Genomic DNA, 144,179 nt, shown 5'->3' on the forward strand with positions numbered 1-144,179 from the left:
AGCACGTCAAACTTTGCAAGCTCAACTGGCTACTCTTCAACGATCTATTGTCGAACAAGATGGACCGCAATCCAAATATGTTATACGACACACGATCGATGTGACACTGAAGCACAATCTATTAGGAAAGAAGCCGAGATAAGTAAAAAAAAATTCAAATTCCGTACTTTTAATGGGTTATATGACGAAAAGACAGTTCTCGCTTTTATCAGTCAGTTTGATGATTATTTCATGAAGAACATTATGCCGAAAAAGACAAACTCAAGTATGTCACTAACCACTTAGTGGACAGAGTATCGTTATGGTGGACTGTTGTCCACAAAAGTATTGATTGTCCTACTACTTGGAAGGCTTTCCAAAAGATTTTGTTGTAGAATTTTCTTCCACCTCAAATCCATGAAAAAGCAATCAAACAGTGGGATCTTCTGCAACAAAGAGATCGCGAGTCTATTTCACAATATACCGAGAGTTTTTGGAATGCCTTATTGCAACTTTGAATACTCGAAGATGTACCTAAGGCGATTCACAAGCGCAAGTTTATGTCCGGTTTGCTTGGTCACTTCTATATGGAGGCAAACATGTTTAAGCCAACGACTCTCGAGGATGCAATTTCTTTGGCCCATGATGCTAAAGATAAAATTCGAGGACGAGAGAAGCGACCACAACAATTCCCAACTAACGGTAACTTCGGTACAAAGAATTGATCTTTTGAAGATTTAACCAAAATCACTTTGTTCCATTTTCTTTCTGTAAATCTTGAACATGACCCCCTACTTTACCATCAAACACAAATCCAAATTATAAGTCGTCTTTCCAACCAAATCCCAACATATCTAAACTCTTAGCCATTACCAATAATGTTTTCAAAGCCAAACCCATAGTCTGCTACAAGTACCATCAACCTGAACATTTAGCAGTAAATTGTAAATCCAAAAAGTCAACTGTTCACATCAACTACTTGGGAGCGACTGAAAATGAAGACCATGAGGAAACACTAGATTTCACAGAAGACGATGACGATATCGATGCTACTTCAAATACTTTACTAGATATGCCAAATCCCCATTCTTTAGTAACAATAAAATGTCTTGTGCGTGGTAGAGAAAAGATTGTTTTACATGATAACGGAAGCACACACGATTTTATTTTTGCAAAATTGGTCAAAGAATTGAATTTACACATTATTACAACTCATTATTGCATCAAGGCTGCATTCTTAGGGACTAGATACAATGAAACACAAGAAGTTCATGACTTAGAAATTAAAATTGGCGATTATGTTGAGTGCAGAAATTTCTTAGTTGTGCCTTTGCAATCTAGTGACATTATCTTAGAAATGCATTGGCGTCATAAATATAATCCCGATATAGATTATTCCACACATTCAACGAAGATTCATTCTAATGGGAAACAAATCACATTACATGGTACACACACTTTAGATAACTTTTCATTACTTAGTCACACACAGACTAAACGTGCATTAAGAAAAGATAGCAAATCATACTTAATATGGGTAAACGAAATTGAAGCTAAGGAAAATCAGATGGATCCTAGGCACACAAAATTTCTTTCACAATTTAAAGATTGTTTTGTTGCTGACTTACCACCTACACGTCCTGAAGATCATAAAATAGATTTAATTCCTGGATCACAACCACCATGTAAAGCACCTTATTGACATAATCAAATTGAACAAAAAGAAATTCAAACCCAAGTTGAAGAATTGTTAATCTGAGGACTCATTAGGTCTAGTAGTTCTCCTTTTGGTACACCTATCCTATTAGTTAGTAGGAAAAATAACACCTATAGGATGCGCATTGATTATCGTGCCCTAAACAAGATTACTATCAAGAATAGATATCTAATCCCTAGGGTAGACAATCTCATGGATAAGCTATAAGGGGCCAAAATATTTAGTAAGATATATCTTAAATCTGGATACCATCAAGTACGATTGGACACATTTGATATTTTCAAAACTGGAACACAATTTGGACATTATGAATTCATTGTTATGCCTTTTGGTTTAACTAATGCACTAGCCACATTCAGTCGTATGATGAATCACATATTTTTGAAGCATCAGCATTGTATAATTCAGTAAGAATGAGAACAAGCATTATGAACATTTATTATTGGTTTTCAAATTATTGAAAGAGAATCAACTATATGCTAATCCTGAAAAGAATGAATTTTTCCAAACCCATATTGAATACTTAGGACATATTATTTCATATGATGATATTAAAGTTGATCCTAAAAATATAGAAGCAATTTTAAATCAGCCGATACCTAAAAATGTGTATGAATTACGTTCTTTCTTAAGTCTTGCTAGCTTTTACAGAAAATTCGTGAGAAACTTTTCATTGCTTGCATTGCCTTTGACAAAATTATTAAATAAAGGTATTGTGTATCATCGATCTGATAATCAACAAAAGTCTTTTGATTTATTGAAACATGCCTTAACACATGCCCCTGTATTACAACTACCTGACTTTAATAGACCACTATTCCTAGTAGTTACTAATGCTAGTGGATCTGGAATGGGAGCTGTCCTTATGCAAGATTCACATTCCATTGTCTACTCTAGCTGTAAACTTAAACCATGTGAACTCAAGTATTCTACATATGATAAGGAATTGCTAGCTGTAGTACAAGCTTTACGTCAATGGAAACAGTATTTAATGGAATTTGAATTCATGATCAAAATTGACCAACAAAGTATCAAACATCTGCTTAGTCAGCCACAAATCTTTGACTCTCATATTAAATGGGTTGCTTTTATTCAAAGTTTTCATCCACTTATTCAATATCAACCTGAAAAAGAGAATGTTGTTGTTTTGCCGATGCCTTGAGTAGAAGACTAACTATCCATAATATATTCGTTATATCTTTTGATTCCCTTATCCCTATTAAAGATACCTATGATCAAGACCCCAGTTTTCAAGCAGATTGGAATAAATTACTTGCAAATAACTGGATTCCAATAGATTCATTATCTTATTCTGACGGATTTATGCTTTATGAGAAAAGGTTATGTGTAACTGTTCCATTTCGATCATTTGTGTTGTACGAAATTCATTGTCCCCCATATCAAGGCCATAGAGGTATTATTTTTACTTTACATACATTGATTGAAGATTTTTACTGGTCACAGATGGAATCTGATATTTCTAACTTCGTATACGAGTGTTTAATTTGTTAAAGAGGTAAGTGACACCATGGTAAGCAATATGGTTTGTTAATGCCTTTACCAATTCCTGAATGACCATGGGAATATATTTCAATGGATTTTATTACTGGTTTGCCTAACACCCAAGCTAATCATGATATGATTTGGACTATTGTAGATTGATTTAGCAAACAAGCATTTTTCATTCTACGCAAGAAAACATTAAATGCATCTCAAGCTGCTCAATTGTTTTTGAAGACTATTTTCACTAACCATGGTTTGCCAAAAGTTATTATTTCTGACCGTGATTCTAGATTCTGCAATAATTTTTGGACTACTTTGTTCGTTAATTTAAGTACAAAGTTTGATTTCTTATTTGCATTTCATCCTGAAACAAATGGGCAAATAGAAGCTATTAATAGTACAATTTTAGATATTTTGCATGCATACACAATTTCAAATCCACAAATATGGGATACACATTTGCATTTACTTCAATTGGCATACAATAATACACCACATACAACTACACAGAAAGCACATTTTGAAATCATTTATGGACGTAGATTGCCTATACCTATTACATCATTATCAAACAAAGTAAAAGTTGTTGATGATATTGCCAATAGGCATGCTACTATTTTTGTTGAAGTCAAAGACATGATTGCAAAAGCCCAGCAATCATACACAAAACAAGCTAACAAGAAGGGGTATGATGCCATGAGGCATATTCCACGGTGGATTTCGTGAGACCACGGTGGATTCAGTGAGTTTTTGTTCCATGGTGGATTCCATAAAACTATATTTATTTTCCGGGGCTCGTACACAAGGTGGATTCCTTATGCGAGAAGTTGACGGGGACGTCTATCCTTTTTGGGTGTCATGTTAATTTAATGTGCACGTAGGTGACTCCACGGCGGGTGATTTCGCAAAATACATGTTTAAATTAATGGACGTTTATGAGTTTAGAGTGCACTCGTATTAAATTAAGGTTAGGACAGAGTTCTAACCTATTTATTTATTTTGTAGCTGAAGATTGCTAGGTATTCACTTTTGTCGGTTTAATTTTATTATTTTCTAACAATTGTGAATGCTTCAGTTGATGTGTAGAGCAGGCGATGGTGGCATTGGGAAGCACTGGGTGATAGCGTGTATTCAAATTACCTAGAAGAAATTATCATTTTTGATGGGTGTGCATCTTATTATTAAAGACATAGCACTAATATTTATTTAGGCATGCTTATTTATTGAAGCACTTGATAAATATTTATTATTTTGAATATGCATAGACGTACGGTTTAAATATTTTAAATATTTCATTATTTGGACATTGTATTTGGGCACAACCCGACTCTTGGGCCGCCCAACCGCTTTATTCTTTATTTGGACAAAAGCAAACATAAAAGCTAAAGCATGCTTATCATAAAATTGGGCTATTTTTGAGCTTTGAGATGAATAAATTTATAAATACATGCCTTGTGAAGTGCTCACACAAGGAATGGGGGGAGATTGTACCCAATTTGTCTCTTTTCTTCATATCGTGCAAGTCTATCTTCTTGTTTTTTGAGCTAAAGTAGAGTTCTTTTATTCTTGGGGACCTTCGGGCACTCGCCATATAGTTTTTATCCACTCCCTCTCATGTGTATTTTTTATTTGCTTTTTCATAAAAGCTTAAGGCGCTTAGCTTTAAAGCTTATGCTTTTTTCACTACTTTTGTTTTTTTTGCCCTGTAACTTGTTGGGATCATAACTTCGTCATATGAACTCCGGGTACTCAAAACGATTGCAACCATCTGGTTGACAAGACAACGTGGACATAATTATGAAAATCCATAAAAAATAGACGAAAATGATGATTCTCATAAATCACATTGTTTTTATCCATATTTTGTCTTGGACGACTTATTCCCTTTAAAATAAGTCACAATATATATTTGGATCCATCTAAAGTGGGAATTAAGTCATCTAAACATTATAGTAGAGATTTCAGACTATTCCAATAAGCCACTATTGCTTCATGTAAATCCTGTAGAGATTGTGTAGTTTTTCCATGTGTGGACATGCAACACCGCATATATGCACCTTGAAATAAACTAAGTAATAAGGACACACACACACACACACACACACACACACACACACACACACACACACAACGCTCGATCTTTTGTAAATAATTACCTTGATCCTAAATTCAAATTAGAAATAGCTAAAAACTGCTTGGAAGCTTTGGGGAAAAGCTAGGAGGTTCGCAAATAGTTGTGGTGGTTAAGACTTTACCAAAGCCATAACAAAAATAAGATGCAGTATAAATGTGTATGATTCATTACTAAATGTTAATTTGGAGTATATGGGAGGTCGAGTTTTAATTGTGAGTGTGGCATTCAATCTAAGCCATTCAATGTGATCAATGTATGAGCATTACCATCCTTTGATCCTAATAAATGTGTAATGATCAAGCTTAAGCTTCCAAGCTTGATAAACTTTTTGACTCTTCTTGCTTTAGCTTTCACTTTGCATGACTAATATGTTGAGCTTGGTATGCAATCTTGAACATTTGAACCTCAATTTTGTAAATCCAACACCTCAGTGATCAACTTAAGGTAAGCATTCAATCATTTTCCTAACATTTGAAGGCCCTAACAACAAGCATAGTGCTGTTAATAGTCACACATATGCCCATATTGTAGTCATTTGCTTATGCTTCAAGTGCCCAAAATGTTATAAGGCCCCCAAATGAGGAGAAGTCATGATGGGCATTGGGTGTTGGCATGGCTCTTAATTTAGACAAGGGGTCTAATCTTTGAGACCAGATAATTATGGGGGTTTAGGGAATATTCTTGGGTGATGTAGTTGATGATTGGATGGACCACATTGGTGGTGAGTGAAGGTGAACTATGTGAGTGGTCAGTCAAGGAGAGGGATTGTGTTTGAAAAGATTTTATATCTTACATGTTGATTGAGGATATATAATATCCTATACATGTAGTCATCACTCACTACTCCATCCACCTCCCTTTTCAACCTCTCACTTTATGGATCCACCTTTTCCTCACCTACCATCCACTTTATGGATCCACCTACCATCCACTTCATAGGTCCACCTTTTTCTCACCTACCATGTTGACCTTTTTATAAGGCTTTTATATATATAAATACAACATAACTATTGAACATAGTTACATATATTCTACACTCACTATCCTATATCCACCATCTCTCTGGGTCACCATAAAAGCTTGTAGGATTGGATGGGTGGACAAAGCCTTAAGCCATTAATTATATTAGTTTTTTTTAAAGGGGGGGGGGGGGGAGGGAGGTCTCTCCTATTCTCTATTCAATTTGGATTGTTTTCTATCTTTTACTATGTCAAAAGCTATATTTTACACTTTGTTATGCAAACATAACCACTTAGACTATCACAACAAAAAATGGAGCTGATTCACAAGAACTAGACAATTGTATATGGACTTAACATCAACTTGTAAAAGAGTTTCCTATGGAAAATTTGACCATTCCCTATGATCCTCCCTTTTGACCTAGAGTTTGTCATACCAATTAGAATAATTTCTATTTGAAAATACAAGATTGCAATTGGCTAAGGTGACCTAGCATAGGAAATTGGAACTAGAAATAAGTATCGGTTTATATCATGGTGTGAACAACTTCTTTGCCTTTAATAAAATCCTTCACCAAAGATTTTTGGAGAGTGTGCACATGAGAGAGAGAGAGAGAGAGAGAGAGAGAGAGAGAGAGAGAGAGAGAGAGAGAGAGAGAGAGAGAGAGAGAGAGAGAGAGAGAGAGAGAGAGAGAGAGAGAGAGAGAGAGAGAGAGAGAGAGAGAGAGAGAGAGATTTAAGGTTGTTCCACGATGTTTTTGAAAGAGTGTAAGCAAAAGGTATTGATTTTTGGGATTACAAGGTAAAATAACTATTTGTTCTCATTATCATCACTACTTTGAAATGCCAAGGAGTTGTGCTAAAAATTATAGAAAGTTGAAGAAGTTGCATTGTGAAACCCTTACCACTTTTTGAGTACCCCATTGAAAGAAAGCAAATTGAATGAGAGTGTGCATCATGGGCTAGCCTTGTGTTGGTTTTTTCTTTTTCTCTTCTACTAATTTTGATGGTTGAGAATTGAAATAATCAAGCACTTGTGAAGAAAAAGCAAGGAAAAAACATACAAAGTACTAATTAGCTAGCGCTAAAATTCCCCTCAGGAATAGCCTAGCTCTCCCAACCATTACTACATGTTCTCATGGGCCATACTGATAGATCACAAAAATATTGAAACTAAGAATTGGAAAAATAAGCATGGGTTTCAAAAGATGTATTTTGGGACTTCTAAGGGCTTTGTTACACGCAAGTCGAAAAGACTTGTTAGTTGTGTGGGTCAACTCTAACCTTGTTGTAGTTTGTTGTTAGTTGAGGAAGGGAGGCTTTGTTTACGATCCCAAGTACCCCAGAAGCTTCATAGGTCTTCCTCAAATGCCTTCTTTGTTCTCATTTAGGTGGTGCCGTTGGTTCGTGCGTGGCCATGCTAACCACAAGTGGACTTACTAGCACGCGCGTGGCTCAGCTCTAAGGGTACAAACTATTTTTTATAAGTATGTACCATTTTAGAATTTTCAGTTTTAGGTTATTACTAAAAATCAGAGAACACCAACAGCTATCTAAAAATTGTCAAGTTGGGAAAGATCTTTAATGCTGGAAGTGTGCACTTTTCTTTATGGAAAATTTTCCTGCATGGCTCTGTTTGGGCCAGAGACCACCAACTGCCGTTCCACAGGACGAGCTCGACTGCCAGTAATTAGGGTTTTGTGCGACAGGAAGGAATTCCGGGCTACCAGTTGGCACCTCTCGTTCCATCTCACTGGGGCTTCTCAATATATCAACATTTTCCTGCACAGACGCAGAGCTTGCAGTTTACAGACATGGTGTTCCCCGAAATAACAGGGAGAAACCCTGAACAGGAAGCAGTTGGAACAAAAAGAGGGGCCTTTGTTACGATTACTGGGCCGCAAAATTCGTAAAAGGAGACTTTTTCTGAAATTTCAGTTTAAGTTGAGCTACAGTAGCTCCTTCTACTGATCCAAGGGGAAGCCAGTGCAACAAAAGCGTTGTTAGTGTAACTAGGCCACAAGCTCCATGAAAGCAGACTTTTTCTTTGCAAAATTGAGCCCTTTCACAGTAGCTGGTCTCACTAATACAACACCAAGTCGCTTGGAGGTTCAGCCATGAGCTCCCTCGCAATATCTATGAGGAGCTTGATTGATCGCCTGTACAAGTGCATCAAGGGCAGCTCAAAGGCAGACTACCGTGAGTTCACAACAACATGCATACACCTGGCAAGGCATGTATATATGCTTCTCTCACTGCATGCACGTTTTCCACTCTCATGGTTTAGTCTCACTGCCTTCCTTTGAATATATATTCATTTTTGCAAGCCTGAGCGGTGCGCATAATTGTAAGGTGTGTAGATTGTGAGTGTAAATTTTGATTTTTCCCAAAGTCCCTTGGCTGAACAGCCTCAGTATATTGTCTTCATTTACATGAAAATCGATTTTTGGTTCTAGCGTCGGTCAGTATTTGGTAATTTAGTGATCGTGGCAAGTATATATCCTGATCTGCATTAGAAAGCACACGTTTGTATGGACTTTTTTTGTGTGGTTGTGTTAACTTTTGCATGAGAGTCAATCACATATTGGAAATTGTATTTGTATGTTATGGTCATATTTGCCATTTTGAGGGTTTGGCATCTCAGTCACTTCAAGGCCTAAATTTGCTTATAAGTGGAGGAATCTCTGCCTCTCTCTCTCATCAGCACCCACACTTGTCCGCATTTTGTACACAACCAAATGTTTTAACTAGTATTGCTTATTGCCTTCATGCCTTAAAATCTGGAGATTTCTTTGTGCATTGCTTTTGTTTTTGCTTGACATGGTGAGCACTAGGGTTTGGAAGAGGAGTGGTCTTTTGCTTGAAGGAAACATCTTGGTCATAGTCGTAGAAAACTTCTTTCAAAGAGAAATATCATGGTTTTCGAGGAAAAGGCACTAAGGGGGGCAATTAAGGTTTGCTAGTTTCAAGACTTGGTTGAGTTTTCTTTTCTTCTTTAGGCTGTTTCTTTGGAAAAAGAGCGAATACTTATGACTCTACACAAGCTATATCTTTTTAAAAAAGTAGTTAAATGGGGCTATGAATGATCCAATGAGAGGATCCAAGCCATTAACTAAGGAAGATGGCGAGGTGAAGAAAAACCCTATAGGGTAACTTACAGGGGATTGGCTCCTCATGGTTGGACTTTAGGCCTTGGAATAGCTTGGTGTGGATGCTAGTAGAGTGTGGTCTAATGGTATAAAACATCAACTATTGAGGCTTGGAATGTAAGATGCAAACTTGTTGCTACATGTAACCCTCTGCCACTTGGGATTATGAACTTTTTGAGAACTTGGAGTGGGGCATGATTGATGCACGTGTGCAAAAGAAAAGACTTAACAAAAGTGGAGGAAAGGTGCTTGGCACGCAAAATGGTTATACATTGAGACCATGATGGAGACGGTCCATTCTATGCTTCAACATCAAGGGTTGCCTTATACCCTTTAGGCTGAAGTGGTACCTATAGTGGTTCACATTTGCAACAAGTTTACGATTGTTGCATTATAGGACATGGCTCCCTACAAAGCTTTCTTTGGATGGAAGCCCTTTGCTCATTTTCACATATTTGAAAGTGATGCCTACGTTCATATTGACAAGAAAAAGAGGGGGAAACTCGATGCAAAGTCCAAGTGGCACATGTTTGTTAGTTATAGTCACGTGACCAAAGGATACATGTTCTATGAGCTCGATTCCAACAAGGTAGGGGTGATCAGGGATGTTTGTCCTTGGTGAGGCCCTTATCTCTTCTTTGGACACCCCCTCCGTTGGTGCATTAAAGGTGAATTCTCAATGATCTCCCTTCCTTGTATGCCTTCAATACCGCCCCTTCCTTCTAGAATACCTCTTTGCATCCCTTCCTCTTCTAACAATGCAACAATCCTCACGCCCGTCATTTTCCTCCCTCTCCTCCTTCGGTGGCTTCTATCCGTTAGTCTTCTTTGAGGGCCACTCAGCCTACAACTGGGGTGTTACCTTTACATGACGAGTAGGAGCTGCCTTTAGATGCAGGTGCATTGTAGGTATTGGAGGTGCCTAAGCATTCATCGTAGGTGAGTAGCCATATGTTGTCCTTTAGTGGTTTCAGGGTTTGATGTAGGAGTCTAGGGTTACTCGTTTCTGAGAGATACTAGAGGGACCTTGTAGATTTGCCAAAGTACATTATAGGACTAGGTGTTCTTTGTGTGTGTAATGATCCCCTTATGACCAGGATCATGGAGGACACTTAGCGTATCATGGAATAGATTTATGTGGATTAGTTGTCAGGCTTTAGTATGCTTGGCAAAGCGCATTTTATATATTGCTTGTGTGAGGCTCTCTATGGCTTGAAGCAAGCCGATAGAGCTTGGTATCATTGGATAGACCGCTTTTTTCTTGAGCATTCTGATGCTTGGATCATGATCCCAACTTCTACTTTTGGTTGGTGGATTAGGATTGTTATGTGGATAATCTCATCTTGACATGTAGCCATTCATAGGAGGTGGATTGTACGTGGGAGATATTGAGCTAGAACTTTGCCATGATAGACCTTGGTCTTCTTCACTTCTTTCTTAACCTTGAGGTTTATATTTCTTCAAGGCATTTTTATTTTTGATTATGGGTACATCTTAAGCTTTGGATGGATTTTGGTATGCCTTTCTTGTAAGATTGTTTCTTGCCCCATGGATCCCAAGTCCAAGTTTTCTACTACATGTGATTTTTTTATAGATGCTATCCATTACTAGTGTCTAGTTGGGTTGCTCGTGTCAAAAGTGGGTGGAGTGATGGAAGCGTCTGCTGTAATGATTGCACAACACGAGAAGAAGAGAGAGAGAGACATAAGAACGTTTTAAAAGGAAAACTTAGAGTGAAACCAGCCTTCCTTCTTGGAAAAGGTGGCAATTCCTTGATTTAAGCACTTAATTACAACAATCAGGAATTGAATATAACCTAAAATGCACAAATTACCTTAATAATCTCGGACATTGGATACTCTATTGGCCCCAAAATTGGCACCCCTTTGGGTATTTTTTTAACTTGATTGCTAATGGAACGAGTACAAGTTGACAATTTCCTTTGTTGTTCCAAAAGCCTCTTTGTTGTAGCAACAATCAACAATCAATTTGGGCCAATTTGATTTTTCACCCAAGACTTGCATAAACGGAACCTTCAACAACCAAATGTTACCCCAAAGTAGAATGAATGGGTTGGCATTTGAATTCCTTGACAACTACACAAATTTCAGGTGCTTAATTCAACATACAATGCCTTCAGCCTCTTTGCTGTAGCAACAATCAGCAATCAATTTGGGCCAATTTGATTTTTCACCCAAGACTTACATAAACGGAACCTTCAACTGGCCAAATGCTACCCCAAAAGTAGAATGAATGGGCTGGTATCGGATTTCCCTGACAACTACACAAATTTCAGCTGAATTCAGTGTACAATTCCTTCACCAATTGGCATGGGTCCCTAGGTGGCTATCAAATCCTAATTTCTTGAAAATTTAGGGTTTACAATAGAGATCTCTATGTTGTCCACCAAATTTGATTGAATTTTGATCCAAAAGGTTGAGAAATGCTGAGATTGATTGGGCACAAGTTGGAGAAGGTGGGGGAAATGCCAAAAGAGGGAAATTCAAGAAATTTTCGCGAGAAAGGCCTAAAATCTGATTGTTGCTGCCTGTACTAGACAACATTTAATGCTGTCAGCAGTTGCCAAGAAGGCCTTGATTGCTGTCGCCAGCTTTTGAGAAGGCTAGAATTGTTGTTGCTTGCTCCAATTGGGTCTTCTCTTGCCCTTGATTGCCTCAGGTCTTCCAATGACTGTAGATTAGACCAACAACCTCTACTCCCTCTCTCTTGTAGGTTGAAATGCATTGAATGGCACTCTTTAGCCTCCAAAGATGTTTTCTAGTCTTGCATGAGAGCAAGAGAGAGAGAGAGACACAGAATGTGGGAACTCCAATAGTCACAATGTGTGACCCCTTTTCCTTTATTCAAATGTCACTGAAAGAATAAAGAATGAAGTGACAGTGATGGGCGCCTGCCATCTGTAGTGTAGAGGTGTGTGGCTATGCGGGTACTCTTAGTGTAACCAATACATGGGCGGCTAGGCATAGGTGCCTTTATCCCCAACATTTGTTGTCAACAATGACCGGCAAGTCTTCAAATTGATTTGCCCCTTGTTTTGGTTGGTCAATTGGCCTTCACTAACTCCTTGGGAAATGAAAATTTTCCCAAATTTGAATGTTGGCTGGTCCCTCGCTTGAATCTTGCTAAGAATTAATTCTCATCCTTGAAAATTCAAGTTTGCTTCAATCTTTTGGCACACTTCCCCGAGGTTGTTGTCAAATCCTAATTTTTGCTGTAAATTAGGGTTTACAGCAGAGAAAAATACAATTTCTTTGCCTCTAGGGATTAGAATGCTGAGATCTTCAGAGCAAGGCTGGCAAATGTTTGGAGGATGAGAGAGAATGCCGATTAGAGAGAAAATTCAGACTTCGATTGTGAGAAAATGGAAGAAATCAATTGCTGCTCTTGTTTAGACAACCCTGAAATTATCTTAGAACACACCAAATATGATGTTGGTTGAAACAATCCTCGAGTTGCTGTCACCTATTGTTGTAGTCTCTTTAGGGCATGTCACTTGCTCTAAGAGGGTCTCTTGTTAGCTGGAAATGGCCTGTCAACTGTTGTAGCAACTATGCTAGCCTTCTCTCTCTATCTCTCTTAGCTTGCACAAGGCTGTAATGACCCTCTCTCTCTCTCTCTCTCTCTCTCTCTCTCTCTTTCTCTCTCTCTCAGCCTCAAAAATGTATTTCCAAGTTTTACCAAGTGGCAGCCTTCTAATCTCATTTTCCATCGTTATTTGCTTTATTAAATAAATTTTTAGCTTTAAAATTTTAAAAATTAATTTAATAATTATTTAAGTACTCAAAAAATTCGTTTGACCAACCAACAATTATATTGGCTAGGCCAATTCATCTCCCAAGTGTTCTTGAGTCTTCTTTAGCCACTGGGTCGGCATTAAGTACCATTAAATGCCAAATCCCTAGTGTTACCAATTGGCGCTTATTTCTGGCACCAGATACCACCTAGGATCTGTACAACATTACGACAACTTTTGCCTTTGACATCCATTGATTTCCTCAAGTCCTTGGCTTGTAAATATGAAATAATCTTAGTTGTACTTGACATGTGCAAAACATACTTAAATACCTGATTAAAAATTAATCCGAATGCTAAATAGAGTAAATAAAAATTCACCTGCTTGTGACAGTCCTCCCCCTTGAAATCCTTGCAATTGTCCCTCATTGCACTGTTAGATGCATCAAAAGCAAAGTATATAGTGGAATTTCCACAAGGCATCAGAGTAAAGACAACATTGGCCATTGTTGCCAAACCATGCTATTGCCAAACACATGCTGAAAATTGCAAGCGAGCATAACATAGCATAAGACTCCTTAAGAATCTCAGAAACATTGCCAGAATATCTTGGGATACCTCCAATATTCATGAGCTCAAGTTATTTGGCAAAACCAAACCATAGTATAGCATAAATCAGGGATGAAACATCAGCGACATAATACACATACTGCTGTCCATACAATCAGCTAAATACCACTAAAAACTAATGACCATTTACTGCAGATCAGTATAAGATAAATAGTCTGTAATGGTCAAAAGCTATTGATCCAATGTTGATCATAATAACTGATGCTACAGGGAGCATGAATTGATGCAAATGTACAGTTCCAGAGCTGTAGATAATAAACCATACCATATGCATACCAAACATAGTGACTAGTGCATTGAATAGTGATATTTCTTGGCAAACATATTGTTAGCTATAGTATCTTGAATGTATGCTAAATGTTAAGAAATCACTTTTTCAATTTACATACTTCATTTAGGGTTTCACACTAACAACCCCAAAAAGGGTTGGTGTCCACATTTTGGCCACTTTTTCAATAGGTGCGCACATAGTGGTGCGCTACCCTAGATAGCTTATGCCTATAAATGGGCAGTCCATTCATTCATTCTAACTACTCTCCCTTTAGTCATTCTTAACGACCTTCTTTGATCATCACCACTTCCCTTCTCTCCCTAGTCCCTTCCATTGCCCTCACACCCCTTCAAGAGGACATTGTGGTTTGTCGCTTGTGGCTGCCTTCACCCTTCCTCTTTTGCTTCAGGCGTTCTGTTCCAGCATCACGCCTTGCATTTGGAGCATCTTCCACCTGGTATCACCATCATCTGCTTGGCGTCGGCACCCTTCTCATTGCCTCCTTGGAGGATTGCGTTTCCCTCCTTTTATTGTGCAGATTTCCACAGGTGCTACCGCTTGATTTAGATAGGATAGTGTAGTTATCTTTTGAGCTTTGGCTCTGCTGTATCAAGTTTTCTTCTCACAATATGATTTAATGCATCATCATTACATTCTTCTTGTGTTTTTGAGTTTCTCTTCTCTCTTAGTGTTTGTTGTACACACTTTGTGTTACTCCCCGCAAACCCTATTGTCTCTGCACACTCTCTTATTTTGACATGGTATTAGATCATACATGTTATTTTTGACACGGTATTAGAGTGCAAGAGCTCAAAGAGCCAAAGATCCTGCTCATTAGAGAAGAAAGACAGGTTGCGAGTGGGCGCCCACACAGTGGTCTACGACCCTAGATAGCTTATGTCTATAAATAGGCAGTCACTTCATTTAGTCTAACCACTCTCTCTTCAGTCATTCTTCACGTTCTTCGGTCACCACCACTTCCCTTCTCTTCTTAGCTCCTTACATTGCCCTCACATCTCTTCAAGAGTACATTGTGGTTCGTGGCTTATGGCTGCCTTTATCCTTTCTCTTTTGCTTCAGGCGCTCTATTTTAGCATCAGGCCTTGTGTTTGGAGCATCTTCCACCTGTTACCATCATTTGCTTCGCATCGTCACCCTTCTCCATGAGGCTCCACCTTCACTTGCGTTCTTCAGTCTGGAGGACTTCTACTTGCCTAGCATCATCATCTCCAACATGGCGTCAGTATCCTAGCCTTTGGCGACAGTCTATATCATCGAGCATTAGTGATTTTGTGACTTGTCTATCACAAGGGTTGTTGGGACCTGCGTTTTTGCAGCTTGGCTCCTCCTCCATCACTTGTCGTCACTCGTCTATCACAAAGGCTACTGGGACCTACGTTTTTGCAGCCGGGCTCATCTTTCATCATCTAGTGTTATCATTATCCACCTGGCGTCATTTGGGTTGCTCTCCCTACGTTTGACAACTCCGCCACTTTGGGATTTGCGCTTTGTTACCCATGTCACTACACGACATTAAAGGACCATGGTTCACTCCCTCGACTGTGGTAATCATCTTTCACATCTCCGACGGCATCATCAGACTGTGGTTTGCTCCCTCGACAACTGTTTTTCACCTTCTAGTGATTACTTCAATAGCCCATTGCACAGAGGATTGCGTTTTGCTCCCTGCACTGTGCAAATTCCCATAGGTGCTGCGGCCTAATTTAGACGGGACAATGCACTTATCTTTTGAGCTTTGGCTTTGCTCTATCAACTTTTCTTCTCATAGCATGATTCAATGCATCATCATTGTGTTCTTTTTGTGTTTCTGAGTTTCTCTTCTCTCTCAGTGTTTGCTGTACACACACTGTGTTACTCCGTGGAAACCCTACTCTCTCTCTCTTTGCATTGTCGCTTATTTTGACATGGTATCAGATCATACCTGTTATTTTTGACACTGAATACATTCGAGGTCCACTACATCTAGAGCTGCCTATTAGTGAGGAGTGGAGGTGCTAGCTCCCTCAAGAGTATTAGATAATACTTTGGATCCGTGCTCTAATGAATCTGACCGAGCTCGATCCAAAGTCAACTCTAATTGGAAAGCATCAAGGTAAAGTTGAAAGAATTGAGGATGGTTTGCCAAGTCACCCTCCTCCATCCATTTGGCATCCATTGGTGAATTGTTCTGAAACTTCACTAAATACCGTTTGGAAATCTTACCCTTGATCTTTCACTGTGTCTCAATATTTGCTCATGTGCCAATATCTCATCTAGCTCGTCAACCTTGGGCTGAATTTCAAGAGATACATCCTTTGGCACATCACCATGAAAAGACCTCAGTAAGCTCACATAACCATGAAAAGATCTCGGGCTGAATTTCAAGAGATACATCCTTTGGCACATCACCATGAAAAGACCTTAGTAAGCTCACATGAAAGGCATTGTGTATTTGCTAGTGTGGAGGCAATTTCAGCCTATAATATGTTGCATCTCCATGATAACCAGCACTATGAGATGCATTTGCATGACCAGCACTAAATCCTTGTACCCCAACTACCCTAGGGGGTGTAGAAGACTCGTTTGGCTCATCCATACTCGATCAACATCTCTTTTGTGGTAGCTTTGTTTGTCTTCTTTCATGAGGACTCCCCTTTAGGCTCATTGGTGAGCCACTCTCCGCATCTTACGGTATCTTTAGGGAACTCGATCCTCCGGGATTTTAATTCGAGAGGGGCCCACTCTTATAGGATGGAGTGATGTAGATTTGGTTGGTGACATCGAGTCGTGTTGTTCACTTGGGCTCTATGGCTTTGTTGTAGAGATTGGATTTCCTTTGGTGGGACCTACTTAACTTCAAGTTGACAATTAGAGTGCCATTGCTCTTGCCAAAAATTTGGTGTTTCATGCTCACACAAAGAAAATAGAGGTTCAATACTTGTATGTTTGAGAGTAGATCTTGGATTTCGAGTTGTAGTTGGTCCATTGTCCTAGAGTGGACAATGCAATGGATATCTTTACGAAGCCTCTATCACAATCTTAAATGCTTCAACATACGCACCACCTTGGCCTTCAGCCACTCTTAGGGTCTAAGAGGGGTGGTTAGCATTTTCATGTATTCATTCTCAATATACTGCATAGTAAGCAAAGAACTTGTTTCGCCTTGGCGAAACACAAAACCTCAAAACACTCGTTTCATTTTGTTTTGTTTCATGAAATGGGATTGTGCAATGAAAACGTTTTTATGAAACAAAATTTTGTCATAGCGTTTCTTTTATTAACAAAAAACCATACAGTCTGTTTTTCTTTTACAACCTGTGTTTTTTCCACACCTTGCTCCTTGCTCGTCTCATCCCCTCATACTCCTCCATCTCTTCCTACTCCGTTTCACGATATCTTTTTGAAGGGTTTTGAAAGAAACATGTGGGCTGTTTTTCTTTTATAACTTGCAATTTTTTCACACCCTTCTTGTGCACCCCACCACCTCATCCTCCTCCACTTCCATCTCATCTCTTCTTCCTCCTCCTTGTCCTCATTCTCCTCCACATACTCCTCCATCACTTTCTCCCCCTTGGGCCTTCATCTCCTGCCTCCCAACAAGGATTCCACTTATGATATAGATCGGATATAGATTGTGTTCAATGTGTTGCTAGACACTTTGCATTTTCTCTCTGTTTGTTATGTTGGCTTTACATGATGATGCACCTCTTGTTGTACACAATGATATCATTGAAAAAACTATCAATATATTGTCAATGATCTCTAAAAGTGTGCTTTATCATGTCATTGAAGGTGGATGGTGCATTTGTTAATCCAAAAGAAATCATCAAGAATTCATAAAGACCAAACAAAGTGCAAATAGTAGTTTTGTGTACATCTTGTTGTAATAACGAACTCTTTAGATCAATATAACTGAGAATTTGAGCCTTCTAGACAATCCAAAAGAAACAATGTGTGTGATGCATCAAATGACACTCAAATTCATGGAAAGTTGGTAAGGAAGACAAGAATATGACTCTTACATAAAGTTGAAATATTTTGGAGGTAACTTATTAAGGAACAAGGTGACTTTTTCATCATTGGACTTTGTGGTTTCAATGATGGCAAACTCAGCGGTAAACACTAATACTCAGACATTTTAGATCATCTTGGCTTGATATATTGAACTCTTTGAGCTCATAATCACAATTTATGTTGCGAGTCCTATCTTGAGCCACATAGTGATTGGGCAAGTGTACCCATTGATTAGATGCTAGGTCAAAATATTGTAAATGTTGAGCTAGAACACGCTTTACAACTGATCAGCATTTTTTAACAGTCCCAAAACACGCTTAATTAATGAAAAACACAAATTTGGTACGCGGTTCAAGAGAGTTTCAATGGTCCCCCAAAACCCTAATTTTTTGGGGCACCCTTCAACATCAATAAATAGACAGGCTGCCCATCATTCAGCCTCATCCTTTTGTATATGTTTTTCACTAGACCATGCAGATTTTAGTCATTAGCCACCTACCATCTATTGTCCAACCATCACCGCTATTTGCAGCCGATCACTATCCAGCCCTAGGTGATCTCTTTTCAGCCATTGCCCTGTTGTGTGGAGATCATTATTTGTTGCGTCATCATAGCACCTAATTAGCTTGCGTTTTCAGCATTTGGTGCTAAGCGACAAGTTGTTGCCATCTCTCCCACCAGGCAATTGCTGTAGTACCTACGTTTTTGTTGTCCAGTAGGCTGTCTACAGAAATAAACATCTCTCTCGTTGTCGCTTCAGTTCCTTGACACTTTGGTGACTGGCATTTGGTGTTTCTTGCACTCTGACTGGTGGTCATTGCATTTGGGATTTGTCTCTGGTGGATCTTCCTCTCCGATATTACATTGCTTTGCTCTTGGGCATTCTGTACACTCTTACATTCATTTATAGTATTCATTCACTTTAGAGTTTCTTCTCTCTGTGCTTGTCTCTGTGTTTGAGTTTTGAGTTTTTGCGTTTGCGTTTTGTGTTTAGGGTTTAAGTTTTGCTCGTCTCTATCTGAGTCTTTGTGTTTTAGTCTTGGTCGTAAATGCTATGTTTCCTCAGTACAAACCCTAGCATATCTTCATATGGTATTAGAGCCGATGCTCTTCTAAAGAGTATCCTGCAGTGATTGTGGAGGCTAGTCTTTGTGCAAGACTCACATGTGACTCGATTTTGACTCATAATGTCTCAGGCATCTTCTTCTTTGGATACTATGATGCCCTTTCAAGCTTCTCCATCATCGGAGGCTCTGAGAAGGCATTATGGTCTCAAGGAAGAGGTAGACACACCTTTACTATTACCATCTTCTTCTTCTCATTTTGGTTATTTTACAGATGAAGAGTTTGGGGAGTACTTGCGTATCTTGTATAGTTTAGTTTACACTCTTCCAACAAGTGCTACTACTCCAAGTGGACTGATTGGTGAGACTGATCATCTCTTTGATCTTGGAGGGACCATGACATTCGGCGTGTTTGGCAATCCATCTCCTTTATCTTAGCTAGGCCATATGTCAGGTTCGTATAACCCTTTTGGCTTGTACGAGCCAAAACCCTCTCTTGTTTCTCCTTTTGGTGTGCTAGAGCAGGATGGTTTTCAGTATGTTAGCTTTAATAGAGGAGACTTTCAAAGTATTTCTTCAGTGCAAACCCTAGCATATCTTCACATGGTATTAGAGCCGGTGCTCTTCAAAAGAGTATCCTACGGTGATTGTAAAGACTGGCTAATCTTTGTGCGAGACTCACATGCAACTCAATTATGACTCATAATGTCTTAGGCATCTTCTTCTTCGGATCTTACGACGTGCTATCAAGCTTCTTCATCATTAGAGGCTCTAAGAAGGCATTATGGTCTGGAGGAGGAGGTAGACATGGCTTCACCATTACCATCTTCTTTTTCTTGTTTTGATCATCTTATAGATGGAAGAGTTTGAGGAGTACTTGCGCATCTCATATAGTTCACTTTACACTCCTCCAATGAGTGCTACTACTTTGTGTGGACCGAGTGGTGAGACTAGCCATCTCTATGATCTTGGACGAACCACGACATTCAGTGCATCTGGCGATCCATCTCCTTTATCTCAGCTAGGCCTTATGTCAGGTGAGTATAATCCTTTTGGGTTGTATGAGCCAAAATCCTCTCTTGTTTCTCCTTTTGGTGTGCAAGAGTTAGATGGTTTTCAATATTTTTGCTTTAACAGGGGAGGCTCTTGAAGCAGATACCCTTCATTAGGTATGTCTCTCCCATTAGTTTCAATTGAGCAAGTAAACCGCACTTCTCAACTCCCTCCCATTCCACCACTATCTTCTCCACATTTTGATCTACTCACATATTCATTCCAAAATCTTGGATTACATTCCACTTCTGCTCAAAGGACACTAGGGGTTGGATCTTCGATCTTTGCTCCTAACACTTTCTCTTTTTTCATCCCACCATCTACCTATCCTCCATTCACTCCACCTTTTGGTGCATCGATAGGGGAAATGTCACTCTTTAACATTGTATCTTCCACCTACCCCCACTTTACCCCATTCTTCCACTATGCGACGGTTGTGATGGGCATCCCTCTCACTACCCTCGGACACTCACAAGCCCCCCACACGACCTTTTAGACGTAAGGATATCCATCCTCTGCTTATGGACTATCGTCACACATCCCTTGGGTCACTCCTATGGAGGGATTTCCATCCATTGCTTGCCGTATCCCTATCTCTCCACCATGGGCTCCACAGGCAGTTACCATGCCCATACCCAATTTGCCCTTGACTACATTTGGATCCGCTATACACACTTCTCATATGCATGGTGGGCACTCTGGGATTACTTTCCAAGTGTACTCCACTCCATCTCCCTATCCACCCTACCCCCATTACACACCTTCTCCATCTCCTAGCGTTACCACTCCTGTTGGAATGGCCAAGAATGCCTTTATGGATAAGACTTGTTTTAATGGGTCGAATTTCACCACTTGGTCGAACTTCATGCAACAAGTGCTCAAATCTTAGGGACTTTGGGACCTCATTATTGGTACCGCGGACCCTCAATTAGCTCACCTTGATTACATTCGTCAATGGAGAGCCCGCAATGCCATAGCTGAGGAGTTACATGAGTTCCACTCTCAATTACTGCATTTTCCCCTCGCATCTTAGCATTGGAGTCATTTCATTGACCGCTATGTAGCTTGAGATTGCACTCAACGTATCAATCTCGATTTTGAGCTTCAAGAGTTTTCCACTAAGGAAGGGGATGATTTCAAAGTCAAGTTGGTTGAATATCGACGGTTACTCGACGAGTTTTCTACTACTGGCTTCCCAAAGTCAGCAGGTCACGTTCTTCTTGAGCAAGTTGCCCAACAAATACTTCCATTTTATTTAGCACATTATTTGACTACCTAGATTGCCGACCTTTATGAGTTCAAGTGTCGGTTCTTACGTTACACGAGGCTGCATGATTAAGTCCACAAGAAGTACTCTATACATATCCATTCAGAGGGGTGAGGTTGATCGCCTCTTCTTCGGGGGAGAAAGCCAATGATGGCAAAAACTTGCACAACGCAAAGGCTGTCTAAAATAAGGGTGACATCACCTCCTTCGATGGAAACAAAAAAGCATGACCCCTTTGGCAGCAAATTCGTAAGTGAAATAGATTTGGCACACATTGTTGGAGATCAGGAGTGTTATACCAAGGTTCAAGGTCTTCTGCTCTTCGAAAACCATAGCAGACTGCTGTGATTGTCTCACTCTGGATGGCCAATCTAGTGGGGCTATACTCCTGCTGTTGTGCCATCTACTCCATCTGTCCCAGCGGCTATTGGATATGTGGCATGCGGACAGTCTCAGTAGTCTATCTCCTTCACTACTCCTAAAGAATTGGTTGATTAGTATGCCAGTGACTCACCTATTGCACTTTACGCATTCATTCCTAGGGCATTCATTGCACCTTCTAGGACTACTTCCCTGCCTTATTGTACGCGATGGTGGCCACACACTTAGCCTTTTTCTTTTTAGACTTTCATTGCATACTTACATACTGTTTGCATTGCACTTAGCTTTGCTTTCTTTTATTTTGAATTTTGTTTTTTGGAGCATATTACTACTCACATTTGCACTTGTAGATTTTGATCTCTTTTGTAGGGTTTTGTATTTCATTGTAGGGCTAGCATGTAGGCTTACACTTTTCCTTTCTAAGCTAGAGATAGGAGATGCGCGAGTTTTGCTCTTCTACTAGCATTGAGGCTTTCCCTCTCACAGTGGATCATGCAACATCTCTCTTGATGCTATCATGGCAGTTACTTCTATCCTTGCTTTTCGAATAGGGATGCTTCATTATTTTCATCCACAAGGTTTTTGATATCACATAAAGACCGACATCCTTAGACTTCTCTTCCTTCTTCGGCATCGACATCTAGGTTGAGAGGGGTTTCTTACTCTTCTTGGTATTCTACAGGTTTCGACACTTATCTTTGACATGGGTCTTTCTCCCCTGTTGTACCTTTCCCTATGTATTGCATGATTTCATCATCTTTGTACTAGGGCGCTTGGGCAAGTGAACAATTTTCCCACAAGGGACATTGTCCAAGTGGCACGTGCTGCATGAGCATTCTTCAACATTTAGCATACTATGCATCCCATTGTGCAAAGCACCACTGGAGGAATCCTAAGTTGTTTCCACCGGCGGATTACACCACCATCTTCTTCACATGATACTTCATCACCTTTCTCTCGCCATTGACATCCTCGAGTGGTTGGGTAAGCTCATATTGTTTTGTGATGTGTTGGGTATACCATCCCTACTTCCATCTTATGGGCTGTTTAATCAGTTGCCACCCCTAAAATTCACTTTTTACCCAAGAGGGGAAAAAAAAAGTTCAATGTAGTTCCATTTGCTCCCAAAATCCTAATTTTTTGGGGCACCCTTGAACATCTATAAATAGATAGGTTGCCCACCATTCAGTCTCATTTGTTTGTGTAGGTTTGTCACTCTATTGTGTAGATTTCAGTCATCAGCCACCTACCATCTATTGTCCAGCCATCACCACCAATTGCAGCCCATTACTATCTAGGCCTAGGCGCATAGAAATAGGAAACGACTAGAACGGCCCCTTGGCACGCCGAAAAGCCATCCCTGACACGACACTGCCATGAATTGCGTCCTCTAGTTGTGAAACGTTCCTTGTCCGAAAGTGGACGGGGAATGCCACGTGGCATACCACTTGTCCTCTTGCCCCTACGGGCTTGTGCCTTATTTCACTTGTGTTCTCATTTCACTCTTGATCAGCTTGTGCCCTCCTGCAACGGCTCCTAGTCCGGTTTGCTACCCTCGTTGCTTCCGATCTGTTCTTGCCCGCCTACAGCTGCCAGCTCCATCACGATTCACCTCATCTCTCTTCCTTTTGTCAAAAGATGACGTACTAGCTAGACAATAGGGTTTGTAGGGAGGAACACGGAGTGAACTCGGCAAACATGGAGAAGAGAAGAGGAGAGAGACAAAACTCTGATGAATTGAATGATAAAGATTTGAATCATGGAGTGAATGTGATACAAGGGAACAAGGGTGCCGTAGCACAAGGAAGATGATGATGACAACCACGAACCACGAACCTCAATGCCCTCCTGAAGGGGTGTGAGGGCAGTGGAGAGGCTAGAGAAAAGAGATGACGGACTAAATGAATTAGCTGTGAGGAATGAATGAGAGAGTGGCCTATAAATAGGCACAACTAGTCTAGGATGATGCCCCTTTTTGGTGCTGCAAACCCTAAACGCAAAACGCAGAAATGCAAAAACGCAAAATGCAGGTGAAGGGTTTCTCAATACCCCCTCAGGCCCAAAAAGGGGAACAAGAGAAGAGAGAGGTGGAGATGCAATGCTTATGCAGGAGGTGCCACTTGGACAGTGTCCCTCGTGGGGAAATTGTTCACTTGCCCAAGCGCCCTAGTACAAAGATGATGAAAATATGCAATGCATAGGAGGAATGTCAAACTTTGCGTGGTGCCGAGAACCATAAGGATATGCCCGTACTCGATCTCGGGAGGTGGCTCCATGCTGACCAAGTGACCAAGGCAAGAAGAGAAGAGGAGGAAGAAGATGTAGAGGATCCCTAAGATCCAAGATTTCCACTGGAAAGGGAACCTGCAGTAAAGAACAATAGACAGAGTGAACTGGAAAACCCAAAACTCAACCTCGGGAGAGAAGCCATTAGCTCCGTGAAGCCATGCTGGAAGGAATACAAAGGCCTCGTCACCAAGTCGCGGCTGAACCTCCGAGGTCCTGATCTAGGTGGTGTCTGAAGATCTTGGGTATCAGTAGAAGAGATGACTAGTCGAAGAGAGCCACCCTAAGAAAGTAGAGGATGGGTGAAGAACTTCATGTGGAGTAGGTTCCCCCTCTAAGGTGAGAGATGGAGGGGCCCCCGCTGAAGTCGAAGAAGAAATAGATGCCCCCTCTGAGAGCAAAGAAATAATATCCCTCTCTGAATCCCCCTCTAAAGTAGATAGGGAATCTAAAACCTCATGGATTACGGACTCCGAAATTTTTGATGACGAAGGAAGTGCCGCTAGTCGTGCTGAAGAGCTCCTAGAGGCAGCCTCTCGAACCTGAGTAGTCGAGGGTGGGGAAGGGTGGGGCTCAGAATGAGCAAGAGGTGGGCAATAGTCGCTGTCTCTCAGTGGAGCGGACTGGGTAGCCGAAGAAGAGGAAGGAGTCGAGAAGCCACTGTCTCTCGAAGAAGCGGACTGACGAGGAGACGGTATCAAACAATCACAGTCTCTTGGTGGAGCAGATTGTAGATTTGTAGGTCGTGGAAGCCATTGTACCTGAAAATAAGTGGGAAAAGACTACCTCTGGCATTGCGACGATCTCTAGGAGGTCGTAGCGTCGATCGATCCTTCATGTGCTCGAAAGGACCTAGCGCTCATCGGATGCATCTTATTGCCTTGAGCATAGTACTCTGATGGCCGATGCAGAACGATCTCTGTGGCCCAGAAAGGAGAGGTGGCACAAGGAGTGCTTGGTGTAAGACACATATACTCCGGGGGGCGGGGAGCAAGGGTTGAAGTCGGCAAGCATTAGCGGTGTGTCTGGTGATGCCACAGTAGGAGCACCCAGTAGTCTGGACATTTGTTGGTAAAGAAGCCATGGATACTAGTGTGCCTTGCTGAAGAAGGAACAAGTCAGCCACCATGAACCACGAACCGCAATGTCCGCCTCAAGGGATGGTAGGGCAATGTGAAGCACGAATTGCAATGTCCGCCTTAAGGGGTGGGAGGGTAGTGGAAGGGTTAGAAGTGAGTTGCCAGTGGGAGGAGGATGCGACCAACAGTAAGAGGTTGCAACTAGTAGAAAAATGCTGGTGAGGAGAGAGAAAGACTAAAAACGCAGGCAGTAGGTGAGAGAAAGTCTAAAAACGCAGGCAGGATAGCCTGCAGGAGAGAAAAGACAAAAAACGCAGGCAGCGGGAGAGAGAGAAACTAAAAACGCAGGAAAAAACAGCAGCAACAGTCATATGCTGAAATCAGCTCCGAATAGTGTGTGATAGGCTGGAAACAGGTGCCAGATTGTTGTAGACAGCGATGGCCAGCTTGGACCACGATGTCCTCCTCGTTTGGAGTGTGGGCAACAATCTGAAATACCTCAAATCTGCAAAAACGAGATTGTTTTCTGAATGGAGAGTGATTAGCAACTGTCACTCTGCTGTAAACAATTGCAAACTGCGGGTGGAAGGCTGGAAACAGGCGCTAGGCTATAGATGATGCCAATGGACAGCTGAGACTGCGATGTCCTCTGCGAATGGGGTGTGGGCAGTAAGCTGAAACACGTGAAATCTGCAAAAACGAGATTTTGATGCAGCAGAAGAAGAAGAGAAGTGGATGCCGAACCCGCCACCGGTCTTTGCCTTCATTGGAGCGAAGGATCTTCGCTGCCAGGTGAGCAGATCCAGCTTTGATACCATGTCAAGAGATGACGTCCCAGCGAGACAGTAGGGTTTGTGGGGAGGAACACGGAGTGAACTTGGCAAACGTGAAGAGAAGAGAAGAGAGAGAAAACTCTGATGAATTGAATGATGAAGATCTGAATCATGGAGTGAATGTGATACAAGGGAACAAGGGTGTTGTAGCACAAGGAAGATGATGATGACAGCCACGAACCATGAACTGCAATGTCCTCTTGAAGGGGTGTGAGGGCAGTGGAGAGGCTAGAGAAAAGAGGTGACGGACTAAATGAATCAGCTGTGAGGAATGAATGAGAGAGCGGCCTATAAATAGACACAACTAGTCTAGGATGGCGCCCCCTTTTTGGGGCTGCAAACCCTAAACGCAAAACACAAAAGCACAAAAACGCAAATTGCAGGTGAAGGGTTTCTCAACATCTCCAACCTCCCTCTTCCTTCTTCCTCCCTTTCCTTTTCTCTGTCTTCTTAGTTCTTCATTCTTCTCCTCATCTCATCTTCCTTCACACTTCTCTTCTTTTCCCTTCTCTCTTCTAAATTTTTAGTTCTCAACTTTTTCGTTACTTGAGCCTTCTCCCTTCTCTCGAGTCTCTTTATAGCAACGAGTCCTTTAGGCCTTTCTTCAGCCATTTTTATTTCAGTTTTCAGGGTTTGTGGGGAGGAACACGGAGTGAACTTGGCAAACGTGAAGAGAAGAGAAGAGAGAGAAAACTCTGATGAATTGAATGATGAAGATCTGAATCATGGAGTGAATGTGATACAAGGGAACAAGGGTGCTGTAGCACAAGGAAGATGATGATGACAGCCACGAACCATGAACTGCAATGTCCTCTTGAAGGGGTGTGAGGGCAGTGGAGAGGCTAGAGAAAAGAGGTGACGGACTAAATGAATCAGCCGTGAGGAATGAATGAGAGAGCGGCCTATAAATAGACACAACTAGTCTAGGATGGCGCCCCTTTTTGGGGCTGCAAACCCTAAGCGCAAAACACAAAAACACAAAAACGCAAATTGGAGGTGAAGGGTTTCTCAACATCTCCAACCTCCCTCTTCCTTCTTCCTTCCTTTCCTTTTCTCTGTCTTCTTAGTTCTTCATTCTTCTCCTCATCTCATCTTCCTTCTCACTTCTCTTCTTTTCCCTTCTCTCTTCTAAGTTTTTAGTTCTCAACTTTTTCGTTACTTGAGCCTTCTCCCTTCTCTCGAGTCTCTTTATAGCAATGAGTCCTTTAGGCCTTTCTTCAGCCATTTTTATTTCAGTTTTCAGCTTGAAATGGCTTCATCTTCCCGCTCCGCTTGTTGTGTCGGTGGTTAAGGAAGAAGGTCCGACCATTGATCATGGTGGGAAGAAGTAAATGCTGACCGCCCATTGAATGGTGGAGGATCTTGACCATGGGCTTGCAAGCTTTGCTCGTACAAGTGAACTAGTGGAGCAAACAACGTAATCCGTTGAACCGAGCATCTCTATTTCGAAATTTTATTGATTTTAATTTTTCAAAGTTACTTAGATATTGGAATATAGAATACCAATTGCCACTTGTTTCGTTTTTATACATAATTAGGTCTGAGCTCATCTCCTATATGAGCCAAATTCAGAGGTACAATTTTGTCCTAATGTGACCTTGGAGAAGCAAAGGGAGCTTTGTGACTGTGTAGCGGGTCAACAATGTAATCTTGCATCTAGACTAGGACATGTTGCAGTTAACCTTGCAACTTTTGTGACACCATCCCCATCAATGTGTCTAGAGTAGGATCAATATTAGAAAGTGTTGCCTCCACACTTACTGCAGGCATTGTTTCTTTGACTGCTGATGGTTGGAGTGATACACGCAAGTGATCCATTTATGGCATGGTTGCTTATTCTCATGGGGAAATGCATTTTATATCTTCACATGATGTGTTAGGGATAGAAAAGTCGGCAAATATATTTGCAGTAGAGTGGGTTACAGGTATTGAGCTTATTGGCTCAAAGCATGTGGGATTTGTTGCAGATGGAGAGGCCGCAAATAGGGCAGCATGTGTTATTATCCAGGGATATTATCCTCATATCATAGTTTCATATTGTATGGCTCATTGCTTGAATAACCAACTAAAGGATATTGGTAATCTGTCATGGATTGCACCTATCATAGAGCAAGGAACTCAAATGATTAGCTTTGTTTTGAATTACTAGTTTCTTCACCATCGGTCGAAGAAGATGCTTTGAAGATACTTTGAGACAAGATTTTCCTTTAACTTCTTGATGCTTAGGTAGACTAAGAGAATGTAGTGATGCCTTGAGACAGTTATTTCTTAGTGCTGAGTTTACCTCATTAGCATTGGCAAATACTCCTATAGGTATCGTATGCTTGGAGAAAGCAAATAACTCCTCTTTTAGGGATGACGTAAAGTGGATAGATGCTATGGTATCACCTATTGTGTATTTATTAATGGTAATGGATGCTATGCAACCTTGCATTGGCAATGTATATGAGGCTATAGATAGGCTGAATGAAAAGTTGTAAGACTTGGCACCAAATGATGAGGCATACGAGGAGAGACACCATTTAGTTGTGACAAGGTGGAACTCTTATAGCTCACCCTTGCATGTAGTTGCATTTGTTGTGGATCTTGAGTTCTAGGGCAAGGGTTAGGAGAATGACACCGAGGTTATGGATGCATGGAGACTTATATTGCCTCGTCTAGTGCCTGATCATGGCGCTAGACAAAAGATCAGAGACCAACTTTCATGTTATAGGACCTTTCGGGGTTCTTCTTTTGGTTATGGGGATGCACAGGAGGATTTCTGTAATATTGGAGCAGCTTTGTGGTTAGACTATGGTTTGGATGGTCCTGAGTTGTAGCAACTACCCATCCATATTTTGTGTTAGTCAGTTAGCTCCTCTTGTTTGGAGAAATTGTGGAGTACATACGCTCACATTACTTCAAAGAAGGGAACCGTCTTGGGGTGGAGAGGGCAAATGATTTGGTATTTGTTAGTGCTAATATGAGGATGTTATGTAATAGTATGACAACAAAGCCCGATTCATTCATAGAGTGGGAGATGCAACAAGAAGAGGAGACGCATGCTGATATTGAGGGAGATGCAACAGTTCATGGTATATATGATGATGAGGCTGGCACTTCAGGAGTAGCTAGAGGAGCCTCAGATCATATGGCGATCTTTGATTTAGTTTGCTTATCATGAGTCTCATGATACACGTGCATTGTATATGATATTATGATTATTGATGACAGTGTGACACTTGGGCCGTTTGCCATTCCGACATTATATTTGTACTTACAGTCTTGCAATTGCCCTTCGGGCAATTTCGACATGCCACATTTTTCTTTAGTGTAGAGATTAGACTTCATATTTGTAGTCTTTTTTGGGGCAATGAGCATGTTCTTTCAAAGATTAGACTTCATACTTGTAGTCTTTTAAGTTTTTTAGCAATGGGGCCATGGGCATGTTCTTTCAACTTAGACTTTAAAGTTTAGTTCATTGTTCATTGTTTTATGGTATATGTATTATGCGTTTTATAATTAAATAGCTTAACTCTTGAGCCTTGTAAGTTGTAATTCAATTCGTAATGACTAGTTTTAGAATGATGTATGATATCTTTAAAGTTAAAACTTAAAATGATTTGTCCTTGTGGATTATATACCTTGGTTTTAACACTCCACATGGATTATGAGTGAAATATTAAATATTTTTCATGAATTTTAATTTTTTAAAATGCCGTTCCCGTTCCCACATCCTTGTTTCCTGGGTTTGGCATCCCCGCCGCCGCCCCTAGTCCTGTTTCCCGTTTCACTTTTCTATGCCTAGACGGCTTGTTTTCGGACATTGTCGTTCTGTTTGGAGTTCTCCATTTACTGCCTCATCATAGCACCTATTCAGCTTGTGTTTTCATTTGGTGCCAAGTGACAAATTGCTGCCATCTCTCCCACCAGGCAACTGCTGCAGTACTTGCGTTTTTGCTCTCCAATAGGCTGTCTACATCAACAAACATCTCTCTTGTTGTCGCTTCAGTTCTGTGACATTTTGGTGATCAGCCTTTTGGTGTTTCGTGCACTCCAACTGGTGGTCATTGCATTTGGGATCCGTCTTTGGTGGATGTCACTCTCTGACACTGCATTGCTCTGCCTTTGGGCATTTTATACGCTACATTCATTCACTTCAGAGTTTCTTCTCTATGTGTTTATCTCTGTGTTTGAGTTTTGAGTTTTGGTGTTTTGCGTTTTGCGTTTTGCGTTTTGGGTTTGAGTTTTGCTTGCTTTGTCCGAGTCTTTGTGTTTTAGTCTTGGTCATACATGGTGTGTTTCCTTAGTGCAAACCCTAGCATAGCTTCACAGTAGTTGCAATTGAGACTCACAAAGTAGACCTTGCATCAGGATTCTACTCGACTATGGCCATAGCATCCATCTTCTCCAGGAGTGGACAATCTCATATGAAGACTAATGGGGGCTTGGATGGGGTTTTAGTTCTTGAAAGAGATACCTTAAGTCTTCGAATTCTACACATGTTGCATAAAATTGGATGATATTGGCACTAGACAAAATGCCTCTATTAGAAGCACTGATGATTACCCTTTGTTTCAGCATGCCAATGTAAAGAAATCCCCTAAAGGCAAAAACACAAACACGATTGTACGACAAAGCACAGAGATTGTTAACAAAACATAGTCAGGGTTGAGGTAGCTCAAAGGCATTAAATACAGTGAATAATTTGGAATGAATGAATTTGAATAGTACAATGCTCATGCAACAAACACACTACGCAATGAATGAATACTATATCCCGAACTCTCGTGTCTCGAGGACCGAGGCAAAGGTAATGATCTGGAGAGTATATCATACTTTGAGTACGATGGATCCTGAAACGCAGTAAGGTAGTCTCTGAAGGTGTTTGGCAATAGTAAACGCAGGAGTATAGGTGCTAGAACAGTGTCAGACAAGCAAACGACAAAGAAAACTGCAAAGATAGCCTTTTGGTGGGTGTGCAATGGTAGTTGGCAGCAATAGAGATCAAACGCAGCAATAGAGTGTCTGTATGGGTGTTTTAGTTGTAAACATAGCCTGTAATTAGGACGGCAGATTGAAACACAGCCTCCAAAGATGATGGTGGTAGTTGGCGGCAGTTGTAGGGGGTATGGGTAGCATTGGATGGCCGGAAACAGGTTCGAGATGGGTGAAGTGTCGGGGAGCTTCTATTGAGATGTCCTCCACGATTGGGGTGTGGACAATGAAATTTTGGCACTCGAAACTTGCAAAAACGAAATTGGGCTAAATGGGAGGGCATGTTGTCTATTCATAGAAAATTTGGGGATTAGGGTTTACATGTGGAACATTCAAACTCTCTTGAATTGCTCCCGATTTAAAAGAAAGGTTAAAATTCATTAACTAACTTGAGTTTTGGGACTGTTTAATGAGAGCTAATGGTAATTTGGCTCAACATCCCCTCTTAGGCCCAAAACTAGAACTAGAAAGGGATTGTAAACAAGGCAAAGCCCTTTTTCTTTTCTGTGCCTAAAGGCATCCCACCTCAAAGCTAAGGCATTGGGCAAAGGGTGCAAGTTGGCTGCCGAGTGACCTACCAAGACTATAGAGGCGATAGTTATCTTACGAAGGGAGGCCGAGTGTTCACCCTAGAGAGGATAGAATATTGGACAAAGGATCAGCTATCCAATGGCCTACTAAGTCCTGCAAAGATGGATGGAAACACAATGGACTTTTTTTTGGGAGAGCATTTGTTGTGTTTTTCAAAAGATTTATCATTGAACAAGTGTTTTGAAAAGGTTTTCGGTCGATTGAGTAGCAGCCCCTAAAAGGAAGATAGGGATGGTTAGCCCTTAGACATTCAGAAAACAAACAAACCAATCCCAACTACTATTGGGTATCAATGATGAAGGAAATAGGCTAAGTGTGGGAAGCATCTATGGTGGGTATGTGGAGAGGCAAAAAAGAAGTGTGGAAAGCAAGCTAGACAAGCTCACAAAGATTGAAAGGGATAAATGCAGACATATGCATGTTTATAAGAATAGAATGCTAATGCAATGGAGTTATGCAAGAGGCAATGGAGGCGTGATCATGTTCATGCAAAATGCAATGCAACCGTGCCATTTGGATAGTGCCTTTGCAAGGGAATTGTTCACTTGTTACCAAAACGCCCTTTTAGAATCATGGTCATCTTGACGATGTAGACGAAGATACAAAGTGCAATATACATAATATTTGAAAAAAAAATTGTAGTCAGTACCCTGTCACTATCAAGAGAAGAATGCTGCCCCCTCTCAAAGGGGAAGGAAAAGCTAGAGGGAGGCACCCTCTTCCCTGCCAATTTGAAGATGTAGGGGAGGATGAGCCGTGATCCTGGGTAGTAAATACTGAAGCATTGGCCATTTGACCACCTTAATCAATATGTTTACAAAATTGTTTGATGAGGGCACAAACTCTAGGTAAATGGTATCTACCTCAATCTTAATCAATATGTTTACAAAATTGTTTGATGAGGACACAAACTCTAGGTAAATGGTATCTACCTCAACCTGCTTTTTGGTGAAATGAAAATGTACTCCAACATGTTGTGCGTGATGTGTAATGATCGAGTTATCAGCTAGTGCAATCACACTTTGGTTCTCGTAGGAGAGGACAGTCGGTGGAACACATGGGAACCAGAGCACTGCTAGTAAGCTTCTCAAGTAGATGGCCTTGGTGGTGCCATAAAAGAGAGCCCTATGCTCAATCTTGGCCATGGAAGGTGTCACCATCTCTTGCTTACGATTTGCCCAAGAAATGGGAGCCGTGCCCAAGGTAAAGATGTAGCCGCCATGGGAAACTTTGGTGTTAGGATCTCTTGCCCAATCAGTATCAGTGTATCACTGCAAATATAAATTGGAATCATAAGGTAGCCCATAAGAATAGGTGCACGGCAAATATCTCAAACATGAAGATATGCTATCCAATGTGACATCCTAGGTGCAGTAAAATATTGAGTGAGCAAATTAGGTGAGTAAGCTAAATTTGGCCTAGTATGTATCAACCAAAGCAGTTAAACTACTACAGATTTGTAGGTGTGCTCATTGAAGGGCCGACCAAGGGTATCCTTAGATAAGTGGGTAGTGGGATCAAGAGGTGAAAGAGACCTACTAAGATTAAGATTTTGAAATTCAAGAAAATCAATGATCAATCACTCCTTTCTATTGTACGCAGTGAGATAGTCACTAGCAATAAACTAAATGCACAACTAATCCTCATTAGAAGCTCACTAATAATTCAATTTCATTGAGTCCATATCGGGACAACAAATTGTCCCCTCCTCTTAATCACAGTATCATGTCTACTAGTGTTTATATGTATTGAGCAACTCAAATGTTGGCTAACACTTAGTTATTAGTTAGTCATATGTTACCTTCACATGGTTTATTGCACCATTGAAATAAAATTTTGAGGGAGTAAGGAGGATAAATTCTCAAATTGTCTAAGCAAAAGCAAGAAGCATTGTTGCACTAGATGGACATAAAATGAACAAAATAGAGCCATGTTTAGCATTATTAGGATTGAGTAACTAGCTTGATGCAAACTATTTGTATAATATGGGGCCCATTTTCAATGAGTTTCTAACATTTAATGCAAGGAAAAACAAGTTCACGGCTACATCTAAATATGACTATTTAACTAGGAGTGGAGAGGGCATGTGTGTGTGTGTGTGTGTACTTGGGGTAGATGGCTCTTAGACGTCTTCAGATGGTCAATTCCAACTTTAACAAATTTATAATTTTTTTAATAAGCTAGATCTACATAGACCAATGCTTGATTTCCTATATTCTCCTATATAGAGAGTTTTGAGAGAATGTTGGCAATTCTCCATATGTACATATAACTCCCTACTATTAGAAGTGGGGAATGACTTTCTTATATTTTGTTATGTAGGAAATTTTGAGAGAATATAAGAATTCACTACAATTATCTATAGTTCCTTACTGTTAGAAGTGGGGAATCACATTATCCTATTCTCTTATATACAGAATTTTAAAAGAATATAGGAAATTCTCTCTTTTGATATGTAATTCCCTATTAACACCATGTTGGGGAAATGATGATGATGTTGATGGTAGTAGAGGGACCAAAATGGAGTCCTCCACAATCAGTTGGGTGCCAAAGGTGTGGGCAGGCGGCTGAAAATGCAGGGCAGGCAGCTGAAAATGTAGCTGTAATGATGGTGCTAGTGACATCAGCAGGTCATACGACTGTGGCGGATGATGAGGTTGGCTGGGCAGCCAGTCTGGCTGGACAACACAGCACTACAGCAGTGAAAACACAGCCTATGCAGGTGGTGATGATGGCAACAACAGGCGGAAGCACTTGGAGGTCCACAATAGGTCAGGAACCAGCTGGAAGAAGGCTTTCCATTGAGGGCAATATCTTCCAAGTAGGCAACAACAGGTAGGGTGATGGTGACAGCTGAATGATGACCAGCAGCAGCTCTGGATGGAGTGTGGGCAGCAGTGTGATGGCTGAAGGCTGGATTGTGGAATGTATTAAGGACAAGTGGATGCCCACAGATGACTCTATTAATAGAGGATTTTGGTGCATTTATCCTACTATTAAAAAATACAGCCATTTGTTTTTGCTATTCAGCAATCAATGCTTTTTGGGGCTGTTTTAAGGAGAGTAAAATAGGGAGGAATGTGCTGCAATTATTAATTAGTGCAGACCCTAATTTTTGTGGCTCAACAAGGGCCAATGCTTGTCTTTATTAGTGCCAATTACTTGTGCTGTAATTAGCAAAGGCTTATCCTTTCATAGTGTGGGAGATGTAGTGAGAGGAGGAGAATTAAATTGATGTTTTAGATGGAGAATGCACCACTCTCTGGGATTCATGGTCATGATGCCAACAATTCCAGCAGTTGCAGTGTCTTCTGACTTTGAGTGATGATGACAGATGTGATCAGTTGTCATTTTGTGTTGTTAGTCTTGACATATTTGATATGCCCTTGAGTCTTGAGCCTTGTACTAGATATTCAGAAGTTTAGGATCACCCCTTTCATACACGAATGTACGAATGTGTCATATAGTTTGTTCTTTCCATTAATGAACTGGAAAACCTGTTCTGTTAGATGATACTAGCACATTTTGTCCCAGCACTCCTTACCATAGTGCCACCACCTTCCCTGCCAATCAAAGTGATTGGCCACCCTCCTTGAAGAAATGTGCTACCTAGTTATGTATAACCACACCTAATTATGTGTAGTAACCTTTTTTCAATATTTCCATAAATAACTATATGTTTACTTGTAGCCTATTTGTCCTAATGTTCAAATAAAATTTCTCTGACTACTTCAATGCAGAATTTCTTTTTCTCATATCAATGGCCAGGTTTTGTTGTGTGCATTTTCTGATTAAAATGCACATCCATTTCCTATTTAAATGTTCAAAAGCAGAATTCTGGAGTTGAAATGACAATTAGATGATGCACATTTAGGACTATCCAATGCGGTGCAAGTTTTGACCAGTTAAATCTGATGGCAATCGGCAGATTGATTGACTTGGCTGTGTCAAGGAGTCACAAAGCTGGTATTCAACAGGATGTTTGCATCCAACAGGAACTTACGACCCTTTTGAAGAAGGTATTTTGGCTGAATATGTCTTGTGATTCTGTTCTCAACTCCTTTTTGGCAAACATGTCATGATTGTTCCCTCAATTCTGCCAAATGGCTTAACAACTGTCTAGTCATTGGCCACTTTTTGAACAAATTAAGGTCGTGGTTCTTGTAAGTTTCAGGTTAGTGGTACTTAGTGTTTTCTAATGAGGTTATTTCTGTTTGCCTTATGATTTGGCATCAGTGTCTTGAAGAAAGTGGAATTGGGCAGTTGAATAAAGTGTGATGTAATTGTGAAATGTGTTTATGCAGCAGTGGACAAACTCCCTTCCAGCAGTACATTTGATGTGTTGACAGTGCCTGTTGTTCGAAACTGTCTGTCTAACGCACTTATCCTTTACTCTTTTGTTTTTATGTTTTGGGATCTGATTTTTTCTCATTCTTTCAAGATTAAAAAAATTGTGAATTGAGAAATCTTTGTGACAAACTAAAATCAGACATACATGTCCGACAAACAAAAAGAGAGGAATGTGGGCTGGTCCAGTTTGGTGTTGTACAATGTATTTTCAAGATACATTCAGAAGTCTTGATAGAGGGCCAATATAAGCCATGCCCCACACACCACCCCCACACTACCTCCACACCACCCATATGCCAGGGTTTGCAAAAGAAAACACAGAGTATATGACCAAAACTAAAACACAGAACTCTCACACAAACGCAAAATCACAAAATTCAAAATCCAAAAACACAAAACGCAAAATGCAAAGGGGCAAACACAAACACTAATTGAGAAGAAAGATAACTTTGAAGTGAATGAATGAGTGCTGTAAATGAAGGAAAGTGTGTACAAGATGCTCAAGGGTAGAGTTGTCCAACTGCTGATGGCTCTAGCGAGAGCGGGCTGAGGGAGCATATGTGATGTCCACGGGAGATGGAGTGTTATAACCACTATTTGGAGCTGAGATGGTGCAGAAAGTGGAAGGACAGCAAGTTGGAAACCAAAACATAGCAGTCTCTGGGGTGAAATTGGTAAACGCAACATTATAATTGCTTGAAGATGATGACAGCTAATCATTTGGCAGCAGTGGGAGGCTGGGCAACAGCTATAGGAGGTAGAGCTGATTAAGGCTGTGTGTGTATCACAACAAACACAAGTTTTGTGATGCTTAGGAAGAGATTGGATAGGAGGGTGGCAGTAGTGGACAGGGTGCCAAGGGCTGGTGATGACGTGGTAGTAGTTGCTATGGGCTGGACAGATATTGAGGGAGAGCTGATGGCTGAAACTTGAAAGACAAGGGATGGGCTGAATGATGGGCACAGCCTATCTATTTATAGATGCAGAAGGATCCTCCAAAATTAGGGTTTCCTAATGGGACACAAAAACTCCCTGGAAAAGAGAGTAAGATTGCAATGGAAGATCATAGAGGTCTTCCATTCTTGTTGAAGGATGATGGACATTCTAAAGGAGGAGAATTGGAGAAAAAGGACTTTCCAACATGGAAAGTTAGGTATGAAGAAGAAAAGGGGGAGAATCGCTTATAGATCGGAGAAGAAGAAGGGAGTAGATTGGAAGAACTTGAAGAACTAATGAAGCAAATATTAGTGTCATCCGAGAAGAGAGAACCCTTAAGTAACATGCTAAAGTGCAGACTTAAATGAGCATGAGAAAGAGGAGTATTTAAAAATGTTGGAAAAATATCCTAACCTCTTCATGACCTCTTATCAAGACATTAGGGGAATGGAAGGAGAAGGGCTAAAAATTGAGTTGAAATAGAATGTCAAACCCTTCTATTAGAGGTTTAAAACCCATAGCCCAACAAATGATTGCGCTTAAGGAGGAAGTGGAAAAAGGTCCTTCAAGTTGGATCTATATATCCTACAGAGCACTTTGAGTGGGTAAGTAGAATTCATATTGCTCCTAAGAAGACAAGATAATGGCACATTTGTATGAGTTACAAATCTCTATATGTGGCCACAAAAAGAGACCATTATCCCTTGTCTTTTATTGATGAAGCTGTAGATGGGTGGCTAGATACCAAAGATGCAGTATATATAATGGCTATTCAGGATATTTTCGATTGCCAATAGCCTTGGGGAATCAATAGAAAGTACTTTCATAATCACGTGGGGGTATTTTTGCTACTAAGTTCTATCTTTTAGGCTTACAAATGGTCCATCTTAATATCAAAGAAGAACTAGTCACCAACAACAAGAGATACAATGTGGCCTGATGTGACTTGCAAAACAAGGATTTAGGCTAAATGGTGGATAACCTACCTATTTATAGGTGAGTGGATACTTCTAAATTAGAGTTGCCTTATGGGACGCAGAGACTCTTTTAGAATGTGTTTCTTTTTTAATGGAAGTTTCGATAATTACATGTTTTGGGACCATTTAAAAGAGCTAATTAGTTTGTAATGCATTTTTAGTTTAAGATCTCCCTCTTAGGCCCAAAACTAGAACTGAGAAGGGACTATAAGAGCTCAAGCCCATTTGTACCCCAGGTGTCCCACCCCAAAGCAGTTAGGGCATCGGACAAAGGGTACTGGTCGAATGTCCAATGGCCTACCAAGACTAGAGAGACATCGGTTATCTTACCAAGGGAGTCTAAATGATCACCCCAGAGAGGCGAAGGCATTGGATAAAGGGTGCTCATTGGTTGCCCAATAGTCTACTAGAACCTATAAAGGCAAATGGAACTGCATTGAGTTTTTTTCTTTTTGATTTTTAATTTTGTTTTGTTTTTAAAAAAGGTTTGGAATAAGGCTATCGTTTATGAGTATATTCCAAATGCCTAGATGGTTGATTCTCAATTGAGGAGTATCATGTCTTCCTTCCTTATTCACTAGGTCCATTTGCATGGACTGCTATCTCGGTTCATCTTGGTTCTTGGCACCCCAAAAAGTCAGCGTTTAAATCCTCCCTCTTTTGTATTGACATCCATGGTTGTGAGGGGGTTTTTACCTTTCATTTGGTATCTTTACATTTCAACATTGTCTTCTTGTTTTCGATATTGCGGTCCCTTCCTTGTTGTACCTACCCTTTGCCTTGCATGATTATCATCTTGGACAAGTGAACAATTTCCCCCATGAGGGATATTGTCCAAGTGGCATCTTGTTACATGAGCATTCTTATTTACATTGTGTAGCATTATTCTATGTATCTCATTGAGTACCATCTCTTTTTCATAATGGGTATTGTTATATACACTTGAAAAAAAAGATGAAAGTTCAAAGTGGTTAATACATCACCTTTGTAGGTCTTGGTAGGCCATTGGGTAGTTGAGAAGCACTCTTTGTTTGATGCCTTGACCTCTTTGGGATGGTCCTTTGGACTTGCAAGGGAAGATAAGCATTGACTTTGAAGTCTCTGAAGGTTCTTAGGCAATCGACGTGCACCCATTGACCAATGCCCTAGTTGCTTTGAGGTGGGACCTCTTGAGATAAATTGGGGTAAGCTTTACTTAGCAGTCCCTCTTAGTTCTAGTTTTGGTCATGAGATAGGGTGTTAGGCTAAACATGGTGCATCACATAATTAAACCTTTGTTAGCTTATTAAGCAGCCCTAAAACTCAAATGCACTTGGTGTGTTTTTTTTTTTTTTTTTGCAAGTAAAATGTGGCTGATTATATTACTCAAAAAATTGATTATAACAGAATGCTCATGCTCAACAAACTAGCTGGAGCTGATGCAAAGTCACCAATACACCATGTATACAAGCCTCTCAAGGCGGTTTGGGGGGGATGGGGGCAAGAAGCCATGGGGGGGGGGTGGTATATCACCAATTGGGGCTGCTTGCCTGCATCAAGAAGAATAGACCCTGGCTGCCCCAAGTATACATGAAGTGACCATGGAGCTCCTGACTCGCCCTGGACTCGCCTTGCACCTAATCCCATGGGCCGTAGAGGGAGTGGATGATGGAGGTCCAGAGCTCTACTAAGGTCGCATGTGCTGAAAGTCTCTCCGCCGAAAGCCTCCTGACACCGTGCCTTCCATATATGCCATCCAATAAGACTCCCTATGATCTCCCATACCTCCGAGCGGTCTGTTGTGGACTCCAGTACCTGGCGGATGGGTAGAGCCTCTAGATCGACCACTGCGCATGACCCTGCCTTGATCATGAATGTCGTGTCCTGCATCCCGGCCTCATACAAAAGGTGACAGCCCTGGCTGACTGCCTGCTAGGAGAAAGCTCCCCATGAGATACACCCAAGGCTGGGTGCTATACGTCGAAGGATGTAGCATGCTCCTCTCCACACGAGGTGCACCTCCTCACATGACCAAAGGTAGTGCTTTGGAGTTTCCAAAGGCTGCTGTGTGCAGCGCTTACAACCTCTCTCCTTCTGTATTCGGGCAAGCCAACTTTCCACTGCCAAGCCTCCATGTGCCACCAGCCATAAAAAGTACGACACCCTCCTCGGTCTCCAACTATCCCATAGGCGGCGCCAGAAGGTCTGTCGGAAGGGCTCTGTGATGTGCTGCTCCGCCTAGTGCCTGTTGTGTGACGACGCCCAGTCCATATCCTCCTGCATCAATACATGTATGCCAATCCTAGCAATGTACTCTAGGAACCTGGATAGCTTCTTGGCGACCGCAGAGGCCGGCCATAGCCACTCTCTTGGATCCCACTCCAATTCATCAAGTGGTCTGCCCTCCCAGATCCAGAGGCACCACTCCCTGAGCTCCTTCCAGAAAACATAGGGGTCCAGTCACCATGTCTTCCCCTGAAGGCCCACCGCTCAAATCCTCCTCCATGAAAGGGTGCCAATCCCCTCATCTTGCTGCCCTTTGTCAAGGGCCAGACATCCCTCCTCTTGAACGGCGAAGAAAGTCCCCTGCGGGACGCCACCTACTCTACCTGCCACCTGAAGGGGGATGCCTGCTGGTGAAAACCTAGCTGCCCCTCTTCCCCGAGCTCTATCGGCTCTTGTATCGAGGGAGCAAGCCACTCCGGAGGTATTGCTGCATCTATCTCTCTTCTCCTCAACTCTACTCCTCTTTGGTAGCTTGATACTTGCTACAACACCTCCTTGTCTACCATCCTGTACACCTCTTGCCATGTCTTGATGGTACGAGCCGGGCCAGCCTCCCATCCAGCCCACTGGATGTGGGGGGGGGCTCACCTATTTGTGCTCCTTTCCGATCTTTGACCTCGGGGTTCCAGATCACCGGCTAACGGTCTATTTCCTCTTGGCAACCCAGGGGGCTCTGGATTAGGGCCTTAGGGAGGCCCTGCCACACGTGGAGTAAGCTGTGAAGGAAAGGTGATCTGGGCTGACGTGAAGATCCATCTCAGGGATGGCCTCCACTCACCGCCGAGTGTCAGTCTACAATCCTGAAGGCCCTCTTGCAATAAGACCTTCTAGGTCTGTCCGCCTGGTGTGAGACCGTGGACAACTAGCTTGCCCAAGAGAGCCATACTCTGATACTCTAAGTCTATGATCCCAAGCCCTCCCTTTGACCTATGTCGTATAATGGTCGCCCACACCACCTTGGCCCTGGAGTCCGTGGAGCCATTAGACACTGACCAAAGGAAATTTCACACTAGGCGGTGAAGCTGCACTACGCACAATGAGGAGAAGCACCAACATGAGGTGATGTGCCAGGCCGTCGTTAGGAGGACCTGGTTAACCACCAGGGCTCGTCGAGCTAGTGAGAGGCAAACCGTGCTCCAGTAGGTCAGTTTCCTCCGAATAGAATCAAGGACAGGAAGAAACTGTCGGGTAGGAGTGATGTCAAGTCCCACGTGGAAAACTAGGTATTGGATGGTCTGCCCTCAGCTCACCCATCTAAATCCCAGGTGGACGCCCCACTCCGTGCTGGAGTCCGGGTCTGCGAGGAAACCAACCGACTTTCGCCAATTGATTTTCGCTCCTGCTGCAAAGCAGAATACGTCAAGAGCCAGTCTCACTCTCTCCAGCATCAACTCATCGTCCTCTATGTAGAGGGCTGTATCACCTGCGTACTCTGAGTCTAACAACTCAGTCTTCTCTCTCACTGGAAGTCGGAGGCCGCGTAATCCGCTCACACGTGACCTGAGGAAGTGAGACATCGCCTCTGTGAAGAGTAGGAATAGGTATGGGGCCAGGGGGCAGCCTTGCCGAACCGATCTCTCTAGCCGAAACTCCTCCCCTTGCCTTCCGTCTATGAGAACCCTACTGGTGGCCAATGTGTACAGGCCAGAGACCGCACGAATCCAAGCTTGGGGGAATCCCAACCTCACCATGGTGCCCTCTAGGAAATCCCAGTCCACCCTGTCATAAGCTTTCTCAAAATCGAAGAGTAGTACTGCCAGTCTTTGCCCACTGTGCTGAGCCCACTCTGTCGCCTCAAAGAAGGTAAATACATTGTCTAGGATGCTCCTATCTTGGACAAAGCCTGTCTGTGTGTCATGGATGATATCTGGAAGCACGGGGCATAGTCGCATACCAATTATCTTTGCCAGTGCCTTATAGGCCATTGACAATAAAGTGATCCGTCTCCACTGGGAGAGCTCCAACCGGTCTCCCCCTTTGGGAAGAAGACTGATAAGGCCTGCCGAGAGACTCCCTGGCATTTGTCCTAAAGTGAAAATCTCCTGGAAAGCCATTAGTAGGGGATCCTTCACCACTTCCCAGTAGGTAGTGAAGAAGGCCTTAAAGAGGTCATCCTCCCCCGGGCATTTCTGCCCATCCTGTGTATGGAAAGCCTCCTCTAGTTCCTTCTCTGTGAAGGAGGCTAAGAGGGAGCGTCCCATCTCCTCTGTGACGAGGGACGAGATGTGATCCCATATCTGCTATCTACATCTCTGTCCTCTAGCTGAAGCTGTCTCCTGTTGGAAGAGGCGCGTGTAATAGTTAGTGGCAATCTCCATCACCTCATTTGGGCTAGAACGGGTCCTCCCATACTGATCTTGAAGGCTGCGTATTTGTTCTCCTACGGTGCGGGGTTGGTGCACCTGGAAGAACTCCTTGCACATCGTGTCCTCCTTCTGCGCCCAGAAGGCTGCTGAGGTGCGGAAAAAGAACTCGGAGCTCCTGTCCTCTAGGCCAGCAATGGCTGCACACGTGCGCACCTCCTGTGCGTGGAGGGTGGGATCCCTTGGTGCCTCTTGCAATAATCTCTGTGTGGCTGCAAGGTCTTGCTGGAGTGCTCTCTCCTCCTCCCAACACTGCTGCCTGGCTTATATGGCTGCCTCTTGGCAGATTCTGCTCGACTCGGCTAGGACCTCTGCAATATCTTTGCTATCCCGTTTCTCCTGTCCCACTCTCTGGTCCAAATCTGCTCTATGTGTCTCATCACCTCCTCTCTCCTATAGATCGAGTTGGGGGTCCGACAGGATCGTGTGTCTAGGGCGGATGCTGGGGGGTCAAGTGTTAGGAGAACCGGGCAACGATCGGACAACGTGGTGCCTGCCAACTTCTCAATCTGGCCTCCACAAGAGCCTTCCCACTCTCCCACATAAAACTTGTCCAACCACTCCGGTAGGACTCCACCTAGCCGCCTGTATTCCCAAGAGAAGTCCAACGATCTCTCCCTCCTGTGAAAGGCAGGATCTTTCCAGGCATCACGTAATCCGATTGCAAGCAAAAAGACCTCCCATGCCTCTTGCTCCTCCCCAGCCATGCCCTGGTAGTTTCTGCCTCTGCCCTATTGGTCCTCCAAGGCTTCGAGGTTGTTGAAATCTCCTCCAACAATCCAGGAGTCCACCTTTGGGAGTCCATCTGCGATCTCCACCCAGAACCTGTTGCGTGCCCTAACCTCTGTAGGGGCATAGACATTGAGGACTCCAATACACAAGTCCCCAATATCCAATCTGATCCATAGAACCCTTCCTGCCACTACCGTCCCGTGGTCTCGTACACAGGCGGTGAGACTCCGGCCAAGAGAGGTGCATATGCCTCCACTCTTGCCGTGGGCACCTATGGCATGCTTCCAGTAAGTGTGCGAGCTGCCTGGAAGTACCTTCCCAACCTGCTGGGCCTAGGTGGGGGTGAGCTTGTGCTCCTGCAGAAGCAAGATGTCGATCCATCCGGCAAGGGCAGGCTACGATTCCTGCCGAAGAATCTACTTCCTGGAACCATGTGCCCCACTATAGTGGAGACTATTCACATTCCAGGATGCTAGGTGTAAGCTCATGGGGAAACCTGTGACTAATCGAATAGGCGGTGTGGATGCTGCTGATGAAGAGGAGAAACTGTGAGGCATGCAAGTGCGCTTTGCTACCGGTCTGGATGGTGAACTCCAGTCCCTATGGTGGCCCTCGGTCGGACCATAGGGGTGATAGATGCTCGAGGTGGTACTATCAATGCATCTATCAATGGATGGTGAACTCCAGTCCCTATGGTGGCCCTCGGTCGGACCATAGGGGTGATAGATGCTCGAGGTGGTACTATCAATGCATCTATCAGCCATGCTGAGAATCGTGCCTCTGTACACTAGTAGAAATGGGCCACCTGTGCCGGGGGCCACTTGATCACGTCCCTCGGAGCTCTCCATTGTGGAGGGGCTCGAAAGATAATGCTCACATGTGGGACCTCGACACTAGCCCACCAGTTAATGTCCATCATGCAACCTGGCCATCGCTGTGCAAACAATGCTAATCCTCCATCTCCCATCCACTGGGAGATGTGATCCGCCACTTGACTCTTCAACTCCTCCTCAATTTGTATAGTCGTCCACTCCCCTGAGTAAGAGGACTGAAGAAAAAAGGCGTAGTCTGGTCTATGCGGTGGTGCTAGTAGATGGACCTTGCCCCTCCTTGACTTACGAACCACGAAGATCCCCACCTCTAGAGGTAGTGGGAACTCTCCGTGCTCCGCAACTCGCAGGTAGGACCATGGGCCACTGCAGAAGAACTCCTGTGTTAACAGTTGTGCCTATCTTGGGAAGGTGTGGTGGGTGGCAAGGGTGGATAAGTTGGTGGCTGTGTGGGAGGGGAAAGACTATTGGTGCGCGGAGGAGGTAGGTGTGTGTGGCTCATCTCCTCCTGTGGGAGGAGGGGGGTGGGTTTGGGGGGGCTCACTTGACCTGGGTGTGGATCGGGGGTGGTGCTCGGTAGGGGGGGTGGTGGGGGGGGAGAGGATCGAGGGATGGTGGGATGGATGGAGATGCATGGCGGGTGTTGGGCGGGGGGGTGGCCCTGGCAAGGGGGGGCTGTGGGCCAAGGTCAGTTGGGGTGGGGGGGGGGAGGGACTGTGGGAACATAGGTGAGGCAGTTTGTGGCGCGGGTGGAGAATGTGGGGGGCTGCAGTCCTGTCGGGTGGGATGGATGGGAGGAGGCTGTGGAGTGCTCTGCCGAGGGGGGGTCGCTCGCCCGCCTGCACCTTGTTGACGAGGCTGGGTCTGAGGAGTTGGCTGCGGCTCCCCTTGCCGTCTCTCTCTAATGTCTCTGGACCCATGTGAAGCCGTCAGCGTCCACATGCAAACTTGTGGGCGGAGTTGGCTTGGCTCCGAAAGGCGTACAACCTGCTACGTGATGCCCAAAGTCGTGGCAGCGCAGGCACTAACCTGGTTGCTCAGTCACAATGACCTGCTGCCTAAAGGAGTGCTCGCCTACCTCAATCTCTAGGAACTGTGGGGTATTCTTGACCTCTTTCACTGCCACCCGTACCTTTGGGACTCCTGCTGCTATCACTGCATCCGTGAAAGACGCGGGAAGGACAGTGCCAAAGAGTCGTCCAAAGTCTTCCACCAATTGGCGATACTCAATTGCCACGCCGGGGAAAAGAAGGGTGACCGGGTGTAGAAGAAACCTGTTGTGGAGTGCAAACGCCTCCACAGTAAAGCCACTATACCAAGGGACCATGTTTATGACCCCCTTCGTGGACGCATATGGTGAATTGGTGAGTAACTCGCGAGATGCGTCTGCCGAGCTGAGGCGGACCATGAAGATCCCTTGGCCCAATAGGACTGCCTCCACGATTTGCGTTGTGCCGATGCCCAATGTGGAGTGAAGCCAGTCCCGAATCTGGGCCTTGGCTTGGGAATGTCCCACTACCTCGAGTTGATGGCCGGGCCTCATGGCGGAATAGGCCCGGGGGGGGGCAGGTGGTTAGGGGTTAGGGCGGGAGGATAGTTCCTCAGGCGGGCAGCCCAGGGGGGGGGGTCCAAGTGAGGGCGAGCAGGTGGCGTGACCAAGCAGGCAGGGGCGGAGGCGTTGAGCAGGGGCAGGGCAGCGCTATGGGAGGTTGAGCGGGGGTGGGGCATCGAGCAGGGGGCAGGGCGGCGCTGTGCAGGGCGTCAAGCAGGGGCGGGGCGTCAAATAGGGGCTGGGTGGGGCGTCAAATAAGGGCAGAGCGGGGCGTTGAACAGGGGCGGGGTGTCAAAACGGGGGCGGGATGGCTTTGTGCAGGGCGGAGGCGGATGGGGGGAGAGGTGTCGAACAAGGGCGGGGTGTCGAAACGGGGGTGGGGCGGCGTTGTGCAGGGCGGATGCGGATAGGGGGAGAGGGGTCAATCAAAGGCGGAGGTGGACGGGGGAGTAGCGGGACAGAGGCGGGGGCATTGGTGCGATAGCGGGGGGTTGGAGTGCAGCGAACACGACGGGTAGCAAGCTGATGCTTGCTTTTCATTGCACTTAGTGTGTTTTAGTATCCAATAATCATAGTAGCCAAGAAACTAGTTTCATAAGGTTAGGAAACTTGTTTCATACTTGGGCGTTTTAAAAACCTATGAAACATCGATTTTGAATTTCCAAAAAAGCCCTATCCTAAAAGACACATTTGAACTTTTGTAATCAACACTCGTCATCGCAAATTCATTTGACACATTGACATGGACATTGACAATGATTGCAAGACTTTTTCTTGAGTTGTTGTCTATGATGCATGTATATATTGATGGCTGCTTCTATAATTAAAGCTAATATTGTCATGGATAATGGACCATAATGCATGCATATGTTGATGCTATGTTGAACCTCCATTTGCATTGTGTAGGATCATGAATTATGAGATTATATGAGTCATACCCTAGACGTATATAGTCTCATGATAGTTTTCTTCCATCTTGAACGAAAATAATTTTTAGGAAACTTGTATGAAACCTATGAAACCCGTTTCATACCTCCCATTTCAGAAATCCTTGGCAGCTGTGACCATAAGCAAGCTTCCTCACTTTTGGTTGGTTCCATCTCTATAAATAGCGTGTGCTAGGTCATTTGCATCCTTTGCATTCCTTGCATCCTCGATCTTCCCCCTTCAGTGGCTGCCATCTTCTTCAATGGTTGCTGCCTTCCATCTCCAACTATTGACATGGACATCCTACCACTGCCCTTCATCATTCGGTGGGCTGTGTTAGTCCTCAACCTGCTAACACCATCAGTTTACTGTTGTTGGAGCCACCCATCTGCTGTGGATCTGATTTGGTGGAGTTTTTGTGCTGATGTATCTGCACTTTCTGCACCATCTCCTCCAGCAGCTACTGCCCAGTCCACCTTTGGTGTCGCCAGCTCCTCCAGCCCCTGTCACCATCAATACCAGCTTGTGTTTTTGCTGTTCCAGCTGACATGTGACTGCTGATTATCGTTTGTAGCTGGTCCTTTTTGAGTTTCCAGCACTTTTCTAGGTCACCCTCTTCTCCATTTGGAGGTTATTGCACTCCGGATACATCTCCAGTGGACAACACACATCGACATCTCCCTCAATGCACTCCCATGAGACTTATTGGCTGTTGGACTACTTTGCCCTTGAGCATTGTTTACATTCACTTATTTAAGTTGAACTTTCATTCATTCATTAGATTCTACTCTTTTGTGTTTTTGGAATTTTGCATTGTTGTCTGAGTTACTATGTTTTAGTTGTGTTTATACATTCTATGTTTTCTTAGTGTGACCCTAGCATATTTCCACATCTTCCCCCTCCCACATTCTTAATGTTTTTTGGTGGTAGCTTTGGGGCCCAGCTTCTATCTTTTAGTTATTTCACCTTCACTGTGTGTCAAATCTGCTGTGCATTTGCGTGTTTGTGTGAAGGATGTTGAAATATCTTTCTAGCCTTGAATTTATAAATTTTTTGCTTGGGTTGAATTGAGCGTCTGGTGTTTCTGGTGATGTACAATCTGCCATTTTCCTCTTCAAATGAATAGAGGTGCCATCGTTCCTGGAGGTCAGGCCATGCATGGCTGAGCAACAATAGGAAGATTTTGGGCTTGAGATATTTAATCCGTCAAAATTTCAACCTTATTTTGTCACTCAACACTTCTGTCTCATGCTTGCTTCCCCATTTTATTCCGCCAGTATTGAAGTGAAACAAATTATAGTAATAACCATATTAATCATCATGTCAAGATTTTCAGTTAATCTTCTTGTTCATTGGCATTGGTTCATGAAATCTCTCTATAGAATTTCTGGTTATTATGAAATGTCAATGTCTAGTGGTGAGCTGGGTTACTGTGCTTTGGTGACATTCTGAGCTGTTATACTTCCATGACTACATAAGTCACTGTTGTGGGCTTCCAGAAATATTCTGGATGATCTTATGACATAAATGTAGCTCAGGCTACAGCCTTGGGAGTACATTTGTACCTCTGTCATGAAGAGCCCCAAGCATCTTTGCTCTCCAATATGCATGAGCACTTGGCCAAGCAAGCCCTTCAGTAATTGAAAATCATCTCTCTGCTGATTTCATAGTATTAGCGAGTGCTATTAATTATTTAGCTCCGATGTGCTGCATGCCCACAAAATTGTGTTTTTGGGATACCTGTTCATCCCAAACCAATGCTCAATGTGTCTTTGTGTAACAGTATTTGGCTGATTTTGATTGCCATCACATGTGGCATGTGTATATAATCATCCTCTGTCTTGACCATTAAACATGAATCTCACGTGCTAAGGGGTTGGCAATATTGAATGGAAATTGTGTAGTAGTAGGCAGCATGTTGAGATTGTCACAGTTTGTTTAATCGCTGAACACTTATTCCTTTAGTATCTACATAAACTCGTCAGTTTCATTTGGGGCCTTGGAACTGGGTTTCACATCTAACATGGCATGAATGCATTAAATATAGTTTATGCTTTATCTCAGTAATCATACGAGGAGCTTCTTAAGGCCCAACGATGTTTTCATGTAATTTGTGAAAGAAGCTTTACTATGTCATGCTAATGATATGTAACTTGAATCATAAGCTTACATTTTCGAGCAGATTTGTGAGCAGAAGGAGAATGAGAGTTTTCAACCTGCTATCATGGTTCTTCTTATGTCAGTAAAGGTCTGTTTAGTCACTATATACCTTTGTCATACTTCACACTGGAGGTCAACTGTCTTAGTGCTGTGTTATTATCTTGGTTTCAGAATGCTATCTGCTTTGACTGGTTCACACCGACAGAGAGGAATGAACTGCTGCTAATGTCAAAGGAAGTATGTGCTATGTATACAACCCTCAATGTACTTGTTTTGCTTTTTGGTATGGCTCTGAAACATCAGTTGCATGGCAACTGATCAGAAAACTTTATGCTTTACTTTTCCAGCTCCTTGACTTTTTCACAGGTGTGGGGGTTTGGAATGCTGTGGATACTGCCGAAGCCTCTCAGTTTATTTCCCTGATTATGCCAAGGTACAAGAATTTCAGAATGTGATTTGACAAGGATCAGTTCAAATGTTTCAACTTTGGGCAAGCCCCAAGCGAAACTGTTGAACAAATATATGGGATGGTTTTCTTTATAAACAATGAGTTTCAACTTACACATTTATACCATGCAAATACTTTCAAATGCCAAAAACCCTCAAAACAGCAAGAACAAACAAATGTGTTTCACGGTTACCATGATTACGAGGAGCCAGACTGACTCTCTGACGTGATATCTGATTATCTTCAAAGTATTTTTCCTGAAGCTACATAGGAAAACTTTGAAGGTCAAGACATAAGTGTTTTCTTGCTTGATGAGTTTACATTTTTCTTTTTAGTATAAATCTGAAAAATCTGAAAATCTGAAATTATCAAGGCCTATACTGGCTTTACTAGTGATTATTGATAATACTATGTTTTTCTGAAGTTATATATCTCAAAATTTATCGGAAATCAAGGGAAGTTTAATAGCATCATACTGCATTCAGGATGTGCTGTTTCCTTAGGATTTCATGGATGTCTATCCATGCATGTATCGGTAGGGGAGGGAGGACAGATAGTTATAGAAGATAGGGGTAGTAAAGAAGATCTTATGGTCCAGAGTTTATGATGATATCAGAATGCAGAATTATCATAACAGTTAGCAAGAAAATTACAAGACAGTTGCTTTGTATCTCTATGTTGCTCCAACCTTGTGAGAGTAGATGCAGTTGTCCTCTTGATTTCGCTAACCAGATGGTATCAACTTGTAAGTGGGAAAATAAAGGTGTGCTTAAATGTAAGGTTTTGATAATGGCAGTTCTCTTTTTATGACTGCTATATCACATATGCGTTTACAGGTTCTATCCCCTATTGAATCTTCAAAGTGTTATAGTTGCACTGGAGGCGAAGGTATATTCATGTTCGAATGTTCTTAAGTTTCTAATGTAGTCCTGTTTCTTCTATGGCTTGTTCTGTTTTGCTCTTCTGCTGGAAGTTGCATAATTGTACGTCTTGTGGGATCAGACAGGGTATGAAGCCATGGTGTGTGATTTTTATGTGTTGAAGAAACCTTCTGCATCCGAGGAGCTAGTACGTTGTTTTGACTTCAAAATTTGTTGATGTAGATATGTTTTAAATTTTCTTGAAACATGTGAGAAATGGATCCAAGCTTGGACCGTTAAGTTTCTTAAATACGGTTATGCTTATGATGTAGATTTAATAGATTGGTTTTGTGTTGGTCAACTTGATTCCATCAGAGTCTAACAGGTTTAAATTCTGCAGCGGCTGTTCGTTATCCGTAAGGATAACCAAGATACATCTGCTTGCCTAGTCAATCCCAATCATGTCAAGTAAGTGTGTTAGGTTCACCAAGCTGAAAGTGCTCTGTTATTTCATTCTTCTGTTTTACTAATGCTTGTCCTAGTTTCAAGTTAACTGGTTTTGTTTGCAACAAATAATGCCAGTATCCTGTTTAAAGGGATACTTTTTCACCAACTCATTTCAAAGTGTTCTTATCACACAACCCTATGGTTTGCATCGATGAAGTGCCAACTGTTTTTATTTTTCCCTGTCACCGATGATAGAAGAAACAAGCACATTTCACACATGTCAAAGGCTATTTGCTTGCCACAATTTGGTGACAACTCCTCGCCCCTTTGGGTTTGGGAGAGGAGACCTTTCTGCAGACTTCGAGAAAATATGTGAATGGTTTTGGAGGGACCTATCCCTGCCATTAGATGCTATAGGCACTCTGTCTTAAGGTGCTGGTTAGAGACAACAATTAAACAAGGACAAGGTAGGTGAATTCAAGCTTAATGAGGGTGTCACAACAATCAATGTGCTATGATGAGTAAAGACTGTGAAGTCTGTGACCATCCATGCAGTATAAGATATCAATGCATGGGTTTAGGGGCACACCCAATTATGCACACATTTGAACATAGGGTTAGGCTAAATAGCTTACAGGCTTGAGCCAGTTAATTGTGTGAACAGGAGTTTAGGCATAGCAACATGGATTGGAAAATGGGAATGGGGAACAGGAATGGGAAATGCCACGATTTGCCATTCCATGTGGCTATATAGTCACATGGAATAAGCATGAAACGGGGAATAGGGATGGGCAATGGGGACAGAGGACCTCAAACTGGCCATTCCATGTTGCTATGCTGGAAGGTGAATCATGACAGGTGTGAGTGTCTTCCACCCCCTTCTTTTTTTCTCTCTCCCCCCATGTTTGTTTCTCTTCTCTTTGCTGCCCGCTAAACTAATTTCTGATCAGACTAGCAAGCTGTATCCCAACACGTATCAGAGGGCAAGATGCCCTAGGAGGAATAAGATAAGTTGGAAGCATAGAGAAAGGACCCTTAGTGCTCATAGAAGAGTCGACATCTAAAGGTGCAGTGGGTCAGGGAGTGATGATGAAAGGGACACTGAGTAATTCTTGAGATTGCTTGGGTTTGTGTAAGTCTATAGTTGGGACCTACTGTGGATTGTGTTGGTTCTCAGAGTTGCCGGTCGAAAGAAGCCAGCAACAGCCCAGTGTAACACATGAAGGAGATGGCAAAGGTGAAGAAGTAGAAGGTGAGATGAGGAGGAATGATGTATGGACTTCTAGTGTGCCCTTGAGACTACATAAAGGTATCAAACTTATGGTACCATTCCCTGGGAGCTTGATTCAAACCATAGCTCAAGCCACATGGTTGATGGTTGACGAGCCTGTTGGTTGCTGACAGCAAGTTGACCCTGTTGTGCAAAAGGGATTCTATAGAACCATGAGTCATAGAAACTTCACCTGTAGATTGTAGAAGGTGAGGATCTCACATTTCTATGGTTTTGTGCCCTTTTTGAGTAGTTAGTCATAGACTGGCCAACCTTTCGTCTGCAGGGTGATAACCCAGCCTAGATTTTGGCACATTTATTTAGGCTTCAGCTGAACCTAGTGCTAGCCTCGTAACTTTCTTACTTTCAGGTTTAACCTGTGTTGGTTAGTAGAGAAAATGACGTCAAATTTCAAGAGTTGAAATTCTCGACAAAACTCAATGTATTTTCCTGGTTTTTTTTTGGGGTTGGGGTGGGGGTGAGTTTTTTTGGGGAGGCTGGGGGGGACTGATTAATTCTGAAGCTCTTGTTTTTTTCCTAGTTCAAGTCACAACTTAAATGTTGTGCAGATGCATGCATCTGGTGGGTTGCATTTGAAGACTAGGGTCAGTTTCATTGGAGTATATGACTTAGATGAGAGTAGAGATTTGACAACATTCCTATTCATATATCTGGGCAGAATTCAGCATTCAATAAGAATAGCAGTTAAGCCCTCTTAATAAGATGAGGGCTCTCTCTGAAATTTCTCTATATTGTCAGAGTTGTGGCAACTATGTAGACAAGACATGGTCATTATACTTTGTGGACTTTCTTATCTGTACAGTAGAAAGGAAGGCACTTAAATTTCAGATGTAAATGGACTTTGGTAGGCCAGGATTTGACTGGAGTATCTGGATGTTTTTACAATGGCATCCTGTTACTTGAACAAATATTGCAATCTTTTTTTATTTAAGAGCCTGTTTGTCTTTCATAACCCTGTCTTTTGTTGACCTTTTTAGTTTTTTGGCAGTTTTTTGGTCAATGGGAGGGGTGTGGAGAAAAGAAGTTTAGCATCTCTCGTAAGGATTTTTGGATGTGCAATGGTTCAGAATAATGTTTGTTTAAAAATTAGATTATAGTGGCATTTCACATTTACCTTCCATATGAAGACCGTACTTTACTATTGCTTTTCTGCACGGAGTGATCTTATGTAGTCATCTTTCTGTTAGCCAGGATACGGGACCACAGATGCCAACAAATGTGACGGGCATGTTAAAGATTGGAACAAATCTTCTGCAAATTGTTGGTGATTTTCCAGGTCAGCAGCGTGAGGTGCTTATTGTTACATTTATTTGCCTCTCCTTTTTACCCTGATGTAGGAGGCAGACATGGCCTTGGTAGGCTGCAAGAGTGCCTTAGTAATGTTGACTGTTTTTAACAGGACCATATCTGATTGCGATTGCTTTGACTGCGACATCTTCGAATGTTAATTCGCCTTTAAACTTGCAAATTTACAACCATGCTGGGATGAAAGCTCAAACTGGTAGGATTGAATCTGAGAATATGGTTGCATATGCTTGACATCTTTTCCTCTCCTCATAAAAAGATCCTTGTAGTTGGTAAAATGCATAAAAGCAACTCCCCCCTCATCTGAGAAAGACCGATCCTGGCTTCTGCATGGAAGGAAAGCTTTTTTGATAATTTGTCACCTTGGTGCATGCAAGAACACCACAGGCTTTATTTTTTTGCTTATTCTTGGGGGTTATCATAGTTTTTGCCCATGATGTTATATTGTAAAGTTTCTACAGATAAATATCTCATTCATTGCTTTGTAGGAATTGCAGAGATTCTCTTGTGATGCGTTTCCTTATTGCTAATAATGGTTTTTTATTTCCTTTTCAAGAACAATGTTCAATTTATTTTCAATTTCAAATTTCGTGCTTGCCAAAACGAATTGGACTGATGCTTTTTTTGGGGGGGTGGGGGGTGTGTTTAGGGAATGAATTGAATAGAGAGATGCAGAGGGAAGCAGAGGTGTGTAAGGGGGAGAGGGAGGGGAATAATTGATTTGATTACAACGAATCGATGGTATATCTTGTCATGGATAAAAGAAATGAACACCAGCAACGTTGATTAATACATGTGTACAAGAGCTCATGGCTTCTCCTATTATCTAAAATATTTCATGGGTGTTAGGCTATTTATTAGGCTTGTTATTGGGCGCCTTTATGGGCAGTTGGGCAGCTCATTTAGGGCTGGCTCATTTGTTTCGTTTCTCTTCCTAGAGTGTATATAAAATATACTCCATTCCCCCACTCTTGTTGTATTGGCTCACATCCACTTGGAGAGAGGGAGATTGGAGGTACTGCCCGTTGTCACACCATCACCACATGCCTTTCACCTGTGTTGTTTTTTTGTATGGTACATCTCATAAATTGTGTTATTGATTCCATTGCCCATTCGTTTGTTGCTCAAGTTCTTGTTTTCACTGTTCATTCTTCTTAATGTTCAGCAGTTATGATTCTTCTGCTTCCATTTCTCATTCTCACATGATATCAGAAGACTAGTGTTTCTGGTTTTGGTTGCTTTGTACTGCTGGTATTCACTGTTTTCAGGTCTTGAAGTTCTGTGTTCTGCGGCTTTTGGGAGTGCTGCGTATTTAATGACCTGTTCCTCAGCTGGATGACCTGCTTTACTACTGGATGCTTTGCTGCATTTTTCGGTGCTGCCACTATCATTGAAGGCTAGGACTCCTTCATCTGGGCTGCCACACTTTTGGCCATGCTGGTTCACCTTTCCAGGATCTTGCCTTTGCTGGCAAATTGCTCATGACTCTGGAAAACTGTGTTTTTGATGACCTGACTTTTTTACACTTCACTGCTGTTTCCATCCTTGTGTTTTTCTACTGCTTGTGTGTTTGTGAACTGTGTTTTTGTAGTGCTGAACTTCTTGATTGTCTGGGTTGGTTGAAACTCTTGATTGTTGGGGCTGGTTGACCATGAGTACCCTTTTATCCCTTACTCTCACCAGTCAGAGTAGTTACTGACAAAGAAAAGTGTGCTGAAACTGCAAAATGACCTATTGTAGACAAGAACGTAGATTTGGTTGATGATGAAAAGTTCTAGAAACCTGGAAATGCAGCAACTGGCAGCCTGGTCTAATGACATTGCATTTGGATGACTTGATTTGCAGCCTCCATGTGTCAGGATGGTGATGAGGAAGCTGGAATTGTGAAACTGTTAAAGGACTCGCGCCTACATCACAGAGGAGTGTGGGTGATCTTCAATAGGACACTGGGGCACTTTTTACTCTCCGTACGAGAGGTTTTTCCCCCAGATTTATTCCCTTTATTTTGTGTGCCTATGTTCATAGTTTTAGGCACTTATCGTGTTTCACACACTTCGGGTGTGAACACCCTCTTATAACCCTAAGGTTTAAGGGTTGTACTTTGTACTTGCACCTTACACTTCATATTATTGTATTGGGTGTTGTGCTCTCACTCTCTACACTATCTACTCCACTCTCAGCTGAGCTTGGATCTCTTCCTGCTCTCACATTTGGTATCAGAGCTGGCCCTCAGCTCAGCTCAGCTCAGCCTGTGGCCAGCTGATTCCCTTGGCATTTGTCCAGTGTGCGCACAACTTCTGTTGCTTGCAAAAGAAGCCCGCTAGAAGCTAGTAGCTCCACCAACAGCTCAGTGTAGCCTGTAGGCAGGCCCAACATCTCAGTGAGCCTGTAGGCAGGCCTGCTGCCATGAGAGGAGTCGTCACACAGCCACCCATCACCAGAGGGAACGCTCGCTGCCACCAGCGCAGCCCCCCTAGCCTCGACCTGCTGCCCTTGCCAGCTGTCCCACCCCCTGCGCCTGGGCGCCGCCTGCAACACCCACCAGCTATGACTTGCTCCCGCCTGCTCTAGTCCATGCCACTTGTGACTTGCATGCCAGTTGTGACCTGTACCCGCTTGCTCCCTGTAAGTCCCGCTTGAGCAGCGCTTGGACTACCAGCTGATGCCGCCCTACTGATGCCAGCTCCGCCCACTGCAACTTGTCAGCCTCCAGCTGTTGCAGGGGTCCCCCAAGCCTGAGTCAGCTAGCCTTTGGGGTAAAGGAGGCATTTACCATTTTTTAATTCAAAAATTTGAGTTACAGCAACGGGATTTTGCCCAAGGTGTGTATCTCCAAAAATTACTTTACAAGTGGGTCAGAAAATTTTGGGGCTTTTGGGTATTGAGCAGACATTGGCACATGTAGTACTACTTCAGTTTGAAATAGACTGATTTTGAGCATTTTGGGACAATAAATTTTGGGGCTTTTGCATCTACAGTGTTGCTAAGCATTTATTGCACCTTGGATTGCGTGCATTACAGAGAGTGCTTCAAATTTGTTAATTACAGCAAGGTACTTGCTGTAATTTCTGGAAATTCTAAGATTTCCAGGTTGGTCCAGCTTGAGACATTGCTCTTTTGCTCTCTGATCAGTATTGTTTATCATGGCAAATGAGGGAGGTAATGTATTTACTTACGTATCTGAGGAGGATAGGTTGGATGGTAACAACTATTCACATTGGTCCTTCATGATGAAGAATGTGCTGATTGCGAAGGATCTTTGGGATTATGTTAGCGGTGAAGAAGCTAGTTCCCTAGAGATCAGCAGCATAAAAGGCATGGGATACACGGGATGCATAGGCTTTGTCACTGTTTGCATTGGCAGTTTAGCGGTCTATTATCCCTTGTCGAGAAAAAATGACATACTAGAGAGACAGTAGGGTTTGAGGGGTGAAACACAGAGTGTGTATGACAAACACTGAGAAAGAAAAGAAACTCAGAAGAACATGATGATGATGCACTGAATCATGGTATAATGAGAAAAGCTGATACAGTGGAGCCAAAGCTCAGAAGATAACTACATTGTCCTGTCTGAATCAGGCGGCAGCACCGAAGGGTATCTGCACAGTGAAGGGAGTGAAACGCAGTTCTCCGACAATAGGGATATCAAAGATGTATGCTGAAGGTGAAGGACAGCTGTTGTGGGAGCGAAGCACAATCCCCTGATGCCGCTTGAGTGGAGGAGAGTGATCACCAGTTATCGAGGGAGCAGAGAGTAGTCCTCTGATGCCAGGAGGAGAGTCTGTGCTGCAAAACGCAAACGCCAGATGATGGAAGTGAGGGCTAGGATACCAAAAGCAGACTCCAGCAGCTCAGATGATGATGCGAGCTGTAGAGGAGGTCGCCAATCAGAGCAGAAGCCACTAGATGATCAAACACAATGTGCAGAGCCTGGAAAAGATGATGCCAACTGAGGATGACTGGTGCTAGATGGTTGGAGGCCCAAAACGCAAGGTGTAGAGCCTGTTGGAGAAGCGCCATCTGTGGGAAGTGACGCTTGACTGGGAGAAGGCCTCTAGAAGTTGAAACGGAAGCAAGGAGTGCCTAGATGATGAAGGAAAACTAATGCCAGTTGATAGGGATGGCCGCTAGGGTGTGTGAGCTGTCGCCAAGGCATATGGATGAAACCATCAGAGGATGGACTCCAAAACACACCTCGATGTTTTCCGGAAGGGGTATGGGGGCAGTGGAGAGGTGTTTGATGACAGAAGAAGAGAGGTGAAGAATGAACAATGAGTGATGAATGTGGGAAGAGGTGGCTTGTAAATAGGCATGCTTAGTCTAGGGTGGCGCCTCATTGATATGGGCGCCCACTAATAAAGTGCCCGGATTAAGGGCGCTAGCCCTTTTTGGGGCTGTCAGAGTGGAACTCTAACTGAAGGAAATGTGAAAGAAATGAACTGAAGAAATGGTTTCTCAACACCCTCTTTCAGGCCCAAAAAGGGACGGAGAAAGAGGAGCGAAGAGATGCAATACTACATGCAACAAGTGCCACTTGGACAATGTCCCTTGTGGGAAAATTGTTCACTTGCCCAAGCGCCCTAGTACAAAGATGATGAAATCATGCAATGCATAGGAGATAGAGGATCCCTAAGATCCAAGATTTCCACTTGAAAGGTAACTAGCAGTAAAGAATAGTAGACAGAGGGAACTTGAGAACTCGAAATGCAACCTCGGGAGAGAACAGTGCTATGATGAGGCAATAGATGGAGACCTCCAAACAGCAAGAGGTGATGGCTGAAAACAGGTTGCCTAGGGTTGGAGTGATGGGCTGCAATTGGTGATGGTTGGATAGCACATGGTAGGTGGCTGATGACTGAAATCTGCACGTTAGAGTGAGAAACATGCACAAAAGGATGAGGTTGAATGCTAGGCAACATGTCTATTTATAGATGTTGAAGGGTGCCCCAAAAAAGTAGGGTTTTGGGGGACTAGTGAAACTCTCTTGAATCGCGTACCAAATTTGCATTTTTCATTAATTAAGCGTGTTTTGGGGCTGTTTAAAGATGCTAATCAGCTATAAAGTGTGTGTGAGCCCAACAGATGGGATTGGATACATCATACATAAATGATCATACAAATAAGTGTGTGTGTGGAGAGAGAGAGAGAGAGGGTGGAAGGTTGATTCTTGAAAAAAAGGGGATGGGGGGGGTGTCCGAAGAAATGCCCTATTTTTTGTACAAAACTGTACTAATACATACTGTACTGTACGGATCGGTCCATACTATATACAAAGACAACCCTGATTAAAAATAAATGAACTATCTAAATAATGAATGTGTAGTGACGAAGAAATGAAAATCCTAAATATAAGTAGTGGACGGTTACCCCATTGGCCCAACAATTAGCCTAATGAGCTAAGAGTAATAAGTAAAGTGACACTAGCCCAATGATATAGTAGTCTAGTGTACCCAAGGGACTTATAGGGTACTAACTGAAGGGTATGGCCATCGAGGCATGTGTCCATCAGCAGCTCTGCAAAGGAAAAACATGGCAAGGGGGAGAAAGTGATCTAACTGTGGTTGCATTAGGAGCTAAGGAAAGACATGGCAAAGTGTGAAATCTAATATGCGTGGGTTGACAGATCAATCACTCAAACTTCCACGTGTCCTAAAGGATGAACTGCAGCAGCAGTAGTCCTCTAGGGTCTGAGGGATGTCCAGCTGACAAGTGGCAGCAAAACACAGGTCTGGCAGCAGAAAATGTTAATGTAGATGAGGTGAATGATCTTAGCAGCAGGTCATATGACTGTAGTTGATGACATCAGCAGCTGGATGGCTGGTAGGTCAGGAAAATGCAGTAGTAGATAAGTTCTAGATAGGTCCGAATCAGGTCGCCTGATAATGTGGCTCAATAAAGTTGATTATCAAGAAGTTCCCACTGTCGTTCAATAACCTTTTTGGTAAGACAACAATAGAGCTGGAGATAGGTGATCCAATTGACACCTTAGGACTGTATGCCCAACTAGATATGATTAGTACTCACATGAGGAGCAGAACCCAATAAATTATGCAAGTTTTGCATTGTTTTTCTTGATGATAATTTCAATGGATAGAGCTTCAGAAGACAAAACAAAAGAGCAGCCTCTTTTGTTTTAGGTATTGCAGCTTTTGGATGCCACAAGCTCTTCATTGACAGGAAATAGTTGAAGCTGTTCTTTGTTGCTTGCTTGTACTTTTTTTGCAGGAGGGGGAGGAAAGGTGGTTCCTTCTGCTATTTAAGATACATGCAATATAAATTCCATGCTTAGAAACATTTTGTATTAAACAGTTTGTGCACCTGGGTGCATATCTTGAGGATAAAAAATGTTTAATGCTCAGTCTGATAAGCTCAGAGAAGCAGGCCACTGCTTTGTGCTCTTTGACCTAGATCAGCTATGATAGATTTATACCTTCGTGAGTACACCTCGTTTATCAGGTTATCTTGTGATTCATGCAGATGATGAACTGATTGAGGGTCCTTCACGTGTATCACTTCATTGTCCCATAAGGTTAGCTTCGACCACTGAAAGGATTTCATTTGAGTTTCTTGAAAGTACACTTCAGTGAAGAAATTAAATAATTCTAAAATCAGTTTCCTTCTGGTCATGTATCTTAACCGGATACCATTTTGCAACACTCTCAACGGTATAACTTAGAATCTGTCATAATCATGTAAGTTATTCAGAAATCCTCCAGTGATTCACATCAGTTGTTGGTCAAACAGTTCTAATAGAGGGCTTGTAAGGTGGGGTGGAGCGTCACACTCGGTGTGAGCCAAGACACTGTAGGTTAATGCTATCAATAGGGTGTATAGCAGGTGCAACTATATGCATTGTAGCAATGTTTCAGCTGCAGCTAGTTACATTTTTACTTCAGTTTTTCTAAAACTTTGTTTCATTAGGCATTTTTTACTATTTGGATTGGTAGCAGGACCCTTGCTGACAATGCATATGATGTTGGCAACTATAGTTAATTCTGTTATTTCGCATCTCTTTGTTAGAGAGACTCATTCATGTATTATTATCTGGTGTTTTTAGTCACAAACGCATCACATCCCCTGTCAAAGGATCTTCATGCAAGCATCATCAGGTATATTATAAAACTTGTGAATGCTGTTAGTTGCTCTTTTGGTTTCTTTATAACCTATCCAACATCTATGTGGGAAGGTTTGGAGTCCAAGTGGCTTGTTCATTCTTTTTATGTGTAGTGCTTCGACTACTATAGTTTTATGGAGATAAATTCTAGAAGACCATCATGGCGGTGCCCATATTGCAATAGACATGTCAGCTTCCCTGATTTGCGACTTGATCTTCAAATGTTGAAGGTAAGCAAGGTTTTCCGAGACATCACAAAGGTTTCTTATTAGTTAAACATAATTGAGAACTGATCACTTCTCAGAGGTGCTCAACATTCGACTATGATTGAATGCCACCTATTTGTAGCAGATTTTAAAGGAAGCTGGAAACAGTGCTGTTGATGTGATGGTCTCTGATGACGGCACGTGGGAAACACTGGCTAGTGAAGAGGTTTTGGATCAATCTCAGCCATGGAGAAAAGATGCAAAATCTCTCAACAATTCAGGAGAAAGCTCTGCAGAAGAGGGGGAGATTTGCACTGAAAAATTCAGACCAAATATGATTGATTTGACAAATGAAAGTGAACAACAAATGGAAGTTGAAAGCAGGCAAAATAGAGAGTCAGAAGACCGAAAGCCTGATATGAGAGAGATCAATGTCGTCTCAAGCATAAATGTACAGTCCTTTTAATATATTGGAAATGCTTTTTCCTGCAGTTGTCATTTTGTACATTTTTTTGAAAGGCTTATGCTGTATGCTGTATAGGCACAGGCTAGCAGGGAGAATATTAATCAAAACAATGCAGCAGCTTATGCATCACAATCAATGCCTGTTGAAATACCTGGATATGTCACCATCATGCCAGATGGTGCCCAAGAGCGGCAATCTAACAGGGAGATAAGCAGGACACCAATAGCTATTCAAGCTTTACCTGCACAAGGTTCCATCCCCAACTTCCGTGCTCGTTCACGCCCCAACTCACAGCCAAATTCCCCAGCACAGCCAACTGGTTCTTCTTACACAAGTGCCACACATGGCAGCCAACCTATCATCAATCAAAGGCCACTTCAAGTCCAGCTACCAAGTTTTGTAGGAATTCACGAAGGTCAAGTCTTACTTAATGCTGCTCACCAGCAGTTTCAGCAAGACACTTCATCAATTCCAGACTTACCATCAAATACACAGCAGGTACGATCTAGAGTCTTAACATTCAAGACATGTCACACAATCATGTTAATAGAGGTTTGGTAGCAAGAATGCTACCACAGCATTTAAGACAACGATCCTCCCTTCAAAAGCATTTGGGCAACAAAATAATTCCAAGTATGGGATGCTTGCATGTTAAGGGAAGAGCGTAAGAAGTGTCAAATGCGGTTGCATTTTCCTGTCCATATGTGAGTTTTTGACAACTGTTAATTACTTGATTGCATTTCTATTAAACCAAGTATCTACATTCTGCTCATTGCACAAAAGGCTACAGTCAAATAACACTAGCTTTCTTCTTGTATTAAGCTTTGTCTTGTTAAGGCATATAGAAACTGCCCTTAATGTTACATTACTACTTAAAGCAGCTATATATTTGTGAAAAATCTGAGATGGAAAATTAACTGTTCTTTCACTATGATGTACTACAGTTTATTAGATTTGCAGTGTGTTGCCACACCCTCTTTTTGTGCATGCATGTCAAATGTGAGACATTTATCTTTTGGATGTGTTCTGAATGTCTAGGTGAACTCCCAGCAAGGCACTGATATACGGGATCTCAGATACAGAGCACAGCAATTGCAGTCTCGCCCAGCTGTCAGTCAACCTGTTTATGGAGCCAGAACTGTAAGTCATCCTCGTAGTGAACGCCAGGGTCTGCATCAGCCCATTTCAGTCCAACAGTCTGTTCGTCAAGATTCCCCAACTTTACTTGATTCTCAACTTCGACAAGTTAGAATACCTAACCAATTCCACCAGTTGCAGCAGCTTCAGCAAGGGCACATGAACTTGATATCCAGTGCTGTTAGTGCTCCAAGGGAGGATCATGCTAGTGCTGGATTCCTGGGATTAGCAGAGGGCATACCATTGTACAATCAGCTCCCCAATGCTGTGCCTTCAACTGGAATTTTAAGGAGGCAGCCCTCTCATACTGCTAGGATGGTTCCTGCTGCTTCCCACCATCATCATAACCCGTTGATTATTCCAAACACTGGTGTTACCCGAGATCAGAGGTGGGTAACTTCAGATGCTATTCCTGCGCAAGGATCGGATTTGGCAGGCTTAGTCACAACAGAACATAATCAGAGGCGTATGAGAGGTAGCATTACTACTGCAACAAGATCTACAACAGTAAATGTTCCCATTGGTCAGTCACACAGTGCTGCAACTAATTATGCTTGGTTGCATAATGTATCTCCCCAGCCTACACAAAATAACCTGCAGACAGCCAACCAACCATCTAGGTTTTCACCAGGGGTTTCTCCATTGACGAGCAGTGATTCACCAAGGCAATGGGCCCTACCCAGAGCCACTAGTACCCCCCTAGGAACAAGTTTGCAGAGCATACAGACAGCATCTACACTTGTAACAGACTTTGATAATTGGCTTGAGACACAGAATGAGAATCATCTACCTGCAGCTGGGTTGGGAGGCTTGTTTGATTTAGGGGATCTAGGACCCCTATAAATCACCAGGCTTTTTTGATGTAATGTATATCCTGTACTTTATTTCTCTTCCAAAGTAAATGCGGAGTCACTATACAACGAAAGCAAGTCTGAAATATCTGTTGAAATGCCATAAAAGGATATCTGGTACAGTTAAAAATCTTTAAGGTAGCCAAGGTAACAGACAGCACAAGGGAATGTGATTATTGGGGGTCTGTTGTGCAGTCGTTTTGATTTCACTACTTCCAATAGTTGCCTATTTTTTAGTCCCTGCATGATGTGTGATCAACGTGAGCACAGATGTATGCGTACCAGTTCTTCGGCACAACTTTGAGCTGTGTTGCAGACATTTAAATGTCTGCATATGAGCTTGACCTTGGGACATTAGGAGTGAGCTGTCTGGGTTAAGGGTTTAAGATGTGAATACAATGGTACAAGGTAGTCACATTCATTTTAAAGACTTAAAGCATAAGGAGTAAAAGAATGAGAAGTCCAAATGCTGTCCGCTGTTGTCCTCATGACCTAAAGCCATGCTTGCTCCTGTAATCGTGTTGGGTTAGCCTTTGATTATTTTATTCGCTTGTATGGCACGTGTACACATACCAAAAAAGAAGAAAACCCAAAAGAAAAAGAAAAGGCAAAGACACAAAGAAAAGCTAGTTGCAGTTCTTTGATGAGAGACATGGGTGTTTGTGAAGCTATTATGACATGGGAAGAGGTTTGAAGGTGCATGAGATTGAGACTCTTGGAGATGCAAAGAGGAGAGTAAAAGATAGAAATGGACAATCCAGCAAATCAAGTGAGCTCTTGCTAGCTTGAGTTAAATCCAGCAAATCAAGCGAGCTCTTCTTCGCCTTAGTTATGTTGGAGCTCACACCTAATTTTCTAAACTCGTTACCGTTGATCAATCAAATATTCACCCACCTATCTACTAATTAAAAACCATAGGAGTCACTTGTTTTTTAGTTTGGAGACTAGTTGCTTTCCCTACCCCATGCTACAGAGCTAAACAATGACAAACAGGGCCTCTACATCTGCGTGTACACTAATTCATCATTGCGTATTCAATGGAAAGGTTCCTAGTCATCATCGCTTCCTTTCTAATCAAGAAGAATATAAAATGGAATGAATATTTGAGACCATTGACATTTAGGCCATCAAACGAGGCCTTGAAGTGTGAAATTTACCCCTTTTGGATAAATTTTAGTGGAGCAACTTTTCTTTTATAAAAGATTGACACTATGCTCAAAAGTTGCGTGTAAATGTGAAAATGACTTATATAAAGTCACTAACAAAGCCTGGTGCAAAACCCCTTTGTCTCTTCAAAACTTCAGTTCACTTGCACCGAATTCCTAACAAATTTGGGTTGTCGAATATTAATAGCAATGCTTGGGAAAACCAGTCCAACTTTTTAAAAAGAGGATTAGTAATCATAGAAAAAGGAGCCATTGGACAACTTTGCTTGATGGACTTTCTCGATCCAAAGGGTTTGAACACTAGCCTATTGCTACACACTTTCCATGAAGTTTGGCAAAAGCTAATTCTATTATAGGCCTTGTAGAGATCCCTATTCATTGGTAAATGCTAATGGCAATATGTTTCACGGGGAAAATGTACAAGTTGGCATTATGAATGTGTTTACCAAGCACATATCCATACTGATTTGGGTGTAAGCTGTGGTAAGGATTTGATGTGTGGGGGTCAAAGGCTTTTACCATTTGTATGATTAAAATTTGGTGAGATGTTGCCAATGCCTTGCCTTGCCTTGCATTGTGTCCAACACTTTGGGTCTAATTTGACTAGCCTTTGAATGACTTTGCTCTTGGTCCCACATGTTGATCATCTTGCGTATGAACTTCACGAGCATCTCATGTGGCTTCAAAGGTCCCAATTTGAAGTCCATTTGGGCCTCTTGAGTTTAGACATGTTGTATTACAAGTCTTCCTTAACAAATGGTCTGTCAAAGGAGGGGGGCATATTCTTTAGGATCAATCAATCACATTGTTGCATGAAGTTCATGAGCCTCACCTTGTAGTCCACTCCTTGCATGTGATCTATGACCTTCACTACACATAATTCAATCACATGCCATCAATACGTAATTTTGTTTAATCATGCTTCCTATCTATCTCCACTTGTTAGCTCGTATTGTAGTTAAGCTATTGGGACCGTAGGTTGATACAACCATAAGTTCCTCTCCATCAACCTTAAAATTACAGGCATACATCCATTGTTATCTTTTCATAAGGATTCTAGGCTTAGTTATTTAATTAGCATCATGTTCCATCTATTGTTTGCAACTACCATGCATTTATATCAGTTTTGTTATATTCGTATCATGTTTTGTGCATTGTGTTTTGGTTGCCACACACTTATATCTTGAATAGGGATAGCCTAAGGACCTAGCTTGAATTCTTGAACCACCACCAATGCAGGTTTCTCCTTGTAAGGGTTCTATGTCATATTGCTTCCTAATACCTACACATAGATATGCCTAAATTTGTCATTGACAAATAGGTCTTCTCGTAAGTGTTTCTCAAGAGATCCCATGTGTACAACATATCTAGACTTTGATAGCACCAATATTATTTACATTGATTCAGAAGGGCTTTGTGCAACTCAATTGGAGCTTTCATTCCCTCATGCCCCATCTTGTCTCTCATGACCAATAAGCCACTTCCCTACAACTCCTTGCATGCTTGCAATGTGGGGTGGAATAGCCACACAAAAAGGGGTAATAAAGCTAATAAAAATTTATGAGTTATGGATTGCTAGAAAGAGCTTTAAAGACCTTGTCCCTCCTCCATAAAGGCCCAAGTTCAAAAAGGAACTCCATACTACTGAGACACTATTTTTTGCCACTAGGTTAGAACTTTAATGTAACACTCACTTACAACTAATAGTATCAAAGTGTGATTTGAAATGGGAGCTCCTTATTCAAACACCATAGTTTTCCATAAGTTTTGAAGGAATGCACGCTATCACTCCATAAGTTTTGAAGTAATGCTATACTCAACCAAGTACATGTCAAATTCACAAAGACACATACTCACTGCCCCCATTAGATCTCAAGCATGAGATATAACATCCAAACTCTTTTTCATCACGTGTCTTGAAATCCTTGAAAACATCTAGCACTTCATCCTTATGCTTCAAATTATATAGCCAGGTATATCTACTAAAATAATCAAGAAACGAGACATAATATCTTACACCACTAAAGGATGCATCATGCATTGGTAGACCCTAAACATCTAAGCACACCAATTGTAATGGTCTAGTACTATTTCTGACATGTTCTACAAACAAAAAACTTGCTTACTTTCCAAACTGGCAAGCCGAACATACATGTCCTAACTCTATATACTTGAATTTTGGCAAACTAAATATAGTCTTCTTCTATTGCATGGTTTTTAGCCATTATATGTTATGTCCAATGTGCTTATGCTAGATTTCTAAACATCTAAGCACACCAACTGTAATGGTCTAGTACTATTTCTGACATGTTCAACAAACAAAAAACTTGCTTACTTTCCAAACTGGCAAGCCGAGCATACATGTCCTAACTCTATATACTTGAATTTTGGCAAACCAAATATAGTCTTATTCTATTGCATGGTTTTTAGCCATTATATGTTATGTCCAATGTGCTTATGCTAGATTTTCACATCTCTAACTACTTTAGTGTCATGAGCAAACAATGCTACCTTTAACTTAAGAATGGTAGCATGCAAGGTAAATATCCTGCCATCCCTTCTACCTTTAGCAATTAGCTTGTAGACATTTCCATACTCTTTAATAAAATAGCAATATCTATGAAATATGACTTGTAGATTCTCCTTTGCTATTTGTCCAACAGACAATAAATTTCTAGTGACAGATGTTTGCATGAAACACATCATATATACTCTTTTTCTTTCCATCATGCATGACTAGCAGTAATGCTACGTATTATCACAATTATATACATAGCCATGGGAGCTTGCAATCATCTCATCAAACCACTCTCCATGCACGGTTATCACCATTGCCTTGCTTAGGCATACCCTTTAATCCATGTGTCATTGCAAATAGCTTATCTGACTAATCATCAATAGCATTACTAGAGGATGCATAGTCACTATGATGTCTTCCTTTTGCTTTCATGTCAGCTTGCTTTTTATGACAATGTTTTGCTATATGTCTACACTTGCCATAATAATGAGTGTTTGTCTCTATTCGACTGATCATGAGACTGCCAAAGGACCACCTCTGCCTCTAGGCGATCTCCCCCTACCTCGAAAGGATCCTGACCTCTTTGACCTTGTGCATTTTGATTTTGCTAGGCATTTTGTTGTTGCTATCCATAAGCATTTCAGGTGTCACCACCACCTTGAGAGGCTCTATGAGCCCTGCCACCTCTAGCTCTCTAACTAGAGTAAAAGACGATATCTCTACTCTTAGAGGTACTCGAATCTATATTCAAACAAAGTTTGACTTCTTCACGTAGAAGCAATACAAATAACTCATCCCAATTAGGAGGGTCTGGTTGTACACAGAAATCGATGTGTTAAAGGCTTTGTATTCCTTACCCAAGCCATTCAAAGTAATTGTAATCATGTCATCATCCTCGATCTTTGATCCAATACAAGCAAGTTGATCTGCAATGGTTTTAATTTTTGTGGTATAAGCATATATACTTCCGTCATTCCTTGACATGTTATTGAACTACTGTTTCACTTGAATTTTCCATGCGAGTGACATTGCTATAGCTTTTCATAAAAATCTCCCATGCATCCTTTGGAGTCAGTTAGTGATCTACATGGCCGTAACATCTTATATGCATAAGGAGAACCAATGTAGAACTTTATTGGCTCTTTCCATCCACTACTTATGAGATCTTTGCTACTCAGGAGTCAAATGTCTATCTGGTAACTTTGGTTTAGCTTCATCTCTTGTACATAGATCCCAATAACATATTCTAATTAGGAAGTTTTGCATTCTAAACTTCTATAGAGAAAAGTTCTTATGATCAAGCTTCTCCCCTACAATCTGAGTAATATTATAAGTTCCTATTGCATTAGCCATAATGCAACTAGCTCAAGACAATGCAATGTCTTTTTAGTTAGGCAACAAAGTGTCTATAAACAATCTCTCAAGACCTGTTATAGTTTACTAGCTATAGTTGCAAATATCATCAACTACTCAAGACATAAACCAAGTGTATTTACGACAACCAATTGTAGTGTAACCAAGCTCCAAGATAGAAAATTTAGTTTAGATCTACATCTTCAAACATCCCATAGACATCTCCATACATGTACATGACACCCAAAGATTCAATACATTCACTAGAAGTATTCAATTTGTATCAAATAGTTCATGGATAGCCTTTCCAGATGAGTGCTAGCTATAAAATGTATTACATCAATAAAATGGTAGTTAAGCTAATCTCAACATAGGCCCAAATTAGCTCAAAAAGATCTCAAGACATCACCACAATATCCCAACGTAAAAAACATGTCCACAAGAGCATCAGAAATACATAAAACTCATGTCCATATGGAGTGAACCCTTTCACTATCAATGATAGACAAGTAGTTTGTAAGAACCAATAGCAAAAAAGCCTATAATAACATAGGCATTCATAGCTTAGTAGCATCTCACAACATCTCAAACATTTTCCATAAAATCTTAGAGTCAGAATATGTCCATATGAGCATCACTAATTGCATGTTCAATATGTAGATGTGAAGAAGGGCATTCACTCTATCAATAATAAGCCAAAGGAGTGGTTATACCAACAATAAAAAACTTCTAAATTGAGTAGCCCATGCTTAAAGCATCTCAAATAGCACCCTAAAACAACCAAGCATCATCTGGGCATCAATGGACATTAACATGAGCTCAAATAATCTTCAAACTGTTAGGTATATTCTATCCATGTGTGTATGGTGGCATCCTATTTGCAACATACATTCAATGATTGAGCAAAACCACTCAAAGTGGACCTCCAAACCAAGATATGAATGCCTGGAGAATGACCAATGCCTTTTCCAAGGCTGCTACTAGTGTATTGTGTCAAGAAGCATTAAATAAATACTTGCTATCCAACCATCAATTTCAAAAGCCTGAAAAATTGGGTGCAAATAGTGTGAATAATCCTATCTCTGTTAAGCACCTTATCTAGCCGATAAGGATTTTAGCTTTCAAATAGACCCTATATAAAGATGAACAAGCTTTTTAATTATTCTGTAGAGTGCATGAAGTGTATATGTATGAGCATTGGCTAAAGGAAGATCTAAAATTGGCTTGAATTATGGGACTTTGTTATCCTTGAAGGGGGATCTATTCTAGTTGCTTGAGCTCAGTTTGTTGTGCAGCTAAGGATATGCAATATAGGCAGGGACATCTAGATTTTGCTCCTTTAGATACATTGCACATGCATTTGAGTGTCACCAGCATATGCCATTCAACCTTGTAGTTTGCAAATCCCTCAATAAATATCTATTCTGCTGCTTGTTGGATCAATAAAAGAGAGAATAAGAATGGAGAGAGATAATGAGATGTTTAAAAAATTCAAATTAAATATTCATTTTTCACTTCTATCAAGATAAGATAGGATCCTTATGAAATCAATCATCATCATATTTATGATGGCCTACATTTCTAGGTTTGATGCAAGTCAAGAGAATATTATGATAATGACCTTTTAACAATTTCAGATGTGTTTATTTATCAAAATATAAACATTAAAAAAGACCAAATTTTTAAAATTTCTAAACTATTTTCTCTCTTTAGGATCTCTTACAAGGCATTTTCAAGACCTCAAATCTCTCCCAATGATGTTCCTTCTATATTTCAATAAGAATTCTTGGATAAAGGTAGAGAAGTTAATGCAAAATTTTCTATGGGTGTGCCAATATAGGAAACCTCATGTACCTGTAAGTTGGGATGTCTTATTGTAGATTGTAGCAATGGCAGAGTTGGTCTTGAAGTTTTTGAGAGGAGCAATGGTGGGATGTGAGGTCAAAGCTATGGAGCACAAGTGGGTTGAGAGAGAGAGAAAAGAATATAAGATAGTTTAATGGATACAATGAATGGTACATTATTCTTTGTTATCTTCACTTATGTACGATTATACAATGAATGGTATCTTATTCTTTGTTATTTGCAATTATATATGACTATACAATGTGTCCTTACAAGGGACTTTCACCCAAGAAAGTGAAAAAACTAGCCAATGCCCCATCAACACTTTGTAGTATACAAAGGACTCAGTAGTTAAATATTCTCAATGTATTTATTTTGAGATAAATAGAGTATCTTGTTGTCTTTATCGCACATAATGCACATGCCATGAATGTGACTAGCATTTTCTAAGTGGTTCATGTCAAAGGTTTCATGTATCCTTTTCTTTAGTGTATCCATATCCATGACTAACTCCCCAACCATCAATATGTCACCCACTTAGAGAATCAAAATCATAAAGCTATTATCCATAGCCTTCCTAGTGTATAGGCAATAATCAATCTCACTTCTAGTGTACCCTTGAGAATGTATAAAGGCATTAAACTTGTGATACCATTCCTTAGAAGTCTTTTTCAAACCATATAAGTGCTTATGTAGCTTACAGACTAACTATTCATTGTCTTTCATTAAAAACCCTTCAAGTTGTTACATATAAATGTCCTCATGCAAATCGCCATGCAAGAAAGCTATTTTTATATCCATCTGAATAAGCTCCATGTCTTTTTGGCAAGCAGTGTAAGTACCATATGAAGGGTTGCCATCTTGACTACTAGTGAGAATATCTCATCTGTCCCTTACATGAATCCCGTGGTCACCAATCTTGCCTTGTACTTAGACAATGTATTATATGGAGATACCTTTAGCTTGTGAAACCACTTGCATGGCATTTTCCCTTAGGCAAAGGAACTAACTCCCAACTAACATTTTTCACCAAAGAATCCATCTCTAATTGCATAGCCTTCTTCTACTTGTGACTATAATCCTTAATCATAATATCAACATAACAAGAAGGCTCATCATAATTTGTAGCAATGACATAGAATCATTGGGATGGTTGGTTGGAGATAAAAGTCCCCTTCGTCTCGTTGAGAAATAAGACGTAGGCTAAGTCATAGGCTATGTATACATAAATAAAATAGAGGCTATGTGTGAAGTGACTTAAAGGTCAAAAGATATTTATCACTTTAGAGGATACTTTGTGTATATCAATTGTGACAATGAGAGAAGGAGAAGAATGAAGATGAACAAGAGTAAAAACTATTGAGCCTCTATATCTTGTGCCATTGCACATCCTATTCTTTTCTTTTCAATTGGTTTTGGACTGGGAGTGCAATATCGAAAGCTTATATCAAGGAGCATGATAAATTGAGGTCTACATCGAATTGAGAGCTTGTTGTCTGCCATTAAATTAGGTACTAAGCTTAGACCAATCCACCTAAAATAGGTACATGGATTCAAAAGCTATTGTGGCTCAGATTCGGGAGCTATTGAGCTCATCTTGAATCCATTCCAAGAGCCATGGAAGGCTACACAAGGATGCATGGCAGCAAGGTTCAATCAATTTTCAGTTTTGGATTGGCTCATATATCAATGACCCAAAGTTAGGGGGTTTCTTAAGCTCAAGCCTAGCTTAATCAAGGGGCCTACTTGTGAAGGAATATCACAAGGCCTGCTTGTGGAAAGCATAGGGTTTGCTTGACAAGAAGAAGCAAGGGTTTTGACTCAGACATAGTGAAATGGTTGTTGCTCAATGGTTCAAATAAGAGCTTCATGCTCTGAATCTCATGGACTAATAATCGACCATGTTCTAATTGGAATCGTGTCAGTCAATCCACATAAGATACCTATTGCAAATTTGTAGTTTACCGGGGCACTGTTACCTATGAATATCAATGCTTAAGACTTTTTAGAAAAGGCTATTCAAAGGTTAATTAAACCCTCAAGTCAACTCGCCTTCCGCACTGGTTGTGGATATTTGAGCTGGTTCAGATTTGAGTATCAACACTGAGAAGAGGTGAACTAGATATTTGGATAACTGTGTTCACACTGTCATGAGATTGAATTAGTTTTTTTGGCAAATTGATTCTCTGCTAGACTTTTCACAATGCAGAAGGTTGATCCAGTTGTTTTGTGAGTTAATGGTTGGTTTTATAGCATTTTTGGGTGCCCATTCAGAGGGGGAAAAGTGTCAAATTTTTTCGAAAAAATTATTGTGAATTGAGCTTGTCTAAGGACTTCATTTTTGGCATGAAGGACTACACAAAAATAGCTTGAAAACTGGAAAATTTTAGACCCATGTTTTGATACTTCTTGGGTCGTACCAGGATTGTTTGAGCTTTGTTTTCAGTAGTTATTGCTAGATAGCCAATGTTTGACATATAGACATGATGTATGGATACATGTGATAGTAGCTTGACACTTGTATTGCAACCATTGTAGTGGAGCTTAATTTACATGCATTTCCTTGGAAATTTTGAATGCTTTATGGTCGTCGCTTTCATCGATTGATACTCGTACTTATTCATATGCTTGGATATTGATTTGACACATTACATATAGCTAGGCTTACTGAATTTGTAGTCATCATAATGTCGAAAACCACATAGATCACACAAATTGTGGGTGAAAAACTAAGGGCAACTAAGTGTATGGTCCTATTATATGGAGATTTTTTATATGGTTGGGGAGCGGTCTATGGGACCTCATTATAGGTGAAGACGCATACAACTAAAGTAGAGATTTGCATGGTGCATAGCAAGGAAATGGAAGCATGAATGACTATGTGGGCATAAATAAAACAAGTTATTGAAGATGTTGCTTCAATAAATGCACCGATTAATGATGATGCTTTGGTATGTGTCACTCTAAACGAACTTGGAGACATGTATACAAGTCCCTTGATACCTCCATTTTTGTGTTAGAGGAGGCTCTATTCCTAATTTTGAAGACTTGATTGCTTCATTACTTATAGAAGAGATTAAGTTGGGCCTCAATGTATGTAGTAGTGGAAAGAATGCAAACTAGAATGGTGTCTTCATCGAGGCCATGGTAGCTCATCTAGAGCTAGAGGTTCATCATATGGCTACAGAGACACTTTTGCACATGGCCATAGTAGCTTTGGACATGGTGATTTAGTGGAAAAACCTATTATGACAAATGGTATTCCTTTTAATATCATTTGTAAAAGGGGGGTTCCTCATACAATGTATGCATATAGCATGGCTTCAATAGAATGTATTTTTAAAATACTTTTTTACATACAAATGGGTGCCATATAAAGGGGTTACTCATAGATTCAATAGAAAAAAATATGATTCATTTAGGAAAAAATCATAGGTAAGGGTATTTTTGAATAGACAGTAAATGCACGTGATACAGAGGGTTTACATATAGTGAACCCCGTGAGGTACCATTGCATTGGACAATTGGATACATAATCAATACAAGCCATTGACTAATGTTGCCACTATATATCCAAGAGGCACAAATGCTTTGGAACCAATTGATAGATCTCTTTAGGAAAAGATGGCATGTTTCATAGGAAACAACTATATGTAGTTGATAACAAAATCATGAGATCCAAAGAATGTCATTACTATTGTATCAAATAATACTTCCAATTATAAGGGTGTAGGTGAATACATGGGCAAATACTTAGAGTTTACTTTGGTTACTCGTGTAGTTGACTCTCTTAATTTACTATCAAAGGATTGGAAAAAGTTGCCATTCAATCAACTTGTATTGTTAGATGGAGATCATATTGTGAAGTCTATTAGATCATATTGTTGGATGTAGATCATATTGTGAAGTTTATTAGAGAAAATTGGTATACACATGCATTATTTTGACAACATTATAATAGCTGCTAAACGATTGAGGAGTTACATGAGAAATAATTAGCACATTCATAACTAGACACATTTTTAGATGAAAATAGTAATTTAATTAAGTACACAATTATTTTAGTTTTAAAAAAAATTGTTTGGAGAAGAAGTATTGGCTAATGATATTCTATCACTATGTTTAGAAATGAATGATTGCTAACATTGCATCGAAAATTGTTTGTGACTTTCAAAAATAAAGAATAAGCTACCAAAGTTTGCACTTCCTATTGGAATAGTGGGCATCACACCTCCCTACATGCCTTGTCAAGGTTCCTTCAACTCAAGCTAGTAAAATTACAGAGTACATTCTTATCCATGTCTAGGTAGGAGCCATGTATTGGAAGGTTCCCCCGATGTTGGAGCAAGAACCATCGAAGCTTTTGTCCCAAGGGTAATTCTCACATCCAATCCTATGACAATGAAGAAATCCACTTTAAGCATGATGCAGTGGGTATCAAAAAGCTTGAGCTAGGTAAGGGCAAGATGGTTTCCTTTTGTATATATGGCTCTTTGTGAGTATGATTTTGAGATTTTAAATATCCAAGAATATCAAAGAAAACTTATCTTGAAGATTTTATAGTACTTGTTTTTGTATATTACACCTAATAAATATGTGTAAGGAATCCCATTCTAAGGATTAATTGAGAAAGTTGATTGTGAATGTATCATAGTAGCTTGCATAGCATGTATTGTTTTTAAAATTGAAAATGATTAGTTGCATGAGTGGAAAGCATGTGAGTACTTCCTCGATAGGAGTACTCGATGATTGGGTGGACATGATTAGTCAAGTCCTTTCCTAAAAGAATTAAAAAGAATATGATTGAATGCTCACTACCTAGGATCAAGTCTTAAAACTCAACTAACACTGTTTTAGTGGGCTAGAGTGAGATTATACAAGGGCTAAGGGGTCAATGCTAAGCTTCCTCTCATCTCTCACTCTCTTTGAATCAAGTGTGGTGAGTTTTCTCTCAATCTTGATGGATTTACAAATGTGACCTTTCTTGACTGGTTGTTAGAGACCAAGGAGTCATAACAACCTTAGGTGGATCTTTGTGGGTTGAAGCTAAGGCATTCCATTATGGTGTAGACTCACGAGCCACCCAATTAGCAAAATATGTGAATCCTACAGATTCCAGATGGCATCATTTGGGATAGGACCCTTAGTGATTGCCAACAACAATATCCCCTAAGCAATTGCTTGGCATGGGCATGTTTCATTAGATTTATCTTTTCTTAATTAATGTAGCAAATTATTTTTAAAAACGATATTAGAATAATTGATTGGATAAACAATTTTCTTGTTTTTGTATAAATGCAGCAAAGGCATAAGCTTTATCTAAAAGCATTACACAAGATTGTATTTCTCGTGGACCTTGATATTCACCTTAGATCATATTATGCCTCACCATTCTTCCAAGAGTCTAGTTTTAAAACATTTGAAGTGCAAAAAAAACCATCATGTAAGATGAGGGAGCACATATGCATCTAAACATAACACATGACAATTTTCCAATAGCAACCCCCATTATACACATCTCTCCTACAAGTAAAAACCAACTTCTTTTATTGAAGGACACGGAACTATAAAGGCTTCTTGTTTCACAATGCGGAGGAGTTGGGAAATTCGGACAAGTTTTTTTTCTTCATACATTTAAATATATCATGGGCTCTCATAATGAGCAAAAGGTCATTGATCTCTCAGTCTCCAATAACAAGCAACCTTCTCATGAACCTCCTACTTCTAACATTCACGAGCTTCCACCTTCTTCCAAAATGATAATCGTGTTCTTCAGGTCCATGGAAAGCCACTTTCTTCACCTACGATCTATTTTCCATCTTCGCTTCTTGTCTTATCAAGTGTTGCCTAGTTTTCCTTGTAAATGACACTTCTCACCAACTTGCACGGTCAACTTTCTTTTGATGATCAAGTTCTCTTGATCATCAATCCATTCAATGCCCTATTTTCCACTTTGATTTGTGCTTCCCAAAACAATGATATTAGACACTTCTCAAAAATCAACATAACCTTCTAAGTGGAGGCTCTCTCAATTGGTTTGACTTTGCACTAGGACTCCTATAATTGTAAGCCCACTTGCATCAGTTATTACTATCTTATTCTTGTGTGAAGTTTAGTGTAGGAGTTGTTGTGGCACATTCATTAACTTTGCTGAAGCTCTATTGGTGTTCTACTAGCCAAACAATCTACGCATAGTCCTTTGAAAGATTAGTCAATGGTGCTACTATGAGAAAGTAGATTCGACGCCATCCTATCAACCCAAAAATGCTTGGACTTTCTTGATTATATTGGGAATTGGCCAATGAAGGATATCCTTCATTTTGGTGGGAGCAAGTAAGCCCAAAAATGTTTGGACTTCCTTGACCATCTTTGGGATTGGCTAGTCTCAAGAATATCCTTCATTTTGGTAGGATCGATTGAGATTCATTCTATGAAAATGATGTACCCCAAGTATTTGGTTTGATTGGTGTAAAAGATACATTTGTTGTTCTTGGCATAGAGGTAATTTTGTTAGAGAGTTTCAAGCACAATCTTCGATTAGACTTCATGACCTTTAAGAGGCTTAGAGTATGCAAGGATATCATCAAAGAATACTATCACAAAGTCATCAAAGTAAGGATAAAATATATTTCTCATTAAACAATTGAAAGTTTATGGTGTCTTGGTTGATTCAAATGGCATGACCAAAGACTCGTGAATGGGGTTAATGTGTAATAAACACTATTTTTAGAAAGTCTCGTTCCTTAATCTTGATGTAATAGTATCATGAAATCTTAGAGAAGAATTTGGCACCATGTAGTCAATCCAATAGTTCATAAATTTGTGAATCAGGGTACTTGTTCTTGACCTAGATTTGACCTCTAAGATTGATACAAAGTTTGAGGGATCCATCTTTCTTCTTCTATAAGAGAATAGGTGTATCCCAATGTGAGTTACTTGGATATATCAATCACCTATCTGAGTTATTCCTTGAGTTTAAAGGCTTCTAAAATAGACATTTTGTAATGTCTCTAAGTATTTCTTGTAGTGTGTGAGATTCATTGAAACATTCCAAAGCCCAAACTTCACTCTCTCTATCTCTAGTTTAATTTCATGATCAACATCCTTGTTGGGGTGGGGTAGGTTGGTCAACTCTTCAGGAAACACATAATCAAAGTTGTTAATCTAAGAATGTGTGCTATCGCATTTGATTTCTTCCAATTTTTTCAACCTGATCATGGCACACACGTGGATGAATTGCCTTCAGTGTTGAGCATAGATGTTAGGAAAATATCAGTTTACTTCCCAACCACTCAAGATGATAGCACATTTTAGCACCATGTTGGTATTTTTAGGTGGATCCATGGACTCTATATTTAAACTAACCTGAGTAAGTCCATTCACACTGATTGCCCATCCTTTGATCCTTTGGTCCATATATCCTTGTACCCTAATGTAGGCTATCCCTTGATCCCTTAACCCTATCAATGCCTTAACATATCAGCCCATTGCCTACTATCAGTGCTACAATCGACCTATCCTATGGAAGGTCTTCACTCAAGACCTTGTCCTAACACTTATCAAGTAAACAAACTATACTTTCCTTAGTCCATTTTGAATTTGATTGGCTTTAGCCAAATGAACCCTAGTCCTTCAACTTTTCCTTGGTCTCGATAGTGTTGTTTTCGAGGATTTGAAAAAACATTTTTTCCTTTGTGTATAGAATTTGAGCATTGTTTTGCCTAAGCTATCCGTGCCCAATATACAATCATCACACCTTAAAGGTAGTACGTTGAAGTTAACTACAATTCTTCTCTAAGTAATTTGAATTGGACTTAGCCTACTATTCTTATGGATACTACTTCTTTTCTTCTAACCAATCCTATGGTCATTTTTGCTATCGACACAATACTTAGATCCAGTCTTCTTACTATATATTAAGTTAGAAAATAATTAATATTTCCATAGTCAATCAAATTTTTGAATGATTTACCTAGATACATTCCTAGTATTTGAATGGGTAAACCTTGGTGATCCACTCCTTTATTTTCATTGGCCACATGGATGGGTTCTTCCTCTACTTCTTTGCCTAGGGTGGGTTCTTCTTTAGATGGTTGAACTATCATAACATTAAGATGATCTCATCTGCTCTTTCTCTCTTGTCATGTCGGGAGCATTCATTGTTACTCATGCTTCTATGCTTTTGAACGATTGTAAAGGCTAGCCCATTAACTGGTAATTGTTTGCTTGGATTTCATGAGAAATATGATTCCTTCTATGATTGTCGTCCGCATTAGGGCTTCTTTGGCTATTCCTAGAGATTTCTAGGGAATTTGCACTGATGAGGGCATCTTTTAGTGTTATAGGTCTCATCACGACAAGATGGGCATTAGGAAGGTTTAGCCCTTGAAAGCACCTCCTTATTGAGCCATCTTCATTGGTGGGGCATACTTCATGAGGCTAACAAACTTCGAGTAAATCATCTTAATGGGTCTAGAAGATGGGGACAAATATCACCATAAGTTTCATACCTTCCTTAAGTTGCTCCCAAGTTTGGAGGGCTTCAATCATTGTATTGTGGCACTATTGCTTCCACCAAAGTTTAACTTCACTAATGATATGAAGATGAGTAGTCATGGATTAGTTTGCAGTTGTAGTACCTGCAAGAATGCAATGATCAAATGACAAAATCAAGAGAAACCAATAGTGTAAATGCACAGAGCTCAAAAAATTGTTTAGCATAGTATGTTTTGCCATATCGATATGACATTAAAAGCTCACTAGACAAAAACCCAAAGATTGAGCATGAATTAATTTGAGGGGAGTGTTTGAGAACGTCCCGTTTCAATATTGTTGGGTTTTGCATATTTATTGAGTTTAAGCTAGTTTCTACATCTTATGCTTCTCGTTAATCCTATTAAATTTCAATAGAGTCTAGTCTGGATTCCTACATTGACTAGTAACTCCTTCCCTCTTTAGCTCCCAAGGAGACCCTAGAGCAAGAATCTAGTTCACCCTCTCCATACTTTCCATCAAGTGCCATGGAACTAACTCTCCAACTTTCAATGCCCCAAGCTCCAACATTTGAAGTTTGGTGCATGGGATGTTGCACATAGAGAGGCTTGCCACTAGAGGGAGCGCTTGAGAACATTTTTACATGATAGGTGGGCTTTGGGTTCATGAATATGAAATGCCATTTTTATGTGATAGCATGAAATACCTAGGGTGAAAATTTAATTTTGGTATTATAAAACCGCAAGTTGGTCATTTTATGAGTTGAAAAATAAAGGTGAATTAGTTTAGATTCTTTCATAAAGTGTTTTAGTTGTCCCTACTTGGACCAAAAGTAAGTGCGATTGGGTGCTTGTCTTTGTAATCATGTAGCATAAAGGGAATCTAATGATTGCTTCGCCTTGGTGTTTGTCATTTTTGCCTAACAATGTCTTGTTGCATGAACATCTTATTTGGATCAATTTCACTAATCTCCTACCCTAGTTGGATGAAGAGATATCCAAAATTGTGTGTATACTTAATAAGGTGGTTTAAGCTCCCTCTTTTGTTGCCACTACATATGGTGTTAGCTTAAGGGGGACACATATTATTGGAGCACTAGACTGTGCTTGAGAGACTAGACTAGATGCAAGATTTGTTACAAGATAATCCCACGTAGGGGCACAAGGTACAATGATAACTTAACAAGATACAAAAAATCCCACAACCTGGGACTGTAGGTATAGACAAGAAGACTTGAGAGGATATGAGGGATCTCACAATCCATGCCTATAGGTATGGATACAAGATATCAAAATTATAAGATCTCCCTCGATGTGGATGAACAAGATACAAGACAGTACTAGAAAAGATCTCATACTACGAGATTACAAGGTGACAAGACAACATGAGTATAATGAAAGACAAGATAAGACTAGATGCCATGACTAGACAAGAACTAGGATTGAAACTCAAAGTTACTTACTTGGAGGTCTCAACTCCTTGAGCTCCCAAGACTGGAATTGGCAAGATTGAGAAGCTCTATTTTTAGCTCCTCATTTTCTAAGTGTTGGAGGGTGGCTAAAGATCTTATAGAATGTTCCATGATGACATCATTGATGATGCAAGTGATGATATAACATATCTTCTAGAAGGTTCTATGATGACATGGCAAGGGTGGTTCGCATGGTTGGCTCAAGGATGTCCTATTAAGGGTGCATTTGCATGGGTTATGGATTCATATGGCATAAGTAATAACTAATCCATACACTTGATCATGGCATGTCCTTAACATCATCCCCTCCTCTAGTGACAAGTTCCACAATGAGCAGCTTGGTGATTCGGTCCAAGTTTCGTTGGATTCCTCTTGTGAAATTATTTAACTTTGAGAGGTGCTCTTCTTTGGAGATATTCTACAGGTTCCCAAGTGCGATCATTGATGTCATATTCTTTCTAGTGAACAAGGTATTCCAATTGACCTTGAGAGATCCTTAAGTCTAAGACCTCAAATTCTTCATGATCTTCAATCTTGATAGATGGTGGGGGATTAGATATCTCCCCACATAGGGGTGAGATATGGTATGGCTCAAGCAAGGGAACATGGAAGACTAGGTGGATTTTCATAGTGCTAGGGATTTGGAGTTAGTAAAGCAACTGAATTGATTTGGGCTATGATAGTGAAGGGCCCAAATCTTTAGTGGCTAGTAGCTTGGTGGAGGGCCTTGTTGTCTAGAAGTTATGCCTCAATAGCCATACTTTATCATAGACTTTGTATGCTAGATGTTGGAGACGATGGTGATCCACATAGTGCTTGTCCTCATTCTGAGCCTTTTGGATATATTGCTTGAGTTCTTGGTGTATATATTCTAGGTGTTGAGCTTTATCTCACGGGTGGCAAGGTTCTTTACTTGATTGGAGAGATGTACATCCATCCTTGGATGTTGGCCATAGTTTGCAAAGAAAGGAGTTTGCTTGGTAGATGCATGGATACTATCATTATAAGCAAACTTTGCAAAGGGAAAGAGCTCAAACCAATCATTCTGATGGTAGCTAATAGCATAGAGGAGATATTGTTCCAAGACTTGAGACCATGAGTCTATGGATGATTGGCTATGGATAACTTAACTTGGACTCCAAGGAGATTGCAAAGGCTTTTCCAAAAACTAGATATGAATTGGGGACCCTGATCATTGCTAATGATGTCACCCAAAAGTCCATGTAATCTGAAAATGTATCTGAGGAAGAGTCTAGCAGTAGCTGCACCTGTGATGGTCTTGGTGGTAGGAAATGTGCCATTTTTGTGAACCTATCTACACAAGAAGAATAGAGTCATATTTGTCTGATTTGGGAATATCTAATATGAAATCCATGGATAGAGAAGGCCAGGGTTGCATTGGAATGGGCACGGGTTGCAGGAGACCATGTGGTTTGTCATGAGGTATGAAATAAGCTCTAAGGTCTTATTAACTCCAAAGTGTCCTACTCTGCTGGGGTGTCATAACATTGTTAGAGTACTTGGAGTCTCAGCTTTCCTAGAGGGATGTAAAGTAGATCCTTATAGTATAACAATCCATTAGTTTCCTAAAACTCACAAACTTTATTTTCTTTTTCCTCTTGATTTTTTCTCTTGACATTATTGGCCAAATCATCATGCAATAGGGCTTGATGGATTAACTGGATCAAGGTAGGGTCATCTTGGTGACAACTAGAGATGATTGTTAGTTGGAAGTGCTCTCGCTTGAGTAGTATTTCTCATTGTTGATCAAAAGCTTCTTCTCCCTTCTTAGGTACCAAGTAGGATCTTCTTTATAAAACATTTGATTGGCATTATTGGCATTTGGGCGATACGTGATGACAAAGTCAAACCTACATAAAAAGTTACTATAGAGGGATTGTCTTCAATTGAGGATGTGGGTTGTCATAAAGTATTCTAGATTTTTCTGATCTGTATAGATGATAACTTTATAGGCTGCACCCTCTAGATGATGATGCCAAGTATCAAAGCATCTACAATGGCAAGGAGTGCTTTGTCATGGATCTCATAGTTTATCTCTGGGGGCGAGAACTTCCTTGAGTAAAATGCCACTCGGTGGATGCATATGACTCCTAAGGCATTGTATGATGCATCGTCTCCAAGAAAAATGGCTTGTAGGATCTGGATGGACTAGGATTGGGGTAGTTGTGAAAGTAGTCTTCGGGGTTTGGAAGGTCTTCTCGGCTTCTAGGATCTATGAGAACTTTGAGTTTCCTATGAGTTTGGTGAGTGGTGTGACCATCTTTGAGTAATCCTTGATAAATAATCTGTAGAAGTTGGCGAAGCCAAGAAAACATTGGAATCGCAGACACATGTGGGTGTTTGCTAGTCAAGAATAGTCTTGATATTCTTGGGGTCCATGTAGATTCCTCTCTGGAAGACATTGTACCCCAAGAATTCCACTTTTGTCTGATGGAAAAAACACTTCTCAAGTTTTGCATATAGTCATTTTTCTCTGAGCTTTTCCAAAACTAATTTTACATGGTGTTCATGCTCCTTTGGATCTTTTGAGAATATCAAGATATCATTCAAGTATATAACTACAAAATCATCTAGATGCTCTCAAAATATATCATTCGTCATATGTTGAAATACTGCATGAGCATTGGTGAGACCAAATGGCATAACAGCATACTTGAAGTGACCATATCTTGTGCTGAAGGCTGTTTTCCATTCATCTTCTTGTCTAATTCGTACGAGATTGTAAGGGTCTCGTAGATCAATCTTTGTGAAGATCTTGTCTTTTCCAAGGCATTCCAAGAGCTCTAGAATCAATGGAAAAGGGTATTGATTCTTGACTGTTATCTTGTTGAGTCCTCAATAATCCACACACATCCGAAGTCACTCGTCTTTCTTCTTCACGAATAGAATTGGGGCTCTAGCAGAGGAGACTCTGAGTGCCTAATGAACCCCTTGGCTAAGTTCTCATCAGTGTTCTTGCATAGTTCAACTAGTTCATTAGGGGATTGCCTGTAGATGGGTCCATAAGTTGGTTGAGCCCCCTCATGGAGTTCTATAGCACAATCATATGGTATGAGTTTGGGTAAGGTATCTACATTCTTTTTTTCAAAGACATCTTGGAATTCTTGATACTGGGGCTAGGTACTTGACGGGCTCATCCTTACTAGATTCTTGAGCTTGTATATGATATATCATGTAGGTTGGTTCCTGCCTTGCTATGTGCATAAAGGCTTTGGCTCCTAGATATATCGACTTTCCTTGATTTTCACAACATGTAATCTTTTTCTTAACCCAATCAATTCCTAGATTGTGTTTCTTTAGCCAAGGCATCCCAAAGATGATTGGATTTGTGGGACTAGATATGACATTAAAGCATACACAAGATTCGTGATTGCCAAGAGTTACCATGAGTAGTCGAGTTTCCTTATTGGTAATATCTCTAGATGCTAAAGGTCTTCCATCCATGACTTCAATTGGTACAAGATTGGACTTTGGAGTATTGGAATTTGGTACCCATTCACAAAGACATCATCAATGAAACATGTAGAGGCCTTGGAGTTGACCAGGTTTTTTAGGGAAAGGCTCTTTCTTGGTAGGATCATTTGGACTGTGACAAGGAGAGTTTCCATGGGTATGGTTGGGATCAAGAGACCCTTTCTTATATCAAGGTCTGATTGTATAGTCTCATTTACAATCAAACATCCTCTTTTTTCCTGCTCAAAGATGGATGCATCAACTCTTGGGGTTCTTGCCCTCTTATTTGGGCAATTTAGGACAATGTGTCCAAGGTTTCCACAATATAGACATAGATGATTCTCTCTTCGTCTTTGCTTTTCTTGTGGGGTCAAGGGCTGGAATTGGGTATTATCTATTTGCATCAGTTTGGGATTGGTTTCTTCTTTGATTGGGTCTCTAATTGGAGATGGGTTCCATTGGCAAGGCCTTAGTTCTTCTCACTTTTCTTGCTTCCTCTCGAGCAATCTATTATCACACTAGATGGCTTGCATGATATAATCGTTAAGTGTTTTTACCTCTGGCATAGTGAGCATGAGGTCCTTGGTATCATCTCGAAGACCCCATCTGAATTGGCTGATAAAATACTCCTCATGCCAAGTGAAATCACAAATTAAGTGCCTAAATTCAGATGCATAAGTAGAGGTAGGGCGGTTACCTTGTCGTAGCTTTTGAAGTTTTGTTTCTACCACTCAACTAGTGTCTGCATCTCCAAATGTGAAAGTGAGCTTTAAAAAAAGTGCTTCATAGCTATGAAGTACTGGCATATTCTTTTCCAAGATAAAGCTTGACTACAAAGCAAAGTCCCAATGAACCCATCTTGGAAGAATAATTTGGATACCTATCATGTTGCATGTGGATATAGAGCTTTACTTGTTGCAGGAATCCCCTGAACTTCGAACGGTCACCATTGAACTTCTCTGGCATGCTGATCTTGGGTTCTTTGGTTGGGGGTTGATAAATACACAAAATCATTTGATCACTTCCTTTGTTGTTCTGCAAGTCTCGGATTTGGTCTTGCATCTCTTGAAGCGCAGGGCCTAAATGTATAGGATGTTATGTTTGAAGTTGCGCTTGTCGTTCATTCAAGACTTGAATTTGTTATTGGAGGTTTTGAAGGGAGGCCACAATTCTTTCAAGGGTCCCAATCTCCATGGTGCTCAGTAGGGCTAGAATGTAGTCTTGCCAAACTGTTATGGGAGCACTAGACTGTGCTTGAGAGACTAGACTAGGTGTAAGATTTGTTACAAGAATTTTGATTACAAGATAATCCCACGTAGAGGCACAAGGTAGAATGATAACTTAACAAGATATGGAAAATCCCACAACCTGGGATTGTAGATATAGACAATAGGACTTCATAGGATATGAAGGATCCCACAACCTAGGACTGTAAGCATGGATAAAAGATATAAGAATTACAAGATCTCTCTCAAGGGGGATGAACAGAGCTCCCAAGGCTGGCATTGGTAAGACTGAGAAACTCTATGGCAAGCCCCTCCTTTTATAAGTGTTGGAGGGTGACTAAAGATTTTGTAGAATGTTCCATGATGACATCATCGATGATGTAGCCGATGACATGGTATATGCTCTAGAAGGTTCTACGATGACATCATCAATTATGTAGGTGATGACATGGCATATCTTCTAGAAGGTACTATGATGACATGGCAAGGGTGGGTTCGCATGGTTGGATTGAGGATGTCTTGTTAAGGATGTGTTTGCATGGGGTGTGGATTCATATGGCATGAGCAATATTTAATCCGTACACTTGATCATGGCAATGTCTGTGACAACACACACATATGTATTCTATGGGAGCCCCTCAAGTATCTGATTGCAAGTCCCTAGAGGATTTGAAATCATGCTAAGCATCAAGTTCTCAACATTTCTTGAGTATCTAAACTACAAGATGCCTGAGGTTTAGGTAGTTAATACTTTGCGCGTGCATGTCCTACCAAAGTCGCAATGAGTAGTTCTGATGTAGTAGAGGAGAAGCCTAAGGAGGCTAGGGATAAAGATATCAATCAACGAAAGGTGGAGCAGTCATCTAGGGGAGATAAGGCCAAGAAGGAGGCAATGGTTCAAGGTTAGCATGCCAAGGCTCATGAAAGTGAGGAAACCAAAGGGGAGCAAGCTCAAAGGCATATACTCAACACATGAAAGAAGGCAAAGGTGTTAAGAAAGAATAAGGAGAACTTAGATAGCAAAGCTAGAAAGAAGGCTGTAAAAAGAATATCAACAAAATATCTCCCAAGAATCTTGCCCAAATGTCAATGGTTGATTGTAATTACTTCGCCCCAATTGATGGTCATGAACTATTAAATGAGTTGTATGTAATGTACTAAAAGATCTAGTCTTTCACTTAGTTCAAATTACGCTAGTGTAATGTCCATGGATTTGCTTTAGTTATCTGCAACAAGCAAATGATGTATGGATTCCTTAAAAAACAAAAAAATCATGCTAGCATTACAAGAGGTCAACTTGGATGATGAAGCTTACAAAGCATTTCGAATCCCAATATTTACTATCTTCTTTGACACATTGTAGGGACAAAGGCTGCATAAATTTATTGTGATCACAGATGATTTCAGCCCAAACTTTAGTTTTAAAAGAGGAGATGGGAGATGTGTGGGTGCTAATGCCAAATTTCACGTTGTAGGGACAAAGGCTGCACAATTTTATTGTGATCAGAGATGATTTCGGCCCGAACTTTAGTTTTAAAAGTGGAGATGGGAGATGTGTGGGTGCTAATGCCAAATTTCATGGTGAATCGGTGCTAATCTATTCAATTTATGCATTTTGCAACCACAGTCAAACCATGGGATTATCTCAAAGTACAAATAATAGGAAAAATGGTGATCTTGGGAGGGGATTGGAATATGACTTGTAGAGAGAGGGATTTCTTGCATGGTGGTGGTACAATGATATACATGAGAAGGAAGCCTAGGATGATCTAGTTGCATCATGTGAGCTAAAATTCCTAGCCTTATTGTCTGCAAATGGATTAGAATTTACCTACACAAGGCATGACAAGCACATTGGGACTGCATGGAGAGGAAGTAGAATTGACAAGCTATATGCTTCTCAAGGGGCATAGGGATCGACAATGATGTGAAGTATCATGCCTTACATGAGGTGACAACCTCAAATCATACCATGATGCTTGTTGCCTTCAAGTTGGTAATTGTAGGTAAGAATTAGAATGGGACCCTCCATTTTGATTTCATGTCTCCTTTCTCAATGACCTTGCTATAGAACTTGGAGTGAAGTTGGGGATGTTGCAGCCATGCCTAAGTTTAGAGGAGATGGAAATGATGTTCAGAGTCCATTTGTTAGCTTGTTAAGGATTTTGGGAAGAGCAAGGTAGCTAGCAGAAGCTATGACCTAGAAGTAATAGCTAGAATGCACAACTGGCTTTCAAAGGTCTTAACTTATCTCCCAAAAGATGAGTAAATGCAAAGTATTCAAATGAAGTTGATATTTTTTTGAGACATCAAGAAGAGATTTTAGTGCATGCAACCAAATTTTAGCTAAAAGGATATTGTGAGCTAAAGCCTAATGGGTTTTATTTTAGCACACTTAAAGTCGAGCATAAAAGAGAAACCATCTCCTACATTCAAGACCATTATAGAGTCCTTGTTCATAATGAGAGCACCATCATCAAGTTCTTTAAAGAGCGGTTGATGACCATCATTGATTTTGAACCCCCAACAATGCATGCATATGAGCAAAGGCTACATTAGTTTTTAGATGATATCATAGCACCAGTCCCAACTAAGTAAGCTCTTTTGCTAGAGAGACCCTTTAGTGATGAGGAGATCAAAGAATTTGTCTTCAAGATGAAGATGGGGAAGTCCCCCGGTCTCGATGGTCTCCCAAAAATTGAAGTGTTCCAAAAGTTGTGGGGTTAATGTGTTGTTGATTTGGTAGCAATGCCCAATCACATAAGACAATCTAGAGTCATGTCAATCAACTTTAATCAAGGATTGGTGAAATTGATTTCCAAATCATCACCCTAGATAAAAGTGTCCAATTGGCATCCTTTGATATTGCTTAATTTTTTTTGTCCAAGTGGCATCCTTTAATAATGCTTAATTTTTCTTACAAAGTACTTGCTAAAGTCCTTGCTATGTGTGTCAATATTTTTTTTCCAATACCATCCATTTGAAGCAATATGGGCTCATGCACAAAAGATGGATTCATGATGTAGTCCTAAATCTTATATTCTCCATGGATCATTATTGAAGTCTTGAATCTTATATTATCTATGCATGCATAAGTTGATCTTTCATTATGGTGGTCCCCTTTGCCATGTAGCTATTGGCCCAATATTCCGGCAACATGGTAGCCACCTTGTCCAAAAAAGTTATGGCCTCCATAAGCATCAATGGAGCCATCTCAACCCCCTTTCCTCTTAGAACATCAATCAAATAGGGGTGCCCACTAGCACCCTTGCTTTTTCCCTTACTGATCCCCTCCTTCACAAGATTGATAAAAGGTTACAAGATGACACTATTAATGTTCTACACCTCTCAAGTAGTACATAAATTTATGCACAATGTCTCGTTGATGACAATTCTTCTATATTTACAAACAATAGAGAATGAATATATGGATAAACTTTTGAAGATCTATTTGGAGTTTTTTAACCTCATTTCTTCTAAGGCGACCAATACTAAAACTAAACTATTCTTTCTCTCTTGGAAAGAATTTGAATTGTAGCTCCAAGTCTTGGCTTTATGGTTATTAAACTTGGAGAAATAGTACACTATTTGGGAGCTCCCATAAAAGTTGGCATAACTCCAAGCCAGTGCTTTCAATGTTTTTATGGTAAATTTGAAGCCAAGATGGACAAGGGGGGATATGTGTTGGGAAACTCACTATCACTAAATATATGATGACCTTAGCTATGGTCTCATTAAGGGAGTTTTGAGGTCTTGAAAATGCCTTTTAGGATGTAGAGAGAGATTTATTTAGAGCAATGAGAGCAAAGCTTCCATAACAGAAGTTCTATTTTTGAAAAAGCAAAAAATGATTTTATAAATAGACATGGACACAATATTACTACAAATTTTTAGTTTTATCATCTTATAATTGTAATTATGATCTCCTTTATATTAATGACATAGGGTCTTGTGGCCACTTTGCATTAATGACATATCTAGGATTGTATAATAATGACAATTGAAACTAAATTCAAATTACGAAAAAGCTCAGTGTTCATCTTTTTTCCCTCCCTTGTTTTGTTATTCTTGTCTCTTTTCTTCCTTGGTGGTTGCTTGTTTCTCTCTCCCCCTCTCTTTGCCATGGATACATAAATTCAACCTTCAGCAAGGCGCCCAAGCTTTGAAAACACATCCATATCTATGTTTAGTTCATTCCAAATAGATGGAAGATGGATTTCTAACATTATTAGTAAAGGTAGTCGGCTTATTCTGCAGCAAATAAAATCAAGGAAAATACAAAGATGCGAGACCTCCTTCATCTATGCTTGGGAGGATAGAATAAAAGATTTCAAACTTGGAGCAAATAAGAAAAATGTAAAAGATGTTTTAGTACAACATGTATTTATGCATAGAGGGTTGCATTTGGAACCTCGGGCTTCAAGTATTCCATTGCATAGACCGAATTGTAAGTATTTTATCCTCAATGCTTTCCTTTTATTAAACTTGGTATTAGATTTTATTGTGATAAGGTTTGTTTCTATTTGTAGATATCCATCCTTCTAATCTTGAGAAATGACAGCTCTTCAAGTCTATTATTGATGTTATGCATGGTTTGATTAGAGAAGAAACATAACAAAGGTAGGAGAAAAACATAGCTCGTAAAGAATGGAATATTTTTAATGACCATTCTTATATTATCTCAATGCATAATAGCTAATGGGAGGTAATATTCCTACTTCCTTTGCTTGATTTTACAAGTCTTGAGTAGTCTTTACCAAGTCTACTCACTAGTGAGAGTTATAGATGTAAAATCTTTTTGAGATATATAAAACATTGAAATCTAATATCTCAAGTCGGCTAAGCAAGATTACTTTGTTTATGCCTATTAATGTGTTTATTGATTTATTTTCCAATGTTGAGATATAAATATCAAAGGCTATGCTATCAGTCACAAGAAGTTGACATATGATCATGTCCTACAATTTGTTGATGAGGGGTAGGATACAAGGATAGAAGGCAAGATAACTTGTAAAATAGAACAAGACTCTTTTGCTTGCAAATACCTGCTTGATATTTAAAATCTCATACTTAGCTTTTATTACAGTAGATAGCATTATGTTGTTAGTAGTCTAGTTGCTTTGGATTAGAATCTTGAGAATTTTAGCAAAGATCCTATAGTAGATCTTGATGTTTGGCTAAATGAGGATATTATTACAATACTAAAGGTTAGATCATCATGTACACTACATCAAGTGAGGCTAGATTTACAAAATGACAATATTGAATTGCCATGTTTATTTGCATTCTAACTTAATAACAAATGAGTAAGTTTATACATCAAGTCATATATAGTATATATATATTTGATTCCACTTTTTGAATGGTAAATATCTATGCTAAGTTTTTTACAATTATCAAAGAGAAGAGAGAGAAAGTTATAGTGCAAGGACATTAAAGAAAATATCTCTTTACTTTCAATATAAATACAAGTTCAAATATTGCAATAAATTTGTATTTACTTTTTTCATGATTTATGTACATGAGGTTGTAAAGACAACAAACATAGGCTATTTAATTTTGTGAGAAATGTCATTTTTAGGAGTTCTTTTGCCCTTCTTTGATGCTTTGATTGCCTTAAGTGTTGAGGGCCCCTCCTTCTCTACTTCCACACTCTCTACCTTCTCCTCTACCCCTTCCTTATTTGTGGCTTCCTTGTCTCCTTTTTGTATACAATTGACAAATATGTACTTGAAAATATTTGCATATATATACTGAATATGTTCTTTCTTGTAACAATCATTGAAAAACTATTACATGTTTGAAAGAAAAAAATGTTTGTTCACTGCTAATTTGCAATGCACTCTCTTTTGAGTGAAACAATATCTTAAAATTAAACATATTCTATATTATATTGATAAGTTTGTCATCATTAAGATAAATAAAATTGACCAATCTTTTGGCATTTACAATTATTCTCCAACCACAAGAATGAATATCATCTTGATGAGGGCTTTATAAATAGTAACACAAAGCAAAATTATATAACTTATTTGTGGTAGTTTATGGAATCAAGTATCTTGATGTATTTGAAAAGCTTACCACAACTTGTCTATACTCTATTTGTGCAAGTAGATCACAAGGTATAGGAGGCTTTTTTAATAGAATCTCAATTAATCTTTTTGCAAATCTATATCAAAAATAAATAAAATTCAAAGTACTTACAATAGACAAAGGTTCAAATGATCAAGGAGCTTTGAAAACTTACATCTTAGCATATCCATGTATTCCTTTCAAAGAATCAATAAAGAGGACACTGCTTATCTACATAGTTTATGGCAATCAAGCTCCAATGAGATTTGAAAATAATCATAGGTAAATAATTTAGTATAATAAAGTCTTTTGAAAGTTAAAACAATACCAAACAATTGTTTTCCATGATATGAAATCATAACAAGCTCCAAAGCATCAAAATCAATTCTACTGAGGCAATGGTCAAATACATTTGCTTTAAGCTCACTTAGCCTCATGTTGAAGGATCAAGAATCGCAACCTTTTGCTATATATCAAAATGAAGTTCATGCATCATACACTTAGTAAAAGTAGTAAAATAGTGAGTATATGAAAAAAAATATTGATAAAAAATATCAATCTTAAAAATAAACAAATTTAGATATGTTATACCTCAATCTAGCAAGAAGGATGGAGTCATTTACTTCTTTCCTCTTATCGTTCAAGATCTACACACATTTTGAGTCCAAAAAACTAATGTGAATTCTCAACCATATAAAAAATCTCATCCTCTAGAGATCCTAGTTGCTTTGCTTCTTTTTCTTTTGCTTTCTTCCTCTTATGCTCCTCCATTTCTCTACTTATTCCCCTATAGCCTTTTTCTCCTTCTCATGCCATCTTGTGTCTCTCTATGTGACATCCTCCACTTTAGTACCCGTGTCCTTCTTCTTCTTCTTATATAGTGGCACTTTATGAATATTATGTGTCTTCTCATCTGTAAGAGGACCTAGCTCTTAAAACTTGGAGAATCTATATCTCAATCTTCATAGGATAGGCATATCTTTATCTATAAGTGTCACCCTATGTGCATGGATGGCACAGATTTATGCATCTTGGAAAAATTCAATTAAGAAGTCCTATGTAGCTTCTTGGATGCAAATAAGGGCACTCCTTGTCCACTTAAAGCTATTGAGGCTATGTCTGTCACATGTCTCCCTGACCACTCTTTGGAATGGCAACTTTGAAACTGCATTATCAAGAGCTTTCATTGACTTCTTGATTTCCCTAAGACATCTTATGCCTTGTAAAAATCTCCTTTAATGCTTTTTTGGTGGCTTAGATGGCTTAGAGGACAAATGGATCTTCTCAGTAATGTTTCTAGGATCAACCTCTACTTCCTTGTAGTAGCATTAGTTCTAGCCATAGCTCAACAAAACGAACTATAACAACATGATAAGAAAAATAGTTATCGACTAGAAAATTGAATAACAATGTATAAAACTCAAAAATCAATGAGTCCAACAACCTGAAATCATATGTATTGTGTTTCATTCAATAGATAATAGAAACCAAACACAAAACAATGCAAAAATAAATAGGTGAAACAATGAACCCTGCAACTAAATTTGTGTTTCACATGATAGAGCTTCAAAGTATGCACCAATGACTCAGACTACAATGTTTTTGCCATCAAAGATAGCGACTTGAGAGTTAGCATTGTAACTTTTGATTAACATGGTACTTGATAGAATGTGGACCCAATAATCACTTTTTCTAGGCCTAACAAAAATAACAAAAAAGTAAGCACCCTCTTTTTGGGTGAGAAATGTCATTTTTAGTATAAATCTTGAGAAAAACAACTCTATTATTAAATGCCTTTTTGGGAGTCCTTAAAAAGAAACATCTCGCAATCATTAACAATTTTCATCTGTAATCTCTTCTATCTCCATCAAACTCTGAAGCTAAGCTCTGCTATGCTTTATCCAAGGCAAAGGTAACTATATATAATCAAATCAAACATTATAGGTGGCTAAAACAACTCGTTTTCACTCTCATAACAAAGAGAATACAAAATTTTTATCTCCACTTTACCAGTTTGTCCCTTATTATTGTATTTTATCACATCAATAGATTTTCCAAAGTACTTGTAAATGTGACATATGAAATGTGAACTAAGCAATGTTGTTGACTTCTGCATGCTTATAAAATTGTGTTTTTTACATCTGACCTCTAGATCTTAACAAGAAATTTGATTTTGGTCAGTTGTGATTGTGTAACATCAAAATTTTAATTTGCCAAGATATTGTCACATCAAATGCAAATTCAGTTGTTTTGGTGTTTGGTACTTGCTACTTAACTTGTGTTTCATATATCGAGGATTAGGTTTTTGGCATATAATTTAGTTATTCAATTTTTTTTTATTGTTAGGGATATGCTTTCATATTTTTTGATTTTGTAGGGACATCAAAGAGAATGCTTTCCCTTGAGGGAATAGAGCAAGAGGAGCTTAAGGATAATTGTGATGAGAGCCTTTTTTATTTCATGTTGTAGAAGACAGGAAACTCATCCAAAATTATGTATGTTAAAGAGATGCTCAATGTTCCTTTTGATTTGCAAGAGTTGCTGAGAGATCTTGATGAGAAGCCTAGGGAGTACAAAAGATTCTATTCTAAACATGTTGAGTCTCTTTTAATTGATAATTATGTACATTTTAATGATGTGATCCAAGCAACCAATGCTTCTAGGACAACTTTGATTACCAAATATTATCTTATTTATGAAGAGTTTAACAGGCATGAAACAAACTGCCCTTTTCTTAGGGATTAGCAATAGTGCCTTTTGATTCATAAAGGCATAGGTTTTCTTGTGTTTCTCTAATATATGGAGGATTTCCCTTCAGAGAAAGGGTAAGAAAGCAAGGGTGAAGATGCTGCATATATGGATAAGGAGGTTGAAGAGAAGGCAACAATGTTTCAAGAGAATGTTGGGAACGAGCCAGTGCAAGGTTTTGATCCTACTATGTTCGAGAGTCAAAACATTACAAAAAGAGGAGATGGAATTGAGTATAGAGATGGAAGAAGACCCCTTAGATCGTATCCCTACATTTTCCACCTACCTTATCAACAAAAAAAGATATGCATTACTGAATAACATTCAATATCTTTTTTATCTCAAAGAAGATTACTACTTAGCAACCCTAGTAGCATGGGGCCAGACTAATAAGGATTTTATAAGTTCTAGATGTTGAGAAAGAGAATTTTCAAGGTAGCTCCATGCCCCTGCACACATGTATCAATGAGATTGTGGAATATGAGAAGAAGAGGCTACTCACCACACAGAGGAAGAGTTCTTAGAGAAGTAAAAGAGACTTGGCATTGAGAGCATGGGGTATGAAGACACACTGAAGTATCCATTAGAGGAGAAGCCAAAGAACTTAATAAATCTATATGATGAGAACCTTCTTGAAGATGGTGAAAATCCAAAGGTATTAAAGATATTTCCAAGATCTTCTAAGGTTTAATAATAGGTATTAATATAAGTGACATTAAGATTTTCATCAATTGACAAGAAACAATTTTTTTTTTCTTATGTAGATTGAAATTGAAGATCCTGATAACTTTCTTGGAAGAGCCAGGGGCTCTAGGCCATTGAAGTTTGAAAAAAGAGGACTTGGCCACTATATTGGAAGCTTAAATAAACAAATTGTAGGAATTTATCACAATAGATTCTCAAGCTCTCCAAGTTTTCCAATTATGGCTTTAAATTTTTTTTGCAAAGTCATTGGATCTGAAGTTTTTAATAAAGGAGTTGAAAAGATAATTTTGGTAGAGAAAGAATAAGCTATACGGCTTTTTGGCTACATGCTTGGTTACAGTGAATCTAGAGCTAGATACTTTCGAGTCCTTAGCTCCTAATTACTCTCCAATGTGGGAGATGCAAAATACTTGAAGCTTCTCCTAGGCTACAAAAAGCGAGAGTTTTCGAAATGTAGAGGTCTTATTGAGTGGGATGAATCCAAGAATTCCTCTGCACAAAGACATACTGAAATATCCTAAAGAATCAAGGATTTCTTGAAACCCATCTTTTGCCTTCTCTTTGTTTAGTTTGCAACCATTTTGAAAACCTCTACTTTGCACAAGGGTTTAGATATACCTCTTTCCTTTTTTTTGTAACCATTTGTATGGTTTTAACAAAAAATAATGTATTGCATGATGTGGTTGTATCTTTAAGATTGAATTTATGCCAAATTTGTATGTAAAACCATTGAAAGGCCTCTAATAAAGTGTTTTCTTTGACTCTTCCTCCCCCATGTCTTGTGTGCCTAAAGTATTTTGTTCTTTCTTAATAATGTAATTTTTTCATGCCTTGGGTTGACTAGATATATAGATTCTATACTATTTGATAAAATATGGAGCATGGTTGTATGAAATATAGTGTACACTTAAAAAACAAAGAGAGTTAGTTAAAAATATTATACGAGTTAGACAATGAAGAAACATAACAACTTTTTACCATACAAACATAAAAACTTCTTACCATATAGTGAGTGAAGTATTGATTACCCTAAGCCTCACTGCCTTTTTGAAAAGGTTTAATTGGTCTTTGAAGTCTTTGAGATCATCATCTTTCCAATCAATTTTATAAAATAGCAATATCTATGAAATATGACTTGTAGATTCTTCTTTGCTATTTGTCCAATAGACAATAAATTTTTAGTGATAGATGTTTGCATGCAACACATCATATATACTCTTTTTCTTTCCATCATGCATGACTAACAGTAATGCTACGTATTATCACAATTATACACATAGCCATGGGAGACACTTGAGTCAATATCAACATTACCTTGCTTAGGCATACCCTTTGATCCATGTATCATAGCAAATAGCCTATCTGACTAATTATCAGTAGCATTGCTAGAGGATGCATAGTCACTATGATGTCTTCCTTTTGCTTTCATGTTAGCCTACTTTTTATGACGATGTTTTGCTATATGTCTACACCTGCCATAATAATGATAGTGTTTGTCTTTATTCGACTAATCATGAGACTGCCAAAGGACCACCTCTACCTCTAAGTGATCTACCCCTACCTCGAAAGGATCTTGATCCTCTTTGACCTTGTGCATTTTGATTTTGCTAGGCATTTCGTTGTTGATGTCCATAAGCATTTCAAGTGTCACCACCACCTTGAGAGGCTCTATGAGCCCTACCACCTCTAGCTCTCTGACTAGAGTAAAAGACGATATCTCTACTCTTAGAGTTACTCGAGCCTATATTCAAACAAAGTTTGGCTTCTTCACGCAGAAGCAATACAAATAACTCATCCCAATCAAGGGGGTCTAGTTGTACACAAATCAATGTGTCAAAGGCTTTGTATTCCTTACCCAAGCCATTCAAAGTAATTGCAATCATGTCATCATCCTCGATCTTTGATCCAATACAAGCAAGTTGATCTACAATGGTTTTAATTTTTGTGGTATAAGCATGTATACTTCCACCATTCCTTGACATGTTATTGAACTACTATTTCACTTGAATTTTCCATGCATGAGCGACATTGTTATAGTTTTTCATAAAAATCTCCCATGCATCCTTTGGAGTCAATTAGCGATCTACATGGCCGTAACATCTGATATGCATAAGGAGAACCAATGTAGAACTTTATTGGCTCTTTCCATCCACTACTTATGAGCTCTTTGCTACTCAGGAGTCAGATGTCTATCTGGTAACTTTGGTTTAGCTTCATCTCTTGTACATAGATCCCAATAACATCTTCTAATTAGGAAGTTTTGCATTCTAAACTTCTATAGAGAAAAGTTCTTATTATCAAGCTTCTCCCCTACAAACTGAGTGATATTATAAGTTCCTATTGCATTAGCCATAATGCAACTAGTTCAAGACAATGCGATATCTTTTTAGTTAGGCAACAAAGTGTCTTTAAACAGTCTCTAAAGACCTATTATAGTTTACTAGCTATAGTTGCAAATATCATCAACTACTCAAGACATAAACCAAATGTATTTACCACAATCAATTGTAGTGTAACCAAGCTCCAAGCTAGAAAATGTAGTTTAGATCTACAACTTAAAACATCCCATAGACATCTCCATACATGTACATGACACACAAAGATTCAATACATTCACTGCCGAAGTATTCAATCTGTATCAAACCATTCATGGATAGCCTGTCCAGATGAGTGCTAGCTATAAAATGTATTACAGCAATAAAATGATAGTTAAGCTAAGCTCAATATAGGCCCAAATTAGCTCAAAAACATCTCAAGACATCACCACAATATCCCAGTGTAAAAAACATGTCCACAAGAGCATCAGTAAATACATAAAACTCATGTCAATATGCAGTGAACCCTTTCACTGTCAATGATAGACAAGCAGTCTGTAATAACCAATAGCAAAAAATCCTATAATAACATAGGAATTCATAGCTCAGTAGCATCTCACAACATCTCAAACATTTTCCATAAAATCTCAAAGTCAGAACATGTCCATATGAGCATCACTAATCGCATGTTCAATATGTAGACGTGAAGAAGGGCCTTTCCTCCATCAATAACTAGCCAAAGGACTTGTTATACCAACAACAAAACACTTCTAAATTGAGTAGCCAATGCTTAAAGCATCTCAAATAGCACCCTAAAACAACCAAGCACCATCTGGGCATCAATGGACATTAACATAAGCTCTAATAATCTTCAAGCTGTTAGGTATATGCTATCCATGTGTGTATGGTAGCATCTTGTTTACAACATACATTCAACGATTGAGCAAAACCACTCAATGTGGAGCTCCAAACCAAGATATCAATGCCTGGAGAATGACCAATGCCTTTGCCAAGGTTGCTAGTAGTGTATCATGTCAAGAAGCATTAAATACTTGCTATCCAACCATCAATTTCAAAAGCTTGAAAAATTGGGTGCAAATAGTGTGAATAATCCTACAGGGAAGCCTAGTGCCAATGTTGAGCATTAATGGTTGCTTAAGAAGCTCTAGTACATGCCAATGGACCCCCTCTTGAAGCCTCAATAGGCTCTAACAACTCTGGAGGAGAGAAGCTTCAAGTACATCCCTTATAGACTAAGGCTATGTTTGCCAATGCTTCAGTGTATTTCTTTACAAGCTGAAAGTCATATCCAGTTCTCAACTTCACTCTCCAACTCCTACAAAACCTTGCTCTAATACCATGTTCAAAGAGAGAGAAAGAGACAGACAAAGATTACAACTCTATGAACAGAGAGCTCTGTACTCTCTTTTATATTATTCATTCATTATAACACATTAAGTAGTACAAAGTCTAAGTCACACATACAGTGTATGAAAGTAGGTCACTAACTAAATAGACACCTCTAGCTTAAGTTTAACCAACTCATTATTATGCCACATATAATTGGTAACAACTAGCTACATTTGTAGTAAGTAGGGCCGGTGTCACTAAGCTTGATTTTCAACAATCCCACCAATAGATAGATTTTTGGGGATACAATTTCCATCCTTATACTTTTGAAGATCTGGTTCAATAATAACATTACCTCCATGCCATCCAATTACAAATAAAACTCTCTCAATCTCTATTATAGCACCTTATCTAGCTGATAAGGATTTTAGCTTTTAAATAGACCCTATACAAAGATGAAATAGACCCTATATAAAGATGAACAAGCTTTTTAATTATTCTGTAGAGTGCATGAAGTGTATATGTATGAGCATTGACCAAAGGAAGATCTAAAATTGGCTTGAATTATGGGTCTTTGATATCCTTGAAGGGGGATCTATTCTAGTTGCTTGAGCTCAGTTTGTTGTGCAGCTAAGGATATGCAATATAGGTAGGGACATCTAGATTTTGCTCCTTTAGATACATTGTACATGCATTTGAGTGTCTTTAAGTCACCAGTTATATGCCATTCAACCTTGTAGTTCCCAAATCCCTCGATAAATATATCTTCTCCTGCTTGTTGGCTCTTAATCACATTAGGTATTGAAGTTTGATGGAAAACCCAATATAATATATCAAAATCCTTTTTGTCTACTTTAGAAGCTCCTAACCACCAGATATTGTGTTCAGATTGAATATCAAATGGCATTGAATCATTACAATGACTTGATGAACGTGCCTTATTGATCAAAGTAATGGAGATCCTTTCTAATTTTGTACACTTTAAAATCTCACTTTCATAGAGTTTAATCACAAACTTGGCTACTACTTGTGCCTCTTCTTCTAAAGACAAATCATAGAATCTGATCATCAAACACTGTAGGGTAGGAAGATCAAGGAAAATGTTGTTAAATTCATTGTAAACAAACTCTTTCTTCTTACTCTTGAAGTTGGCCTTGATATGGAAAGACTTACTTAAAACTTCCATCACCTTACCATTGACTCTTTGTCTAATAGTCTTCATTATAGATGGCCTTGGAAGTAAACAATTTCATATCTAACCTTGTTTCATATTTGATTGCATTAGTTGGAAATTTTTTATATATGCATCTTGACTAATATCAATACTATCCAAAGTCTTTTGCACCAGCTCAGAACCCAAAGAATGATGCCTAATAAAAGAGTCCAAGCATTGTCTCTTTACTTTTTTAAACTTCTTCTTCTCAAGAATATTCTTTTGCATTTTTGAGGGCAAGAGATGATAATAAAATTGAGATACCTTTGAAGCATCTCTCTCACTTACATTTGGTCGAAGAAGAGACCTAAACAAGATCACATTATAACTCAGATACTATTAGAAGCAAAGTTATATTCAACATTTCTTAGGTAAAAAGATATACCTTACTGCTTGGATTCTTTTACTGCAACCACCTTCTCCTTGTTTGAGATGCTTAATATTCTTAAGAGATCTTTGTCGATTTCGAAGGCCTAAAATAGTTTGTTTTCTTTGGTACGTTTTGATGTGTTTCTCCAATGAATGATTCTTCTATTGACAATCTTGTAATTTTTGCAACAACTCGTCTCTATGTTTTGTTAACAAGTGATTCTCCAATTTAAGAACATCTTTCTCTACAACAACAAGATTAAATGTATAGCCCAAAAATTCATTATAAGCATCATCACGAAACTGCATTAGCAAGAAGAGCTATTATAAAAAGGAGGAGTACTATTTTTTATATGATCTTTGGGGCATACCATTCCATCCAGCCAAAGATTAATATTTTTTTTCCCTTCAAATCGAAACACATATTTCATGGGCTTTGAAAGAATGTTTTATTTTACTTTTTTCTTGATTCATTCATAATCATGTTCTAGCTAAACATGAAGGCGATAGAGAGCTCTTTTACCACTATTGCAAGGATCATGGGATGATTTATCCATTGCTAAAGATGTGATTTGCAACTCATAATAAGAATATTATGTGAATTCAAAAAAGTCGAAGGATGAGTAAGTAACCAATAAGGAGAACGAGAAGGAAAAGAGAGAATAAGAATGGAGAGAGATAACGAGATGTTTAAAAAATTCAAATTAAATACTCGTTTTTCACTTCTATCAAGATAAGATAGGATCCTTATTAAATCAATCATCATCATATTTATGATGGCCTACATTTCTAGGTTTGATGCAAGCCACGAGAATATTATGATAATGACCTTTTAACAAATTTAGATGTGTTTATCTATCAAAATATAAACATTAAAAAAGCCCAAATTTTTAAAATTTTCTAAACTATTTTCTCTCTTTAGGATCTCTTACAAGGCATTTTCTTGACGTCAAATCTCTCCCCATGATGTTCCTTCTATATTTCAATAAGAATTATTGGATAAAGGTAGAGAAGTTAATGCAAACTTTTCTATGGGCGTGCCAATATAGGAAACCTCATGTACATGTAAGTTGGGATGTCTTATTGTAGATTGTAGCAATGGCAGAGTTGGTCTTGAAGTTTTTGAGAGGAGCAATGGTGGGATGTGAGGTCAAAGCTATGGAACACGTGGGTTGAGAGAGAGAGAAAAAAATATAAGAGAGTTTAATGGATACAATGAATGGTACCTCATTCTTTGTTATCTTCACTTATGTATGATTGTACAATGAATGGTATCTTATTCTTTGTTATTTGCACTTATGTATGACTGTACAATGTGTCCTTACAAGGGACTCTCACCCAAGAAAGTGAAAAAACTAGCCAATGCCCCATCAACACTTTGTAGTATACAAAGGACTCAGTAGCTAAATATTCTCAATGTATTTATTTTGAGATAAATAGAGTATCTTGTTGTCTTTATCGCATATAATGCACATGCCATGAATGTGACTAGCATTTTCTAAGTGGTTCATGTCAAAGGTTTCATGTATCCTTTTCTTTAGTGTATCCATATCCATGACTAACTTCCCAACCATCAATATGTCATCCACTTAGAGAATCAAAATCATAAAGCTATTATCCATAGCCTTCCTAGTGTATAGCCAATAATCAATCTCACTTCTAGTGTACCCTTGAGAATGTATAAAGGCATTAAACTTTTGATACCATTCCTTAGAAGTCTTTTTCAAACCATATAAGTGCTTATGTAGCTTACACACTAACTATTCATTGACTTTCATTAAAAACCCTTCAAGTCGTTACATATAAATGTCCTCATGCAAATCTCCATGCGAGAAAACTATTTTTATATCCATCTAAATAAGCTCCATGTCTTTCTTGGCAACCAATGTAAGTACCACATGAAGGGTTGCCATCTTGACTACTAGTGAGAATATCTCATCTGTCCCTTACATGAATCCCATGGTCACCAATCTTGCCTTGTACTTAGACAATGTATTATGTGGAGATACCTTTAGCTTGTGAAACCACTTGCATGGCATTTTCCCTTAGGCAAAGGAACTAACTCCCAAGTAACATTTTTCACCAAAGAATCCATCTCTAATTGCATAGCCTTCTTCTACTTGTGACTATAATCCCTAATCATAATATCAACGTAACAAGAAGGCTCATCATAATTCATAGCAATGACATAGTTTAGAGATAGAGTGTATCTATCTCGTAATCTAAAAACCCTAATGGATTACCATATAATTGGCTCAATAAGAGCCCATGACTATCTTACCTATCCATCCTATACGACATGAGGCTATCTTTATGCTTTTGGTACTCCCACATCAACATTACTTGGCTATCCAAGCCCTACATCATGTGGACTGCTATATGTAATAATCTCTTCTATCTTTGCCTTACTCTTCTCTTCCTTTTTTCCATCATCCTTATTATGCTTTTTTCCATCATCCTTATTATGCTTTTTTCCATGTTTCTTATTCTTCCACTTAGTAGCAATACTTCTTGATATGTCACTTCTTATTACAAAAGAAACACTTCACACCCTTCTTGTTGTGAGACTTACTCCTTGACTTGCCTCTCTTATGAGAGTTCCCCCTAGCATCTAACCTTTCTCTCACAATTAGTACAATAAAGGTCTTTGGCCCTGCATAATTCTTTCTATTCACCTCCTTGGTGAGCAAATTGTTCTTAACGTTAGAGCTTGTTAGACCATTTTTCTAGATGTAGAGTTGCTAATAGTTCTCCTAAAAGTATCCTAACTCTGGAGCAAAGTGACCAATGAGAATATAGCCTTAATTGAATCATGAAAAGTGATTTCTCTGTGATACCAATTTTCCAAAAATTGTATTAAACTCATTGGGATGGTTGGTTGGAGATAGGAGTCCCCTTCGTCGTTGAGAAATAAGACGTAGGCTAAGTCACATGCTATGTATACATAAATAAAATGGAGGCTATGTGTGAAGTGACCTAAAGGTCAAAAGATATCTATCACTTTAGAGGATACTTTGTGTGTATCAATTGTGACAATGAGAGAAGGAGAAGAATGAAGATGAACAAGAGTAAAAACTATTGAGCATCTATATCTTGTGCCATTTCTCCTTCCATTGCACATCCTATTCTTTTCTTTTCAATTGGTTTTGGAGTGGGAGTGGAATATCGAAAGCTTAGATCAAGGAGCATGATAAATTGAGGTTTACATCGAATTGAGGGCTTTCTGTCTGGCATTAAATTAGGTACTAAGCTTAGACCAATCCACCTAAAATAGGTACACGTATTCAAAAGCTATTGTGGCTCAGATTTGGGAGTTATTGAGCTCATCTTGAATGCATTTTGGGAGTCATGGAAGGCTACAAAAGGATGTATGGCAGCAAGGTTCAATCAGTTTTCAGTTTTGGATTGGCTCATGTATCAATCACCCAAAGTTAGGGCGTTGCTTAAACTCAAGCCTAGCTTAATCAAGGGGCCTACTTGTGAAGGAATATCACAAGGCCTACTTTGGAAAGCATAGGGTCTACTTGAGAAGAAGAAGCAGGGGGTTTGACTCAGATAAAGTGAAATGGTTATTGCTCAATGGTTCAAATAAGAGCTTCATGCTCTGAATCTCATGGACTAATAATTGAGCATGTTCTCATTGGAATCGTGTCAGTCAATCCAGGTAAGATACCTATTGCAATTTTGTAGTTCAGCGGGGCACTATTACCCACAAATATCAACACTAAAGACTTTTTAGAAAAGGCTATTCAAAGGTTAATTAAACTCTCAAGTCAACTCGCCTTTCGCACTGGTTGTGGATATTTGAGCTAGTTCAGATTTGAGTATTTACATTGACAAGAGGTGAACTAGATATTTGGATAACTATGTTCACATTGTGATGAGATTGAACTAGTTTTTTGGCAAACTGATTCTATGCTAGACTGTTCACAATGCAGAATGTTGATCCAGTTGTTTTGTGAGTTAAAGGTTGGTTTTACACCATTTTTGGGTGCCCATTCAGAGGGGGAAAGTTTAATTTTTTTTTCAAAAAAATTATTGTGAATTGAGCTTGTCTAAGGACTTCATTTTTGGCATGAAGGACTACACAAAAATAGCCTGAGAATTGGCAAATTTTAGACCCATGTTTTGATACTTCTTGGGTCATACCGGCATTGTTTGAGCTTTGTTTTCACTAGTTCTTGCTAGATAGCCAATGTTTGGCATATAGACATGATGTATGGACACATGTGATAGTAGCTTGACACTTGTATTGCAACCATTGTAGTGGAACTCAATTTACATGCATTTTCTTGGAAATTTTGAATGCTTTATGGTCTTCGCTTTCATCGATTGATACTTGTACTTATTCACATGCTTGGATATTGATTTGACACATTACATATAGCTAGGCTTACTGAATTTGTAGTCATCATAATGTCGAAAACCACATAGATCACACAAATTGTGGGTGACAAACTAAGGACAACTAAGTGTATGGTCCTATTGTATGGAGATTTTTTATATGGTTGGGGAGCGGTCTATGGGACCTCATTATAGGTGAAGATGCATAACCAAAACTACATGATAAGCCCATTGAAGATAAAAAAAGGTGTACAAGGTTTGGATTGCTAAACACATGAAAGTATTTATATGTATCTCAAAGACATTGATTCCACACATTAAAAAGGCAAATACATGCAAAGATGCTTGGAAAACCATTGAGAAGATGTATGGCACTCACATGGAGGCCAAGAAGATACAACTAAAGTAGAGATTTGCATGGTGCATAGCAAGGAAATGGAAGCATGAATGACTATGTGGGCATAAATAAAAAAAGTTATTGAAGATCTTGCTTCAATAAATGCACCAATTAATGATGATGCTTTGGTATCTGTCACTCTAAACGAACTTGGAGACATGTGTACAAGTCCCTTGATACCTCCATTTTTGTGTTAGAGGAGGCTCTATGCCTAATTTTGAAGCCCTAATTGCTTCATTACTTACAGAAGAGATTAAGTTGGGCCTCAATGTATGTAGTAGTGGAAAGAATGCAAACTAGAATAGTGTCTTCATTGAGGCTATGGTAGCTCATCTAGAGCTAGGGGTTCATCATATGGCTACGGAGACACTTTTGCGCATGGCCATAGTAGCTTTGGACATGGTGAATTAGTGGACAAACCTATTATGGAAAATGGTATTCCTTTTAATATCATTTGTAAAAGGGGGGTCCCTCATACAATGTATGCATATCACATGGCTTCAATAGAATGTATTTTTAAAATACTTTTTTACATACAAATGGATGCCATATAAAGGCGTTACTCATAGATTTAATAGAAAACAATGTGATTTATTTAGGAAAAATTCATAGTTAATTGTGTTTTTGAATAGACATTAAATGCATGTGATACAAAGGGTTTACATATAGTGAACCCCCTGATGTACAATTGCATTGGACAATTGGATACATAATCAATACAAGCCATTGACTAATGTTGCCACTATATATCCAAGAGGCACAAATGCTTTGGAACCAATTGATAGATCTCTTTAGGAAAAGATGGCATGTTTCATAGGAAACAACTATATGTAGTTGATAACAAAATCATGAGATCCAAAGAATGTCATTACTATTATATCAAATAATACTTCCAATTATAAGGGTGTAGGTGAATACATGGCCAAATCCTTAGAGTTTACTTTGGTTCCTCGTGTAGTTGACGCTCTTAATTTACTATCAAAGGATTGGAAAAAGTTGCCATTCAATCAACTTATATTGTTACATGGAGAACATATTGTGAAATCTATTAGATCATATTGTTGGATGTAGATCGTATTGTGAAGTTTATTAGAGAAAATTGGTATACACATGCATTATTTTGACAACATTATAATAGGTGCTTAACGATTGAGGAGTTACATGAGAAATAATTAGCACATTTATAACTAGACACATTTTTAGATGAAAATAGTAATTTAATTTAGTACACAATTATTTTAGTTAAAAACTTTTTTGTTTGGAGAAGAAGTATTGGCTAGTGATATTCTATCACTATGTATAGAAATGAATGATTGCCAACATTGCATCAAAAATTGTTTGTGACTCCCAAAAATAAAGAATAAGCTACCAAAGTTTGCACTTCGAGATTGGAATAGTGGGCATCACACCTCCCTACATGCCTTGTCAAGGTTCCTTCAACTCGAGCTAGTAAAATTACAAAGTACATTCTTATCCATGTCTAGGTAGGAGCCACATATTGGAAGGTTCCCCCCTATGTTGGAGCAAGAACCATTGAAGCTGTTGTTACAAGGGTAATTCTCACATCCAATCCAATGACAATGAAGAAATCCACTTTAAGCATGATGCAGGGGGTATCAAAAAGCTTGAGTTAGATAAGGGCAAGATGGTTTCCTTTTGTATATATGGCTCTTTGTGAGTATGATTTTGAGATTGTAAATATCCAAGAATATCAAAGAAAACTTATCTTGAAGATTTTATAGTACTTGTTTTTGTATATTACACATAATAAATATGTGTAAGGAACCCCATTCTAAGGATTAATTGAGAAAGTTGATTGTGAATGTATCATAGTAGCTTGCATAGCATGTATTGTTTTTAAAACTGAAAATGATTAGTTGCATGAGTGGAAAGCATGTGAGTACCTTCCTCGATAGGAGTACTCGACTACTGGGTGGACATGATTAGTCAAGTCCTTTCCTAAAAGAATTAAAAAGAATATGATTGAATGCTCACTACCTAGGATCGAGTCTTAAAACTTGACTAACACTGTTTTAGTGGGCTAGAGTGAGATTATACCAAGGGTAAGGGGTCAATGCTCAGCTTCCTCTCATCTCTCACTCTCTTTGAATCAAGTGTGGTGATAGTTTGCTGTCAATCTTGATCGGTTTACAGAGTGACCTTTCTTGACCGGTTGTTAGAGATCGAGGAGTCATAACAACAATAGGTCAATCTTTGTGGGTTGAAGCTAAGGCATTCCATTATGGTGTAGACTCACTAGCCACCCAATTAGCAAAATATGTGAATCCTACATATTCTGAATGGCATCATTTGGGATAGGACCCTTAGTGATTGCCAATAATAATATCCCCTAAGCAATTGCTTGGCATGGGCATGTTTCATTAGATTTATCTTTTCTTAATTAATGTAGCAAATTATTTTTAAAAAGAATATTATAATAATTGATTGGACAAACAATTTTCTTATTTTTGTATAAATGCAGCAAAGGCATAAACTTTATCTAAAAGCATTACACAAGATTGTATTTCTCGTGGACCTTGATATTCACCTTAGATCATATTATGCCTCACCATTCTTCCAAGAGTCTAGTTTTAAAACATTTGTAGTGCAAAAAAAACCATCATGTAAGATGAGGGAGCACATATGCATCTAAACATAACACATGACAATTTTCCAATAGCAACCCCCATTATACACATCTCTCCTACAAGTAAAAACCAACTTCTTTTATTGAAGGACATGGAACAATAAAGGCTTCTAGTTTCACAATGCGGAGGAGTTGGGAAATTCGGACAAGTTTTTTTTCTTCATACATTTAAATATATCATGGGCTCTCATAATGAGCAAAAGGTCATTGATCTCTCCATCTCCAATAACAAGCAACCTTCTCATCAACCTCCTACTACTAACATTCACGAGCTTCCACCTTCTTCCAAAATGATAATCGTGTTCTTCAGGTCCATGGAAAGCCACTTTCTTCACCTACTATCTATTTTCCATCTTCGCTTCTTGTCTTATCAAGTGTTGCCTAGTTTTCCTTGTGAATGACACTTCTCACCAACTTGCACAGTCAACTTTCTTTTGATCATCAAGTTCTCTTGATCATCAATCCATTCAATGCCCTATTTTCCACTTTGATTTGTGCTTCCCAAAACAATGATATTAGACATTTCTCAAAAATCAACATAACCTTCTAAGTGGAGGCTCTCTCAATTGGTTTGACTTTGCACTAGGACTCCTATAATTGTAAGTCCACTTACATCAGTTATTGCTATCTTATTCTTGTGTGAAGTTTAGTGTAGGAGTTGTTGTGGCACATTCATTAACTTTGTTGAAGCTCTATTGGTGTTCTACTAGCCAAACAATCTACGCATAGTCCTTTGAAAGATTAGTCAATGGTGCTACTATGAGAAAGTAGATTCCACGCCATCCTATCAACCCAAAAATGCTTGGACTTTCTTGATTATATTGGGAGTTGGCCAATGAAGGATATCCTTCATTTTGGTGAGAGCAACTAAGCCCAAAAATGTTTGGACTTACTTGAACATCTTTGCGATTGGCTAGTCTCAAGAATATCCTTCATTTTGGTAGGATCGATTGAGATTCATTCTATGAAAATGATGTACCCCAAGTATTTGGTTTGATTGGTGTAAAAGATACATTTGTTGTTCTTGGCATAGAGGTAATTTTGTTAGAGAGTTTGAAGCACAATCTTCGATTAGACTTCATGACCTTTAAGAGGCTTAGAGTATGCAAGGATATCATCAAAGAATACTATCACAAAGTCATCAAAGTAAGGATAAAATATATTTCTCATTAAACAATTGAAAGTTTACGGTGTCTTGGTTGATTCAAATGGCATGACCAAAGACTCATGAATGGGGTTAATGTGTAATAAACACTATTTTTAGAAAGTCTCATTCCTTAATCTTGATACAATAGTATCATGAAATCTTAGAGAAGAATTTGGCACCATGTAGTCAATCCAATAGTTCATAAATTTGTGAATCAGGGTACTTGTTCTTGACCTAGATTTGACCTCTAAGATTGATACAAAGTTTGAGGGATCCATCTTTCTTCTTCTATAAGAGAATACGTGTATCCCAAGGTGAGTTACTTGGATATATCAATCACCTATCTGAGTTATTCCTTGAGTTTAAAGGCTTCTAAAATAGACATTTTGTAATGTCTCTAAGTATTTCTTGTAGTGTGTGAGATGCATTGAAACATTCCAAAGCCCAAACTTCACTCTCTCTGTCTCTAGTTTAATTTCATGATCAACATCCTTGTTGGGGTGGGGTAGGTTGGTCAACTCTTCAGGAAACACATAATCAAAGTTGTTAATCTAAGAATGTGTGCTATCGCATTTGATTTCTTCCAATTTGTTCAACTTGATCGTGACACACACGTGGATTCAGTGAGCATAGATGTTAGGAAAATACCAATTTACTTCCCAACCACTCAAGATGATAGCACATTTTAGCACCATGTTGGTATTCTTAGGTGGATCCATGGACTCTATATTTAAACTAACCTGAGTAAGTCCATTCACACTGATTGCCCATCCTTTGATCCTTTGGTCCATATATCCTTGTACCCTAATGTAGGCTATCCCTTGATCCCTTAACCCCATCAATGCCTTAACATATCAGCCCATTGCCTACTATCAGTGCTACAATCGACCTATCCTATGGAAGGTCTTCACTCAAGACCTTGTCCTAACACTTATCAAGTAAACAAACTATACTTTCCTTAGTCCATTTTGAATTTGATTGGCTTTAGCCAAATGAACCCTAGTCCTTCAACTTTTCCTTGGTCTCGATAGTGTTGCTTTCGAGGATTTGAAAAAACATTTTTTCCTTTGTATATAGAATTTGAGCATTGATTTGCCTAAGCTATCGATGTCCAATATACAATCATCACACCTTAAAGGTAGTACGTTGAAGTTAACTACAATTCTTCTCTCAGTAATTTGAATTGGACTTAGCCTACTATTCTTATGGATACTACTTCTTTTCTTCTAACCAATCCTATGGTCATTTTTGCTATCAACACAATACTTAGATCCAGTCTTCTTACTATATATTAAGTTAAAAAAGAATTAATATTTCCATAGTCAATCAAATTTTTGAATGATTTACCTAGATACATTCCTAGTATTTGAATGGGTAAACCTTGGTGATCCACTCCTTTATTTTCATTGGCCACATGGATGGGTTCTTCCTCTACTTCTTTGCCTAGGGTGGGTTCTTCTTTAGATGGTTGAACTATCATAACATTAAGATGATCTCATCTGCTCTTTCTCTCTTGTCATGTCGGGAGCATTCATTGTTACTCATGCTTCTATGCTTTTGAACGATTGTAAAGGCTAGCCCATTAACTGGTAATTGTTTGCTTGGATTTCACGAGAAATATGATTCCTTCTATGATTGTCGACTGCATTAGGGCTTCTTTGGCTATTCCTAGAGATTTCTAGGGCATTTGCACTAATGAGGGCATCTTTTAGTGTTATAGGTCTCATCACCACAAGATGGGCGTTAAGAGGAAGGTTTAGCCCTTGAAAGCACCTCCTTATTGAGCCATCTTCATTGTTGGGGCATACTTCATGAGGCTAACAAACTTCGAGTAAATCATCTTAATGGGTCTAGAAGATGGGGACAAATATCACCATAAGTTTCATACCTTCCTTAAGTTGCTCCCAAGTTTGGAGGGCTTCAATCATTGTATTGTGGCACTATTGCTTCCACCAAAGTTTAACTTCACTAATGATATGAAGATGAGTAGTCAAGGATTAGTTTGCAATTGTAGTACCTGCAAGAACACGATGATCAAATGACAAAATCAAGAGAAACCAATAGTGTAAATGCACAGAGCTCAAAAAACTGATTAGCATAGTATGTTTTGACATATCAATATGACATTAGAAGCTCACTAGACAAAAACCCAAAGATCGAGCATGAACTAATTTGAGGGGAGTGTTTGAGAACGTCCCGTTTCAATATTGTTGGGTCTTGCATATTTATTGAGTTTAAGCTAGTTTCTACATCTTATGCTTCTCGTTAATCCTATTAAATTTCAATAGAGTCTAGTTTGGATTCCTACATTGACTAGTAACTCCTTCCCTCTTTAGCTCCCAAGGAGACCCTAGAGCAAGAATCTAGTTCACCCCCTCCATACTTTCCATCAAGTGCCATGGAACTAACTCTCCAACTTTCAATGCCCCAAGCTCCAACATTTGAAGTTTGGTGCATGGGATGTTGCACATAGTGAGGCTTGCCACTAGAGGGAGTGCTTGAGAACATTTTTACATGATAGGTGGGCTTTGGGTTCATGAACATCAACATGATCATGAGTTGAGAATAAGACTAAGTTTATTAAGGTGCCTTCCTATTTGTATCCCTAGGAATTGTTTACTCCCAATGTTAAAAGATGTTGTGAATAGATGTATTCATTATGATTTAAAAATATTTATTCATTTTTGAAATATACTCCCAAGGATCATGTTTGCTATTGATGGGCAAGTTGTTGAAGATAATATTACCACATGAGGTGGCTCCATTGGTTACCGATTTTGACAAAAGTTTGTTTAAAATGACTCCCAAACCCCAAAAACTGAAAAACTTTGAAAAACATCTCTCAATACTTTGACTTGATGCCTCTTGGTACTTGACAACAAAGAAGAGAAATAAACTTTCATCTTTCAATCTTCATTTGACTCCTCCGGGATATATTTTTTGAAAAGGAAAAGGTGATAGCTTTGTAGATGTTTTCAATTCTTGTTTTCCCATATTTGATGAGGGCATGCATCCAAAACTTCTTACGGGAATAGAAAATACCATTCTTATAGAAGAGAAGCAATATTAAGAAAGTGGTAGGATTGTTTGTTGAGGTATGGAATCTTATGATCCAAGAAGTTTCATAATTTGCTTGCACCAACTTTCTTTGAGTTGCTACACATATAGCCATCAAAAGTTGCCTTAAAATGGCGTGTTCTAAGACAACCACCATCAGAACTTGATACACATAGCCATCAGAACTTGCTACACCTATAGCCATTAGAACTTGATTGGTTATTGAGATATGCAATATTATGATCCAAAGTCTAGGTTTGGTGATGTTAGAAGTTTCACAAATTGCTTGCACAAACTTTCTTTGAGTTGCTATTCTGAACTTGTCTTAAAATGGCATGTTCTAAGACAACCATGGGAACTTGCCTTCAAAACTTGATAAATATATTATAGCCATAAGAACTTGCAAGTTGCTACGCATATAGCCATGGGAACTTGCCTTGAGATGGTATGTTATAAGACAACCAATGTTGGAGATTAATTGCAAGCTTGGTGGATTCATGAACGAAGTCATGCATGAGCGTACTCTTTATGCACAAGGCGGCACTTTGGATATTTGGACTAGACAAGGATCATCATCGAGGACAAAATGTGAAGGATCAAATCATCAAAAACATAAAGGACAAAATGTGAAGGATCAACTCATTAAATCATGAAAGAAGTGTTTGGAAATTGGCGATGGGGTCGGGTCCCGCGGGGTCTTCAAAGATGCCTTGGAAGTGGGTTTGTTTTTAGGGCAGTCGTTTGTAAGTGCATGCCTGTCTTTCTTTCCCAATGCCGACGTGCTGGTGTTGGCACAATTTTCAGGAGGAAAATGGAGCACAGGAGAATTAAAAAACAGAGAAATTGGGGGGAGAGAGAGAGAGAGAGATTGCGCCCTTGATGCGGGTCAGGGCGGGCTGATAATGGCGGGGAGTGTACCTGCTAGACAGCTCTCTGCGTAGATTTTCTCTCTCTCCCCCCACCCAAAATTCAAAAACAGAAACAGACGAAGCACGAGGTCGGGTCATGGCAGCTTTGTGTCTGATAAATCCCGCCCAGGAGTTTAAGAACCGGGATAAAAATAGAAAAGTGGCAGGTGCTGCTATCTTCTTCCTCTCATAAATTGACTCGAATCCCTGCGTCTGCGACCCTGTTTCAACACAACAGGTCTTGACTCTCTAGTCTTTTCCAGTTTCGACTGCTTTGATTAATATTAAAAAGCATTCCGATCTTGGAAACTGCTTCATATCTGGCCCTTCCTGTCCCAGGTCCTCCAGTAAGGATCGTAGATTCGTGCTGAGGCTTGTTCTTTCATTGCACTTGCCACTGTAGTCTGTCATAAGCTTTTCCTTCTCATTAACTGATACCATATTCGTGCTTGTTTTGATCAGTTAGCACATTAACCCATTAGCAGATTGATGCTTCTTTTGATAAGTTAGCATATTAACTCATATCCACATCCTCATCTTTTCATTAACCCATCAGCAGCTTGATGATTTTCTGCGTTAGCACATTACGTTGTCATCAGCACATTGATGCGTTTTTCTGCGATTTGTGGTTACACAGGCTGTGAGTTGCCAGGAGCCCCCTCTCATTCACAGATTATCTTCAGAGAAGCCCCCCTCCCATGGCTCCTCAGTTGTCAAGTGATGAGATTGCAAAACTCTCTCATAGCCCTGTCCACCATGCTGTTGCAAGGCAGGATTACGTCGCCCTGCGGAGATTAACCTTGTCTGTGCCAAAACTGGGCAAGGCAGGCGACATAAAAACCGAGTCAGATGCCATTGCTGAAGAGCGTAGAGCAGAGGCATTATCTGCAGTCCTTGACAGGAGAGATGTCCCAGGGCGAGAGACAGCTCTGCACCTGGCTGTGCGGATGGGAGATGCAATGGCAGCCGAGATCCTGATGGCTGCGGGCATTGACTGGAGCTTGCAAAATGAGCACGGATGGAATGCCTTGCAGGAAGCTATCTGTTCAAAGGAGGAAGCTATAGCCATGGTTATAATGAGGTACCATCAGCCAATGGCTTGGGCAAAATGGTGCAGGAGATTGCCCAGATTGGTTGCGACGATGCAACGAATGAGGGATTTCTACATGGAGCTAACCTTCCACTTTGAAAGCTCAGTGATTCCATTCATTGGGAAGGTTGCTCCATCTGATACCTACCGGATTTGGAAGCGGGGTTGCAATCTGAGAGCTGACATGACACTATCAGGATTCGATGGGTTCAAGATACAACGACGTGATCAGAGCTTCTTGTTTCTTGGAGAAGGCAGCGAAGACGGCCTGATACCTCCAGGGTCACTTTGTCTGCTCAACCATAAGGAGAGGGAAATCATGAACGCATCCGCTCTTGCCAGCAGTGAACTTTCAGAAGTTGAGATTGCCCAAGAAGTCGCAGTAATGTCGCAAACCAACTTATATCGCCCCGGATTAGATGTTACTCGGGCAGAACTTTTTCCTCAACTGTCCTGGAGGCGTCAGGAGAAAACGGAAATGGTTGGGCCTTGGAAAGCCAAGGTTTATGATATGCATCATGTCACAATCAGCTTAAAGTCCAGGAAGGTCCCAGGGTCAGTGACAGATAATGAGCTTGTTGGCATTGGCAAGGTGGAAAGAGAAGACGGGTGTCTGGAAGATCTTACCGATTCGCTTACAGCAGAAGAAAAGCAGCAGCTAGAGGCAGCTCTGAGCTTCAATAGTGTGGAAACAGATCAGTACACTTGTAGGAGTAGAAAATCAACCCATATGGCAGATTTAACTAGAGCTGATTGCTCCACAGATGAGAGTCCTTATGCATTTGAGTTTGAAGAGAGTCCAAGCGAGAAGGGTGGCAAGAAGGTTTGGCTTGGATGGGGCAAGCAGAGCTCCAAACAGTCTTGTGCGAGGAAAGCGGTACCCGGGAGGAGCTCACTGTGTATAGATGAGAAAGTGAGCAACCTTTTAGGGGATGAGCCACCTGGTGAAGGACATTTTCAGAAGGGAAGCAAATGCCATAAGGGACATAAAGGGGTGGAGAGCAGGCGGTTTTCTGACTTCAGGCCAGATGAAAGCTACCATGACGGGAAGAGGTTGATTTCTGAAGAACATTCACGGAAGCGTAGAGTCACCTTAGGCCATGAAGGACGTGGGGAAAGTGAATATAAGAAAGGTCTAAGACCTGTGCTTTGGCTCACACCCTCGTTTCCTCTGAAAACTGAAGAGCTGCTGCCACTGTTGGATATACTTGCTGACAAAGTGAAAGCTGTTCGTCGTTTGAGAGAGCTGCTTACCACAAAATTGCCAGCCGGAATGTTCCCTGTCAAGGTGATCAAAAATGAATCGCCCATCCGTGCTTGGTTTTCGCCTACTGTGTAGTGGCTGATTTTGTATCTTAGTCTCATGCTTGTTTTCTAGGAGAATCCATTTGGTCCAGTCAAGTGCTTAAGGGATGGGATGGTTACTAGCTTCACAGTGGTCTCTCAACTTTGGCACAGAAGGGTCCAGCATTGTAGGTGTAGGATAGTTGTATGTCAGTATCAGTGTTTTCTGTAGGTCTTTGAAGTCACTGTTGAAAATTTGCTTGGTCCAGAAACCTGTTGTCTCTCTCCAAGTTATATCGTCATGCATAACAGACTGAGGTGGCTTTTTTTCGAAGTATGAGCTCTGCTTTGTAGGAGTGTACAACTTTTTGCTTGTATTAACATCTCAAAATGCTTCCATTACAGATGGCAATACCTGTGGTGCCTACCGTCCGTGTCATTGTTACCTTCACCAGGTTTGAAGAACTGCCACCAGAACATGAAGAGTTCAGCACCCCATCAAGTAGTCCGGGCCATGGATCTGATGTGAATCCGTGTCAGTCTTCAACCTCGTGGCTCTCATGGATGAAAGGAACCACAGGCAGGGTAGCTGGATTATCTGATGCTGCTGAAGATCGTGTGTGTTGCACGGATGATCCTTTTGTCATTCCCACTGGCTATGCTTGGACAAGCATAGATGCAAAGAAGAAAGGTAGCAAGGACAAGAAACCAAGAAGGAAAGGGTTAAAATATGGTCAAGCTGGTGTTGACCCTCCTGACATCATAAATGTGTAGGACAGACCCTGAACAGTTCAGTAGGAGTCAATGCATAATCAACTTCATGTTATTATAGGACCTTTTAGCCTTTAGGGGTTCATAGTGCTAGAATTTGCAGGGCAACCCAAGTTTTCATTTTGAGGGGCACTAGTGAAACCTTAATTTCTTCGTGAAGAGGTCGGAAGGGTATGCTATCACAGTTCCATTGATCACATTCTTTTGTGGGAGCAGGAATTCAACTCTATCCTTCTAAGGACATTAAAGGGGGAATCCAATTCTATCCTTCCATTGAAGGTTAAATCGGCCCTTGTTAAGGGTAACACAATCTTCAAAGTATAGACTGTGATGAGGGCATCTCTACATTTTTTGCTGTACTCTCAATGTTAGCATGAGACGTTATATGTAGTGCATCTCACAAATTCCGATTGAAGATAGCCTGCAATGAGAAAAGGCACTCCTTGCAGGTTTTCTTCTGATTCACTGGTCCTCTCACAGCTCCTTACCTGGCATCTAATTTCACATGACCACTCCATTTCTGATTCTGGTCTTTCTGTTAGTGCTCTCAAGCTTGAGTGGATGAGTGAAGAGTCTGTCATTTATCAATTAATTATTGAGGTTCTTTTACAGATTCTCACCGAGACATAACATGGCTACACCTATAGACATTAGTTCAGTTAGTTGGGTTGGAGATGAAACAACACTTGCAAATACTAAGTTCCCCTACCCGCACCCGCTGAACTCAGCGCGCACACGATCCACTACGCCGCACCCCCGAGGCACATTTCAAGTCTTTTCGCGGACTAAAGATCTCAAGACTCTGTTTCTAGCTTCTTAAAAGTATCCCCCAACACATCGCCCCATAAAACCCCCCAACGCAAAGGGAGGGCTAAGCATCTCGTTTTGATGGGTTACCCTTGCAAGCCGACTTAGGATGATGTGATAGTCTTAAAGTGAGCGGATGGACAAGTAGGCTAGCCCCTCTTACTCTCTCCTGTGGTATGGCTATGGTGGCCTCCGCCTCTCTTCTGGTGGCTTGTGCGAGGGGAATATCATGGAGAAGTTGCAGAGATGGGTGGGAATCTAGAAAGGGTGTGTGTTTTGATCAGAACAGGAGAGAGGTGTGATGAGAGACGGAGAGGTGAGTGAGATGAAGATTTGCCCAGATTATTCAACAACCGAATCAATGACTCGAGATCAATAAGAGAGGGAGCATGGAGTACCTTGGGGGGTTGCAAGTAGGTAATTGGGTGAATGGGATGGGTAAAAAGATACCTATGCTGCGACGCGCACCTCTGTTTTTTCCACTCCACCATGATTATTCATACATTTCTCAAAGTGCATGTCCGATCACGAGGACTGGTCTTCTTCTTCATGTCAATTCTGCTTCTCTTCTCCTTTGTTGTGGATCTCGTACCTCCTTCACACTCTACACCTGCCTCTCTCTCTCTCTCTCTCTCTCTCTCTCTCTCTCTCTCTCTATGTGGTTTGGGGAAGATCGTGTCGCCAAACGAGAGTAAGAGAGGGGAGGTGCCTGTGGCCAGATTGACAAGAGGGGATAAGTCCTAAATCTCCTCACTGGTGATTGCCAAGGATAGCATGTGGCATGGTTGCCATGCATGGTTATGGGTTTTTGGGGAAGAAGTGTTCTTGGCTCCTTGTATGATGATGTGGTGATCGTGGCTTGGGAGATACGCAGGCGACAATGGGATGCATGGCAGCATGGGTAATGCCTAGTCGTGGTCATGGTCTTAGGGTATGCCCGTGGCTTGGAGACAATGCTGGTTGTGGCGTGGACAGAAGGTGCAGCCAATCAATGGGTTGGAGGGAGTTGAATGCATGCAAGGCACAGCCACAATTAGGCTTGTGGTTGCTTTTCTTGATGATGCTTGCTCTTTGTGGGCCAAAGAGCATCCAGGGTCGCCTTCCTCACAAAAGGCATGTTTTTTTTTCCTTAAGTCATGGGCCACTAATGCTATTGTGGCAGGTAGTTAGAGCACTCAAGTGCTCATGGGCAGCCCTTGAGGCTTTTCTTCCTTTAGCACTCTTGAGCCGTAAGCTAGACCTAGGCAAGAGTATGAGTTGCAACGTGCATTCATTAATGAGTTATTGCCCAAGAGATAGTCGTGGGCTACCCAAGAGTCAATCATAAGCTAGTCAAATTAGCAAGCTACCTCACTATCACGCAATCTTAGCTATTGCGGCGCAAATTCTCTACTTCTACACTTGCTCATCTACTTTAAAACTTGCTCGATCATTTCAAGCAATTGAATCACTAGGCTAAATTGATCTCATGCTAGCAATCAAGGGATCAATCATGCACATGTTTACAAATATTGAAAAGTCAATATGTTTTTAAGGCTTTTATTTAAATTTTCTCTACTCATTCACTCCTAATCTACTCTAATCTATTCTAAGCAACACTAATCTACTTTGGTGTTCCAAACTGATTCCTAATCTCCTAGCTAGTTGTGTGTGTGTTGGAGCGAGTGAGATACAAGAGCAGGAGATCGATTTCTTACCATCATCCCTCTCAAGTACACAAGTCTCCTATTCCATCACACAATAAGAATAAGAGTACCTCAAGCAAATTATTGTCATCCTTGATCCTAGCAATGGGGCCAAAATGATATCAGAATAACAAAAAAGCAACGGAGTAATGAAATACTCGATTGATGAAACAGATGTTGCATAAGATATAATTGAGAATAGGATTACACTATGATAATCAAAAGTACAATGGTTGAGCACCATCTCAAGCTCCACAAGTTGCTCCTCTCCACACTAAGAATCTTTAAGTACATGAATAAATGATTGGCCATGCTTCTTTTATAGACAAAAATAAAGTTGTACTTCTAACATTCTCTCTTAGAGAACATGGTAACAAGCAAAGAACAAGAATATCCATGATACACCATGGATATCCCAATAGTGTGCACTTTGTTGGATGTATCTTCGTAAGAAAGCATATTTAAAAGAAAGTCCGAATGCCATAATCCCACTCTAAAAGAAAAATAGACAAGTTAGCCACCTTGCATATCTTATAGCCACACAAGATCCATGGATAGCTTGCCATGACACCAAGATCCCTCACTAGAGCACATGCATGCCCTATGGGTCCCCTCATGCAAGACCACATCAACACATTATGTCGCATGCCCAATTGTGAACTTGGAGCTGAAAACACGTTAGTCCAAGGATTGGAGTTTCCTAAACGTGTGAACTCAATGCTACATATCAAATTCACCAAGAAAGAAAGAGCATCAACATGTCCTCTCTTCATTATCACACCTGTCCCTTCTTGTAAGGAGCATGTGAGGGTGTGTAATATCATGAGTGGAGGACCGTTCAATTGAGCCATTGGTAGGCCCTAAGTGAGCCAAGATGATGTAGATAGATACATTATCTCATGCTTTGCATATCCATCACAATAACAACACATCTTTCACATCTTCTCTTCACATGAGCTGCTATGCCACACCACTCTTCACTTTTACATGCATGACTACAAGTTTGATGCATCGTGATGAAAGTAGAGAATTCTCCAAGATTGGAGCAATTCAAAACCCTCTTAAAAGAGCACTCATAACAAGTATAGTAACATTGCGTAACATGTGAACTCAATGACATATATCAAATTCACCAAGAAACAAAGAGTATCAACATGCCCTGTCTTCACCATCAAACTTGCCCCTTCTTGCTAGGAGCACGTGATGATGTGTAGTATCATGAATGGAGGACCATCCACTCAAGCCATTGGTAGGCCCCAAGTGAACCAAGTTGATATAGATACACGTGATGTCGTGCTCTACCAAGTATGACCATGATATCCATCATAATAGGGGCATGCCATTCACACTTTGTTCTTTCCAAATGAGATAGTATGCCTAACCACTCCTCTTCACCTTCACATGCCTTTAAATCTCTTTCTTTATTGCTCTCTTATGTTAGAAATGTTGAACAAAGTCTATTAGGTTACTGTAAACGTTTAGGTGACAATATTTACATGTATCAATATTATAAATCGATGTTATATAATGCTCAATCTTTATTGTACTCACAAGGTTCTTTGAAAGTATTTCAAAAAGCCTTGCAAGAATAGGAAAATAAAGAAGAATTGAAGTAGTACAAAGATAATCTCCGGTACAAGGAACAAGGGATGGCAAAGGTGGAGGATAATGCATCATTGAAAACGGCTCTGGCACAAATTGAGAAGGACAAGAACAATAAAAAAGCGAAGTTTCAAAGACACAAGCAAACTCCCATAGGCTACAAAGAAAGAAAACACTAATCACTACCAATTTTGTTGCTATTAATGAATGGTGGAGCATGAAAGAGATGTGTACAAGCATTGAGGTTAATGTTATCCCAATAGTAGATTGACTTACTATATCCCTTGATGTTTTCTATGCTTGTTTTTAGAAAAAAAATTAAATGATCATGTTGGTTAATGTGAGGGTTAGTAATTCAAGCTTCTAAAGAAATTTTTGAAACGCAAGCATCTAAACACAATTTTGAGAGACCCTCAACATTGAGAACTCCACCTTCTTGCATTGAATGAGGTTCTTTTGGATGTCCTTAATATTTTATTTATGTAAGATGTTCAAATAGCTTGTGATACAACCATGGTGGTTAGTTGACTAGTCTATGAGGCCATATACCATATAATAACAAATACCTTAGCTTGTAGAAAAATAAAGCGTATGATCTTGCCTTGTCCATTTTAGCTTAGAACAATACAACAAGCATAAAATGTACAAACTGGCGATTCAATATAACAATACTCTTTTATCAAAGAGAACATGGAAGTGGAAGGAAGTAAAACCAGATAGAAAATTTTCTATGAGTATGATGAGTTCAAGAGTATTTTTGTTAATGTCCCATGAGTATGATGAGTTTGAGAGTATTTCTGTTGATCTAATAATGCCCCATGGCTCATTTCTACAAGATGCAATATACAAAATGTATGGACTTGGTGCAATATAACATTGATGATTTAATATGATATAGTCATTTTAAAATATGATACACTTATTTGTGATATATTTATGTTACTATGTGTTGTTTCAACCTTGGAGTTTGTCAAGCTTAAATGCCAAATTGTAAAGAAATGCAACTTGGAGAGAGTGAATCTTAGATTGATGAATTACATAATGGCCTATGCTAAAGACATGAAACTTTTCCCTCCATTTAGTAGTGCAATCGAAAAACAGAATTTGGTGACTCAGCAATTGAACTGCCTAAGGAGACACACAATGTGCTTCCTAGATTTTTCAACAAACCCCTTATTCGATATAGTTTCTAGGCAAGGTGGTGGCAATATGCTATATCTAGAAGGAGTTGGAGAATTTAATATCAATTGGCACTTCGGTGGAGATCTTAAGACACTCAAGTGTATGTCCAATTTGTTTTATATGAAAACAAACAATTGTTTTAAAACCTTAGAAGATGTCACATGGAACTGTGGAGCATTGGTGACTTGCAATAGAAAGGTACTACTAAACTAGGTTTAAAAAACTTGTATTTCCAATTGACATTGAGAATGTCCATTTATTCACTTTACATTGTCTCGTGTGTAGATTTGACAAGCTATTGAAGTTGCATAAACATGCGCTATTGAATTTCCATTTTTTCACTTTGCATTGCCTCATGTGCATATTTGACAAGCTATTGAAGTTGCATATTAGTTATGTATACATAATGAAACCTCCCTCTAGATGCCAAGTAGCTATTGAGAAAATTGAGAAGTTATTATATTCCTTAGGTGTATATACAGACAAGGTTAAGATTGAAAACGTCAAAAAAGTGTTAATCCTAACTGATGATGTAGCACGTGACATATCAATGAGGGGGATGAAGGCAACATGAGTGGATAGTCATCAAAGTTGAGGTGGGAGATTTGGAATGAAATCCCAACCATAAGAATGCTCATGCCAAATTTAGGTATTTGTTTGAGAAGTTGGTGTGTATAATATTGAAACTATAAAGAATCCTTCAACTTAAGCTAAATTCCAAAAAGTAGCTTGCTCTTTGGAGAAGTATGGGTATTCGGAATTATGGAACATCCAAAGTATGGAGAAGTCACATTAGGAGACTCATGGTGCATATTTCAAGAGCATTTACTATATACTGGTTGCATTAAGAGTATCTAACTTTGTAGAAATGTTCAATTGGCTTTATAGATGTACCTTTAGTAGATGGTAAAATAAATATGTAGTGAATACACACGCATCATGGAGTATGACAAGGTGGAGGGAAGGGTCAATATGGGTATGCATGTGAAGCCACATGTGGGCCCCGTTAACACCTTTTAGTAAGTCTCATATACATTCTTCTACTTTAGTTCCTTCTCTATTTTACACTTCTATTAGTCTCTCTTTCCCTGTACTCTTTTAATCTACCTCATGGTCTATACCAAGCAAACCATGTGATGACATCCATTACTAGGCCAAGCATTCTCTAGCACACCATGGCTAATGAAATTTCTTCTTGTAGGAAATAAACCCTAATGAAATTCAATATATCATCATTTTGTATCATGAGGAGCATGTCTTTATCCATATAATACTTTATCAAATGCTTAGAAAAGGGAACTAATTTATATTATCATATTCATCTATACTTATTTCATGTAGATCACACTAGAGTACTTCTATCCTAGACCTGGAATTTAGGAAAATATGTTTCATGAATTCTCTGAATGGTTTCCATTGGGATGTGAGGTCCTAAGTATAAACTGAATTGTGTTGCTAATTTGTTCCAAGTAAGTTACAAGTGATTGATACTAGTGTACTATTACATGTTTTCAAAAAGATTATTTGTTGTTCTTGAGGACAAGTTTTCTATATTGAAAAAGGACAAGGAAAGCTAAAGAGTGCTATTTTGTAATTTGGGCTATTATTTGAGCTTGAAGATGATTAAAATATGAAATACATGCTTTGTGGAGCGCTCACACAAGGCATGGGGGGAGATTACACCCAATTGGTCTCTTGTTCATGTTGTGCAAGCTTTCTACATTGATTTGTGTGCAAAAAGTAGAGTTCTTTTGTTCTTAGGACCTTCTGACGCTCACTACACGCGCATACGGCATCCGATCTGTGCAGCAATGGTATCAGAGCGAAGCTGAGATTGAGAGCTTCCAATCGCTTACCATCTTGCGCGAAGGTGGAGCTCCTGGAACGATCGAGCTCTACAGTCAGTTTCGTCGCGAACAGTCAATACCGGCGTATTCCTGGCGGTCAAGAACCCCCTTCTGCACTCTCTAATCGCGAAGGACCGGCCTGAGGAGGTGGAGGACCACGTGGATAACTCCTACAACAAGTCGTCTTCAAACAGTAACCACCATAGCTTAAAAGCTTAAAAGCTTTATTTCAAAAGTTTAAAAAGCTTAATAGTAAACTTTAAGAAAGCTTACTTAACAAAATTCGACGATCGGCGGCAAGAGGACGTTTTGGGCGGCGTCAAAACGGCCAAGGACATATTCATGTCCTAAAAATCCATGACGGATCACAGAGAGCCTTAAGCTCTTAAGTTCCCCAAGTCTACCAAGTTTACTTACTTCTCCAAGTCTTGCAAGTCACACAAGTCATAAAAGACTTACTTCAACCACTCCCATAAAGGCTGTTCACACGCAGAAGCACAGAACTAGTCTATTACTCTCTGGTAGACTGTGTTCACACACGCAGACTTGCTGAACCAGTTTCAGCAAACATAGATGTTCATACGCAGTTTCTACGAAGACAACAAATACCGCAATCGCAAAAGACAAAGACCATAAAAGCCAAACAAAAATTTACAAGCCTTGTATACCCGACTTTGAGCTACGCTCATCCTGCTAATCAGATTTCGAGAGTGTGAGGTCTTTTGGATTTTACAGGATGATGAAACAACACATGGACGATTTTATGGTTGAAGGTGATTTACCCGAACCAACGATGGAACAAAAGTTGGATTTGATTATGATGCAGCTTGATGAATAACGAAGAGCCCGCCAAGCTTTGCAAGTTCAATTGGCCAATTTGCAACGAACTACCACTGACAAAGATGGACCGCAAGCCGAAGATCTTATACGACGTACCATCGATGCGACGCTTAAAGTCCAGTCCATCCACAAAGAAACAAAAATAAGTAAAAGAAACTTCAAATTTCGTACTTTCAATGGATCTTGAGATGGAAAGACTGTACTTGCATTTATCAGTCAATTTGATGATTACTTCCATGAAGAAACATATGCTGAGAAAGACAAAATTAAATGTGTCACTAACCATTTAGTCGATCGAGCATCTTTATGGTGGACTATGGTCAGTAAGAGCATTGATTGTCCCACTACCTGGGAGAGTTTCCAAAAGAAATTTTTGCAGAATTTCCTTTGTCCTCAGTTCCATGAAAAAGCCATTAAGCAATGGGATCTTCTACAGCAAAGAGATCGCGAATCTATTTTCCAATACACTGAACATTTTTGGAATGCCCTACTACAACTCCTAATGCTCGAAGATGTACCTGAAGCGACTCACAAACGCAAGTTTATGTCTGGTCTACTTGGACATTTTTATGCTGAAGTCAATATGTTCAAGCCAACAACCCTTGAAGATGCAATTTCCTTGGCTCATGACATTGAAGACAAGATTCGCGGAAGAGACAAGCGACCACAACAATTTCAAACTAATGGTAACTATGGTTCCAACCAATTCAATTCAAATTTTCGAAGATTCAATCAAAGCCGTTTTCTTCTATCTCCATTCCGTAAGTCTTGGACACGACCACCTGCTTTGCCATCAAATACCAATCCAAACCCTAAGCCATCCTCACAACCAAATCCCAACATTCCTAAACTTCATGCCATCAACCTGGACATCTAGCAACCAATTGCCAAACCAAAAAGCCACCTGTCCATATCAATTATCTTGGAGCAATGGAAGAAGAAGAACGTGAGGAAATGCCTGACTTTACGGAAGATGATGACGACATTGGTACTACTTCGGATACTTTGCCAGGTATGCCAACTCCCCATTCTTTGTTGACAATGAAATGTTTTGTGCATGGTAAAGAAAAGATTATTTTGCATGATGATGGTAGCACACATGACTTTATTTCTGCAAAGTTAGTGAAAGAATTGAAATTACAAACTGTTTCTACACATTATCGCATTAAAGCTGCATTCCTAGGCACGAGATATAATGGAACACAAGAGCTGCATAATTTAGAAATTAAAATTGGAGAATATACTAAACGAAGGAATTTCCTAGTTGTACCTTTGCAGTCTAGTGATATTATTTTAGGAATGCATTGGTGTCATCAGTATAATCCTGACATAGATTATTCTACGCATTCAATTAAAATTTATTTTCAAGGAAAACAAATCACATTGCATGGTATGCACGCTTCTAATAATTTTCCACTGCTTACTCATACTCAGGCTAAACGTGCATTACGTAAAAGTAACAAATCTTATTTAATATGGGTAAATGAACTTCAAGCTAAAGAAAAACAAATGCATCCTAGGCATATACAATTTCTTGCTCAATTTCAAGATTGTTTTACTGATGATTTACCACCTGGACTATCACCTTCACGTCTTGAAGATCACAAAATAGATTTAATTCCTGGTACACAACCACCATGTAAAGCACCATATAGACATAACCAAATTGAACAAAAAGAAATTCAAAATCAAATAGAATAATTGCTTAACAGAGAATTAATTAGACCTAGTAGTTCTCCATTTGGTGCACTTGTATTATTAGTAAAGAAGAAGAAGAATACTTATCGTATGTGCATTGATTATCGTGCCCTAAATAAAATTACAGTTAAGAATAGATATCCAATTCCTAGGGTAGATGATCTTATGGATAAGCTATAAGGATCTGCCATATTCAGGAAGATAGACCTTAATTCTGGTTATCATCAACAAGTAAGATTGGATAAATCTGATATATTCAAAACTGCATTTAGAACACAATTTGGACATTATGAATTTCTAGTGATTCCTTTCGGTCTAACTAATGCACCAGCTACATTTAGTCGAATGATGAATCACATATTTTTGAAATATCAGCATTGTGTTATAATATTCTTTGATGATATATTAGTATTCAGTAAAAATGAAAATGAGCATTATGAATATTTGTCTTTAGTGTTCAAGTTGTTAAAAGACAATCAATTGTATGCTAATCCGGAAAAGAGTGAATTCTTTCAAGCAGAAATTGAATATCTAGGTCATATTGTTTATAAACTTTTAAAGAAGGGTATTGTTTATAACTGGTCTGATAATCAACAAAAAATTTTGATTTATTGAAACATGCATTAACCCATGCTCCTGTATTACAACTACCTGATTTCAATAAACCATTCTTTTTAGTAGTTACTGATGCTAGTGGATTTGGAATAGGAGCCGTCCTTATGCAAGATAATCATCCCATTGCCTACTCTAGCTGTAAACTGAAACCATCTGAACTTAAATATTCTACGTATAATAAAGAATTGCTAGCTGTAGTATAAGCCTTACGTCAATGGAAACATTATTTAATGGGATCTGAATTTATGATTAAAACAGAACAACAAAGCATTAGACATCTTCTTAGTCAACCCCAAATATCTGACCGACATATTAAATGGGCAGCTTTCATTCAAAGTTTTCATCTCCTTATATAATATCAACTAGGAAAAGTGAATGTTGTAGCCGATGCTTTGAGTAGAAGACCGACAATTCATAATATTTATGTGATATCATTTGATTCCCTTATCCCTATGAAAGATACTTATAATCAGGATCTTACTTTTCAAGCTGATTGGAATAAACTAGTCGCAAATAATTGGATTCCTATTGATTCACTGTCTTACAATAATGGATTCATGTTTTATGAAAAGAGATTATGTGTGATAGTTCCATTTAGATCATTTGTTTTGCATGAGATTCATTGTCCTCCATATCAAGGTCATAGAGGTATTATATCTACTTTGCGTACATTGATGATTGACTGAAGATTTTTATTGGCCACATATGGACATTGATGTATCTATCTTTGTATCTGAATGTTTTGACAACGAGTGAAAAGAGACCATGGTAAACAATATGGTTTACTAATGCCATTATCTATTCCATCACGACCATGGGAATAGATTTCAATGGACTTTATTACTGGTTTAACTAACACTAAAGCTAACCATGATATGATTTGGATTGTTGTAGACAGGTTTAGCAAACAAGCATATTTTATTCCATGCAAGAAAACTTTAACTGCATCTCAAGTTGCTCAATTGTTTTTGAAAACTGTGTTTACTAATCATGGTTTACCAAAAGTTATTATTTCTGATCGTGATTCTAGATTCTGTAATAATTTTTGGATTACTTTGTTTACTAACTTAGGAACAAAGATTGATTTTTCATCTACATTTCATCCTAAAACAAATGGTCAAACAAAAGCTACTAACAGTACTATTTTAGATCTTTTATGTGCTTACACCATTTCAAAACCACACACATGGGATACACATCTACATTTACTTCAGTTTGTATATAATAATACACCACATACAACTACAAAGAAAGCACCATTTGAAGTTATTTATGGATATAGATTGTCTACACCTGTTGCATCATTATCAAACAAAATTCAGACTGTTGATGATATTGCTAACATGCATGTCACTATTTTTGATGAAGTTAAAGATATGATTGCCAAAGCCCAGCAATCATATACAAAGCAAGCAAATAAGAAAAGAAAAGCTATGAGTTTTAAAGTTTATGATTATGTTTGGTTACGAATAGAAAAACGTAGATTACAAAGTGTAGATAAACACCCAGTAGTGAAATTAGCACCTAGATTCTATGGACCATTCAAGATCATACACAAAATCAATGACAATGCATTTAAACTAGAACTACCACAACATTGGAAAATCCACAACACCTTCCATATAAGTTTATTACGACCTTTTAGAGGCCAATTACCTGTACACCCTGTCTATGAAAACCCACCTTTGTTAGATGATGAGACAGAAATCCTTGAACCTGAAACTATTATAGATATTGACTTCATGACCACTAGAACTGGCCATAAATATTCTAGATATTTGGTCAAGTTTAAAAACCATCCTGTTGAAGAGGCCCAATGGATGCACGCTAGAGACTTAACTGCTTTCCCCACTCTGTTAGCTCCACATTGAGCTAATAGCAATTGAGGACAATTGCTATCCCACCCCGGGGGTATGATGCCAGGAGGCATATTACACGGTGGATTCCGTGAGGTTTTACGGTGGATTCCGTAAGATTTTATTACTAGGGCTCATACACAAAGTGGATTCTTTGTGCGAGAAGTCGATGGGGACGCCTATCCTTTTTGGGCGTTTTGTTAATTTTATGTGTACATGGGTGATTCCATAGCGGGTGATTCCGTAAAATACATATTTAAATTAATAAACGTTTATGAGTTTAGAGTGCACACTCGTGATAAATTAAGGTTAAGATTGATTTCTAACTAATTTATTTATGTAGCTCAAGACTGCTAGGTATTTACTTTTGTTGGTTTAATTGTATTATTTTACTAACAATTGTGAATGCTTCAGTTGATGTGTAGAGATAGTAGTGGTGGCAATGAAAAGCATTGGAGGATAGCGTGTATTCAAATTATCATCAATATTTTGATGGGCGCGTGTCTTAGGCATGGCACCTATATTTTATCGCGCTTATTTATCAAGGCGCTTGATATTTATTTATTATTTTTGTATGCGCATGGGCGCACGATTTAGATATTTGTATTGGACATTGTATTTGGGTACGCTTGACTTCTTGGGCGCCCATTAGCTTTAATTCTATTTGGCACAAAAGCAAACTCAAAAGCTAAAGCGTGCTATTTTGTAATTTGGGCTATTATTTGAGCTTGAAGATGATTAATATATGAAATACATGCTTTGTGGAGCGCTCACACAAGGCATGGGGGGAGATTGGACCCAATTGGTCTCTTGTTCATGTCGTGCAAGCTTTCTACATTGATTTGTGTGCAAAAAGTAGAGTTCTTTTGTTCTTGGGGACCTTTTGACGCTCACTACGCACGCATACGGCATCTGATCTGTGCACCAATTTTAATTATTGTGCTCCTGCCCCAACCACATTGCTTTCATATTGTGTAACTTGGTTCCTTAAAACATTGATTCAAAAACATGAATTAGGATGAACAAAGATAATCTAACTCTCCTTGATATTCTCCCCCCAATATTCATAGAACTTTGAATGTTTTGATAATCTTTAACTTGAAGCCTTAGATGGTTCCATTATCATGATTATTCCAATTTGTCAATTCATTGAGATCAAGCGAAGGAAGCTCTTCCAACCTTCCAAATGCTAGTGTTTATTGGAACAATATATGTTGCAAATGCAAAATATAAGTGATTTTCAATGAAAAATGAGGATAAGTGATTAGGGTAAATAAGGTTTCTAAATTTAGCATGCATGACATGAAATGTACTTGTTATTAACTCTAGTAATGCCATTAAACACATTTGCACAAACTAAAACTTAGTATAGAAGCTCAAAGAAGCCCATACAAACTAAAATAATAAGTCATATAAAATATTAACGTTCCTTGAAAAGTAATCTCATTGCCTTACAATGAGGTGAGATGTATTGCTACATGGAAAGCGCCAAGTAAAGATCATTTGTTGTATATACATGTTGAATTTTTGCATGCCATTTTTCATATTGTATCTTTAGTCCTAGAAGTCATTCTTTTTGGTGAAAGGTCACGTTTTCTCCTTTTCATTTATTGACCTTGAGGACTTACAAATCACTGATAATTGATTACTTACTTGTTAGCTCCATGTGCATTGTAGTATATCCACTAAATATGAGGGCACCAATTCCCCAATTTCTAAATCTAATCGATGCTTCTTCCTCTAGCCAATATAACGAAAAGTCAAGTCCTAATTGCAAAAAGAACTCAGTAGGGATAGAGTGGCAATTTGGGGGAATGTAACTTTTGTCATATTGTGAAGTCCAATGGTGCACCTCACCTTAGCAACTATTTCCTTGGTAGTGTGAATAAGTCCATTCATGCATGTCAATACCTAGCCTACCAAACAAGTGGCCAAAGCCATTCGAGAGCACCATTAAAGCAAGAGGGATTCTGCTACTGCAAGAGTGCTATGTGCCGAGGTTGAGATGTTTAACTCCACAATGACATTGTCAACCAAGTGAATGCCTCTCAGCCTCAGTCACCCCATGCTTTTAAATTTGGAGAGTTTCAAGTATGACACAATGGGGGAAGCTATCAGTCTAAGAACAAAGTGAGTGTTTGCCAAGCCTCTCTACATCAGAATTTTCATGTAATACAATTAGAAGAAGTGTAAATGGACTTGGCTAGTGCTATCTTTGTTCCTAACCATGCAATGATAATTGTGGATAATGATAACTGAAAAAATGCATGGAAAAAGACTGGGGAGTTAGGGGCTAGATTTTCCCTGATGTCTCATTAGTCAATATGGCATGACATTCTTGATAACTACCACTTAGAGATGGAGTGTTAAGAAGGTGTTTATATGAAACTTGGATATGATTAGATGCACTATTGCGACAGATGGTTGGTTCAATGTCTAAACAATGACCGTTAGTAAATATTATATTGGTTTTACTAAGTGGGTGTACATTGTATAGATTTTGAATTAAATCAAGGGAGTACATTGCAAAGATTTCATACAAAACTATATCCACAAATTACCTGCAGTGGTGGTTGCAATGCTCACTCAATTTAGTATTGAAAGGGCTCAAATGTCATGTATTCTAATGCTTCATGCAAAAATAAATTGCACCCACTTTTGTACTTTAGAGTCCTTGCTTTGGAACAAGGGTGTTATGATAGAGACATTCTCATGCATGGATACATACAACTCGGAGGTTGAGCAAAGTGTGAGTGAGAAACAAGCTTGTTGAGTTGAATTCTAATTGTCTAAACAAGGACAAGTGGTGGTAGTTTATGATTGATGCATACCATATAATGATGCCCACCATGTATGCCACACATAGGATGGACAAAAAGATGGAAAACCAGGGAAAAGTATAGATGATATGGTGGACAATGCAACAAGGTTTATAGTTTATTGAGGATATTGAAAAGTCTTGCAAAGCCATGGTAAAAACCATTCAATGCATCTCAAATAAAGGTGGTATTAAGATATCTTCAGAGGAGGTGGATTGCAGCCCATAAACCATTGCACAGTTTCATATAAATGTTAGATCCTGAGTATTGGGGCCTAAATTTGTGGAGCAATAGTGAGTGGTGATTTTCTTGACTCATTCTAGGGTCTTAACATAACTCATGCTATCAAGTTGGTCAGTGTTTGCCATTCTAGGACTTGACTCATTAGCAGGGTCTTAACATAGTCTTTTCCATCAAGCTGGTCAGTGTCTGCCGCACTACGACTTGGGGGTCTTATCATAGCTTATTCTATCAAGATGGCAAAGGTCTATCCATCTAGACTTAGTTCTTTTTATTCTATTGCATTCCACTCCACCCTTGACTCAAGTACATTTGAGGAGTGGAGGCTTCATGGTCCTAACTTGATGTGACTTGGCACTTATGTCTTAGCATGACAAGCTTTGTAAGTGCAATCCCAAGTTGTCACATTGTTGGGGTTACGTCGTGGTGGTGCGATTGTAGCCATGTTGTGCCAAGCCTTAAGGAAGGCCGTCCATTGAGTTGCTCTGCGCATCGTACTGTTGCCTTGTGCCTCGGATACTTGGGTCTTTTAGTTTGTTTCCCAAGACACTTTGCCCTCATTGCCAAGTCAAAAACTTGGGATGTTTTCCTTGGCCTCTTTGCTAGATCTTTTGTGCTTGCCTTGAACTTAGACGAACTAGTTGGTTCAACTTACCTTCTCGCACGAAAGGTACAATCTTTGTGCATGGCACCTCTTTGGCTCTTTTTAGCCTCACTTGGAGTTGAAGTTCTTGGGGGGGGGGGGGGGGTTGACTAAGTTGACACACTTAGCTCAAAATTTGTGTCGTGGGAGTAGAGGTATCATTGAAGTTCTTGGGGTGATGCCCATATTTGGAGTGCTTGGTGTGTCGCAGATCCATAGGATCGGGATGACAACTCCTTGCACTACTTGCAACTTGAATATTGAGATCTCAATCTTTACAAGCATTGAGTATGGTTCCAAAGGGTTCCATAGTCCAAAGACATTCACCTTAAGAGTGAGCCAAGACTCACCTAGCAAGGCTCCCTTCCGTGGCACTAAGCTATCTTGATGGGACCATATTGTGAGCACTCCCTTATGCTCTCCCTTGCTTGAGGCCTTATTCTTTGACTCATTCTGCCCAAGCTCATAAGGGTTTGCCTCTTTAGGCTCAAAGATGTAGCCAATGACTCCATTGCTGAAGTGCACTTGGTTCCTACTTTGATCCAAGTTGGGTGGGATGGGATATGGCCTTGGATTAAATGCTTGGTTTGCTTCATCCTTAGCCACAAGTTTACCCTAGGGGGTTTTTGAGGCATCTTTATTCTCATCTCTCATCTTGGCTCTAGCGGCCTACCTTCGTTTCTTGGCGTTTGGTTTCACCTTCTTCTTCTTCTTCTTTTCATTTATGTTCTCTTAATTCTCTATCTTTCCTTCCTCTTTTTGGAATTCTTTGCCTAGGACTATCTTTTATTCCTCTTCTTCCTTCTTGTTCTTGCCTAAGTCTAACTCATCTTCTATCTCTTCTTCTTTGGCCTTCATGCCTTGATCTATCTTCTCTTGCTCTCCTTGTTCTAGCCTATCTTCTTCCTTTAGCTTCCTAGCTCTCCATACTCGTTCTTCTAAGCCGGCTCCTCTATCTCTTTCTACTTTCTCAATATTTTTCCTAACTCTCTTCTTCTTTTTTTCTTCTACTTGCTTTTGCACATCTTGCTCTAGCTTCTCTTTCTCTTCTAGCTTCTTCCTAGCTAACGCTACTTGTTCTTCTATCTCTTTTATTCTCTTTCTCGTTTCATCCTTTCTTGGATCTTCTCTATGGTTCCATCTAATAAGTTTTTTTCTTCTTCTTTCCTATTATCTTCTTCTATCTCATTCCATATTTTCATGATTCTCTCCTTTAACTCTCTTCCTAGCCTATCATCATTGAACTTTGTGGGTTTCATCAGTTATTAGGGTTGGGGTTGTCAAGGTCGAGGTGTTCCAAGATCTAGGCTGAGCTCATTCTTGCCCTTCGCTTCTTCTTTGGGTTGTTGGGATAGAGGCATTCTAAGATTTGGACTGAGCTCATGCTCTCTCTTTTCTTCTTTCTTTTCTTCTTAACTCTTCACTTCTTTCTTCTCCTTCACCTATATCATCATCTAAGATAGAAGTGTTGGCTCCATGTGTAGTAGTAGATGCCTTGACCAAGGTGATTTTGTCCTTTCATTCTCATCTTCTAAGTCTATCTTTTCATCTACTTCTTCATCATCCTCTTCATTAAAGGCATCCCATGCCTCACAAGAGGGCGCCAATCGAGCCTTACCCTCAATCTCAATGGGTGGAAGTGTTTCAAGGTCAAGATCCTTCCCCTTTTCTTCTTTTAACACTGGTTCTTCTTTTAATTGGGCTACAACTGGTGGGTGCAAGGGTTCATCCTTCTAACGTGTCTACCTATCTTTCTCTTCTTGCTGTATCCTAGCTCCTTGATAACCTTTTCTACCTTTGAACGCACATCCACTCTCCATCCTTCTCCCTTCATATAATACTCTATCTTTTCTTCTTATTCTTGAACTCCTTTAGGTTGAAATTCTTTGGGGTAGGGGTAGTCAGTGTAAGGGTATTCTTCTTCTTAGTGGTAGTTGATGGGAAAATCTTTGAGGTAGTAGTATTCATCTTCTTTGGGATGGCATTTGTTGTAGAGGTATTGGTCTTTAGGGTAGCCTTCTTAGTAGTCGTCTTCAGGATAGTAGTTGAGGTAGTAGCATTCGGCTCCTTCTTGCTGGGGATGAGGTGTTCCAAGATTTGGATTGAGCTTATCCTCTCCCTTGTCTTCATCTTCATCTTCACCTTCTTCTTTCACATGTTTCTTCTTTTCTTGGTTTCTTGGTTCTTCTTTGCTTGGGTTTGCTTCTTCTTTAGCTCTTGGACTCTTTTAGCTATCATCTACTTCAAGTATGGTTTGGCTTGCTCTTTGGCTCCTTCAAATCTAGAGGGAGTCTCCCAATTCCACCTTAGTATGATTTGTTCTTGCAGCTCCATGTTGAGGTCTCGAGCCATCTTCACTTGCCACATTCTATCTCTCTCTCACACCATGATCAACTGGTAGTCAACCTCCCCTAGGTCTTCATCCTTCTCTTCAAGATTGTGCAGCACTTTAGTTCCTTTGTGGGTCTTCTCTAGTGCTTTGATGGTCTTCTTGGTCTGCTTGATTTGTTTGAGTCGTAGCTCTTTCTTCTTGTATTTGATTTTGAGCTAGTGACATAGCTTGTCTTCCTCTTCAAAGAAAGTGTCATTCCATATCTTCAGCGTCCCTATCATGCCACAGTTCCCTCTGAACTTTGTTTGCACATTAGGCTCTCTTCCAATTTTCAACATGCAACATGCTCGAGGGGCGTCACCGCATGTGTTGTGCCGTGTCACGTCGTGTTGTGTCGAGGTCATTGCATTGCATTGCGGGGCATGTTATGGTAGGATCTTCTCTGCATTCGTGAGCTTGCTCCCCTCTCAAGCTCATATGCTCTATGTAGAGTTGCTTTGATACCACAAGTGTTACGGACCTTCATGGGACTTCAAGTCATAACCTATCATAAGGCACATAAATGGCACAACAGAAAGGCACATAAGATGTATCAATAAGGAATCGTTTGTATTCATGATATAGAAAGATACAACATTTGATGCCAGGCATATTTCATGGTGGATTCCGTGACCACGGTGGATTCCGTAAAAGTATTTATTGTCGGGGCTCGTACAGAAGGTGGATTCCTTGTGCGAGAAGCTGACAGAGATGCTTATCCTTTTCGGCATCAAATTAATTTAGTGTGCATGTGAGTGATTCCACAATGGGTGATTTCATAAAATACAAATTAAACTAATGGACGTTTACAAGTTTGGAGTGCGTACTCAAATTAAATTAAGGTTAGGATAGAGTTCCAACCTATTTAATTATTTTGTAGCTGAAGAGTGCTAGGTATTCACTTTTGTTGGGTTTTATTTAATTATTTTCTAATAATTGTGAATGCTTCAGTTGATGTGTAGAGCAGGCGGCGGTGGCGTTGGGTGGCACCGGGCGATGGCATGAATCCAAATGCCTAGAAGAAGTATTATTTTTGATGGGTCTTCACCTTATCACTAAAGGCGTGGCACCAATATTTATTTAAATGTGCTTATTTATTAACACACTTAACAAAACATTTCTTATATTGTATACGCATAAGAATTCGGTTAAATACTTCACTATTTGATATTTGTATTTGGGCACAGTCCGACTTTTGGACACTCAAATGCCTTACTTTATATTTGGGCAAATACAAATGCAAAAGCAAAATCATGCTATTTGTAAAGTGAGCTATTTTTGAGCTTGAAGATAAATAAATCTATAAATACATGTCTTGTGAAGTGCTCACACAAGGCATGGGGGGAGATTGCACCCAATTTGTCTCTTTTGTCTCATGTCGTGCAAATTTGCTTTTGATTTGCACTTGAAATTATGAAGGTTTGTAGAGTCCTTTGTTCTTGGGGACCTTTTGGCATTCACTACGTACACATACAACATCTGATCTGTGCATCAACGGTATCAGAGCGGAGCTGAGATCAAGAGCTTCCAATCACTTGCCATCTTGCGGAAGGTGAAGCTCTTGGAACGAATGGGATCTACAGGCTATCTCACGATGAACTGACAATGCATGTGTGTTCCTTGGCGGTGAAGAATCCCCTGATGTACCCTTTGATTGCAAAGGACCTCTCACAGTAGGTGGAGAACCACTTGAGAAGTCTCTTCTCAACAAGTCATTTTTTTTTCAAAGAGGAGACAGAGAAAGAAATGGCAATGCTAAGCTTTATGTTTAAGCTTAGAGAGCTTAAGCTCAAAAATTCTCACACTAGGACTTCGGCATGTACTTGCTGACGTCGACTCTAGCAAACACATGCCGCTCTACTAAAGTTTTTTTAAACAAAGCTTTAAGCTAATAAGCTTAACTTAAGCTTAAAGATTAACTACTAATTATTTGATATAGCAGGTGTTCATATTGTGGTACTCCCGAATCAGTATTGAAGCTTCAGTAAGCCCCTGTTTCCACCTGCAACCTGGCTGAACGAATTTACAACAAGTAGGCTGTCACATGTAGTCTATGTTGAAGAATATTTTGCTTGGAAGAAGACTGTTTTCAATTGATGTACTCGAGAAAAGAAAGATCATAAAAACAAAAACATACTAATAAACGAAGCAAGTTCGTGGTGATCTTATTCACACATGACTAGAGGACCAACAACAGATCTTCAATCAAATCCAGGATGTTGGATCATAAAATGGATAATTTTATGAGTGAAGGCGATTTTGCGAGAGCTGACTATGGAATAGAAATTAGATCTAATCATGATGCAACTTCAAGAAGAGCGAAGGGAACGTCAAAACTTGCAAGCACAATTGTCTGCACTTCAACAATCCACTGTTAAGTAAGATGGAGCGCAACCTGAAGATGCCATTTGACGTACTATTGATGCGATGCTTGATGCATAGGCTCTTAGGAAAGAGGCCAAGATAAGTAAAAGAAATGTTAAATTCCACACTTTTAATGGGCAATGTGATGGAAAAATTATTCTTGCTTTCATTAGTCAGTTTAACGACTATTTTCATGAAGAGCAATATGTTGAAAAAGAAAAACTTAAATGCATCACTAACCATCTAGCAGATAGAGCATCATTATGGTGGACTGTTGTCCGCAAGAGTATTGATTGTCCCTCTACTTGGGAAGCCTTTCAAAAGAAATTCTTGTAGAATTTCCTTCCACCTCAACTCTATGTGAAAGCCATCAAATAGTGGGATCTCTTGCAACAAATAGATCGTGAATCCATCCCGCAATAATACAGTGAGCATTTTTGGAGTTCCTTACTTCAAATTCGAATGCTTGAAGATGTTCCTGAGGCGACCCACAAGCGCAAGTACATGTCTGGTTTGCTTAGTCACTTCTATGTGGAAGTCAAAATGTTCAAGCGAAAGACTTTGGAGGATGCAATTTCTTTAGCGCATGATATGGATCATAAAATTCGTGGACGAGAAAAGCAACCGTAATAATTTTTGGTTAATGGTAACTTTGGTACAAAGCAATCGATTCTAACTTTCAAAAATTCAATTAGAATCGCTTTGTTCCTTCTTCTTTCCGTAAACCTTGGACTCGATTTCTTGATTTACCATCAACTGCTAATTCAAATCTTAAGCCTTCCCTCTATCCAAATCCCAATATACCCAAACTTTCAGCCCTTAACACCAATGTCTCCAAAGCAAAGATTATGGTTTGCTACAAGTGTCATTAGCCTAGACACTTAGCAATGAACTGTTACTCCAAGAAGCAAGCTGTTTAAATCAATCACTTGGGAGTAACTGATGACGAGGTCCGTGAAGATATGCAAGACTTCACTGACGATGATGACAATATCGGCAATGCTTCAAATACTTTACTAGGTATGCCAAATCCTCATTCGGTATTAACGATGAAATGTTTTGTGCATGGTCAAGGAAAGATTGTTTTGCATGATGATGGAAGCACGCATGATTTTATTTCTATAAAGTTGATAAAAGAATTGAATTTATCTACTGTTCCAACTCATTATTACATAAAGGCTGCATTCTTAGGCACTAGATACAATGATACACAAGAAGTGCATGATTTAGAGATTAAAATCGGTGATTATGTCGAGCGCAGAAATTTCTTGGTTGTGCCTTTGCAAGCTAGTGATATTATTTTAGAAATGCCTTAGCGACACAAATATAGCCCTAACATAGATTATTCCACACATTCCATGAAAATTCATTTTAACGAAATCCAAATCACATTACATGGATTGCACACCTTTGATAATTTTTCCCTACTTAGTCACACACAAGCTAAACATGCATTGAGAAAAGGTAGTAAATCATATTTAGTATGGGTGAATGAAATTGAAGCTAAGGAAAATAAGATGCATCCTAGGCATGCACAATTTCTTTCACAATTTCAATATTATTTTGCTGTTGATTTACCACATGGTTTACCACCTACATGTCCTAAAGACCATAAAATAGATTTAATCCCAAGTTCTCAACCACCATGTAAAGCACCTTATAGACACAATCAGATCGAACAAAAAGAAATCCAAACACAAGTTGAGGAATTGCTGACCGAGGACTCATTAGGCCCGATAGTTGAGGAACTGTTGAACGGAGGACTCATTAGGCCTAGTAGTTCTCCTTTTGGTGCACCTGTCCTATTAGTTAAGAAGAAAAATAATACCTATAGGATATGCATTGACTATTGTGTTGCCCTAAACAAAATCAGTCTTAAGAATAAATATCTGATCCCTAGGATAGACAACCTCATGGATAAACTACAATGGGCCATTGTTTTTTAGCAAGATAGATCTCAAGTCTCGATATCATCAAGTATGCTTGGATACACCTGGATTTTTTAAGACATCATTTAGAACTCAATTTGGTCACTATGAATTTCTTGTTATGCCTTTCGGTTTGACCAATGCACTAGCTATATTCAATTGTATGATGAATCATATATTTTTGAAGTATCAGAATTGTGTGATTGTTTTCTTTGATGATATTTTGATTTTTCGTAAGGATGAGAATGAACATTGTGAACATCTATCTTTAGTTTTTAAATTGTTCAAAGAGAATCAATTATATGCTTACCCTGACAAGAATTGTGTAATTGTTTTCTTTGATGATATTTTGATTTTCAGTAAGGATGAGAATGAGCATTGTAAACATCTATCTTTAGTTTTTAAATTGTTCAAAGAGAATCAATTATATGCTAACCCTGACAAGAGTGAAAATTTTCAAACCCAGATTGAATACTTAAGTCACATTGTTTCTTCTGATGGTATTTTTATTGATCCTAAAAAGACAGAGACAATTTTGAATTGGCAAATCCCTAAAAATGTACATGAGTTACGTTCTTTCTTAGGCCTTGCCAGCCTTTATAGAAAATTTGTGAAAAAATTTTCATTGCTTGCATTGCCTTTGATGAGATTGTTAAAGAAAGGTGTTGTGTATCATTAGTCTGACAACTAGCAAAAGTATTCTGATTTGTTGAAACATGCTTTAACACATGCACTTGTCTTGCAATTACCTGATTTTAATCGACCATTCTTCCTAGTAGTCATGATGCTAGCGGATCAAGAATAGGAGCTGTCCTCATGTAAGATTCACATCCCATAGCCTATTCTAGTTGTAAACTTAAACCTTCTGAGTTGAAGTATTCCACCTATGCTAAAGAATTGTTAGTTGTAGTAGTTTAAGCCTTACGTAAATGGAAACACTATCCGATGGGATCCGAATTTATGATTAAAACTGATCAGCAAAGTATCAAACATCTCCTTAGTTAGCTACAAATTTCTGACCGCCATATTAAATGGGTTGCTTTCATTCAAAGTTTTCATCCACTTATTGAATATCAGCTAGGAAGAGAAAACGTTGTTGTCGATGCCAAGTATCCATAATATTTCCGTTCTATCCTTTGATTTCCTTACTTCTTCTGTCACTCCCTCATCAGATACATTGCTTTCGCTTCTCTTACATCTTCGTGTTCTATCCTATTTCCTTACATTTATCACTCACAATCTAGACTTGATCTAAACTCTGCTTCAATCTCAAGATCGCATCTTGGTCCTTATCTCATACTCTCTCTATGGGCTCAATATCCTCATATTCTAATGGTCACACACACACTCCACTTCACCTGTGTGCCACTATCTCTTGAATAAATGCAATTGCACACACTCTTGGCTTCCTCCTACACATTCATGATTCTCAAAATATTTCCAAGTGCACATTAAAATCCTATCTCCTTGAGTTTCTCATTTTCACATCACTATTTCTCAATATGTGCAATCTTGAATCCCTATATATGATGTTATCCTACCATTACATTCCATCCACACTATTTTTATTTATGTCCCATCAATCCCAATCTATCAAATTATCATTTCTTTCTATCCTATCCTATCCTACCTTCCTCTTGCAATCATCTTGTTCTAATGGTATACCCAAATCTCAATCATTATTCTACGTTACATGGCAAAAACCTGATCAACAATAACAAGTACTCTCTCTTCCAATTTTCTCTCAGTATCATTATGAAATGATTTACCTCCTACCTTACCCAAATCATCATCTACAAATTATATCTTTCTCAAATTGTCCAACTATCTTGGCCTTCGAAAGGAAGGAAAAAGAATGAAAAAAGTACAATGAGATGTATGAGCACAGTGATACAAACTACTTTGTATGGATAAAGGGGCACAATGACATAGAGTATGCTATTACAAAAGATGTTATACTCAACTCTTGGAGTCCTCTCACAGACAATATGCTTGACATTGCTTATCAATCACCTACTATTTTACACTTCCGTATTCATCAACAACCTTCCCAAAGATCATGCCACAAGAATCTTATCAATCTCTATCTTACTATGGTATCGAGTGACATTAGGATCATATTTCCATCTACAAACATGCTCTGACCATTATTTTACTCCACAACTATCAAGCTCCAATTGAAATACATCATCTATCTACATGATGAGCCCAAAGTCTATCATGAAGCAAACTATGGCGATCGGCTCTTCATCAAGGTATCCATCAATCAAAGCCCAAAGATATTCATCATCAACTTACATCTCTTAAGTCATTGCAAGCAAAGATTGATTATATCTTCTACAACAACAAGGACAAGGTCTTATGCTATAGTCATCATTGTAATCTTACTTCTCTTGTAGCCAAAATGATTGGCAAAAATTCTTTGTATTGCAAAAGAAAATACTATTTTCTTTTAGGGAGGAAGAATGTTAGAAGATATTGTTAACATTTTCTAGAGAGGAGGAATGTTTGAATATTAGAATGTACTCATATGAACATGTACATAGAGAATATCTAGAAAGACATTATCTAGATATTTAGGGGAATTAGATAAGATTGATCTAGAACATGTGGATGATACTTTACTAAGAGAACCTACCATATCCACACCTTTATTGTATATATATGTGTACTCTCACCTATTCCAAGCAAGTGTGTAAGCAAGTGTGCAATACAAGTGTGTGGTTTATTCTCCATCTCATTGTCTCATTGTATCTCTCTCTTTCTCTCACCATCACTTTCACTACACCAAGATGTAGTAGTTTTGCTTCCTTCTAGTTGGAGGGTTGATTGGGCCCACAAAGTCGATGCCCCACTTCTTGAACGATTTTAGGGGAAGGATGGGTTGCAAGGGCATGGCACTAATTTTAGTAGGCTTTGCCATCCGCTAATAGGCATCGCAATGTTTGCAATAGTTGTAGGTATCTTTATGCAGTGTAGGCTACCAATAACTTGTGATCAAAGCCTTTTAGGTTATTGTTTCTCTTGCAAAGTGTCCGCCACATGGCTTGTTATGGCCTCTCACAACACATCTCTACATCACTTCATCTTTGGCTTGCTTGTACACGTGCCACCTAGTAAGGTGTAGAGGGTTGATTCAAATAGAAGCTTCTTTTTCTCTTTACTTGAGATGCCAGCAGGATATTATTGTGTAGCTAGGAGGTTGGAAACTTTTGCATACCATGGGGTTATTGTTTTGACAAAAAACAGGAAAGCATCTAGGAGGTCTAGATCATCCTACTCCTCTTTTTCAGTTTGAGGGGTCCACGATAGATGATTGGCCAAAACATGGGAGATATCAGGCTTGGTAACCCCTTCAAACTCAAACTCAATAACCATCGCATCATTCTGCCTTCCAGATTGGTTTTATTCATCAGGAATGATAGTGCCTCATGATCCAAATAAAACTTAAAGTGCGTTGACAATAGGTAGAGTCAAAACTCCTCTAAGGCAAACACCATCTCAAGGTACTCTAACTCAATCATTGTGTAGTCCTTTTTCCATTTAGTGACCTTATGGCTTGCATGGTAGATGGGTTGATCCAACTTTGAGGATCCTTTTTGGCATACGACTATGCCTAAACCTTCTATAGATGCATTAGTATGCACATGAAGCTCCTTTAACCAATCAAGAGGTTGTAGGATGGGTGCTTCAATCAGACACTGCTTTAGAGTATTGAAAGCTTCTTCACAATCATCTGTCCAAATGAACTCTATATCTTTCCTTAGGAGCTTGTGCAAGGCGGAACCTTTTTTGCAAAATGTGCAATGAACTGCCTGTAATAGCCCACATGGCCAAGAAATCCTCTCAATTGTTTGAGGTTGATTTGTGGGTTGGAGTTGCAATTGTCTCAATCTTAGCAGGGTCTATTGCTATTCCATGTGCAAAGACAGTGTGACCCAATAGAATGTCTAAAGAGAATCAAAGATGCATTTGTTGAGGTTGAGGGAGATCCTATACTCTTGACATCAATCAAAGCACTACTCTAGGTGTCCCTAATGTTCACAGAGTGGACTAAAGACACAAAAATCCTCTAGATATACATTAATGAAATCATGTAGATGATTTTAGAATGCGGCCATCATCACTCTCTTGAATGTGGTAGGGGTGTTGCAAAGCCCAAGCAACATCATTTTGTAAGCATATGTCCCTTATGTTGTTGTGAAGGTTATCTTGGACTGATCTTCTTATGCTATCTGAACTTGGTTGTATCTACTAAACCCATCCAATAAGGAATAAAGTGCATGTCCCACCATTGTATCCAACAATTGGTTTGTGAAAGAAATAGGGAAATGATCATTCTTTGACTTGAAATTCTACTTTCAAAAGTCCAAACATGTTTGCAGTTTTCCATTCTTCTTAGGTACAACCACAATGGGTGAAACCCATTCACTATTGGCCATTGGATAAATGGACTCAACTTCTAATAGCTTCAGCAATTCTACCTTCATCAAGGCTAAGTAATTTGGATTCATGCGTCCTTGTCGTTGTCGTACAAGCTAAGTATCAGGCTTTAGGTCGATGTGATATTGACATATAGTGGGATCAATCCCCTTTAGATATTTATATGACTATGTAAACACGTCCAAGTTCTCCTTTAGTAGTAGGTCATACAAGAAGTGGTGTCCTCGTCTGATGCTCTGCTAGAAGTGGCTTCTTCCTTCCATAGGAACTTGGCTAGCTCTTTGGGATGATGAAATGGTATCAAGACTGTTTCTAATTTGGTTTGAGAGTGAGTTACCTCTTTACTCGAGTAATCATCTTTTGAGGATGCATCTAGGAATGTCAAATAATAGAGACCATATGTGTTCTATTCAACTATGGAACTCGTGCTTATTATCAAGGTGCATCATCATTGTACTTTCATGAGAAGGGTAAATTAGGGTGATAAGAGCCATTACTAAAGGAAGGCTTATTTTTCTTAATCTATTTCTTATAGATTCTTTGCATATAATGAGAGTCATTTACTAGTCTGAAGGGTACCAAAGTCATTCTATCCAATGGCATGGGATCTTCCGCTTTAGAAGCCTCTAGGACTTCCTCCTCATTTCTATTCTTTTCTAGTTGGATTGCTTCTTCCATGTCACTTTCGTAATCTTCATCTTGACTTTTATCATCATCCTCTTTAGACTCTATCTTTGCCTCTATAAGGGCTCTATAAGAGAGGAATAGGCTCTTTGTTGTATCTCTTTCTTCTGTTGCTATATCTGCTTTTGTGCTTCTTTTGATGTGGCCAAGTAACAGGGAGAGTAATACATCCATGCCTCAATCTCTCGCTATTAGAGGTAATTTTGGAAGTCATTCCTAGTTCAAGAAAGAGGTATTCACCCATTGACAAGGACTTTGCTTCTTTGGGGAATTTGCATGCATTTCTCTAAGCTTATCGTGAGGAAGGAAGTTGTTGTTAGAACTGTTTTGGGACAGTTTAGGAGTATTTTTAGCTCTTGAAAAAGTACCTCTTGTCTCAGCCACATTTTTGAAAGTTTGACTCTGTTTCTGTGCATAATTGCTACCATGCATAAATAGTAGGAAAAGTTGGCAATTTGCTGTTATCACTGTTTTGACTGTTATAACCCCTATTTTCTTGCTTAAAAGAGTCTCTTGATTGGCTAAAATCTTACCCATATTTTGTAGGTTGATTGGGAATATTATTTCCCATACTCCTTTGATGGAAATTTCTTGCATTTCTCTTGTACTCACAGCCAATTGGATGGGAAGGATTACCAACAAAGGGAATTGCATGGGAGTCTTCAATAGTTTGAGGTTCCCTTTGTGGCTTGCTCCCAATTTCCTTTATGACTGAGACGAGTTCTTGGAATAAAGATTTGTTGCTTTGCTGCAAATCAGAGATTACCTTGTTTACTCATGCTATCCTTTGCAAAAAACCTTGATTCATATGTGTTAAGCCTTCATTCAAAGTCTTCAAATCCTTAGAAAGGCCTTCATTGATATGTTCCAATTCTTTTGGCAGTAAAAGGTAATCATTCCTTGTATACACTTCATGTATGTCATGATTTCCCTGATGTCTGATGTAACCAATTCCAATGCTTAAATCTTCATCTATTTGTTCAACATTATGGGCTTTATTTGTATAATTTGGATCCTCTTGAAATTCCTTGGCACCATCATTCAATGCTCTAATAATGGGATCTTTCTTCTTATTCCTGGCCATAAGGAGACAGTGATGTAGTAGTAGACAATTTTTCAATTAATCCCCTGTTTCTCTCACAATATAGCACCAATCCCAATACTTAATAGCTCAATGGGAATCTTATTATATGGGGATATACCATATTTCAAAAAATATGGACTTGGGTTGGAAACTTTGGGTGGAACAATGTCAAACATTGTCCCCTTGTATGTTGTTTCGGTGTTGTCTTAGTATACCTAGTGTCAGAAAATCAGCAATAACTTCAGCTCTTGATATTAGATTTCTGAAATTTTTTATTCAAATCAAAGCTTAGGATCCCCTCTTCAAATGGAGCTATCAAGTTCTCAATTTGGATTAGGATAGAATTTTTTGTAATTGAATCTCTAGGTTTAAACATGAATTTTTTGCACCCTATCCACCACCTGTAAGTACCCTATTTGACCTTGTAGGAATACCATGAGTGGAAGAAATCCTTGTAAACCACTGTAGCATCTAGAAGAGGGTTATGCGGCACATGTAGGCTCAAGGATAAACTATATATTGGCATGTACCTATTGTATGACCTATAAAAACTACGTCCAACACCTGTGGGTATCCTAAAAATAGGAGATGCCTTGCACCTCTTCCAATCTTGTTCCAATGGAACCTTCAACCACATGTGGTACCATGAAT

At 39.5% G+C, this 144,179-nt stretch overlaps 2 protein-coding genes across 5 annotated transcripts; both read left to right on the forward strand.

The window, feature by feature from the left end:
• The first annotated feature begins 7,860 nt into the window (after window positions 1-7,860).
• On the forward strand, window positions 7,861-62,922 carry LOC148025059 (uncharacterized). Of its 4 annotated transcripts, none has more exons than XM_087694762.1 (17): window positions 7,861-8,525; window positions 35,569-35,659; window positions 48,755-48,820; window positions 48,904-48,969; window positions 49,080-49,165; window positions 50,017-50,068; window positions 50,183-50,248; window positions 50,441-50,508; window positions 52,767-52,815; window positions 52,970-53,054; window positions 53,178-53,279; window positions 59,561-59,612; window positions 60,141-60,192; window positions 60,311-60,427; window positions 60,549-60,854; window positions 60,951-61,367; window positions 61,908-62,922. In XM_087694762.1, the coding sequence occupies exons 1-17, from the start codon at window positions 8,410-8,412 to the stop codon at window positions 62,847-62,849; spliced, it is 2,733 nt and encodes a 910-aa protein (XP_087550888.1). In that variant the 5' UTR covers window positions 7,861-8,409; the 3' UTR covers window positions 62,850-62,922. The 4 variants fall into 4 exon arrangements, with proteins under 4 accessions (XP_087550888.1, XP_087550887.1, XP_087550889.1 ...); XM_087694761.1 differs by having other exon boundaries at window positions 7,863-8,525; window positions 60,945-61,367; XM_087694763.1 differs by lacking the exons at window positions 7,861-8,525; window positions 35,569-35,659; window positions 48,755-48,820 and having other exon boundaries at window positions 48,902-48,969; window positions 49,099-49,165; window positions 60,945-61,367.
• A 48,567-nt stretch (window positions 62,923-111,489) lies between these two features.
• LOC148025060 (uncharacterized) lies at window positions 111,490-115,419 on the forward strand. The gene is made up of 3 exons (XM_087694765.1): window positions 111,490-111,913; window positions 112,313-114,053; window positions 114,455-115,419. The coding sequence occupies exons 2-3, from the start codon at window positions 112,374-112,376 to the stop codon at window positions 114,821-114,823; spliced, it is 2,049 nt and encodes a 682-aa protein (XP_087550891.1). The 5' UTR covers window positions 111,490-111,913; window positions 112,313-112,373; the 3' UTR covers window positions 114,824-115,419.
• Window positions 115,420-144,179: the final 28,760 nt, after the last annotated feature.

Source organism: Lygodium microphyllum, chromosome 15, assembly GCF_053477565.2.
Source record: "Lygodium microphyllum isolate KBCC chromosome 15, Lygodium_microphyllum_v1.1.10, whole genome shotgun sequence".
Lineage (NCBI taxonomy): Eukaryota > Viridiplantae > Streptophyta > Polypodiopsida > Schizaeales > Lygodiaceae > Lygodium > Lygodium microphyllum.

Coding starts and splice junctions, on each gene's coding strand:
- LOC148025060 (XM_087694765.1), top strand. CDS start 112,374: ATGGCTCCTCAGTTGTCAAGTGATGAGATTGCAAAACTCTCTCATAGC. Junction 114,054..114,454: donor CCGGAATGTTCCCTGTCAAG/GTGATCAAAAAT, acceptor CTTCCATTACAG/ATGGCAATACCTGTGGTGCC.
- LOC148025059 (XM_087694761.1), top strand. CDS start 8,410: ATGAGCTCCCTCGCAATATCTATGAGGAGCTTGATTGATCGCCTGTAC. Junction 53,280..59,560: donor TGGGATGAAAGCTCAAACTG/GTAGGATTGAAT, acceptor TGATTCATGCAG/ATGATGAACTGATTGAGGGT. Junction 60,855..60,944: donor ATGTCGTCTCAAGCATAAAT/GTACAGTCCTTT, acceptor TATGCTGTATAG/GCACAGGCTAGCAGGGAGAA.